Source organism: Dermacentor variabilis, chromosome 9, assembly GCF_050947875.1.
Source record: "Dermacentor variabilis isolate Ectoservices chromosome 9, ASM5094787v1, whole genome shotgun sequence".
NCBI lineage: Eukaryota > Metazoa > Arthropoda > Arachnida > Ixodida > Ixodidae > Dermacentor > Dermacentor variabilis.
In genome coordinates, this window is record NC_134576.1 from 103475800 (window position 1) to 103619978 (window position 144179).

Below are 144179 nucleotides of genomic sequence, written 5' to 3' on the forward strand. Positions count from 1 at the left end.
CGCAAGCACTAACACCCAGAAGTGTGAAAAATAAGACAAGGAATACAAAACAACAACAACAGCGAAGGCGAGTCACTGCATAAAGTCATCCCTAATATTTTTTTAGCATAGAGGTAACCCTACAAAGAGGAAAGCCCTTCACAGGACTGAAAACTTATTTCAAGACCACAAACTGGCCAGTGTACGACTGCCGCCCCAAGTTACAATAGACGTTTTGCCAGAGCTTAAGCTGGAGGATCGTCTGTTGAATTTGCTGGGCTTGTAGGAGTGGGGGGGGGGGGGGGGCGGCAGCACAGTAACACGTGGTCGCTGCTCTCACCCGCCTCTCCAAAACGTGCAAGACTTCGAGATTCCACGATCGCTTTTAAAAAGAAAGTGCTCTGTGTAGGTACCACCAAGGCGAAAGCTGTGAAGCCAGGTCTCAATGCCTCGCGGTAGCTGCCAATATGCACCGAATTACAGCTCAGGGCGAACCGAAACAGTGTGCGTCATGCTGGGAACATTGCAGAACCGCCGCAAAATAGCAGGAAACAGCAGCCGCAAACAGCGTGAAGGCACCCAAATCCAATTTGTAATGGAAATTACATTATGCCTTAGACGCGGATAACAAACGGGGAGAAGAGCCCAAGTGCTGGTGCTGGCCTTTATACCAGAGCTAATTCCCATGGCCATTCAACCGATTGCGGAAACGGTAGTTCTTCGAATATGAAGCATGACGTTGAAAACCCTCTGGCGCGCTGACAGTCTCGAAGGCCATTCCCAAAGTCATCTACTACACTTTTCCGAATACAGGTGGCGCGGCAAACCTGCCCGCAAGGCAGGGGAAGTTTAGAGTATTGGTGGAAAAAAAGCCGGCGAACGAATGATACGACCGGATCCGATACAGACATAAGTAGCGATACAAGGTACGCCAGTTTTGAAGTAAATTTAAAAAAAAAACAAGAAACAAACAAAAAGGCTACGCAGATTCATAGAAAAATGCTATAAAGAAAAACAAGCACAGCATGCCCGACTAACTCAACAGGCTAGGTGACTATTTGTCATCGTCATTTTTCAAAAGGAATGCCACTAAATCATCATCATCACGCAAAGACTGCCGAAGCAGACGAATTTAAAAGGGGAAACAAGGCTAACGCACGCGCGTTATGGCTGCAACTAAGCAAGCAAGTGACCTTCGAGAATTCCTCAGTGTCCATGTACGCGACAACATTCGAGGTGTTCTAAACTTCTTAAAAGTTGTGCGCCGGCGGTGTCGAAAAAAGGACGTGGTTGACTGATGGCGTGCCGCAGTACTGCCTCAGCATGTAGCTGTGATTTATTTTAATGCCAAAGAAACAAAGGAACGTGTATTATATTATCTCTGACGTTCTTGTTGGTCGGTTATTCACTTTTTAGTTGAAGCAGCCAGCTGTTCAGTGTTCTAGAACCGAGATTTCTTACCTTAGGGACAACTGACGAGTACCCTTTACACCATGCCGCGTGTACGTTTAACATTATTGATATCACTTTTTAAGATTAACCTTCGATCTGCGTTTGCGAGTAATGCTGTTTCAAATGGAGCATCATAGAGGGAGATCGCCTCTCCAACTGGACGCTCCCGATTGTCCACCGACTGCCCACAGCACGTTGCTTTTGCCGCACAAAGACTGTGCATGCAGAAATGCACCCTTCGCAGGAAGAGCTGCGGCAGCTTTAAGTGCGAGTTGCAGTGGATGTGCGCTACCTAAAAAGAGCAAAAAAGAACAAAGCAATGTCTTTACACTAGAACAGCAGACGGGATTTGATGGGAAGTGCACACAAAAAAAAGGGACACGCTACTTGCCCAGTCAAGCGAGGATGCTATCGACGTCTATCTGCACAGGCACCCTAGTTCGCTGCCAATTTTATGCGAACGTTCATAAGAATATTTTCCCCTCTAACATTCAAAGAAAAAGAAAGTGGCAATACCTTAAGATCGTTGGAACACATTAGAAAAAGAACACCCTTGTCAAAAACCTGTCCCGCGCAGTACACCACTGCACCGTTCAGTTTCCGCGCTGCGTACTTTCCTAGCGTGGAGGTGCAACGTATCACAAACCGTCGCACGGCGGAGTTGTGTGCATCTCTTCCCAATCGTGGGCGACGCGCGCCGTGTACTTCGAGCGAAGTAAACTTCGACCCACTGCGCGTCCTGTGACGTCATCACGTCCGCGAAAAAAGAAAGGAAGCGAAAGCAGTGGAGAGAGTGCGTTGGTGGAAAGAGAAAGCTTTCGAAAGCAAGGAAGCAAGCGGCCAACGCAATAGGGAGGAAGAGGGGAACAACAAAGCGTACAAGGAAAAATGGGAGAGCACAGGCTCCGCCTCCCGGGCTTCGGAGACGGCCGTTGAAGCGCGCGCACCCCGGGTTCGCCCCAGAGCGGGCTCCAAAGTTGGTCGCGCGCGGCTGTGTCTGCTCTGCCCGGCGCCAAGTTGGCGCGCTCGCCGAACTCTTAATCGAGAGTGAAACTGTACGCCGAAAAGTTTCGTATTTCAAAAAGTACACGCTCGCTTCGTGGGTATTCGGCAGAGAAAAAAGAAGAAGGAAAAAGAGGTGGGAGACAAGTTCGATCTCATTCACTGAGCCATTAGCTTTGCGACCGTTGTTTTTGACTCCATTGTGCGACGATACTAGTGGAGTGTTGGGTGTTCCGCCAGCCCGCACTGCGAGCAAATCGCGCGGCATCGAGAGAGTGCGTGACGGGAGGACAGAGAAAGGTGAGAACATTTTATTTTTAGGAACAGTGGTATGATTTTTTTTGTTATAAATTTTTTTTTGGAATGTGTGAAGTGCGATGTGGGTTTTATGAAATAGAAGAGGGGAAAGAATAATAAGCGTGCTTTTGGGTCTAAGCTGACGAATGCTTAACTTCGTAAAACTAAAAATTGGTTGGGTATGGTAATTGTAGTAACGTAATTTACAGGCGCCGGTTCTTACGACTCAGTTATTGTGCCCGATCAGCCTTATTGAAGAGAAGCTGTATTTATTTATCATTTTAGACGGGTAAATAGGACACATGCTCTCCCAACGCCTGTACTAAAAAAAACTAATTTTCTTTTTATGAGAGATATTCTTTAAGATGAAAAACTATTTCTCAAAACTGTGCGAGGCTTGTGCGTTACACTACGGCGAACCGAAAAAAAAAAGAAAGTTTGTGGTTCAGAAAAAACGTGTTGGAGTTCTATTACTTTAGTATTCAGCCATACGGAACACATTACTGGGGAAATTACATCAGATATTTTGCAATACCACCATATCGCGTTGTGCCTGACAGCACTTGGCGTTGAGTATATATGTTAAATACTTTTTTTTTGGCTGCTGCTGAAGCTGTTGCTGCAGCTGCTGCAGTTAGCAAAAAGAAAGCAGACCTCCACATGTCAGAAGCTTCATTATCTGCGTACGCAAGTGAAACATAACACAGATAAGCTGGCCGTTCAAGTTTTTTCCTTTTTGAGCGAACTACAACACTAAGATATGCCCAATTTCGGTTTCACCAGTGTCACCTGTCAAATACACTACAAGCTCCAAGAGGGAGATTAGAAACGGACGGGGCCATGTGCACATAGATGATGCCCACCGCGGTATGTTTTCAACACGCCTATCATGGAATATTTCAACGTTCTGTTAGTACTGTGCCCTTGAGCATGTGTGCACGATGAAACTTCTACGCAATTTTCGTTATAGACTGCAAACACAATATTGTAAAATTCAAACATATTTCCTTTGGTTAACTTTAAATACAGATTCAGTAGTGTTGCCATTAACGAACAAAAAACTATTCGCCATACAAAGGTGGAATAAGTGGAAAATATTTCGCTGGGGAAGGCCAACTACAAAGAAATTAAATGAGGCAAGGGAAACGCAATCTAGTGGGTCGAGAAACACGGTCCAGGAATGTCCATGGCACGCATAATAAAATTATAGCCACAGAAACTATAAATAATTTTTACTAAGACTAAGAAAAAAAATTAACCACTCATTTCCAACCACCATACTCTGGAAATCCACATTTGTCTACACAGAAATATATATAACGCATTCTCTGCGCTTCAAGTACTTGCGCTGCAATTTTGTCAAGGAATAAAAAGAAAAAGAAAGAAAGAGGCCCACGAACAAAGTTTGCAGCTGAAAGTTTCCCGGAATAGCCTGAGACCAGCGCTAACTCCTTGCCGCACGATTAAACTCTGGTGAAACCAGGCAGTGTTGAGAAATTTCTAAGCGCTGAGATCCCGGTCCTTCCACTCAATTTGAAACGCGCGCTCGCCTTTGTAAATATGCACAAGCAAATTTAAAACTCGCGCCAAAGAAAGTTTAGGTGCATGTAGGATTTCATCAGAACTGACAGCCAAGGAATTATAAATCCTGCAGGAAAAAATACTTCTTGTGAAGCAAATTTCTCTTCTCATTACCAAGCACGTGAAGAGGATAAACGTTTTGCGGTTCAAAGCTGAAGCTGATAGCAACGCACCACACAAATATCTGCTTAGACGTTGGCGAAACTTCAAGAAATGTTTGAAGTAGTATACTGAAAGGTTGAAGGCTCGTTTGGCCAGTAAGTGTCCTGAAATGACAACTATTCGAAGACGACTGAAACAGTATTCACATAATCAACCGGAATCACTATCGGTTTGATAAGTTGCTCGTTAGCTTAATCCAAATTATTGAAGTACCAGGCCATAAAGAAAATGCAGATTGCGTCTTCATATGATCAAGTTGCAAGGTAATAAACAAAAGCCTTCGATGAATGCTATGGCATTTACATTTGACATCTGTACACAACTGGTATTATGCTTATTGTGCAGTTTCTCTTGCCTCCCAAAGCATATGGCGCTTTATTTTAGAAACTTACCCTTGGAGAATTCCCCTCAGCGAGGACGAAACTGGATTTACGCGGAGTGGTTTTTTCCTGGTATGGCAATTAGCCGAAGCAAATCGTAGCACGAAGTGAGGATTGCCAGTTTTAGAAACACGTTTTGATGTCTAAAGTTTGCCCCTACACAAAACAATTATGGTTTTAATGCCCTCAGAGCCCCTCAATCTTCCGCTAGTGCTAGAGAAACCACCAGAGGTGCGACGCACCAGCTGTAATTTAGCAAAAACACCTTTTTACGTTGTCCTCATATGTGGCGATTTCTTTAGAGGAACACCAACGATAAGGGCGTTTTAGGTTTATCTGCAAACTGCACCTCGACAATACCAAACAAAAGGCTAGTACTACTGTGAGAACAAAATTTGTAAGCAAGATGGAGATGGAACAGAAAACCAAGAACGCTTCGCGACGTGGGCTTGAAATTCTGGCACCAGCTAGCCGTGCTGTCAAACTTTGATGTCGACTGATCATTTCTAGTTACTGTTCTTTTTTATCATTAAAGATGCATTACTTTGCATTCCAGACGAACCAAAGGCTTTTACTCCGCCGAAATAGTTCAAATGCGAGAAAACATTTTGAAATACGTGAGGTTACATGAACGTACTGGCGCTAGAATTTCAATATTTTTTTTTAATGAAACGCGTCTAATCACTTCTTCTAGTGTCAACGTATTACAGGCAAGTTAGAAAAAAAAACAGAGCTGCGGAAATACTAGTCCATCCAACTAAAGTGGCTTAGTTTTTCCCGTTATGCTCTCTTGAAATGGCATTACTCGAACACAGAAGGGTGCGAAAAGAGGGGCGGGGGGGGGGGGGGGGTTGTAGCCTATAAGTAGTCAATGTATGCAGCAGTATTCGGCGTGCTCGTTTAATGAAAGATCATGTCGCAGTATACCTTGATAGTCACTTCAGCCATTAGAAATGTAAGATAAAGCAAGAAATAACAGGTGACTTCTGGGTCGAGTTATTTCAGGAGGCGCCATTGAAGATGGCGTCAGAGAACGAAGATAAGATCGTGTAGCAGTTTTAGCATCTCCCTCGTAATATTTGCACTCCGTGACACTGGTAAACTTGTTCTGCGTAGGTTCTACTAAGTAAATAGAACGTTTTTGCAGAAATGTTCCGCTTAGTGGAATCTATGCGGAGCAAGATTGAGATTTTCTACTAACTCAGTGCAAGTTATGGGGAACGGCATTAAGAGTGATATACAGCATAACAGTGGCAAGAAGCTGTATCGAAGGAGGAACCGACGATCAAACACATCGTTTCAACGTAGGCTGCACTTCATTTTTGTTTATATGTCCCACTTAATTAGGAGACGTATGTGGAACAAGATAAAATCTGTTGAAAGGATATAATGCAGCTCTGTTCATGAAACGAATAAGAGCACCAGGTGCCGTTGCTAGTAGCACAGGAGAATGAAGTTTCGTTTGCACGGAATTTGGTCATCTCCCTCTCTCATTCTCTTACAACAGGACACCCGGGTAAACTGAAATGGAAAATAAAGTGAACTCCCATGTCGAGTCTACGCACGATCCACCATCGCTTTAATGTAACATCGGGGAATCAATCAAATTATCGCAAAATTTTCACATTAGTTCAACATGCTATGCGTCACTTTCATCAGAAATATGGCTTGATTACAGGCTTTCCTGCACTTCTTTCGGACATCATTCGTCACGTTTTACGAGAATATGAGAACGGATATCACGTAAGCATTGGCTAAGAAATTCACTCAGATGTTCTTGCGTTGAGCCTAATGCACTTGGTGGGAAAAATGTATTTCGCATTAGGGCTGCGTGGAACGATTTCTTTTTCTTCTTCTTCGACGTAGCGTTTATTAAAGACACCTGAAACGCGTATTTTCATTTGCTTGTAACGATTTATTATGCTCCCAAACTCACAGGGCATACAGCTGCCCTTACCTTACAGTAGTGAACTTATTCCGAACATGCTCTCGTACTCGCATGATCTTCGATTGTGCTGCTTAGACAGCAGTTAAAAACAGTTGCAATACTTACACTCGTATTTGCGTCCCATTGCAATGAAGTGTTCAATAAATTAGGACAAGCGGAACGTGCTCGAGGAGCTAGCTTTATAGGTCGCGGGATGGATCCCTACCGCGGTCGTCGCATCCAGATGGGGGTGCAATGCAAAAATGCTCGTGTACCGGGCATTGGGTAAACGTTAAAGAACGCCAGGTGTTTAACCAAATTGACAGTCACTTATGTATACTTGCGTGATTAGAATGCGAACGCATAATGACTTGTATAATTAATCGGTTACGTCAACGATACGTGAGGTAATACAGTGTCACGTGTCCTTCACAAGTCCATCTTAATTCGCCTTGCTTTAATTTGCCCCAACGTTAATGCACCTTAAACCATATTAATTCCACTTAATTCATCTTGCTCTAATTTACACCAACCTTCATTCACCTTCTTTCACTTTACTTCATCTTGATTCACCTTACTCTATCTTGCACTTTAATTCACTTTGCTTCGCTCTTATTCACCTCAATTAACTTTCACTCATTTTAGTTACATAATAGTTACATAGTTACACATCATTACTGCTAATTACCGTTGTTATACCACTTACTACATTCTGTTCTACTACTGACGTCATCCAAGACAATGATAACGTCCGATCGATTTTTGGTAACACTCGTTTCGGACAACAATGCCCGCCTTTCTGCCTCATGGGACATATTCCGGGTTATTAGCGCTTTCGCAATAATAACTTGGAGTCCCTCGTAACCAGATCTAAATTTTGGCCTGCAAACTCTAGCATTCAACTTTAAAGAAGCCGAATGTAAGAACGCCCAAATTAAACGCGGGCCATGCCACGCCGTCAATGTTTCGAGCTGAGTTTGGGGTGCGGACGGCACAGAGCAACAAGGCCGCCTCTCTTGCGCAAGCTAGAGTCTCATCCTGCAAGACGCGAGGAAAAAAAATTGATAAGAAGCGCAAGGCATGTTTTCTTAGTCCTTATCTCGCAGTACCAAAACATCTCCACGAAACACATATTTCGTAAGAAAGCTTTCTTTTTTTGTTGTTTTGTTGTTGTTGCGAAACGTCCTTGCATTCTTCGTCGGCTCTGCCGACGCCTCTCCCTGCATGTACTTGAGGCAGCGGCTCCAAGGAACTTTTCTGCTTCGCTTCAGGGGACTGAGCGAAAGAAGACACTTGGGGCAGCGAGCAGTGGTCGAGCACACATTCTTATCTCGCCAGGCCTCGCATTTCCTTCTCTCCATCTTGCTTTTGTTTGTTTGTTTTTTTGTTCGTTGTTGCGCCATTTTTCTTGCAGACACTTCCTTTGCCGCTGTCTGAAAGCCAGTACCAGTGCACGTTCTGCTCGCAAGGCACGGAGGCACCCGCTCTTTTGTGTGTAATGTCATAGCTTCCTGGAGGACGTGTAGGACACATAATTTGAAATGACACGAAAAAGAAATAAGCAAGAAAAGAAAGAAAGAAGGAAAGAAGGAAAGATGCGGGTCGTATCCTGAGAATACACAGGTGCGGACAAAAGCAATTGGAACACGGGAGCTGCGGCCAAATCGCATGCCAGTGCCCTGTAGCAGTCCGGGTGCGAAGGGAGAAATGGGATTACGGATGCGCGCCTGTTGGCGCTGATAGCCGAGTTCCCAACTTTCGATTTGTTTACGTAACCGCGCATTGGTGCGTCGTTCGCAGCTTTCCCGGCCGAGCATTCGCTAGCGCGATAGCGCTGATATCGTAGCTACAATCACCTTGGTCACGGGGCCGTGTATTGCGCCTACGAAACGCCAGGACTAGCGTAGAACATTCATAATATCAGTGCGCTCACGTTAGTGATAAAACCAAGAACACACCAGCTTCATTATTCAGGAAGTAGACAGAAGAGGTATGCTTCCAATGAGTGATTCATCTCAGTTATGGAAAAGACGCCCGCCCCCAATCGGCTATAACCGGACGTAATTACCTAATCAGTGAGCGTATTACTGATTTCCTTAACACGCTGCAGAGATCTTACGTCATTTCGGCTACCTCAATAATGGAATGCCGAAAAATCACGGTGATAATATCAATAATAATAAAAGGAGAACCAGGTGCTTATCCCAACGTGTCAGAGCTGTTCCGGATGCCCTTAATCCTCAACAAGCAGCATTGGCACGACACAGGCGTTTAGGAAATGTCGAGTGGGAACTTGCGCAAACGGCTTTCAGCGGGTAACTTCAAAGTTTCTCAATCAAGAGGCCTTGCAGAAGGAGAAACCAGGATGAAGCTGTGGAAATTGGTGTAGTAAAGATTGTTTATCTTTTCTTTTTTTGCCAGATCGCGCATAGAGAGACTTCCTTGTTGATAGAAATGGGGGATGAAACAGCATAGATTTCAAGCATTAAGGAAGTGTTGCCGAGGACTGTTACCATGACATTGTGCAATATTACCATAGAATCTGTGAAGGCTGGAAGGGCTCTCATGTTTCTTTAGAGATGATATACCGTTGTAGAAGTGATCTTAGGTCGGTAATTACAAATTACTGCGCTATAGTCATGCATGAAAGTGCGACGTATAAACCCGCCTAAAAAAAGAATACCCACTCAAATGTGTACTCCTCTCCTGTAGATCCTGTAGATAGAGCCAACATCACTTTAGCGAGATATTGATCTCAAATGCCATTGGTTCTAGCACCATATGTTGCTACTGCCCAAATGTAGCCCACATTATCGCACGGTTGGCGACGTAAATAAGTTTAAAATCACCATAATTGCGAACGTCGTCACACTTTACGTGCACTAATAATACGCGCTGATTAAATTACAATCCGAAACTCTTCTTTTTTCATACTTGAAGCCTGAAAAAAATTTTGGATATAGGATATATTGAAAAAAATTCAAAAAAAGAAATTACTTCATTGTGGTCCGACAAGATTTTGCACGCATAATACAAGATATCAGTATCCTTTCTCGGTAAACGTGATGACCAATGTAGCGTTAGCCTCGTACTAGTTACAACTTTATTGAGTGCTTTTATTCCCTGCCTTTGTGCCAAGATAGCGTTACATTTACCTTGAATCACGCTTCCAAATGAACGACGCATAATAATAATACAATTCTAGATAAATACGACCTTGCTTGTTTAGTTAAGCCGCTCCGCGAAGAAATCAATCTCGTCGTGGTTTCAACCATTTCTCGTACCGCATGGGGCTATCATCGCTACAGTCAGGAAGTTCTCTGTACTTAATAAAATGTCAGCTTGAGTTTCTATAGAAGAAAGCAGGTAGCTTACAATCTCTATGTCAGCTTAGCAGAGCTCAGTGTGGCTGATTAGGTCTTCACGAAAGACAAAGTTTTCCTGCAGAAACCGCTCCTGCTTCCAGCTCGCAACCGCTATGGGGGCGCTCTTTGTTGATTTTCATAATTCCTACACTAGTGCCTTAGGAATAATCTTACCAAGTATCATATTACGTGCATTCAACTACAACAAAAAACAAACAAACAAACGACGGAACAAACACACAAGCCAGAAGAAATAAATAAATCAAAAGACAAGCGAAAGTCGAAACGACTTGAAGTCGACAGTTTCTTTGATTTTTCTTCTATGATATAGAGCTCAATATTTTCTGCTTGCATCACGATGATGCAAAGCAAAAAAGAAAGTGGCTAACGTTAGGAGCATTCAGTTTCAGCGTTATATAAGCATACGAAGAACGACTGCCCCCATAATGCAACGCAGAACATATCTCGGCGGCTTGTCCCAACGAGCGATTTCCCGTCGGTCTCGCTATTGCGTCCCTGCATATATTGCTCAATGCAGCGGCTTCAGCAACGTTTCTTATTGCGCGCGTATGACGAGAAAGATAACTAAATGCGTAAATAAATAAAGAAGAACGCCCCGTGAAACTGAGGCCGAGTGACGATTGTAACCGAACATGGCGAAGCTGCTTCCAAATACATCATTTATTGTGTGTGCTATTAGACATTCGCTCGCAGTTTGTTCTTTTCTTTCTTTTTTTTTGGATTTGTTCTAAGCTAGAAGTGGTACTCAACCTCATTCCAACGAGTGGCTATGAGTACGCGCATGCGCATACGTTCCCTAGAGATGAAATTTGACCCCCCCCCCCCCCCCCCCCCAGCTGTCGCTTCTATATCAAAAAAGAAAGAACAGAGATAGCGCACATTTCCTGTCGCGGCTTCGTATGGAGACAAATGCGCCGGACCGACTGAACAAAGCCAAATCTCTACGGAATGAACAAGCGCCTTTGTTGCGCAACTCGTCTTGCTACATTCCATATTCCAGTTTCTTTTCTTATGCGCAAACTTTATTTTCCATGGATGTTGTAACTTCTCACGATGATCTGCTGTGGCGCTACATGCATTCAATCTTTGTTTGCGAACTTCTTTGTTAAGCGACACATTTTCAAGGTCTGGAGAGTTGATATGGATTGGTAAGATTGAGGAATTTGTCACCAATGCGAACGGAACAATAAACAAAAAAACGTGATATCAACGTCACGGATTGGCTTCAACAGTAAGTTCTGGCAGTCTTTTTTATGCTCTGCGTCCACAATTTTGCATCCCAGGGTAACACACTAAAAGCAATATGACCAACCCTTCCCCTAGCGAAAAATGTCGGTAAGCGAAGCTTGTCCTGCGTGCGGCTGCCCTTCGTCACGGTTAAGTAACTCACCGGTAACGGTGCCGGATTGCTTTGGCCTCCCGCTCCCTCAGCTCGGTATCTCCTTCTCGCTGCTGTCGGATTGTCTGGGCTCGGGCGGCTCTAACGACTGGATCGGTACGCCGACGGCGAGACCTTTCACGCGCGAGCTTTAGCCACCGCTCTTCGAACGCTGCCTATTCCTCGGGGCAACACACAACGCGTGACCGTTCCATCCATTTTCGGAGACTGAACTGAACCGAACGGAAACGAAGCTGGCGCAGCGCGGGCTAAACGCTTTCCTGCCTTTTCCCTCTCCAACCGAGGCGAAATAGCTCTGATTTCTTGTGCGCGGCGTGTGAGCGCGCGCCTATGCAGCTGAAATCCTTAATTATGACTCACGCTGCGGCGCCGACGCATCTTCAAACTCACCAAAGTGCGCTTTCCCACAGCTCCTCTGCTCTTGGAGCAACGGGGTTTTGGCGCGACCATATCGGCACCGAAACTGCTGAGCCCAATACAAGCTTCGCTTGAAAAGGAAAATGTTAACAGGAAGCGCCCGATTTTTTATCGCTTTACGAGACAAGTGCCATTTACAATCACGAACCAGTTGGGTGCTTCCACCTTCCTCCGGTTTTGCTTCTGCAACGCGGTTGACTTGCAGACAAATCGGAACCGCGCAACCCTGTGCGATGTGATTCAGCTGTGAAAGATTGCGCAATGGCTCACGTCAGAGTGAAGATGAGAATGTTAAAAGAAATCAACGCTGCCCTTCCCCTATCTCACCACATAACCACACAAAAAAACCCACTAAAAATATGCCGATCCCACGCCCTGAGGGAATCGATGTGAGCGAACCTTTCTGCCGTGTTTCATTTGATTGACGATAGTTAGCGATAATTTTGACAGCGAATGCTTAACTTCTTCAACGTTTAGCCCAACACGAGAGTGGTAAGTTGATGTTAAACGTTACCTTGCGTGCATCACTGCTGTCTGTGTAGCACACAGAACACACACGGGGTGGTGTTTGCTTGAGGCATTGTTGTGCGTCATACTTCATAACCTGAGAGGGTTGAGCATACACCAGGTGCCATCAGTTCCTTCGCAGAGGTAGGGAACGTATGGGAACGCAGGCATGATGAGAGGCAGGGGAGCCAGATGTGGAAGACGACGACGGCGAAGGCGCGAGCAGCGGCACAGGCGCGTTCGCGCGGTTACGCCGAGGGACAACGACGCTCAACCTTGGAACGGGCGCCTAAGAGCTGCGCTCTAAAAACAAAACTGCGTGGCGTTGTTCTTGGGACATCGTTGTTCTCAGTGACGCCATTAGTGGGCGCTTTCGATGTTATTTTTTTTTTAGCCGGCCTTTGATTCTTGAGGCATGCGCCACTGTGAGTATGCACCATGTTTGAGGCTTATCATTGTCATTGTCATGAGCGCCTCTCACACTGTTTTGGCGAATACAACGATGAAAAATTGCACGCCAACACACCGGCACCTAGTCAAGAACGTCTGCTCTGTGAAGCACGCAATTGTCATTCTCCTCCCTTACAGTATTACCTGTTGCCTTCGAAATACACGTAAAGACTATCATAGTATAGTTGTGAACTAGAAGACTTTGCACTGTTTGCCAAGCGACGTTGTGTGTCGCTTCTATATTCCATTTATTTAAAAAAAAGTTGAACGATAGCCCAGTGATTCGCGCGCACTACCAAGTGCACATTGGTGCAGCGACTCAGTTAGAATCCCATTATACTCGTGGAATAAAGTTTTCTTTATTCCTCGCTCTCTGGCGATGGTGAATATCAGGATAAGGATGAACAACGACGTCGATGATGACAACGGTTGTTGTGAGCGTAACGGAATTGACGAACGAACCACGCGAACCATATTCAGTGCATTCATCTGCTGTCGCAGTAAAAATAGTTTGCTATTTTTACTGTATTAAAGGCTCGTACCCGAACCTTTACTATTTACTGCTGTCGCAGTAAATAGTAAAGGTTCGGGTACGAGCCCGTTTGTAGCTGCCTCCACGCGACAGAGTCCTCTCTGCTAAGGGTGTTGTGCGTTGTTGGATACCGCTTTCTGCAGCCCTTGTAGCAATTTAGTATCGCTGAATAGTCTTGGGTTACAGGTTCGGTCCCCTCGAGGTCGCCTACGTGGGATGCTCGGTAATAAGTGTACCCTCGAGCTATCCTGTCCGCCTCTTGGTTCCCTGCCACTCCCGTGTGCCCCGGCGTCCATACTATCGTATGCCTAATTGGTTCTTCTTTTGTTTGTCGTCGTGTTATGTGGTCTCCGGAGCGGAGTATGCGGAGCGCTCCGTGCCCTATTCTGCCGCGTAGGTATAGTTGCGGCAGGCCGTTTATGAGTCTGTAAGGATTGTTAGAGACCGCTGAGGACGAGGTCGGCTTCTAGCCATGGTAGCTGTACGAAAAAAATGGGGCGGAACGCAAGGACGCTCTCGTATGCCATGCTTTGAGTGCAGGCAAAGAAGCTGACGTAACGAAAATTATTCCAAAGTCCCGCACTACGCCGTGTTTCGCAGCCCTCTGCTTTGATTCTGGGCACTAAACAATAAAAGAAGCCTCGGTGCAGTACAGCGAACAAATTTTATCCACCCTGCGTGGACCGATGACTGATTGTAGCTATAGAGTCTTGACTGCGCAGGGTAAGGTCAATTAAAAAAAATATGGTCAGCTAGGAAGCGCGGGCTAGGCAGGGAACTGCATCAGCCCAGCGGGTGCGCCACAACACGGCGTCACAAAAGCTCGCGCAGAACATAACTGCGACGTTTTATGCAAGTCATTGTGAGCTGGGCGCAGTCGAAATTAATCAATAATCCGACAGCGCCGATTTGAAGGCGATCATCCCATGTATCGATAGAGCGACGTTTCGGTACGTAGACCGTGGCTGAAATGTTTTGTGAGCCATAGTTGTAAACGTTCGTTTCGTCCGACACAGAAAACATCAGCGACTTACAAAAAAGAACACGTAACACACAGAATTCCTGTGATTGGCACTTCGGAAATGCCCCGTTTCAATTTTTTCTCGACATGTCCCCCTACTGGAACACGTCGTTGAAAATAATAGAGATCGGTTCAAGGCTAAACTTGTTCTTTATTTTAGGTAACAGAGCCTTCTGGTAACCTAAGTTTTGCGACCAATTTATTTCCGTACGCTAGTTCCGCAAGAAGGGCTCCTGAATTGTTTACGCTGCCAGGGAGAACTGCGAGGGTTTAATCGTGCTTAAAATAACAATCCCAGCCCGCCATCTTTCACAGAAGAGGTACCAACATTTTCAGCAAACGACGACAAAGATAAAAAAAAGATGACGAAAGCTGACGACAGCGCGAATATTGCCAACTTCGTTATTTTCGAACGCCACGGCCACATGACACATCACGCAATGCTTTTCTTTCCTCTTGACCGGTGTAGAGAGTCAGCACGTCTAAAAAAAGTGCAGGATCCCAACGTATGCAACATTTATTTCTTATGTCGTTTCCTGCAGAACGAACAATTGAAAAAAAAAAGGAAACATATCTTGCCAAAAACCTTCGGTGTTTTAGCCAAGGGTCCCCTATGCGTCGGCTCTCGTGTGCCCGTTCGCAACCCGTCGGGGCAAGCATGGAAAAGTTGGCCCCGGAACACGAAGAGTGAAGAGAACGCCTTGAATCTGCGGTCGAGTGTAGGCCATTATCGAACCTTGGCTCGAACAAGTTCCTTTTCTTCCAATATTTTCATAGCACGGTCGATTTCTTCTTCCACTTTCTGGCGTCTCCTTGCTTCTTTTATTTTTTCTTGTCGGACATAGATAACCCAGGCCCCGTGTGATTCGCTCACTGGTCAGCGGGCGAAGCGTTATAAACGTACCTCGAGCATTCCATGCACGGAGTGGTAGTCTCTGAAGAGGAACACAAAATAAAATTCAGTTGCTGCAATGGTTCCCCCGTGGGGAGAAAAATTAAAGCAGTGCGGGAAGAAAAATCGCTCCCTCGGTATAAAGAAAACGAACATGCTCCTGACGCAAAGCCTACATCGAGTTCAACATGCGAGTTTCTCTGCGTCGTTTTCTTTTGTTTTATTTTTTCCGTCACGGATGAAGTATAGTACTCCGGGGCGTGATCTTCCTTCCAAGGAGATCTCCGAGGGTGAAGCTGTATGTCAGTGGCGTGGCAGGACAGTCTGCTTGCAGAGCGCTGTAATTAAGTGAATCAAGTATTTCGTTATTTGCTTCTAAACGGTTCGCGCAGTGGTGGGAGTTTCGTTTTTCCACACTTGCAGGATCTTTGTGCGTGTGTTTGATTTCTCCCTCGGCGGCCACGCTGCTTGTGGTGTTTGGAAACCATGGTAACGGCGTTTGCCAAGTAGCGGAAAGATGAAGCAGAGCCAAGAACGAGAAAACGACCTCACCGGCTCGCCAGGCGATGCGTGCAAGGGTGCACTCGGTCCAAATTTATTACGCCAGTCAATCTTGCTTTCGGACAGGAATTAAAGCTCGGCGAAGCGTAACATTCGGGAGCTCTTTCCATATTTAGGAGGCGAAGTGGCTGTTGCTTGTTGCTGGGAAATGAAGACGTAACGACGAAGATAATGATATTAATGACGACGACTGAGATGATGTTGATGAAAACAAATGAGATCCCTCATCGAACCCATGGTCCGCACTCAGTATGGAAATCAGCAATGAATCCAGCGGTTGTACGCACCGATAATGATTGCAGGAATGAATGATGTTTCTTTTTGTCTTTACTGAAGGCGCATAACACACTGTGGGGAATCAGCCAAGAAGCGCATGGCATTAAGAGCAGATCGTCCTTTCTTTTGCTTCGTTTTTTTTTTTTTTTGTTATCGTGGAAAAGTACATCTAAATGTTTTGTTGCGTTGCTGGTTAAAACCGCAAAAGAACAAGTTCGTGACTTGAATTGAAGCGTATGTTGTAACGAAATAACATGTTTAACCTGATTTTGTAATATTTTCGCGGAGCAACGATCGAACGTCCACTCTATAAAATCTATTGCGGTCTTGAGAACTTACCTTGTCCTGCAACAAATGAGTGTCGCCTATCTTACGCGTACTTTCTTTTGTAGGGCACTACGAATACTTTGGTCCCAGTAACGCTATGCCACACTGCTAAGCGCATACTGTTCTTTAGTTTAGAGAACCGGGAGTACAGCGTTGAAAAAGCTGAGTGCACCAAAGACGGAGAAAAAATATTGTATAGGGATAAGGCCCGAAAAGGTCAATTTTTTTTTTGAGTGCATAGAGACGGCAGAGCTTAACCGCAGTAATGTCGTAGTTACAGCCCGAAGTGAATGCAAGAACACAACATACGAAGATGTATTGCTGGCGTCTGGATTGAGGGCTAGCCCCCGATCACTTATTTGCCCGAACAGAGGAAAGAAATAACAAAAAAGTCCACGCAAGCAGAAAAATAGTGATAGAAGTTTCTGGAGACAACTTTGTGTGACTCCAGCTTCCCGCATCTGCTTACGTGTTGCAGCCACCTGATTCTTTTAGAGTTTATGACAGTTTGCGTGATTTCAACCACAGAAGTTGTTTTCAGCTAGCCAGTAGTTACGTATAAAGTTAAGCAGATAGACTAATTCCTATCTGTTGAGTCTGGCGATATCGTAACGTCTGAAGTGATTACAAGTTACACAACGACTGCTTCACATCAACACTATACTCGACTTCGTGGTAAACGCTCCAAAAAGTTTACACGTTCGAAAGGCGTTCGAATTCTTTACCTTCGCTATTTAAAAATAATTGTGCTGGGCAATTCGCGACAGTTACACCAGTAAGTAAAACAGGACAATCTATTTGTAAAAGAGAGAAACTCACGAAGCGATCACCACGGACCCTACAGCGTAATGGTTAGCAGATTCAGGAAATCGTGCAGAGTTTTGTCTATTTAAAATATCCACTATTATTTAGATGCTTCATTATACAGAAGAACGTGTGTGTATGTGCGTGTGCGCGTGTGCGCGTGTGTGCGTGTGCGTGTGTGCGTGTGCGCGTGTGCGTGCGCGTGTGCGTGTGTGTGTGCGCGTGCTGGCGGGACACCTGAGAAAATTACTGCGTGCTTTGCCTACAAGAAAAGTGCAAGTGTGCTGCATTGCCATAACATTGGAGGCAAGGAAGACACAAGGCACCAGGCAAGGCAGACAGAGTCGTGGCTTTGTGATGACGTCTTCAACCACTGGTTGCCCTACTTGTGGCCCCCTCCCATCCCTGACTTCAACCCTTTCGAATGCTAAGCGTGAGAGGTCATTAAGGCAAAAGTACATGCGAAACAGCACAGCATCAAGAATGCCTTGATGCCTTGATTCGTAAAGATGGTGGTGATGAACTTGTACAGAGAAGAGGTGAGGCATGCCAGAGGCCGTTTCAATGCTAGGCTTGAGAAGGTCGTGGCAACTAACAAAGGTTACTATATATTGTTTGATTTGACAGGTTTGATATATGACATTTGAAAAGTATGACATTTGACATTTGACAAGTTTGATTATAGTTTCATTTGAAAACTCTGAGCAAAGTCTTGTATGAATACATTGATTTTCCTTCCATTTTAAATCTTTTCTGCGCCGTAAATTTTCCAATTTCGCATTGACTGCCATCTGTACTTATTTCGCGCTTCATACCCCTTTTGTCACATCGGTAGAACCATTCTGGGGAATTTGCCAACAATCTGCTAATATCCAGTGGCCGAAGTTCTCTATATACATCCGCAAATATATCCGGCGAGAAAGGTACGGCCATCGCCAGCAACCGAGGAAGAAAAAAATAGAGCTTTGCATAGAAACACAAGAAAGCAACACTTGTTTCTCGTGTAGCTTGTGTGGCGAGTAGCAAGCGTCAGCAGCAACTGCGTTAGTTCAGCCTAACACAGTTCGCGGTTCGTGATAAATGTACCTTCTTTCTTTGAATGGGCTATGTGAGAAAACAACCACATTTTCACAAATGCTCATATGCGAAAATGCGGCTTAACTGGCTTCGTTTTAAGGGCAATTGATTGCATTTCCGCCTGCCAGATAACTGATTTACAAAACGTTAAAATTGCCCGATATTTCGTGTTTGTAGACTAATCTTTGGATCTGCCATTTAGTAGGAAGAAATTGAGAAAGCCATACTTTCATAAAACCGTATTTCCATATAACAATGTGGCGCCAAGTAATTATGTCCATTAAAACTTTTTAGCATATCTTGCATCTCCATAATCACGAAAAGACTGCAACTTCAAAACAAGCTAATTTTAAGTTAATCTCTGAGTGTTCTCAAGCTTACAGAATAAGGACCCCATGTGAGAACTAGGAACGCCACATATGAAAACATGTACTATTTCAGGCCTAACATACAGCGAAAACGCCGAGACAACCACTTGAAAGAATATAGCCGACGTAAAACAAGGAAACGAACAAGGTGACGAACAAGGAAAGAAATGAAGTCACTACATAATGTCATAGATTCACCAATCCCACACCCCCGGGCATCAACCTTCCAACTGCTTTTTAGATCAATTTAGACCTATCATTCAAATTTGCAGCACTTGTCCATTAAAGGTGCTTCAAGATGCATGCGACGTGTCTTCAATGTCAATATTTTCCTCGGTGTTCTTTCTGGTGGAGCAGTAATTTCGCGGGCGCAAACAGGCACACCGCGCGACAAGGGGCTATCCCGTGCCTCACGAGGAACCAAATACATTTTATGCATAATGCCCCGAATGAGATGCCCATCACGTGGTCTCTCCGAAGGGCCGCGTTTCGTAGGCCCGTCTACCTGCCCATCACATTTATTAACGACATGCCGAAGGCGAGGAGGGGTAAAAGGCCTGCCTGGTTACCAGACACACATGTATTCTGTTTAGCTTCCAAACTTGTCCTGCATGTCACACTTACCCTGCAGCGCGAATAACAGCGACAACTATTCATCGGAAAACTATTCCGAACCCCAACCCGGACGACCCCTCCTCTCCCCCTCCTTTTGTTTTCTGCCTATCCGAACTAGCCAGCTCGCAATTCCGGCATGTTATCTGTCTCCCGCTAAGCCTTTTGTCTTCCTTTCATGGAACAGTCAGTGCGTGTTTGCCTGACAGGCATCTGGCAGGAGATAAATAAAGAAAAAAAGTGTTAGGGAAGGCTGCCCTTCTATGGAACCTCGTGCTCGGGCCACGAATGGAGCGGTGCCGGAGAGGCGCAGATGTAAAACGCATTAGTTACGCCGTTTATCTTCACGCCGACGTTGCCATTGCGAATAGAGGCGGCACCAGCGCTGTCAAAAACAAACACTGCTACCGTCGCACAGTCGGAATCCTATGAATTTAAAGTGAGGACAACATTCGTATTCGCTGTCAATTGTTAATTCTTTTTGGCTTGAGTTCTTTCTGCAACAGCGTTAACATGCTTTAACTGGACTGAATTAGCGCGATAATTTGTTTAGCACTCTTGCGAGGTGCACTCTCCGGGTACACTCATTAAAAAGGTAACAGCTCCATCATTCTCGAATGCATGTTCTCGGTATTGAATTGGTTTTGGCAAAAAAAAAGAAAAAGAAAGACTGACGAGACACATTTACCTGAACCGATCAGATCTGCCATCCATTTGCCCTTTAACAGGAGTCATTTCCTTGCTTCAAGCTATGTTCGAGCATCGCCACAGCATTCATTATCCCACCATTTGTGGGTCTTACAAATGCTTACAAGTCTGCGTACTCTTTGTTGTATAGGTGTAAGTGCCGGAGACAGCTTAAATAAAATTGAAGTGTGACTATACCGCTTTGCAAACCAGCTTTGCGATAATACAGGAAGGCACAAGACGGAGAGAGAGAGAGAGAGATAGTGGGAAAAAATGAAGGCAGGGATGTTGACCGGGCCAGAGCCTGGTTGGCTGCCCTACGTTGGGGAAGGGAGAAGGGGGAGAAAGAGAGAAGGGATAGAGAGGGCACAGAGACGAGCATGGGCAGTCATCGAGTGAAAGCCGCTCGTGCGCAAAGCAAATGACAAAACATGCACCCTGCTGGTAAAAACCTATTAATGCCAAAGCTTTTCGGACGTACAATGCTTTTTTTGCGATTAAAGCATACCAGCCGGCTTTTTAGTTTTTTTTTGGGCCCCACGTCGAACCGTTGATTGAGTTTTTGTCTTTGCGTGTGCATGTGTGTTTTCACATTTGTTCGTAATGAATGCGGAGCAGGTGAAAAGAGGACCACAGGAGTGGTCCTCCCGTGCTTCTCAGCTAGCTAGTGCCTAGCGAGCGAACACCTGCGCACCAGCGGAAAAAAACATTCCAACGCCGCACAATAGATGGCGCTACGTGGAGCACTCCGCTCGATAAAGTTTCTCAGTCGCGGTGCAGCGAGTCTAATTCCAAAGAATAACATTTAGCTCCGTGCTCCCGCGCTGCGCCGACGTCAACTTCCGGCGATGTTAACGACTGTGTCACGTGTCAAATTATCTTTTTCGAGTGAATCTGGAGGTGGACGGTTTATGTTGCACACATGTGAACACGAGTTTGATAGCTCTATCTTCGTGACGTCGAATTTGGTGCTAGGACAATTGCCGAATCAATGCTTAAAGACGAGCGGCGCGAGCCATTGCTTTAAGCCTTATACAAATCTTCTTCACGAGCCAAACACAATTGTAAAGAAAAAACGCGACATTATGACGTTTTAGTTTGCATTTGTCGTCCTTGGTCAGGTCACAGGCTTGATGACAAAGGACACTTACTGGGACTGTCAAATGGTTCTATGTACACTGTCAAGTAGAAATGGCATTTTGAATTTGAATTTGAAATTGCATTTTCAAACGAAGGCAAATTAAAAACCAAGGCGAACGTGCATGCGTCAAGCGAATGCACAGCTGTGAAATGAAATGATAATTTATAAAACGAACTGTCCAGCACGACTTATATTTTAAAAGTTAATGTTTCACTAAAGAGAAACCCACGAATGGACCATGCATTGAGAAGGCTAAAAGTCTCACGTCACAGCTCACAGCGCCGGAATATGAAGTGTTTCGCGTTCAGTCAAAGATTTCACTCCACTTATAGCATCTCGTCTTGCACAGCTATGGTAAGTTCATCTCGAGTGATATAAGGCAATACGTAATGAAGTAAACCTATCGCGATTTTTTTTTCAAAACACTTGTTCACTTTTAACTCTCTCTTGAAGGCCCTATCAGATTTCTCTTACAGCCTGAACAATGCGGGAGTGAGGACACCACAACAGGAAATGGTTGTATGCAATCGTCTTGATAGAAAAGATGACCGTCTCATTGGTTGTGGACTAGCTCGAACTGGTAGACTGTGCGAGAAGGGCAGCTGGGGCCGCGGGACTCCTGTACAAATGGGACCACCCACTGGAAAACACAGGCGCCGCTCATACTCGATTCGCTCCCGTGCTGATCTGGATAAAGTTCATTCTTTCTTTCTGTCTCACTGTCACGGACTGCGTGATCGTTTATATAGCGACGCCTCAATTGACAAATGCCGCCCCGAAGTTACCGGCCACAGCACAACTCGTCGCACACGCGGCGCCAATTTGACGGAGTGTCCAAAAGCGACACGCCTGTAACCAGTGGTCGTCGGAGACTTCGAGAGTGGCATTACGCGCCACATTGCGATACACTTAGAGGGCGACTGACAAGGGGATGGTCGTAAGGTGCTGAACTGCACGGCACCACGACGATGCCGGCAAAGCATCAAACCCTGCGACGCAACCCCTTCGTCGGGGACCTATCGCAGTTTCATTACCGCTACCACAAGCTGGGTCTAGTTTCTTCCGTCAGGCTTGTCCCATAGTCGCAATCGCAACGTGCCTGACGCCGCAATTTCCGCAGTGTCGTCTCATATTTGCGGAGCGCGCAGTTACACTGCCCACTCGTCGTCGGGCGAGGCCCTAAAAGATTGATGACGCTGCATAAACGCTGGATATGCCTCGTTGTGGGACAGCCTTCATCTCGCAACGTAGACACGCGGTACGTGCACGTCACATGCTCAGACGCGCAGAAAAAAAAAGACGATTTCTCGGTGGGGTGGTTGGCAAGAACGGCAATGTCATACGGCTCTTTCCCGAGCGTTTCGGCGCCTCCGTACAGAGAACGGTTGCCAGGAGCAACAGCTTGCACTGCGTAAGGTTCGACGTCATATAGGTTAATGCTCTTTCTTCATGTGGGCGTTTTTTTTTCCGAAAAGAATTTCATATGAAGTGCTCAGTTGGATTGGTTGGCACTTAGTGCGGAATAAACAGTGCGATGCGCACTCTTGGTGTTGTTCCATGTGGATTTCGCTAGGCTAGTGCAAGATATTTAAAAAAAAAGAATAAAGAAAGTACAACTCACTAAGTGGAACCTGCATTCACTGAATGTCATCTAGTGTCGGCCCTTTCTTCACTCGAGCTCGTTGTCGCTGTTACTGTATCTCACTCTTAATATCAGAGGCCATATGTTCCAATAGGTAAGTGGAAGATCATAATTTTGTTCGCACACTGCTTTTATTCACCAACTAAGTGGAGAATAACGTTTCACTTACCTTCTGGAACTTCAGTGGAATATGATTATTAGTGCAAAAGAGGGTCCGAACTTCAGTAACATTTGTGGTGTATTTTTTCCGTGCTGCGAATGAATTTATCACCGGTTATGTCAGACATACCTGTTTAAATGACGAGTCCAATATCACCATGATGTTCTTGTCTTCATAAAATAAATTTTGCTTCATCGCTTGCGAAATTAAAACCAGTGCAACATCTTGAAGTGACGTCCTGTTCGATCTGTTGCTTCTGTTCGCCAACCCCTATGTGTAAGATATGGTAATTACGATATCGTGAACTCGCTGTTGCTAGGATAGCGCAAGCGTGAATATTGAAGCATTGCTAGTTGTAGACCCAGCCACGAAAGGTGGCAGCCGTAGTTGGTGACACACTTCACTAAATAAATACTGCAGATTCGTAGGTGTACAGTATAATGTAGCATTGTGCTACATTATAGGTCAATCATTATCTAATGCCTGTTTCGCCTCCTTTCAGATATATTCTTGAATTGAATGATTAATTTTCCCATATTTTATGACGTCACTTTCTGTGCGCATCAGGCTTGAAGAAAATAACAAATAAATTACTCCTCTAACGCCTGTATTCAGATTGCTACGACATGTATGCATTGAATCTGCGTAATAACTATGTTGTAAGTTACTGAGCACGAAAATTATGTGTTTTTTAACCGCGCACTGTTACTTGATGTTGAACTGAAATGTTTTGTTTCTGGTGGTGAAGAAATCATGGCAAAATTTTCAAAAATAACCAGAGTATATGACATGGGAACGCTAACAGAGATACATTTACTTCAATTTCTGCCCAAGAATCACTTTTTACCAGAAGAGAGTGAAAATTTGGCGTAAACATTGCCAGTTTTGTCGGAAGATGAAGCATTGAGAAGGATAGCAAGCTTTAGCCAGTTTAGCGTCGCGCCGAAGGCATCTAAGTACACAGGCGAAATGAAACCGTTGCTGGCGTCTTACCTCTGTGGCGCACATGAGACCAAAAGAAAACAATCTGCGTTTGTAAGCTCCGAAAGAAAGCGTTACAAAGGTTTAGCTTGACGTTTACTTCACGTTCCGCTAAGACTAATATATGCGCTGCCGTGTGGTATGCAACAGTAGTGACTGGCGCACCAACCAACCCACATTGACCCAAAGCAAAGCACATCAACCCACACCATACCGCATCAACCCACACCATACCACATCAACCCGGTCCAATCAAACCCAAACCAAACCGTCACCCAAACGCACCAACCAACCAACCCAACTCAAACCCACCAAACAACCCACCAAACAACCCACCAACCCACCACATAGCTTGAATGGCATCGTGATGTTGCGCAGTCGAATAAGAAGTGAAAAAACAAGTGACTGATTGATTGACTTGATTCAACGCCCTAAACCAACGCAGGATCAATGAGAGATGCCATAGTGGAGGGCTGTGGATTAAGTTTGATGATTTGTGGGTACATAACGTGCATACACTATTGAGTACATGAGAGTTTTCGCAATTCGCCCCCATGTATTGGGGAGCATTCCTATGGCGTTGCGTACGCCATTTTGTGGTCGTCAGCACGGCTTTCATTGGACTGCTGGCGATAAGTGGATATAGATAAGGCGCTTTTCACTGTATTGCCTTTACTAAAATGAGGCCTTCTAGGAAGTCATTGCATGCTTCCTATATTGCGACCTTAGCTGAAAGTCAAACTCGTGAGTTAGTACTTAACTGCAGAGTACTGTAGCTACTGAGCAATCACTACAGTTGATGGTTTCCAGTTACTGCCTTGAGCGCAATCGCAAGTTGATGTTGTTAAGCTGAAAAGAATTCTCAAATATGTGTAAGGTGTTGGAAAAGGATATTTAACAAAATTAAGTTGAAAACTTCCGTTTTATTCTTGTTTCTGCAGTTAAATTTTAGCTCATGGCTGGCAATACGGGAAGATAGAGGCAATAGACACACTCTTCGCTTATATGGAAGACGAAAGCAATGGTTTCGTTTTATGAACTTTCGTGCTTGCCACTTTGCAGCGGTGATACAAGGAAAAAGAACTGCCAGAAAGAAAATCGCCTTTTCTGTGGGTACATTTACTGAACTGGTCGCTCAGATTATCTACGGGAATTATAATTGCGCGACTATGATCACTAGACATGAAACGAAAAAAAAGGGCGAAGTGATGAATGACGGGAACGACGGTGCTATGCATGGTGGTCACTCATCGCAAAAACAAGACATAACAAAAAAGAAGACACTATGGTGTGTTTGTTACAGCCGTATGAACAGCGTACACGTCTATAAGTGGAATGAGTAGATCATAAACGAGGATAGATCACCCCGTCAGTGAAATTCCGATGTTCGCACAGCGATCGAAATAAAGAACTGGAGATGGGTTTCACCCAAGGCACGTAACGAAATGCCGTTGCTCCTCCGATGACCACTGCATGGCCCTTTCTCGGGAATGTCGTTTCTCGGACAACGACTGTTCTGCATTACGTACTACCGAGTATGGAGGAATGCTTATTCACTTACAACAGGCTGCTCCCAATAAAAAAGGGCCCTGGTGCAAGCGGGTGACGCATGACAGACCACCCACGCGTCCCTCAAGCGTATCGCCAGAGAAAGCCCTGGCGAAAGCTGCCAGGACGACGTCGCTACGACGTACCTAATGAGCTTCCCCGAGCTACAGTTAATACGATCATATGTTGCGTCATGACGGTACAGATGTAAAGAAAGCATGCAAAATGATGTTATAAGCAGACTACTGTGGCACATCTCGGCATGTTTCCATCTACTCGCAGAAGGTCAGAAGTAGAGAAGACAAGGGGTTCGTTTCAGTGGTGTGTCAAAAGTGTACAAGCAATGACGTCAAGCCGAAGACTGGCAACAGTGTGGCCTCTCAGCAGCGTCGCCCCCCTCCCCCTTTGTTGAGCCGCTTCAATCACTCTTAATCTCGTTCCGCGTATCTTTCACCAAAAACGATCACAGCACGATGAACTCTCGCGAGAGGCGTGGTTACGTGCGAATGCAACAATCACTGTAAATCTTAGCGAGCTGCAAGCTAAGGGTGAATATTTCTCACGTAACACGATTTGCCTCCAGCGTCTAACTTGTCACAAGCGTCTTCGACGAGAGCCACAATCCAGATTCTGAAAGCATTCTATATTCATACAATATGCGCTTGTGGAACTTTTATTCCTATTGCGAGAGCATTTACATGCAATCGCTAATGTATGGAAGCCTGATGCGAATAAAATAGTGTTCTGCAGAAAGCGCACACACCGACACCGGTGCATATTGCATCGCTTCATCTACAGATCAAAACGTACGTTCCATATATTTTGCATGAGTTCGTATCGTTGACAGTGGAGAACGAGAAACAATTTGCACGGTGTTCAGTGAGAACCAGGCACAGTGTTGACGTCCAGAATTTAAAAAAAAAGTGTTTTTCTTGTAATGGTGCTCGGTTAATGGATGCACTAATATGTGAGACTACTGAACTAATATGTGGCGCCTCAAGCATATTATCTTTTTTCTTTTTTATCGCCGGTGAAAGAAATCTGTTGCAAGCTGCCCGATTTTTGGACTGGTAACAAAGCGGTGAGCATGTGGATGTTTAGATCACTAAGTCATCGTCATTTAAACCGACACGGAGTGCCGCTGCAATAGTGTGTATCATAGTATGTGCAACATGTGCAGGCGCGGTATCGTGCCAGAGGTTCATTTAGAACGTTTCTTGCACGCGTCTCAAGTGGCTACCGCCTTGCGAATACACCCCACAAGGCGGTAGCCAACAGTCGTCATGCATAGATCTCTTTGTGATCATCGAATGAAGCATGCCTTCTTTCGGAAAACACTTCGTTATTGCAGATTCTGCCCATGATGACTCCGTTTTGTACAAGAAAGGTGGCCCGGGTGAAATGTAAATGATCCTTGATAACAAGTGTGCAGTAAAGGACACAGATAGAAGAATTATTTAAGAAAATAAATAATGGAATTTAACATTCTGAAGGTACGACGCGATTATGAGACACGGTGTTGTGGGCCGCTCCGGACCAATTTTGGCCACCTGGGTTACATTACGTCACCGTTTGTACAGTTCACCGCCATCAAAAATGCGGCCATCCCAGCTCGGATCGAACCAGCGAGGAGGAGGAGGAAATTAAGCGAGAAAGCAGGGTTGTTAACCAGAAATGCGTCTGCCTGGCTACCCTACTCTTGGGGAAGGGAAAGAGGGAATAGAAAGATAAGATAAAGAGAGGCAGAGGGGGGGGGGGAGGAAAGCCGCGGTGAGCTCGCGCACGGACGCGGAAGGCCGGAGCGAGTCAGAGGCGTTCGCACAGGCCAGTCGCCCCCAAGAAAGACAAAAGTGCCTTCATAGCAAGAGCGATCTCGGAGAAACGCAACGTAGGGATAAGCGCCGACTGAACAACCGAAGCTATATTGCCAATGAAACTTGACATGCATACTAAAAGTGACAGAAAGTACAACTTGGACACTGCTTGGTGACTTTGCCAAAAAACATTGTGTGATGAGTCACCGCGTTACCGATTTACACTGCTCAACTGATTATTTCTGGGAAATGCAGTATCGTTTCTGCCATGTATGACAAGCTGTACGTCAACCATGCGCTTACCTATGGTAACGTTTTATTGTATACACCCTGTAACAGCCTGACAAGAGCTAACAACAAATAAATAAATAAATATATATATAAATAAATATTACAAGTGACAACGAAAAAGAAGAAGCAACAAAGTAGCAAGAACAGCAAAATGAAAAAATAAATGAGAAGAGGTACACCACAGAGACACGCCCATGGGGTATTCTTAACAAGGACATGTTATGAAGTGTCAAGGGATGGAATATTTGCCTTTGTCATTGCGACGTCAGGATGCCTAACACACGAGCATTTGTGTTTATAAATCCAAAGTGCTTCAATTATTTACCGCGTGCGCTGGTTATTGTGCCTTGCGATTGTGGCAGTGCTTCAGCAGTCCGGCAAGCACCCGCAGCTAAGAACATTACTGGACAGATAAGAGGCCGGTATACCTTTCGGCGTGTTAGAGAGGTTTAGTTCATCCGTACACGCCTTACTGCTCGCAAATCTGCCGCGTTATCGGAGTCGGTAAAGGCAGATGATGATTATGATGGTAACGAAAGTGGATTTGCCCATTGATTGGGGCTTGTCGTAGAAATGAATATCATGCATACCACAGCCTAACCAGAAATAAAAAAGAAGCAAAAAGAAAACACACAAGTGCCTAGTGGGGGGAAGGTATACATGGTACACATCATTTGCGTCCCGGCAGTGACAAAGCTGGTAGCGACGTCCTGTGAAGCTTTTCCCGAGTACAATGTGTTCCGAGAAACCTTGTATTGCGGATGTAACATTAAACATCGTCGAAGTAACATCATAACCGCACTGCACGTTAACGATTATAATCGTTACCAACGCTTTACAGCAATTCGCTGCGGTTTCTGGTCGCTGCGTTAGTCGCTTTGTGTTCTCTCTGGTAAAACTTTGCGTCCCAAGATGTCACTAACAGCATTCTTGCCGCAGGCCACCCCTATCGTAACCTTGTATTCTGTAAACGCCGATAGGCCTATAATGACAAGTTAAAGCATCTCATTTTCCTGTTCGGGTAAACAAACGTTGACACAACTTTCCCACTACCCGATGCAAACTGTGCCGCAGGATGGTGACAACTTTTACACTACATCACAATGACATTCAGAATACCGGTTATCGCTGGTAGAGAATCAACTGGAAGCTGCCCTAGAACCGTTCCTGAGCATGTTTTAGCACATTTAAACTACTCTCGTTCTGCGCGACAATCCTCAGCCGCAGCTCATATCTTGCGAAAGTATACGTTGAAATGCAAAGTCCGCATAAGTGTCATTATTATGCGTCACCGAGGCCGTGCTTCTCTCTCAGTACGGACTTCCCGACACCGACGTCGTCTGCACGAGTTAAACTGCGCACTGTGATTCGCGCAACACCGAATTATTTAAAGGTTACGTTGCAGTTTTTATTATTCACGTAACTTACCTAACAAATATGCTGTGAGATGATAGCAAAGCGTACCGCACAAAGCGCAAAAGAAGAAGCACAGCAATATGAATGCCTAGTTTTGTGAACGACCGCAGTTACCAGACGAATTTTTGCGCGCATATATCTTTTCTGAAGTTCAATCTTCAGGTTGTTCTCATCGACTGTCATCCTGCAAGTGTGTAACCTGCCTGGTTAGGTTACGCAGAGTAAAAAATAGTAATTTACCGTTTGCTGATAAACAGATAGCTCGTAGGAAAAAACAGACTCACACAAGGTAAAAGGCAAGAAACATGTTCAATCGTGTTTTGTGACAGGACTCAGACAAAAAGCCGGCGATATAACCTCCGGCCGTACCACTTTGCGCGACTAAAGCAACCCTGACCTTTTAGCGCTTCACAAGTAAGTTTTGTTAACGGCCTCTTAACGTTCGTGCAAGGTAATTTAAACTTACGACCCGGGCTATTTTGATTGTTCAGAGCTTGCGGATGAAGGGGGCTGCCGTAGCAAACAAGGGCGCAAAATTGGTTTCCGAGCCGTCCTTCTAAGCCGAAATTCAGTTTGTATCTGTACTAAACCAATTCTTGTAGTTCAGCGATGCTCTTGTTCTCTTTTTTTTTTTTTTACTGTGTGGAAATATTTTGCTTCGCTGGACTTTGTGCGGCTGTAGTAACGTAAAAAGGGGCATCTGGAGCAAGAAACGTTCTATGGGCAATAATTGAAGCGATGAAACTGAAAAATACATTGTGTTTCTGTGCTTAGAAACCGTCTGGTGCTTTCAGAAAGACATTGAGACCTGCAATAAGTTCAACAGGACGGCAAACAATACAAAAAAAATATATCACGCAAAAGACGGGTAGAAGGCAGGCTGGAATTGGCGCTGCTATTCCCAAGCAGCCGCTGCCCAGTACTATAAATAAGAGGCCTGCATTGAAACACTGAACGAACGTGCAAACTGTTTCCACGTCTCTCTTTTAGCGAATAGACACCTTACGAAAAAAAGATTTGCAAAAAAAATTAACATGAATAAAATGTCGACTTTGCTATAGTTGAGGAAATGTTTTATATAATGAATTCAGAAGCAGTAGACGATGTTCCTCTTTGCGCAAGGGACACGTAGATATGTTTTTGGTGCTGGCGAAATCCAGCGAATTGAATGGCATGTATCTTTTTTTTGAGTTCATCACACAAAGTTTCTAACCAAGCAAACAAGTGGTCGTTTCAATGACTTTACCTTTTATGAGTGATTTATCGGAGAGAATCTTTTGCTAAAGTTCTAGGAAATATTAGCGCCGACATACGCACGTAGACCGCTGAAAAGTTAGCGCAGCTGGTATTTTCGGCCCTGACAAGCTGCTCCTATAAATTTTCTCATTATGAATCGCGTAGGCACGATGCAGTATCCTAGCGTCCCGAAAAACAATAAGCATCAGCTGTTGAATTGTACTTTACAGTACATTTACTACAGACTTTCACAAATCTTTGGAAGTCAAAGCGCTTGTGACCAGCGCTCGAACAAATAGAACTTGCGCTGGTTCCACAATCGGCTGCACTGAGATGACTTCAGGGTATATTTCCCTCACTCCCGAATACCACTCAGGGAGGTGATTGCTTTTCACGTCGGTTCTGATTACCAACCAGTATATGTTACGAATGTGCAAAAATAAAAAAAATAAAAAGACAACTCTGACAGAAGTCGTTACGATGACTATCCAAGTATGCGAATAGCCTTCTTTTGAGGCGAAAACGAATTCATCACCTCACTGAATGGGTCACGCCGCCGAAGTCAGGGCGTGGTCTTCGAGATGCGTGGCGCGTTTGCGCATGCGCCCACTGAAAAATGATGTCTCCATCGTCGAGGGAATTAGGGGCCGCAGCGCGAAAGGCATTAAAATTCCGCTCTAGAGAGAACTGGGATATGCGTGTTGAATACCGCCCAAGGGGCGCACTAAAGAAATTTTACAAAGATTAGTTTTTTTTTATTCAGCGCGGTTTTCCTTATCAAAGCAGTTAGGCACATTCTTTCTTTTTCGTTTTTTTTAGACTCCACTTCCTTGGTGAGCGGTGCAGATTTTCTGACATCAGTATATACGGGATCAGATTCCCATTTTTGGTTAGATAGTTAGATAGCCAAAAAGAAAACCCGTCTGACAATGCCGAGAATGCCATTCGTGTTGAAACACAATTTTTACTTAATATCCCCATGAAATGATGAATGCTCGATCCGCCTCCATTTTAGTGAAGAATTTAACCGCCTCCCCATGATCCTTGTCTTAACACTCGTTGTTATTGACTCTAACACAGAGACCAAAACTTGGCATCGTGTCATAGGTTGCCCCGTTGAAGCTAAATGCTAAATTTTCGTGTCAACTGACGCTACCCAAATGCACTTAGCAGGTGTTTCTCGTCATCTGTGACGACACAATAGACTATAGTTCAAATTAGTGTTAATTTAAGCAAATGCTGACGGTGACATTGCGCTTTAAAAAATCTTTCATGCGATTCTGCACGAATCTTACGTTATACCCGAATGAAAACGTTAAATATTCCTTTCCGACTTGATCTTGAAAAGGAATGCAAGATAACCAGCTGGTTAGAAAGCTGCGGTTACAGAATGGGTGCCAAGGGAAGGGAAGCACACAGGAAGACAGCCGAGATTGAGGCGGTGTGATAAAATCAGAAAATTTGCAGGCGCAACTTAGAATCAGCTACCGCAAGATAGGGAAAATGGGAGATAACTGGAAGAGGACTTTGTCGTGTTTTAGTGGACATAAATATAAGCTGGAGACGATGAAAATGATAATTATGTCTTCTTGATGTGGTTTCAATATGAATTGATCAGGGGTTGGGCAAAATAAGGCAGCGCCGGCAGCCAACATTCTTGTGGAAAAATCACTTGCGCTTGCTATCAGTGTCCTTCTGGAAACATTAGCAACTGACAAAGAACATTTGTATTGTGGGAACTTTTATATTGCGTGAACACGTATACTTTTGTGAAGATTTACCCGGTGTCAGCATTCATATGGTGTGAATAGTTATATCTAATCAACGCGAACATTGCGTACGCCAACGCCCTTTGTTTTATTTCTAATCTTTCTTTCGCGTACGACCGCTACGAGCACGACCACAATGTCAGAGAAGTGGGGTGTAGATAGGCGGGTTGGTTGAAAACGCTCCCTTTTTGCACAGTAATGAAACTAACGTACAACCAACTGAACGAGCGATTGCCCCGTCCTTTCTCGGTAGTGGGTTAGTTCGTACGCTATGCAAAATAATATGGAGTAGGGAGCGCCCCACAAAGGCCCCTTAAATACAATTAATAAAGAAATAATTAGCCCTTTGCTGAAGCTTGCCATGTGCTGCTGCCGTTAATCACATCGAGGCTCTATCTCTCTGTGACGTCTGTCTGTCTCGTTCTGTGTCAGCGAGGTTCGCAGAACAACCATCAGGCACCCGTGGGTGCAAGACCGTTATCGAAAAGGCAACTCTATACACGCATCTCAATATGTTCAGGGAGGAGATTGAACTTAGGGTTTAATTTCTGCGTAAATTTGGAACGGCAATCATTCTTAGAAGTAACTTTACCAAAAAATTAGCCCTCAGAAGAATGTGTAAATGTTAAACCCGTAGAAGACAGACACACTTAAGCCTGTATAGGACCGAAGCCCTCGGAAAGCTGTGTGTTTCCAAACTTCCACGTTACAAATAAGAAACATATTTTTTTCCAATCCTTCAAGACATTAGCGCCTGCTGTACGAAGTTTCTACCAGTATTCATGGAAAACGAACGCCTATACTTACTCCTCGGTCCCGTAGAGATTTTCTTTGGTTGCAAACGTAACGAAAGAAGGCAATTAGGCTCTTGCGGTGTCGCAAGCTTTTGATGAGACTACGTTCGGGATCTCGATTCTCGAGAGGCCACGTCACATGCATAGTCTCCCGAGGCGCTATTCGAGCAACTTGCAAGTGTTGTCGACTTCTTGCTAAGTGGAGCACGTGGCAAGCCCCTCGTATGATTGAGCTCGTGTTACCGTTCGCTAATACGTTTGATAGCCCTTCACTCGTAGCGTGCCTCTTGAGTTACCACCCAGCCTTAACAGACTTCAGATGAGACTTATATCGACCGTAATGTCTAAGGCAAAGAAGTATACTAGTCAGCCATCTTCTTGCTATCTTCCGGTATACTGTGTCACAAGTGCTACGCAGGCGGACGCTTTCCACATGCCGGGATTGTGGGCAATAGATGCTGAACCAAATGTAGAACGTGATTGCGTTGTGAGGTGACCCAACCCTATTGCTCAAGAGGAAGCTTTAGTTCGGGTGCTCCTGTCTAAATACATGTAAAAGGAGAATTCGTTTTTCTTGGCAACCGCTGTACCAAATTTGACGAGGTTTGTTGCATTTAAAATACGAACTTAATATATAGTGACTGTTGGCTGCGAATTTTCGATTTGGATTGTCAAGTTATTATAAAAAATTGGCAAAAGTCGAAAATTTTCAGGAAATGAAACTATCATGCTTACAGCTCTATAACTCAGCAACAGAAAACGATATCACAATTACGTGAATTGCAACTAATAGTACAACTAAAGCGGACAAAATCGATATGTTACAGATGAATCTAAAGAAATTTGTAATATGGAAATGCAGCTTTGGTGAAACCCTTGTACACAACGTGACGAATTCGTGTGCGATATAATTTCCGATATCGAATTTGTCAGCTTTGAATTATCTAATGGATGCCGTTTACAGAACAACGATATCTATCCTTGATGCAGAGCTATTAATTTATAAACTTCTTCATGCTTCTATTTTGTGCGAACTTTTGAATTAAAAAACATTTAAACAAAATTGAGGCCCTAAATAGAAATTCCTCTTCGAACAATCAGTAGAATTTGCCTTTCTCTCTCAAATGCAACAAATTTCATTACAAATGGTACTGGCATTATCTCACAAAAGCGTTTCTGGGTTTTACATGTATTTGAATAGGCCGCGTCGGAGTTGGGGCCGAGCTAAAGCTTCCTCTTAATTTCGCTTCCTTTCGGCAAGGCCGCTGTGCTTGGGAAACAGTTGGCTCCAGCGCCGTAATTGCACCCGGGCCAGGAATCTGTCGCGCGAAAGATGTTCAATCTAAAGTCGCAAAATCGCCATTGTGAAACAGGTGCACAAAACTATACGTGTATACCCATGCCACCTGATCATAAGTTAAAGAATAGCTGAGACCATATGTGCACAAAAGTTTTTTCCACGTCTTTTTTAAAGAAAACACCTGTTTATTTTATTTCTTTTCTGACCTGCGTACGATGCCTGTAGACACTGGTTCATGAGATGTATTTGGTCTAGTATATACGGAGTTCATAAGCAATAAGAAAAACAGTGCTATCAGGAGACTTACTACCTACGGACTTTCCACGACAGCTATGCGTAAAACCATATGTCCACCAGATGACGAGTCATTAATAAATATCAAAGCCATATGAAGGACAAAAAGAAGCATGAGACAAATACGCGTTTGTTAAAAAAAGAAACGAAACTGTTCGTGTCGTAGCCTCACCGCAAGCCCAACAAAATATGAAGCAACAAGAAAGCGCGACAATGACTGATTGTCCCAATTGTATCTAGCAGTCATTACTCTTTTAGTAGGTATAGAATACGCAGAAAAAAGCAAAGGGCTTTATTTTTTGGAGGGAGACTATGTTTACGAACGAAAAGTGAGAAAGTTTGAAGTGGGAAAGTGGGTTCACGGGAGTCTTATACTTACTGTCCTTACTGTCTTATACAATATAGAAATGGTTACACCCTTACCGCTAGAGCCATGCAAAAATTTATAGAGACCGACAGCGGAGCTACAACTAGGCGTGCGATGACAAAAGGCGTAGTTGAAAGCCATGTAATCATTCTGACAGCCTTGGGCGCACAATACTACCGGACAAGAGAATTACACGGGGAGAAATATGAAACTCTGCTGTCGGATATCTCTGCAGGCCCAAGGCTGTCAGATTGATTACATAGTTTTCAACTACGTCTTTTGTCATTGCACATCTAGTTAGAGCTCCTCTGTCGTGCTCTATAAATTTTTCTAAGCCCCTAACGTTAAGTGTGTTACCAGTGTAACAAAAAAAAAACTCTTAAGGGTGCAGATAGAGAGAGAGCAAATTATAAATGAAAGGCAGGGAGGTTAACCAAGACAACCTTAAGGGTGTAAACGTTTTTACAGTTTACGGTGGTAAGACACTACGGAAAATAAGGAGATATTACGCTCAACCAAACGAAGTGCACACTATAGATTCCGGGGAGCTTTACTATTTTTGACCTGAAGTGCTGTTTTTACGAGCCGCTGCTTTGCCGAAAGAGTGACCGCAATGTTTCCTGTTACAACCGAGCGGCCCCTCGAGAAGCGTGGTAAGGCAAACCAGTGGAAGACTGGAAATGCACTTAGCCACTTTCGAACCGAACCCTCCCCACGCTGCGATAATGAGACAATCCCGCGGGACCGTGGCGCACGACTCGACTGTTTCCAACTTTCAGTATGCAGGACATTAAGTGACTATACGTTGAGTATAAAGTTTACAGCGGTAGCGTCCACTGGTTCCAGACCGTATGCATCCCTTTTCTCGGGGCCCTGCGGGAGTTCGGCTGAAAGGTTCCGCGTGGGAAACTACCGAAGCATGCCCGGACACATTTTGCGTATTGAGTTGGCAAGAGTCTTAGACGCTATAGCTCCTTAAGCAGGAGACGTTAGCTGGCGATACACGAGTACGTGATCAGGCGAAGTTGTCGCGCTGTATTCTTTTTTCTTTTCGGGGCCTGGGCATTTCGCTTCGAGGAAGGCAGAGGGAGCCCTATGCAACCGTGTTCGTGAATGTACCTCCCCCCCCCCCCCCACCATTGGGAGGCAAAAGGACGCTCGCTGATTAAGCCTGAAGCTGTTCATTTGTGCGTTTCTTTGGTGCACCCATCTCTCCACCTATAACGCCGCTGGGGACATGTTTGCGCTATCTAACAACTTGTGGAGGGAGCGTTTGGAACGGCGACGCGATAAGGCGGTCTGAGAGGCCGATCTGTATGCGTCAGTAGCTGCTGGACAGGGTAGGCGGGAGGAACTGCGGGACTTTCAAACAATACCATTCTCTCTGAGAACAATACCTCGAGGAAGCTTTTTGGTCCGTGTTCGCGTATAGAGGGATAATGCTTTCGTGGAAGTGTCTCACGCTTTTGCATCGCGGGAAAGACTTAAGTAGTATTTCGCGCCTCAGGTGTGGAGTGCTTGGGCGAAGAGGCGGAGAATGGGCTTAATCGAGATGTGTGAGATCGGCATGCACGACCAAGTTCTGTATGCCGTAAGGAAAGTAAACACAAACTGCTCACGATTAATTTTATTTAGAGCAATAATAGCACTTGCTGGACTATGCGTGATTTACAGCCGCGTGCGAGAGCGCGCATGGGAAACAAAATATGCGCTACCTGACAATAACTTTCCTTCAGAGATACTACTTTTGACATCAGTGTCTGCTAACTCATCATGTATGGGAAATAATGGGTAGAGCATTCATTACATGTAAATTGCCAAGGTCCGCATGTTTGAATTCTCGTATGAAATTTTCGTTTACGAATATATGTTGGGACTTGTCTGCCCAGTTTTCTATTCTGTTTGTTGCCCTATTTCTCTAAATATGCTGCATACTCTCTTGTTTCTACACTTACATCCTACCATGTGTCAAATGGAATCTCCTCAAATGAAAGGATTCGAGGCGATTCGAATCAAAGGGAGATCGAATCATTCAGCCTAGATAAAGGAATGAAGGACCACGAACTACAATAGCTTGGATTTCGTGGCGTCGGATGTTTTTTTGTCTATAATTTTTACGTTTTAGATTTCTTTTTTTTTTCAGAGAGTTTTACGAATTATTTATACGCTGGTTGTGTAAGTAACATTAGTAAATCTAGGCGTAATGAGAGGGAACTTGTATTGCAAACCTTGAGAAGTATGCAGTAAATTACATACTCTCTTGTACTAAAAGATTCCACGTAAGTTTACCTTAAACATGGTGCCACAAGACTGGAGAAACTAACGGCATTGTTTACAGCCATTTATTGACTGGTGTTTCCACGTGCAACACACCAGAAATTTCTGTTTTTTTTTTCTAGCTGAGTTTCGGTATTTAGTGCAAAGTTCCCGTCTAAATGTTCCTGGACAACATTGAAAGCCGGGCAGCAAGCGTCATTAGTTGGTTCAGAGCTGGAACACAGAACGACGAAGAAGAAACTTGGCAAACGAATTGCCTTCTTTTGAAAGTGCGGTCAGAGGAGACAGGCTGATGCGAGATCTCCGGTTGCAGTGAGGTCACACACGCGATGTAAAGCAAAAGAAATTGACGCCCATGGTTCAAATATCACGACAACTGTCTGTACACATTTTAAATGAAGGCACCGCTGGCTCGAGGCGAAGCCGACTTCAGAGTTTTCTACCTCGTGTTTTCGCCCCCTAATGGTGAAAGAGTTCGCACAAATTATTTATTTATTGATTATGCTATTCTCAATTTGTTTCTCATATTTAATTTTAACAAACATAACCGTTTTCTTCTGATATTTATATGTACCGTCATCAAAGAGACACAGGAAGAAAACGATGTAATCGGCAAATATAAATCTCACCAGTGGTCAATAAAGGCGGTACTGATTGCCTGTTGGCGAACGTTTTCATTTGTACCATTTGGAACAAGCGATTCTTTGCTTTAGAAAGGAGGCTATCCTTAAAGCCGCTTTAGCGATAATAAATGGATAAGTAAAAGCAGCAGATACATTGCTGATTACAAACGTTCACTGTACCATACAAACCGGTGAACCTCATGCTGTTTGAAGCACTCCCACATTTTCGATTTAGATGTAAATTCGTTGCTCCTGTGATCAGTCAGTTTCAAAGTGCTTACGCCTCACCCGAAAGCTGGCCAAAATCTGCCCTCGCTGCAGAATTTGTAATAAACACGCGCAGTTTGAATGAGAAAATTATTTCTTTTTCATCTAAAATACCTTAGCGAAGAACTGCATATCACTTGAGAACGAGACAGGTTTGCTCCCTCAAATTTATAGCACTGAAATCTCGTTTCAAGAGTCAAACTTAATTTTGCAGTAACATCTTGCCTCGGAGAGTCCAGAATGGTAGAATTTGTTTGGTGAGCTGTATTGAAAGCGGAGCTGTACTGCCGCCCCCCCCCCCCTGCCTTAAGCAAATTTACGTATGTGTCATTCCTTTGCAAAACAGAGATTTTGCGTGTAGAGAAGAGGTGGAGTTGCGTTAAAAATTTTTTTTTCGAATGGGTCTTTCCTTTCTCGCAAAATTTTCTACTTGTCGCCCGAACCACTGAGATTACTGACGCGAATACAGGCCCCTATTTTTTTTACCTTGATGAATTTCTCTCAGTAGTTACGCTCGCACCAGCACCCACGACTAGAAAAAAAGAAGTGCGCACATTGCTCGAATCTGTCCTGCGATTCTTAATGAGTCCATTTAAATATCTAACTGCCTTCCGACTTAAGCATCAGCAGGAGGTTTAAAATCAACTTCCAGTTAAGGCTTCTTCTGGCAATGTCTCCGTTGCAGAGGGAACGAATGAAAGCTCACTTCAGGAAACGCTGCTATCCAAAGCAGAGCTTTTATTTCTCGCTCTCTCCGGACGGATAATAATTGGGCACTCAGGCTTTAATTTCATTTGTTCGAAAACAGTCTTTGAAGTCCTGCAACGCCACGAACAGCGAGAACCGATCGAGATAGTTGTACTCTAGCAGATATATCACCGCTCCAGATGACCATTCGTATGCATGAGTGTGGGCCCTTACGTGAGGCTTCATTTTATGTGTTTTTTACTTTTGTGAAATTCACCTGACGTGGACTCTATACCATTAGTTTTAGGGAAGCCCTTATTAGCGCCATCCATCTACCGTAAAAAAATCTGGGCTATCTTAGACGGTCACATTGAACGAATCTCCGCAATTATTCGTCAGCAGTGATTAAACCTAGTGCGTAGGCAATTAAAAGTGATAACGTTTGGTTGCCAAGCGGACATCTTCTACGCGTAATGTGGGTGGTTTAACATAACTAGCACAATATAAAATAATATTGTGCCAATATCACATGCAAATGATTAATATAAGCAAAATAAGTTGGAGGACTGGTGCGCCAAGAAAATTTATAGAATATATTTCTCAGTTCTTGAAGAAGAGTTTGGTTTAGTATAAAGAGAGGGTGTGAGGGAAATGAAACGCGACATTGCGAGAGGTGGACAAACAACCCGTATTCTACACTACGCTATTGTAAGTGTGAGGGGCGAGAGAAAAGCGTTTGTTCGATTGTTAACAATCGAACAAACAAGCAAATAAACACGCATATAAAGAACGCTATAGCAATATAGATCACCGACTATACTAGCTATACTAACTATACTATACTACACTACTAGCTATACTAACGAACGAGTGAGTGAGTGAGCGAACGAACGAACGAACGAACGAACGAATGAACGAACGAGCGAGAGAACATGCGAACGAAAAAAAGAAAGAAAGAAAGAAAGAAAGAAAGATAGAAAGAATGAAAGAAAGAAAGAAAGAACGGACGAACGAACGAACGAACGAACGAACGAACGAACGAACGAACGAACTAAAAAACAAAAAAAGCACGTACAAGGGCTCTTACAAGGATGTAGTATTAGGAACAGGATTGAAAGCTGTACGTCCAATGCTTATAATAATCATGGGCCTGACGAGGATGCCAGAAAAGGAAGTCGAAAATTTGCACTTGCCACAATGTAACTGTCCGACAGTATGCGAACGCCTATGAATGGCGACCAACGAAAAAAAATGATAATAAATACCGCAGATTTAGTTTTTAGTCTCATAACAGTTCATTTCCGCAAATCTGTGCCCCTATATAACCTCCTTGTCGGTTCTTTGTCATATTTTGAAAATGTCGCTGCAGCCAGTTATTTTCGAAGCCCGAAAGCAATGTTCCGAAATGCTGTCTTAAGTGCTGTAGGAATTGCAATGGGCAAATATATTACATGCTCTCAAGTATCATTGATAAAAAAAAAATTCACGCTCGTGATTCTTTGGTCAACGGGAATAAAAAATCTAAATGTAAGGAGAGTTTATAGAATTTTTGATCGTTTTGTTTCCCGTGAAATTATGCGCCCAATTTCATTACTCAGCCACCACTGACACCATACATTTATGGACCGTTGAATATCCGAAAGCACTGAATCGCCGAGCACGTTGTAGCTAGAAAAACGTTACAATAGTATGGTCTTCGCATTTACTGGTACAGGCATGACATCCAATTGCCGGACATCCAGTTGCCGGCGCTCGTGCGTCTTGTGTGTGGTTTGGCACTATACTGGCAGACAACTTTCTGTGGAAACGAAGGAGCAGCTACGGGCGCGGGCTTGCTGCACATGTGTTACGGCGCCAAATAGTCCGTCAGCGTTTGACAGTGCTTTTGATGGCTCAGAACAGAAGCTGAATCAACGCAGCTTCACGTGCGACGGTTTCGCGTTTGCCCACACGCGGAAAGGAAAAGGAACAAAATAAGCAATGCTTTACATTCAGTGGTCTGTTTTATCTTCTCTAACTGTTGCTGATAAGGCATCTACGTTTTCTCTTCCCCAGCTTACAACTAACGTGGATGAAAACAGGGGACTCTTTTCGGAAGCGCTCTAACTTGTGCGCGCTATGCCTCCATAGATTTCCCTTCATTGCCACAGAAAGTTGTCCGCGAGTTATACTTTACTGGCCTTCCCCCATCTCCGCTGGTCTCGGGTGTTTTCAATAGCAGAGCCACAGATAACTTTTTCTTGGTTTTTCTAATAAACATGTTTCCAACGCCCTCACAATAATCCTTGACCTTAATCTTGACAAAGCGGAGACATGCCTTGAATTGTACGGAAAGAGGGGAGAAAAAAAGAAGAAACTGATGAAAACGTGAGAAAGAATTGCTAGGAGTGACCGACAGACTTCAGCCCCATGTACATACCATTTTCTTCGCAGAGTAACAATAAACAACGCCGATATTGTTGTGTGGTTAAGAAAAAACAGGAAAACACAACGAACAATGTAGCGCGCTGTGCCGCTTTTGTTTTCTGAATGGAACGACGCGCTATTGTCACGCACAGTAAATTATCACTTGAAGTTTGTCTCAGAGCTTTGCAGTGTTAGTACCAAAACCCTTATCTCTCTTTCGCTTGTGCGCAATTAGGAAGAAGCGATGGGCCGGCTGTACTGCACAGCACCCTTCCCGTACTTGTGTCAAACTTTCAGGCACACTGCTTAACTAATATCCGTGAGAGCAGTCACCGAGCCAAATTCTGATGAACGAATGAACATCGGACGAAACAAAAGCAAACGAACAAAGAAGCTTGACAACCGCTCCTGCGAAGTTGTTCTTGATGATTAAAAATTGATATTGTTACCATATATCGCAAAAAAGAATGAACAGAAGGGGAACGAGGAAAAGTTCTGGGAGCATATAAAGTAGCCTAAATATCTACAATCATATTGTCTTCGCGACCGTAACAACCGTTTTTCGTGGTAGCGTCTGTATACAAACGCAATAATATATATATATATATATATATATATATATATATATATATATATATATATATATTTTAATATACAGGATGTCGCAACGAAATCTTTTTCGTTCCGGTTCTGCTCAGGAACAAAAAGAAATGTTCCGTAACGGTTCAAACCGGTTTAGGTTAACACGCAAGAATTTTAGACACAAAGTAAGTATAACAACATATTATTTGTTTTTGTTAATTGGATTATAAATTGAGATCATGCTCAGTGCCTTAAGTCAAGGCATTGAGCATTATCTGAGAAGCAGCACGCCATGGGCTGCACTCGCTGAAATGCGACACTGTTTCTCCGATAAAACGAACATAAACGAACTATAAAACTTCGTTAAGGAAGCGTTGTTCACGTCGAAAACCAAACTTTAATCGCTTCAGCGCGCGAGGCCTGGATTTCGCTGCGATGCCGATTTTCTAGTGCACCGAGCGGCAGGATTAGATTAGTAGAGCGCTCTACCGGCTGTCAATCGTACTATCCCGGCTTGGGATGTACGCGCTAATTCTGATGTTGCCTGAAGTCTTTTATTTTGGATTGCCCAGTTTTGCCTTGAAGCGAAAAGCGATAAAACATGTCTGCTTTTCACTCCGAAACAAAATAATAAATAACGTTTCGGTTACGTTTTCGTTCCGGGCAAGATATCGTGTGTTTTCTTTTGAAGAAAGTGATGCGCACCTTTTGCTAGATATAGATTTATTGACCGGACCTGTAAAAATGGTTAAAATTCTTCAAAATACCCTTCCCCTGCATCAATACACTTGCGGAGACTTGTCTGCCACGCCTGGAAGGCATCCTGAAAGTCCTCGACGGGAATGTCTCTCAAGAACGCTGCAACATGCTTTTGGATGTCTTCCACGGTCTCCCACTGCTTTCCTTTCAGCGCTGCCTTCAGTCGTGGAAAAAAAAATGTCGCACGGAGCCAAGTCAGGACTGTAAGGGGGATGGGGGACCACCGGGATATTGCTCCGGGCCAGGAAGTTGGTAACGAAGGACGTGTGGCTGGGGGCATTCTCATATTGGAGCTTGACCGTGTCCTTGATGTCAGCCCTCACGTGCGCGACCCGGCATTTCAATCTCTTGAGCACCTCCAGGTAAAAGGCTGAGCTGACAGTTTGTCCCTGTGGTAGAAACTCAAGGGGGACGATTCCTCGGGCGTCAAAGAAGAAAATGAGCATCGTTTTGATGCGAGACTTGCTCATGGCGGGGGGGATGATTTAGTGTACCACTCGCTGCTTTGCCTTTTTTTCGATTCTGGTTCGTACTCGAACATCCAGGATTCATCTCCGGTTACGACAGAATTAAGAAAGTCCGGCTCATTTTGAATCAAATCCAACAACTTTTGACAGCACTAAACTCGAAGTTCTTTCTGATCTTCCGTCAGCGCTTTCGGCACAAGCTTCGTGCAGGCCTTGCGCATTTGGAGATTCTCGGTCACTATGCCATGTACCGCAAATGTGGACAAGTGTAGGGCATCAGAAATTTGCTGGATGCTCAATCGACGGTCGGAACGCAAAACGTAGCGCAAACGATCCACGGTTTTGTCGGTTCTGGTCTTTGTTGGGCGTCCACAACGGGTTTCGTCGGCGACCTCCTACCGGCCCTCCTTGGACGCATTGTGTCACCTCCAGGACTGTGACCTTGAAATGCAGTCGTCGTTGAAGGCCTCTTGAAGCATCTGGAATATTTCGGTTGCTTTGTTTCCAAGCTTCACCCAAAACTTCATGGCGCATCGCTGTTCAAGCGAACGCTCCATCGCGTCGTGTTATCCGCTCACACTGCTCGGAGTAAACTGGCGACCGGCTGCGTTGGCAGGCCAGAACCCTTGCCACATTTTCGACATTGCCACATTGAGATATGAAAATGAAATTATGGCGTAGCCCGTCCTGAAGGCACAAAATCAGCTTCATCGCTCCGAAATAACATCGACCACCCGGAGTCCTTTGAAGTGCACCTTAATCTAAGTACAAGTAACGTTTTTGCGTGTCACCGTCATTAATATGCGCCCACGCCATGGCCGGGAGTCGAACATGCAACCTCAGCAGCAAAACGCCCTTTCCACCGAGCCAGCATGGTTAGCCTAGCAACAGGGACGCGATGACCAACAGGCGCGACGTGTTATACACTGTGAAACATTTTTTTCTCGACGAAACGACGACGGTCACAACGACGAAAACACCAACGGCCAAAAAGAAAAAAAAACGCAGTAACAAACGTGGAGGAAAGAATTAATTGGGAGGGAGCGTAATGGGCTTAAATGGAAGCTAAAAAAAGAAAGTCAGCCTAAACATGGTCGGCCATGTCACGGTAAGTTTATTTTCTTTTCCACCCCGAAAGCGTATACGGCGCTCGTCATGCCCTGCTCACCTGCAGCACCGGGGCCGACTTCTGCAGTAGTTCTCCCGCCTGGGGCTCCCATGTTCATGACAGGATGAAATCCTCTTCCCCAGTCGTGATCAGCTACCAGCCTTCCTAAGTGTCATCGAGCACCTCGACTCGTCGGGGCTCTCGGCGAGACTCTAGGAAATTTCTTCAAAGACGAATAGCCTAATGGCTATTCACCACCTCGGGCCTCCTGATCCGCCTCAACTCCGCTTTTGCTGGGCCACCTCCTGTGGTCTATCACCAATCCACTCCTCCGGTCGCAGCCACTGGGTCTTCCAGGCCGCACTGCTCCACTGTTGCCATGGCGACTCTCAACCTTTCTCCCTCCTTCTATATCCTTCACTCCCATATCCCGCCCCCTGCTGGCACTGAGCCGTGCTCCCGCAAGGGTTGCAGAAGATAGCGCCAGCCCTTCCTCCTTTCCCTACAAGAACCACTTCTCTGTCTTCTGTCTCTCTCTCCGAAAAGACAACAGGCTTGACAGTCACGTGCCGGTGGCAACACTGGCATGTTTGAATACAGAAAGTAAAAGTAAATACATTACATTGAACGCCCGAAGTTGATCGATCATGTCCGAAAAAAAAAGAATGTACTGCCCAGAGCGGTTGATCCTAACACCCGAACATCTGCTGATCGGTTAATGCCTACCAGGAACCAAGAAGAGTATAGGCCTAGCACTGGGTGGCGAGTTTGGTTCATAAATGGGGATGGAAATAAAGGAAGCATATGACTTCACGGAGAGTCGGCGTTCGTAGGCATAATGCAATGCGCCCTTGCAGTTTTATTTCCGGCCTCCACGACAACACGCACAACAATTGAAACAACAGCAGGTAAATTAAATACATACCTATAAAAAAAACAATAGCATAAATACTCATTAATACAACAATCTGTATTGATCAATGCAGCGAAAACGAACTAAATAATAATCAATTTGCAGGGAAGCGAACAAGGAAATAAAAGTAAAAAAAGAAAACGAGAGAAATATGTTTCAAACTTTACGTTCTCTCAAAACGCAGATCACGTTCACAGCTCGGAAAAGTCATTCAGTTCCGGGCCAGGAAACTATAACCGTAAAACTCCCCGAAAACTGCGACTGGCTATGGCTGCAGCCTGACGGCTACGATCTTTACAGCTAACGGCTGCTTTCCACGTGCGAATCACCTTAGGTTGATATATAAAGCAAACGACCTACGCAGTGGACTGCGATACACAGAAATCGGAGCTTGCGTGTGGGTTTGCTGTTGTTCGTTGAAATACGCTATCAGCCTCATAAGCGGGTCAGTAATAACCTTTACTCGTATACTATAGCACTTCCTGTTTGAAGCAGCAAAACGCTTGACAAAAAGTGCTCGCTATATAGGTTCTTCAAACCCCGTATAGGTTTGAAGAATGATATTTTTGAAGAAACCAAATGTACCAACTCTCTTTCAACGTATTGAGATGGTTGTCGTATTCGTGCCTCACGGTCTATTCAAGCGCAAATATGAGTCGTGCGTATGTGCTCGCCCATGTGCATTCGTGCACGCACTAGACTCTCTACCCTCACGTTTAAAGGTCACACGTTTAACACCCCCCCCCCCCCACATGTTTATGGAGTAAGATCAAATCGTTGGTTGGAATCTTGTTTGCCGACTATTTTGTGCCAAGCAGAAATTATGATAGATGCGACAGACGGCACGAAAAGTACATTCATTAAGCTTCCAAAGATACAGCTTTAAAATTCTATTGTCAGATATTTTTGTGCCCCCGAGGCTGCCAGAATTATAGCATTGTTTTCAACGGCGCATTTTCTCATCGCACGTCCAGTTACAGATCGTTGTCGTGCGCGATAAAATTTTGAAAACCCCAACAGTTGTTGTGTGTTACCCAGGGAACAGGCCAACGCCCTTCCCTGTGTAACACTTTTGTTCTGTACGTAATAAATATTAAATTCTGGTGTTTTACATACCCAAAACGCCGATCCCATTACGAAATACGCCGCAGTGACAGACTCCGGAATAATTTTGACCATATGGAGTTCTTTAACGTGCACCAAATGCACGGTTTTACATTTCGCCTCCATTGAAATACAGCTGCCATGGCTGGGATTCGATCCCACGTCCTCGTGCTTAACACGAGGTCGCGGCCAACACCGAAGGGAGTGTCGCCTAAGTCCGGTACACGTCATTTAATACATCATAGATACATACAAACTACATGTATGTATGTATGTATGTATGTATGTATGTATGTATGTATGTATGTATGTATGTATGTATGTATGTATGTATGTATGTATGTATGTATGTATGTATGTATGTATGTATGTATGTATGTATGTATGTATGTATGTATGTATGTATGTATGTATGTATGTATGTATCGGTCAAGAATGGACACACGCCCACTGGCACACAAACGCAGTTGCACGTACCCGGGGCCAAAGTTTTGTTCGTGCGCTCGCACACGAATCGGCACGTACTCAGTGACCCGAGTCGTCTACTTGACCAGACAGTAGCTAGCAGCAAGCTGTCTATGCAGGCACAAACCCAGTCTGGCCTAAGTTGTCGAATCAGAAAGACAGCAGTAATCATCTATGCCAAGTGGCTCAAGTTGGTTGTATAGTTTTTTGTACCTCTGGCTAAGCTGAGCAACGAATAAACTATTTTGAAAAAGAGAAAAAACACGGTGCAAGATACAGTTATAAGACCTACGGGGCTTTGTCGTCAGACCCCTGGCGACCGAATGCCGTTGGCGTTAGAATTGCCTTTGGCACCGTATTTCAAAAACCTTTTCGTCTTGCTCTAAACGGATTCGCTTGCGTTAGCTGGGATTCCCGATATATCTACAAGTATACCCGACGAGAAAAAAAAAATAAACGGCGGCGATTGCTAAACCCCGGGAAAGAAGCAAGAAAAGCGTCGCTTTAAAAATGGGGAAAATTTGGGGCTTTGAATACAGAGTTACAACCATCGCAAGACAAGAAACAAATGAATTAGATTCTGGGATTTTACATGCCGGAACCACGATCTGATTATGCGGAACGCCGTAGTGAGGGAGTGCGGATTAATTTCAACCACCTGGGGTTCCTTAACGTGCACCAAATGCATGGTACGCAAGTGGTGTGCCACCTCCTGGCTACGCCGCCGTACTCGTACAGTCGCTAGTCAGCGCAGCGTGTCTTATATTTGCCTCGTGCTTCGCCTATGCTCATAGCCCCCTGCAATACCTGAAGCATGCTACACCAAAAGGCTCACGTTTCGACGTTGTTGATCGTTGCATGATTTGAAGCTGCCTGACAGCTGAGCCGCTGTACTGTGGCGTTCTTTGTTGCTATAGCCTCAAGGCCCAATTTCCCGCGACACTGGCACTCATTTCCTGTAGGTCGAAAACTGCACCAACTACACAACCCAACCACCAAAATGTCGTTAACAAAAATATGCATCTCTTTTCTACGAAAGCCTTCTCAAAAGCTCGAAGTTCTATCGTCGATTACGAGTAAGAAATAAACCCAACGAAAGTTTTGAGCCTTAGCATTTCGCGTACGGACCGCTTGACGCCATCGCTAGGGATGCAAATTCAAGGAAATGCGACTTCAAAGCAAAACACAAAAGCACTATGAATATTCATTTGAAGATAACAAAATCAAAGCAACGCGGCATCCCACATTTGGAAATCCGTTGGACTCAAGTTGGCCGCGTGTCTCCCCCAAGCTATCTCAGCGGCGGTTCTTCAGGCGTGGTGTCTTGTCCGAGACAGTCGGGTCAGGCGATTCACCGAGCAAACGAGAGAGTCGCCTCCGAAGTGCGACACAAAGCCCGAGCGATGTAGGCAAAGCACTCAGCCGCTCGCTGCGATGTTCCCCGCGAGCTCGAACTCGGGAGAGATGGTGCGCTTCGGCCGAACGGTTCCCAAGTTACACTTTGCGAGCCTTTAACTGAATGTTTTAGCTAGATTAGAGCCAGAGTTAGTCTCGCAGATCGCTATCGTTTTGTGGCTTGCGTATGTTTCGCGAAAGTTGCGGGAAAGAAATTGTACGGAAGCTGTAAGGCGACTGTGTCGACGAAGGAGAACCGTTAGTCGAAAAAAAAAAAAAAAACTTTAGCGCACGCATCCGCATGAAGTTTCGTTGTGTAGTTCCGTACTTCTTCCCAGTTTGTTTAACGATCGAGGGCAGAATTTTGCGATAGCGTTCGTGAACATGTGCCATTGAATAGCGACCAGTGAGGGCTTTATGGAAACAGCTTCGTGTTTGTGTCTTGCTTGCTAGAGACAGCCTTGGAGAATGAAACTAGCGCGTTGTCAATACCCGACTAGGGATAATTCAAAACCGGAAATAGACAAGACATGCGACGCGCCAATTCTTTCGGTACCGTAGTTGCTGGAAGGAGCGAGTCGCCCAAAGGGACAATATCGTCTCTTGAACAATGCCTTTGCGAGCGGGAACACTGATGTCGGCAAATATTCGTACATGGGCGGTTCTTTTCAGTGCCACCACGCGTGCGAATGTGCAGTGAATATGCTAAACGCCCAAGATAACCTTACTAGTTTAGGCACTAGTTCTGCAATCGTAACTTAGGTGAAGGCGCGACAATGGAGGAGGTGGACACAACTGTTCGATCGTCCTTGAATATTTACGAGGACGACATTGATTATTAAGCACTGCGAGCTGTCACATTTATCTGCAGCCCAGTCTCGGAAGTGGCCTTATACATAGCGTAAAAAAATTTTTTTAACGTCGTCAGGGATTCCATGACAAGCAACAATAGAATCGCATTTGCCTTCTTGTCTCAATGTTGGCATCAGACGGAGGTTTTCTTTGTTTATCCACTGTTGTCATCAAGTCATGTTTCTCTCTGCGACCCCTCTATCCCACTTAAAGAACGTTAGTGCAAAACAATCCGTATCATTCGCAGCAGAAGATTTGGTCCACAGTTAGCGGTATTTATGAAAGTAAACAGCCGTGACACAGACGTACAGTTGAACCGAAGGAATCATCAGTCTCAGCAAGTTAGATAACGGCTGGAAATTAACTTGTTATTGGAAGCTCTGACATGAGGTAACTAAAGCGGACGTGCTTAAATAATGAAAAGAATAATAATAATAATAGAAATAACTAAAGAGAAAGTAAAGTCGTTTAATCCCTCATGAGCATGGCCACTCAAAGGAACGTCTAACAATAGTGAAATAGTATCGTTAAACTTTACGGCGATACAATGATCATTTAGGAAGTTTTCTAGTTTGCTGTAAGACATAACTCATTTAAAATTTCATGTTGAAAGCTATGGTAAGAAAACTTCACATTTTCCTTCTTGCCTCCCTCAGTATAGGGCAACAAATCAAGGGTAACTTCTCGCGTTTTTTCTTTCCGTAGTTCCTCGCTCTATAATACTAGTCGATTTCTAGGTACGTTAGCATGATAAGACGAGGATAAGTAATACAAGGAACCTTTGAGAGGTCAAGTAAGCGATTCTGCCCACGTTTCGTTCCGAGTAGTTTATTGTAACTGCGTACGTTTCCTACTACTCACTCCTTGCGTTGGACTTTCTGATAAATTATTTATGAAATGCCATATGCCGAACTCAACTGCAGTAATCTTCGGTGGCTTTTCAGAGTTTTACGTCTTTTGTAGGACATCAAAACTTTGAACTTAACGGTGCGCATAGAGAAACTTCAATGTCAGTACAACGACCGGTAACCTGCCGAATTTCGTCCGTTTATATTAGCTTACTCAGCAAGTGATGTTGAAGTCCTTTGAAAAGAAAAGTGTGTATTTTCTATTCTTACGAATAGACGGGCTCTTTGAGGAGGCCATCCAAGCACTCTTAATAGATTCTGAAGAAAAAGTTTACGTACCGACTAAATTAGGCCCTCCTGTTCTGACCTTCCTTTCCCTTATCTGCACACGGAACAACGCTTCCGAAAGGAAAGCTCAAAATACGGAAACGCTGAGAATGGCGAAATAACTGACCGTCATGGTTCTGGAAGGGAGTGTATGTCACAGCGGGTTTGTCTCCTTCTATTTGGATATGTATTTTATGCCGTGGGACTCCAGGATGTAGTAGGCAAACGCAGAAGGGTGGCGAATGGACCAAAAACGTTAGCTCTTAAGGGTATAACCCGCAGCCCGAGAATGCTTATGCATCACTATTTGTTTTCTCTAAACGTGCTGCACCGGTAATTACAATCTTCGGTAGCCATCTTTTTCAAGTCGAAATCAGCCGTTAGAAAACATCCGCATAAAGTGTAAGCTGAGTTAAAGTACTGTCGGTCCTCTTACTTTTGACGTCACTGAGCCTCAGCATTCGAGCGCTCCATATCTACTGTGGAGAATATAGTTACGCTCGTTCAAATCGAGGTCAGCACTGCGACACGCAGGCGATATTCAAGGCACAGTTCATTATCGACCCTCGAGAACATAGCGAGGAACTTGCGTGTACAGAGACAATTCTACATTGATACATCCTCTACTCACATAGAGATGTAAAAGAAAAAGAAAGAACACAAACGCACGCAGACAGACGCCGCGGGAGCCTTGCAGTCATTAAACTAGAACAATTGAACCTAGGTATTTCAGTGGCGTCTTTGTCGCCTTGTGGTGCTTCGACCACATAGTGCAGCATTGCAAGAAAGCAACGTGTTATACAGACCCGTTAGCGCTTTCGCGAATGAACGTCTCTTTGTGTTTTACCGAGGACAGTGACAAAAAAACCTGGCTCGACGGTTTCCGCGCTGCCGCAGTCGACACAAGCAACACTGTCAGCAATTCTGTGTTTCTCGGCATTCTCTCTTTCCGCATCTTTCTGTCTCCCCTTAGCTCTCCCCCAGTGTCGGGTAGCAAATCATATGTTTGTCTTCCGGTTAACCTCCCCGCCTTTCTCATCTAGTTTCTCTTTCTCTCGCTTTCTGCCAAAATGTTCCTTTGAGGTTGCGGTTAACGCACGATAACCGGACATAGTAAGAAAATATCGATGTGTTTGTGCACTAGCTACCGCGTTGCGTAGTGCAAAAGACACGTCCATCGGGTGTTTCCGCAAGCGTGGCTTATGTTTCCAGGACGTGGAGAACGATACGCTTTGCAGAACGCAGCAAGCTCGAAACACAAAAGGGTGAATACGAAAGGCTTCGATGCCTCTTATTACTGTCCTTTTAACAAGCCTTCCGTAACCGTGGCACGTGTTTCCTGTGTTACATTCATGAACGACAACAAACTGCTGTTCGCGATGTTAAAAGCGTACTATGGTCTCACAAGTATATACCATAAAGTTGACTTTGTAAAATGACTGCTGTCATCACCTACGACATGCTCTCTCTTTCAGAAGCAATTGCTATTAGCTGCTCTCAGTGAGAAATGTGCCTATAGGTCTTGACCATCTGAGAAGTGTCGAGGACGATAAATATATTAGACGAAGGAACCAGCCGATCTCAAGCTCACATAAGGTGATGGTGGAAAGTATAAGATTGTTATAATAAATGTACAGGGAACAATGTAGGAACATGCATGCCTGAGTGCGTTCTCACGTGTGCGCCCGCGCCCATTATATGTTTGCGCATAAATCTGAGAGCATGTGTCCAGCTCTCTCGTTCTGTATGCGAATGCACATTTCCGTGCGTGCACGTGTGCATCAGCATAATTAAAGAGGGATCGAACCTATACACAATACTTCGAAAGACCTGCTGACACGTAGTGGCAGTGTGTGCGACGCATGTATGTTGCTTGCAAGGTGCTTAAAGAAAGCAAATTGTTCGCGTTAACAGATGCTGTGCGCGCTTTATTAGGGCGTTTCTTTATATATATTTCTGATGTCGACAGGGTAAGATAGCTTGACCCTATTTTCTCAGCTAAATTTATGTAAGAGGTAGACTAGTCGCGGTAGAAATAAAGTGAATATTCCGCGAAAAACAATATTTTACTTGTAAGATTGATAGGTAACGGCTTTTATGGCATACATCAGAATTTAAATACCCGCGCCTGTGCGTTTGAAAAGCGTATCCAGTTAAATGAGATTCCCAGACTGGCACCAGTTTCGAGCTGGGTGCTTACAAAATGTGCGACGAGACTCATCAGCGTTGCAGCTAAATTGCCTCTTGCACTGCTTCAGAACGAACTTTGTTAAAAGAGGAGATAGGACCACAGTGATTGTGCTCATCCTAAAAGCGGATACTTTATTCGTAATTTGTTCCAAGTTCAAGTGCCACCAGAACTTAAGAGCTTGAACTTAAGAGCTTGATGTACCAAAGACTGATTAGTTGCAAATAAGCTGAATTAATCAATGATGCGTTCAAATTTCTTGGACAAGTTACGTGATGATGATATGTGGTTTTTAATGGCGCAAGGGCCAGTTATGGCCAAAGAGCGCCATGTCCATGGTAATGAGTTTGCAATGAAATCATGAGTTCGATGAAGTTGGTGTGTTGTGGCTGTAGAGGGGCCTTAAAAATGTTCGCGCTAAACTGCGCAAAAACTGTACATTAAGATTATGGCGATGTCTTATGACGTGTACTATGAACATTTAAGGTGCATTTAAAAAGAATGATACAATGTGTAAAAATATATATGGTTATAAGATATGCGAGAGCACTATTGCCTCCTTAGAGCCCTTGAAGAACAAGGGCCTGGAGGCATGTGCTATGCAAAACTGTTATCGCAGTGGCATCCTCTGGAGCGAGGATGCTCTACGAATTTAATGGGCATATAACGTGTAGTACGACATCATTTAAATAGTTGAGGATTGCCTTGGTGTCAAAAAGCGGTTCCTTGCCGAGAAACATAGCCGGGTGTAGAGGGATGTTATAATGGTAAGCAAGCGGAAAATGCTTCTTTCTCTCCGTTTCGGCTTCCCGACACTCCAGGAGCACGTGGAGGACGGTAAGCCTCTCACCGCATCTGCCACAGGTTGGAGGTTCACTTTCAGTAAGCAGGTAACTATGGGTGCCAAATGTGTGTCCTATTCTGAGGCGACAGAATAGGACATCTGTTCGCCGAGATTTTGTTGGGGAGGGCCAAAAACCTAACTGGGGCTTTATAACGTGCAGTTTGTTATTTGTTTGCGCGTCCCACGTGCACTGCCAGTGATGTCGCAGTTTATTTCGTAAGAAAGGCCTCAGATCTGTGACAGGCACATCAGCGGTAGGGTTAACAGCTTGCGATGTGATTGACGTGGCCATCTCGTCCGCGAGAACGTTACCTTCGATTCCCCTATGGCCAGGGACCCAGCATATTATGATGTTCTGGTTAGATGAGTACGCTTTACACAATACCGAATACAGTTCATTGAATACGGGATTTTTATGTTTGTAGAGTGACATTAGGGCCTTCACGACGCTTAGAGAGTCTGTATAGATCGCTGCTTTTGGAAGTTTTGATCTTCTTATATGCTTCACAGCAGAGAGTAATGCGTAGGCCTCGGCCGTAAAGATGCTTGTTTCCGGATGCAGTACATCGGATTCCGAGAGGGATGGGCCGACGGCTGCATAGGATACCCCGGCATTTGACTTCGAAGCGTCTGTGTAGTACGCTGCGCAGAAGTGTTTGTACTGCAGTTCGAGGAAATGCATTCTAATTTCGGCCTCAGGAGCGTGCTTTGTAATATTTATAAAGGATATGTCACATTGTATCACCTGCCACTCCCAAGGAGGTAAGAGCTTGGTTAGGTGCTTTAAGCGATGCTCGAGGAGTGGGACACGCATTTCATCGCTAATCTCCTTCACACGCAGCGAGAAAGGCTGTCTTATGGAGGGGCGATTGCTGAAAAGTGTAGCGCACGTCATATCAGTAACGGTATGAAAACATGGATGTTCAGGATTGGAGCGTACTTTAAGGAAATATGTAAAGCTAATGTATGATCTCTGTAGGTGGAGAGACCATTCATTCGATTCGGCATATAAGCTTTGAATCGGGCTTGTTCTGAAAGCGCCCGTGGCTAAGCGGATACCTAGATGGTGAACAGGGTCTAGCATCTTTAGCGCGCTCGGGGCGGCAGAGTTATATACTACAGCACCATAATCCAATCGAGACCGAATTAGGCTCTTGTATAGGTTCATTAAACACTTCCTGTCACTACCCCATGTAGTCTGGTCCCCACGAACAACTAGTTCTAGAAATCAGACTGCTGCTTCACCACCTCGTCGAGCAAGGACACGACATCACGTTGCAGTGGATTCCAAGCCACTGTGGCATAATGGGCAATGAACTTGCCGACGCAGCAGCACGATCTGCACATGAGGAGGGCTTGCAAGACTCCATTCCCTTCTCAAGAACAGACGCTGCAACGAAAATTCGTGTGCTTGCAAATGAATCCATCAAAACTTTATGGAACACACCAAGCTTACAGCATACACGTCTACACCGACTGGACCCATCCCTTCGACTTCGACCCCCATCTGGACTCTCTCGACTAGAAACAGCAGTACTTTGCCGACTGTGGCTTGGTGTCGCCTACACAAGATCCTTCGCCTTCCGAGTCGGTATGGACGACAGCGCGGCTTGCAGACACTGCGGCGGCGAGGAGACCATCGAACACGTGCTCTGCCACTGTCCTCAATACAGCGCGCACCGGCTGTCACTAGCGACCACGTTGGCACGCCTTGACGACAGGCCACTTTCAGAACAGCAAGTTTTGGAATGCCGACGTGAACTGTCGTCGCAGCAAAAGTCGGTCAAGGCTTTGTTGACTTTTCTACGTGACAGTGGCCTATTAGAAAGACTATAAGGACCCCATTTCATCCCTTTTCATATTTTTTTTTTCTCACGTTTTTATTTTTGTCACGCTCTTCTTTCTGTCTTTACTTCCCCTTTCCCTTCCCCTAGTGCAGGGTAGCAAACCGGAGGTTTTAAGTCTGGTTAACCTCCCTGCCTTTCTCTCATTTGCATCTCTCTCTCTCTTTTATTAAGTTCATTGTTTTTAGACATTTTTCTTTCAGATATTTAATGTGTGGAATGAAAGTGAGTCTGTAATCAAGTATAATACCCAGAAATTTGTGCTCTTTGTTGACAGGTATTTGGTGTCCACACAGTTCTAAGGAAGGATCCGGAAACAGGCCTCTCTTTCTTGTAAAAAGAACGCAAGAGCTTTTGTGGGGGTTGATTTTAAATCCGTTTTTGTCTGCCCACTTGGAAATCTTGTTCAAGCCCTGTTGCACCTGTCTCTCGCATACTGAGAGGTTACAGGATTTGAAGCCGATTTGAATGTCATCAACGTAGACAGAATAAAGAATGGCAGGTGGTAGCGAAGCACGAAGCGAGTTCATCTTCACGATGAAGAGCGTACAACTCAGCACGCCTCCCTGTGGTACACCTGTTTCTTGTGTGAAAGGTCGCGACAATATCTTGCCGATTTTCACTCGGAAGATTCGATTCAACAAATAGCTGTCAATTATTTTCAGCATATTGCCACAGATGCCCATTTCCGACAAGTCTCGCAAGATGCCGTAGCGCCATGTTGTGTCATATGCCTTCTCCATGTCAAGGAATATTGACATGAAAAACTGCTTATCTACAAAGGCGTCCCGAATATATCCTTCAATGCGTACAAGGTGATCTGTTGTCGACCGGCCTTCTCTGAAGCCACACTGATAGGGATCAAGTATATTATTGAGTTCAAGGAAGTGTATGAGTCTGCGATTAATCATTTTTTCAAAAACCTTACACAGGCAGCTTGTAAGAGCTATTGGGCGATAGCTTGCCGCCATGGATGGGTCTTTCCCCTGCTTCAAAACAGGGACCACAATTGCTTCTTTCCATGCAGTCGGAAAGTATCCCGCAGCCCAAATAGTGTTGAAAATTTTGAGTAGTGTAACTTCGGTGTCATTGTGTAGGTTTTTGATCATTTCATACATAATCCTGTCAGAACCCAGTGCGGAGCTCTTGCATGATCTCAAGGCAGCTCTGAACTCGGCAATACTAAATGGACAGTTGTATGGTTCATTCTTTCGACATTTTCCTATGAGTGGCTTACATTCTTCTATTTGTTTGTATTTTAGAAAGGATTGCGAATAATTTGTTAGACTTGACACGCTCTCAAAATACTCCCCAAGTGAGTCTGCCTGATCTTTCAGTGTATCGCCCTGTGTATTTACCAGGGGGAGTGAATATTTTTGGCGCCCTCTAATCCTATTCACCCTGTTCCAGGCTTTGGCCTCATCTCTAAACGAGTTAATACTCGATAAATACTTCTGCCAGCTTTCTCTTCTGGCCTGCCTGCGGGTTCTCCTGCCTTGAGATTTTACTTTCTTAAAGTTAATAAGATTCTCAGCAGTGGGGGAATCGCGTAGCAACCCCCACGCTTTGTTCTGTTTCTGACGAGCAATCCTACATTCGTCGTTCCACCACGGGACACGCCGTCTGCATGCCAAACCACTTCCTTCAGATATGCATTTATATGCGGCATCTATTATGAACGCTGTAAAATACTCCACAGCGGCATCAATTTCTAGAGAAGACATATCAGCCCATGAGATGCTAGATAGATTTCGAAATTTCTCCCAGTCGGCTGTATCTATCTTCCACCTAGGAGCTTGTGGAGGAAATTCATTTTCTTTGGATGTTCTTAGCAGTACGGGGAAGTGATCGCTCCCGTAAGGATTGCTCATAACTTCCCATTCGAGTTCGGGCAGTATAGACGCGGAAACTATACTAAGATCTATTGACGAAAAGGTTCTGTTTGCAAGAGAGTAATATGTGGGTTCTTTCTTATTTAGAAGGCACGCACCTGAAGAAAAAAGAAACTGTTCAACGAGACGACCTCGCGCGTCTGTACGAGAGTCGCCGCACAGGGAGCTGTGCGCATTGAAATCGCCAAGAACAACATAAGGTTCTGGCAATTCATCTATGAAGGACTGAAATTCAGGTTTGTTTAGTTTGTAATGTGGGGGTATGTAAAGTGAGCAGATAGTGATGAGTTTGTTTAGCAGGACAACTCGAACCACCACTGCTTCGAGGGCCGTTCGTAGCTGCAAACGTTGATACGCTATGCTTTTTTGAATTACAATGGCAAAGCCACCCGATGATGCGAGAGCATCATCGCGGTCTTTGCGAAAAGTAACGTGTTGTCGAAGAAAATTTGTGTGTTTTGGTTTTAAGTGTGTTTCCTGTAAACACAGCACTTTTGGATTGTGTTGGTAGATGAGTTCTTGTAGATCATCGAGATTCCTAAGAAGACCTCTGATATTCCATTGAATAATTTGTGTAAACATATTAAAGAAAAAATTGGTGCTGTGTTTACGGAAACGGTGGTGATGTCTTAGGTTACAGAGCTCTTTCGAGGCCCTGTAACTGGAGTTCTGCCCTTTTTGAAGCGTTCGAGGGAGCCTCGCCGCTCCTTAGGCGCTTGGTGCGCCTTGAGGATAGGTGTTGTGTCCATTGCCTCTTGTGAGGCGCCGGACACGTGCTCTTGCGAGCGAGAAATTACAAGAGAGAGTCCTGTCTTGGAGGGCAAGACCCCTGCGCCCACCAGCCCAGAGGTCGATGGGGCACCCTGCGGGATTTGGCTGCGCCGGCTGTTGCCAGCGCTGGAAGGGGCCGGGGAGGTTGGGACAGCCTCGGCGGCGGCCACCTTCGGGGTCGATGGTCCCTCATTCTGGGTCGACGGAGCAGCGCTAGCTGCAACCGCCGCGGGGGCAGATGGCGTAACTGCCGACTCACTGCCTGTGGTTCGGACAGCCGCCGGAGGCCGTTGTGACGCTGCCCCCTGACGCGCCACATCGGCAAAGGTTTTCTTGGGCAGGTACGATACCCGCCTGCGTGCCTCCTTGAAACTTATATTTTCCTTTACTTTAACTGTTACAATTTCCTTTTCTTTTTTCCAGGATGGGCACGCCCGCGAGTACGCGGCGTGCTCCCCATCACAGTTTACACAGTGGAGAGCATTCTCACAAGCTTCAGATGTGTGTTCGTGGGCACTGCATTTTGCACATGTCTGGCGGCCTCGGCAGCTCTGCGAGCTGTGGCCGAAGCGCTGGCATTTGAAACATCGGAGTGGGTTTGGCACGTACGGCCTGACATGGAGCTTGATGTACCCGGCCTCGATTGATTCGGGCAAGATACTTGATCCAAAAGTAATTATTAGGTGCTTCGTCTGAATCTCTTTTCCATCGCGCCTCATCTTAATTCTTCTGACATTGATCACATTTTGTTCGCTGAAGCCCTCCAGTAGTTCTTCTTCAGTCAGCTCAAGCAAATCATCATCTGACACAACACCACGGGTGGTGTTCATTGTACGGTGCGGGGTTACTGTTATGGGGGTCTCTCCAAATGACACTAGTTGCGGTAGTTTCTCATACTGTTTTACATCACGGAGCTCCAAGAGGAGGTCGCCGCTTGCCATCCTCGACACCTTGTAACCTGGACCAAAAATATCAGTTTGGGACTTTGAAACAAGGAATGGTGAGATGTTTCGCACTGCTTTGTTTGGCTTTTCGGAATGAATAACATGGAAGTGGGGAAAGTTCTGGGTTTCACGTCCAAAAAACTTGAAGACATCTTCGGTGCGCCCTCGTTTCTGAGGGCGATCAGGAAGTTTGGGGAAAGAAGTTTCCATGAAAATATGTTAAAATTCGGCAACAGCGCCGACCGCCCACCACGGAGCCCAACGAGGTGACGCGGCAGAGCTTGCGTACAAGTCTGCACGACGCCAGTCGTACGCCGTCACTATAACCGAATATGGTGTACCCAAGGTTGGATAGCCACACAGGGTTAACCCTTGCCGCCAGGAGAAAGGAAGTAAAAAGAAGAGAGAAGGAGACAGGAAAGGTCAAAAAGTGAGAGATAAAGACGAAGATTCGAGGAGGGAGAGACAGGAAAAGGCGACTGCCGATGTCCTCCAGGTGGGTCAGCCTGGAGGTGCCGTCTATGTGAAGCCGAGGCCGAAGAGGTGTGTTGCCTCCGCCGGGGGGCCTTAAAGGTCCAGACACCCAGCATCGGCTCAACCCCCAGGATCCCCTTTTCCCCAGACATGGCTAAGCCGCGCACGGCTACACGCGGGAGGGTCCAACCCTCGTGTGCTCGGGTACGTGGTGTCGCAACACACCAAACGCCTGCTTACGCAGACGCCCCTGCGGGGGACAAGTTACGTCGGCATCTAGGGGTAATTCAACTGAAGTAACCCAATTGTGCGACAAACCACAGGTATTTTTGTTAATCGCTTAAAACTCTACTAAATTGAGGCACTAAATTAGGAACGGGTTCTATGAAAAGTTGATTTTTTGCGCACTATAGTTGACTGTTGAACCCATTGGTGCCCCATGTTTCAAGCTAATTGAATGAATGTTAGAGAAGAAAGTAAGGGTCAAAGATTTAATTTTCTTTCTCCGAATTTCACGCCAAGTTTACAGCGCTGGAACGTCAATGTGGCATCCGAGATGTCAGGCTAGGTTATGAAAGGTTTGGTTAGGCTAGGCATGTATTTTTCCCCTATCTAGGACGTCGTGGCTTCGTAAACACTCCTAAATCTTGCGAAGTCCAGTCTTTGGCTCTCTTAGAATACAATGTAATCCATCGTTACCGATAAAAAATCATCAGGCTCGAGCAGACGCTCTCCGAATTCATGACGTCACAGCGAGATAGTGCAGGAACTACACGGTGGTGTCGCCACCCGTCTGCCACTTCTTTTTCGTCTGTTCTCATTTGTTCCGTCTGTTCCCTTTTCACCGTAAGAGCAGCTTTCATTTTTTTTGTGATATGTAGGGCTATTGCCCAATCCAGCTCAAATTATATTTATTTTTTTCGCTTCAGCGACCTTTAATTATACAAAAGCCACCTGTGACGCTGAGAAACCCGGGGCGTATGCGTAAGCTATAAGGGGGCCGAAGAGCGGCTCATCCTGAAGAAAGAAACGAAGGAGAGTAAGGAAAACGTACAGGGAAATTATGATGACGGAGAACGACAAAGATAAACAACGAATCCCCCCCGACTACGCACTTCAATGAAGTCGTCGCTGGGGAAGCAATGCCCACGGCGGGTCCAGAAACGCCTTGCCGAGGTCATCGGGGATGCAAAGAAAGATATGTCTCCCCCTCCTCCCCCCCCCCTCTGCAAATAAGATTATTGGCCAAAAACAAAACGATGCCCCACTTGGGGTTTTGGGTACGAGCGCCCACTCGCTGGCTGCCGTCTGGAAGCGGACACTTCGATCGACATATGCACTCCGTTAGCCACGCCGCAGCACTCAGAGAGAGAGAGAGAGAGAGAGAGAGAGAGAGAGAGAGAGAGAGAGATGAAGAGGAAAGGCAGGGAGGTTAACCAGATATCAGTCTCCGGTTTGCTACCCTGCACTAGGGACGGGAGAGAGGGGTTAGAAAGATGACAGAGAGAAAAACGCTAAAAAGAAAAGAACAACACGCATACCGCTCAGGGCGTCACTTGGAATTATGCGAAGCCCGTACGTGTCCCTCGACGCGACAGGCAACCGCTCGAAGGCTCCGACGTCACTTACTTGTACGGCGAGGGCAGTGGATGAGCTGGAGAGCTTTCCTTGTCTTATGTCCATGTGCCGTCGGAGAAATCGTTTTGCGTGCCATACAACCCGGTCCCGGGGCCTAATTTGGTTATGCTTGTTGCGCCTAAAAGGCAACGCGAAAATATGCGGGTTGTGTAGAGCGGATTGTCTTGTTTGCGTCCTCAAATTTTTGACGGACGTTGTTCAATATTGCAAAATTAAATATAGACAGGGCGTTTCAGCGAACACTGTCAAAAATTTGGAAAAATTGCCTGTGGCAGATAGTATAGTTCTTGTTGCCCATGAGATGATCTACTCGAAGAGGCGAATATTAGTCGCAAGAAGAAATTGAAATGCATAAGTGACTAAGAAGAATGCATTTATTAAGTTTTTAACTAATTTCTTTATGACACGTATTGCAAAACTTCTAGAGTGTGAGACTCCATGGCATAGCCACTTAAACATAATTATGTGTATGACACCACTTAAGAAATATGCGCCGTCAAACTTGCCGTAAAGGTTCACTTGCGTTTCGCTTGTTTTCTTAATAAACCGTCCTTTTATGCACTGAAGCACTAACATAACTGGAACACCAATGCATTTCTCCGTAAGTTACAGAAATTAATATCTCGAAACTGGCGTCAACCTGAGAATTGTTTCCAAGTGGATCCGTCCAGCTATCTACCCGGCTATAATTCGTAACTGCAATATGTGCCAAACGTCATTAGTTAAAAAATTAATTAGATAATGTTTGTCAACTAGTCGACTACGCGTATCAATTTTTTGTGCAGGTAATGTGCGCCTCTTCGACCAGCTTTGCACTTTCGCAAAGCTGTCGTAGGCATCATACGCTATCATTCTGCTGCAAGTCTATGGATCATATTGGTACACTTTAGATTCATTCATTCATTCATTCATTCATTCATTCATTCATTTGGTTACTATCAGGTCCATTGAGATAACAGCAATCGATGCGGCTCACAGGAATGCGCTATCAGTATTTCGTGCAGGGTCGCGTAATTGCAAATATTGCCCTTTGCCCTTCATTCTTTCTTAACTTACCAATTTCTGGCAATTTTTGTAAAGAAAGTACGAAGCCATCAATTAAACCATTGCTTGTTCAGTCCGTAGAAGTCAGTTTTTTTTCTCCTGAGTTTAATAAATTCCTTTAAATCGGTCCGCTTTTTCTCTAACGAGGACATTTTCGTGCTAAACTTCTATTCAAATAGGGACATTGGAGAAGGCCTCCACGTTATGCTCCTCTTTAACCAAAACAACTAAGACGCCTATCTAGCAGCTAAATTCTAACTAAACGCATTATGTAGGAAGGCGAAATAAAAGGTCTCAGATGGAAGACACATGAAGCTAGTAGTTTTTTCAAGGCGCCTCAACCAGAAATCTCCAGCACCATCGACAGGAAAAGACGAAACTGCGCTTCAGAGGAAGCTTTAGCTCGGGCCCAACTCCGACGCGGCCTATTCAAATACATGTAAAACGCAAACACGTTTTTCTGAGATAACCCCTGCGCCGAGTTTAAAGAAATTTGTCCCGTTTGAGAGAGAAAGTTAAATTCTAGTGACTGTTGGAAGCGGAATTTCGATTTATGGCTTGAGTTTTGTTGAAAAGATTTTCAAACATTCGACAGTTTGAAAAAAATAGAAGCACAGAGTTTACAAATTGATAGCTCTGCATCTAAAACAGATATCGCGATTCTGTAAAGGGCATCTATTACATCATTCAAAGCGGACAAATTCGATATGTAATTTTACATCTTACGTGAAATTGTCACGTTGTTTACAAGGGTTCTGCGACAGCTGTATTTCCGTATTAAATTTTTCGATAATCACGTGTAACATATCAATTTTGTCTGCTTTAGATGTACTATTAGATGCAATTCACAGAATTTCATTATCATTTTTCGTTGTTCAGTTACAAAGTTGCAAACTTGATAGTTTTGTTTTTTGAAAATTTTCGATTTTTACCAATTCTTAATAAAGAAATGACAACCTACCTCAAAAATTCGAAACCAGCAGTCACCATATTTTAAGTTTTTCTTTTAAATGCAACAAACCTCGTCAAATTTGGTGCAGTGGATGCCGATCAAAACGAATTCTCCTTCTACAAGTATTTAGATAACAGCACCCGAGCTAAAGCTTCCTCTTATCAAGAGAAAAGTTAAGCTCACCGCTGATTCAGAATAAAATGCCCGGAAACCGCAGAATTGCTTTTACGAGACAAATGCCGAATCATATTTAAAGAAATGTTTTATTTCAGAGAGAAAATCAAGTTACAGCAACTGTAGCAAGAAGAATCTTGATTTAGGGCATCAGTATTTTTCACAAACGATTGCTGAATATCCCAAGGTAAAAAAAAAAGAGGAATTCGCAGTTCAACCCGAACAGCGAAGCACTGATTGGGATAGAAAATTAGTATAGCTGTACGAAGTAAGGATAGTAGTTTTATCGACGATGTAAACTTGTAAAAATTCACTTACTAACATAATTACCAATGGCAGAATACGTAAGCGTAACTCAACAAGGACGTAGAAAGAAACAGACACGTGGAGACAGCGCTGTCCTTGTGTGTCTGCTTCCTTCTACGTCCTTGTTCACTCGCGCTTACAAATTCTATCATGAATTCAGACCAACTAGCCCGTCAACGTGTTTTAACTAAATTAACAAGCACGGTCACCCTCACACCGGTAAACATGAATACACATCGCTCAATGACAGCGGAAACTGTCTTTGAAAACGGTGGAGTTACGAATCGCGGCAGCAGCCACGAGCCAAAGGACCTCCGTGCATCTGTCGCTTCAACGCGTACGAAACGTCGAAAGAACAGCGCTTACTAAGCTACCGGCACTGCGGGCACTCTGCAAACATCTCAGATCGCTTTGAAGACGAGGCCAGCGCGGACGCACGCTTTAGTCACTGTCGCAGGCCGCTTTCAACATACACAAACACCGGCAACGCGTCCCTATGCGGCGTCCGCCAAAGGCGTCTACTACGGCGTCCGCGATTCGCCTGTCCAACGCCGTAGTAGGCACCGCGGTTGCCTCCACTCTGTAAGGAGCGGTGGATGGGGGGACATCAAAGCACCCTAGCAGCCGTCGGAGAACAACCCTCCTCTTCCCTCTCCTGACCCCTGCCTCACGTGCCACAGGAGAGGACACGCTTCCGGCCCGCATTCCTCGCTCGCGCGCGCGAGATTGAACCGCGTTCGCCTGCTCATCCTCCCATGCTTTCACTCATACGGAACCTCACGGCGACGGCGACGACAGAAATGTGCCTGGAGTGTCCGTATAATTGCTATTGCAGTAAAAAAGAAAAAAAAAGAAACAAACAATAGGCGCGAAGTTTACAAATCGAACTCTGCATCATAAACATATATCGCAGTTCTGTAATCTGCATCTGTTCCTGCATTTTGAGTACAACACAAGTGTGGTATATTAATTTACAGCTGAAGTGTCATTTTTACAATTTTACGAGCGTTTTGCAAAAGTCCTACTCGCAAACTAGCACAATATCTCTGAGTGGTGCATAAGACATCGATTTTGTAGGAGATTGCGTAGTATTGCGCGCACTTTTCGGAATTGTAATATAGTTTTCTTTTTTTTTCTTTTTAATGTTTAGTTACAATGTTGGAAACTTGTAACTTCATGTTTTTTTTTTAGAATTTTCACAATGTTTCTAAAACATTATTTGAATTAATTGAAAACGCAATTTCCGGAATAACTAGCGTTTGACTGCTTCTTTTCAGTGTAACAAACTTCATCAATTAAGTTCAGTGGTTCCTGAAGAAAGAAAATAATTTCTACGTTCCATTGTATTTAGATACCAACAACCGAGGTTACATTTCCGTTTAAGGCGTATTCAAATCAAGCGCGCCGAAAATTGTACGTATTCTTTCGCATTTATTTGCAGTGTACATAAATGCCCAAATTCTTGCCCTAACATTTCTGCACGCAGCTTTATTTTGGGATGACTCAGAGGGCCAACCATCATGCACCAAGTTACCTAAACAATGGCCAACGACAGCTGAACTGTTAGCTGTGTTGAACTCATGGCCGTCATTATGCTACGCTCATTGTATTCTGTCAGCACCTGTCAGTACATTTGCTTCTCACATGCGAATTTGACAGCTCTTCATGACATTCATAAGTGAGCTGGAAGTCTGTGTCAATGTTTTTTTCTTTTTTTGTGAAGCTCCGCGCATCCTAACTTTGGAGCACTATGATTGAACACGCAATAAAAGGTGAGACAAAGCACACTGGTAAGCTTTGAAGCACGATTTTATCATAGTATGTCTCATGGAAGTGGAAATAGTGTCCAAAAGTGTAGGAGCTGAAGTGCATCTGTCAAACATGTAGTTAGTGAGAGTTTACCTGAAATTGCTATGGCCTATCCTTCCTTTTTACAATATCTTGCAGAAAAAAAAAACTACTTAAGCTTACATTCTTTATTTACTGTTTTGTTAATTATTTATAATAATAATGCTGATGTTATAATACCGGTAGTAATATTTATAATACAGCGATAATATTATTGATACTGCCAGTAAGATAAATCTACTGATAATTACTCGCGAATAAATACTGAGAAGCGTAGGCTCGTTACTCGTTTACACTAAATTTGTGAAGGCTTCAACTTCCGACAACGCGCTCAATACAAGAGAGCAACAAAGGGGCCAAACTTGAGGGAAACCTACTGCTTGTCTTCACTATAACTGAGGATGTTTAACGTTACTCGGGTATTCTCACCATTTTATCAACTAGTTATTATCATTGCAATCCCGACACGAACTTCAAATATTGCGCATCTGATCTCAACCTTACCGGTTCCCTCTATTCCATAATTACCCTGCGTATCATCACTTACCTTGGCCCACGGATTTAGTTAAGCTATCCGCTCTGAGGCGTTATATACACCAACAGCCTTAAGCGCAAACACGGTTTCCCTGGGACAATGCTGCCTTGCGCAGTAAGATTTACCGAAGCTCCCATTATATATCCATTCCGACCAGCCGTGGTGGCACAGTGACTACGGCTTTGCGTTGCGAAGTCCGAGAGCATGGGATCGAATTTCGGCAGCGCCGGCCACATTTAGATCGTATCGAAATGGAAAAAGGAAAGGAAAAAGAAGGGAAAAAAAAGAACCGCCCGTGTACCACGAATTGGGAGCACGTTAAAGAACCTCAAGCAGTCAAAATTAATTCGGCGTCCCCGGCTACAACGTGCCTCATAATTATATTAAGGTATTAGCGCGTAAAATCCCTGAATATAGTTCTAACACATCCATTCCCTCAGGTCGACATGCCAGGTAGAGCAAACCGCGCAAACTATTTTTCACGCGAATTCCCATGCGGTTATTCGCTCCGACCGATTCAACGGATGTCCGGTAACACGAAAGCTTTCCAATGTTTCCAGTCAGAACTATGCCATTGCTTCTATGGCCACTGCCCCTCCTGTCGTAACAAGTGTGGCATCCGCCCTTCTTCCGGTGGCTACAGCGTCGGCCAACATTGCGCCTAACTAAACTGCACGTAGGCGAAGGTCAAATGTTCCACAAGGCTTATTCGGTACAAGAAATCCGCGAGGGGTGGGGTGGGCGGTGGTGAGAGGGAAGGGGGGGGGCGAGCCAAGATACCCCAGCCCGTTATCACGTCCACTTTGGGATCAGTTTCACGGTGCCTAACACGCTCTACGCTGGTGCTCGGCCGATGGCTTCTCGGTGGGGAACAACGGAGGCACCTATACAGCTCACGTATACAGGGCTGGGATGTCCCGCGGGTAATCAGCGCCGTTGTGTGGGCCCTCGCGAATCAGCGGGCTGTACACGCACGTTTACGACGGTGCCGACGAGCCCTTTGTGAGCGTTTCTGTCCTTTCGAGGCGCTGTCAGAGCGCTTGCTTTTCCATCGTGCACGAGCCTGACAGCTTATCGGTGTGCGTGAATCGACCGCTCAGCAACGCTATACTTTGCTTCGCAGTGTCATTTGACTTTTCTTTTTTTTGCCTGGTGGTGAAGAACTGAGGCGCTTTGGAAAAAAGCCCGGAGTACGTTGAAAGACTTTTCACAGTTTTTTTGAAAGGCGACCAAACCACCGCCAGTCTTAGTCGTAAAAAAAAGAGATAAAGAAAACGTCGCACTTTTATTACCGGATATTTCTGAAACCGCGTCGGCAATGAGCCGGAAATTAATAACCGAAAGAAGTGTGAGTGACTGGGGAGATTCGGGACCCTTTATGGTGACCGCAGGAGAGTGTCGAAATTTTGTAACGCCGAAAGTTCCCGACAGCTTCTGACAGGAAATTTATTACCTTTCGCCCGTGTTTGACGCTTTTAAATGTGTGTCGATCAAAAAAAACTGGTGGGCGCCACTTTCCTCCTATAGCTGCGCAGTTTCACGTCGCGTAATAACGTTATAGAAATGCGAAAGTGCAGTAATACCGCACCGAGAGTTACAACAATAGATTAAAAGAAAAGAAACCAACGAGATGCAGTTCTACCTAAAGGAAACCAACACATCGTGCTCATTTGTGCGCTTCGACGGAGGCACGTGAATCCATCAATGCCTGCTACGCGTCATAAGGCGTTGGAGGTACTTACGGGGGACGAAAATATACCGCGTGCTCAAACCCCGATGCGTACGAAAATTCATGCGCTTCGATCTCGCCGTAATGCATGACATTTCCGCGGCGGCTATAGTGTTACCGTCGATTGTGATCCGGCGCGGACAGCTCTGGCTATAGTTCTGGCACTTAGTGGATCGAAACGGCTGACGGCCACGCGAGGTATTGGGCAAAAAAAAAAAAGAGAGAAGGAAACACCGTTGCAGCACAACCAACGCAAGCACCACCACCGGCCCCATGTAGAGTTTTCTTCTTTTTTTCTTTTTGTTGCCCCCTATATTCCCGTCTATATATGTTCTGACGCACAGTTGCGCGTTTGGTACTTTGCGTTAGGCAGTCGTCGTGTTGGGCGTCAGATAATCACAAGCTTCGTCGAAGGTACGTACTCGCGTCTGACATTCTTGAAGTCCCAAATAACGGACAACAAATCCTTCCTTACTCTTCTCCAAAAAAAAAATTAAAAAATTGCGCCTCAGCTACGTCGACAGGACTGCAATCAGCGTCAGTCGCGTTTATAGTGCCCTTCACGAGATGTCACAAGATATATAAGTGGCCTTCTTGCGATAAAATTTTAATTAAACAGCCTGCCGACGTCTTTTTCTTCTGCCCAGTTAGTCTACGAGTTAGTTTTAGACATCGTGCGCACTTATTCATGGCTTGGCACTTGTACACCGGTGCTGTTCAAGGCAACTTTCACGGCCATTCTCGAGCGTCAATGACGTTCCCACTATCCGGCAGCAGAACAGGCAGCAACACAACCTGCGTTGGAGTCCTAAAAGTTTTTCATTCACATTTATCAATTATTATAAAGTTAACGTTACCTTCCCCGTATCGCATTCCGATTGGCAACGACTTCTGCACGCGGTTCATTTTAGCCGGTGATCCATATTCTTTTTTTTTTCCTTTTGCCACGTCGTGTTTCAATGGTGACGCGCTGGAGGTGGTCTAGGAGTTTGTACGGCTCGGGCTGTGAAAACTGACCACGTGGTCCAGGAAAGCAACTTATGGTGGCTGCCGCGAAGGCGCCATGCGACCAGGTCGTTCGCCATGGATCACGACTAAGAACCGCTATAGTAAAAAAACGTTGATACTAACTATTAGTACTTCAGAAGGGCGTGAGAACCAATTTATACATTCACTACATCTTGCGTAACATTTGCTCGATACATGTGGGGTGTTTCTTTTTATTGGCTAATGTTAAGATGGCTCATGATTACGTCTCCCCATCGCGCGAGTTGGAAGGTAGTTTCTTTATCAAGCAGCGATTTCTCTCGTCTCATGTTCGCTTGATAGTAAGGCGTAATAGGGACCCAGAGACGTCTGTTAAGGGAGCGAAACTATCATTTAGTGGCAGTTCGGATTCAATTTCCATGAGGTAATTGGCCAGAGTCCGTTACGCTGCCGAAATTAGCAGCGTCAGCATCCGGCATGTCTGTAAACATTTATGGAGTCCCAACAAATGAAGGGCTTCACGTTGTCCATGAGGATCGATCTTTATGATGTTTTTGGTAATTGGCTAATTGCTTAACTTGGCCACGTACCCGGATTTTTTTGGTAATTATCAAATCTTGACGATTTTAATGACATTCCGAATGCATTTTCTGCAACGCCCTGCATCAGAATATTGAGGCGAGGCAACGCGTTGTTTTTAATCAGAAATGGCCTAGTAGTTATGTGATTACAAGCGCATTTAGGCTCCTTGTTAAGGCAGATAATGAAACTGGCGACAAGAAATCAAGACAGGAGCGGGTCACTGTATTGCACGCATTGCAGTGCAAAAGAGTTTGAATAGCTCACTACTGGAAACTAAGCATTCGCTGGGCTTAAGCACGGTCAAGTTGACGTTCGGAAGCCAAAATATCATACGTTTTTCTTGCATTCCATACGTTAGAGGCATAGCTTGAAAAAGCTAGTCGGTCGAGGACAACTCGTACCACAGCGCCCCCCTTTCGCCACCACATATATAGCCAGGTAGTTATCGGATACGCGAGGATATACGTCAGCATTTTTCCTCACTGACGTCATGGTTCGCACCGACACGGCATATATAGCGAAGGAGCTGCGACTTTCGTTTACCGTCTCCCGCCTGGGCCTTAGCATGATCTCATCTTGCGGCTATAGCTGTGGATGACGTAATACGCGGGTTGCTCTTCCGACTTCGGCTCACACCAGCTATATATGTGTACCCCGAGAGCCAAATACAAGTATCCCAAAGTGGCGTCACCTTCTCGTAGCCATTATTCTGAAAGGTGATCTGCGGCTATGCGGAGAAATATGCGCCCACGAGTGGCCATGGGTGCGAGTTGCAACACATATAGATGGAGAATTCTCGACGCATGAGTGCCGCTTTGCCACTGTGATCCTGAGCACCGCACAGCGTAGCGGCTTGTTCTGTTTGATTTATTATTTTTCTTCTGTCAGCTGAAGAGTCGGAAGACGATACGAGCTTCCCACAAAACCAGCAAACGTCTGAGTAAGTTATTCTCTGCGATTTGTCTTCGTGAGCCATGTCCCCCTCCCGTGAGTACGCGAAATAAGAAGTGGCTTCTTCATACCGTAAAGGTGTAGATGTTACATATTTCTTAATATGTCATGAACACTGTCATGTAATGGTACGTTTAACCACCACCAATGCGTGTCGCTTCACTGTTCTTGTTTGACTGAGTATGTTTCTGTTGATTAGGGTTTGTTTGATTGCTTGTTCGGTTGGTTGGTCGGTCGGTTTGTTGGTTATTTGAGTAATGGGTTGCTCGTTTTCTTTTTTTCAGCTTTATTCGCTGCCTGGTTGATTTTGCTTTACTGATGGTGTAAGTTCACTGTAGGAGATATTCGAGTTGTCGGATGGCATTAGAAAAGGCGTTAGTCAGACCGGCACTGTGACAATGAAATGTTGAAGGTGGGTATCTGAAGAAGTAATGATCACCCCAACCTTATTTTCATCCTCCTCTCCGTTGTTCAGGAGTAACGCTGATTTTTAAAACGTGGTGACATTTACACGCCACCACAAGCGGAACTAAAAACCATTGTTGCATTTTTTTAAAGCGTCACAACTACGACAGGTTTTGGAAGTCGCTTTAGGATCCGTGGAGCTTGTGTCCGTACACGTCCTTTTCTCACCATTTCAGTGCGCTTTTCTCAACGTTTACGTATTTCTCGCGGCACAGAACAGCCGAACTGTTGTAAGGCATGGCTCACCGCTTTTTCTTTTATAACATTTTATTGCAATAGCAATAAAATTGCGAATGTTTGCCGTGTGGCACCGGCGTCGCCGTGATGTTCCGTATGAAATCCATGTCCGATAAGGTGTCATTCCGCGGGCCGTAATCTTTGGGTGCGAGGAAAAGAGCGTGCGAGGGTGAGCCGAAGCACATGGCGCTTGGGGGGGGGGAGGGCAGGTGAGTGCGCGTATACACCTCAAGACCGGCCGTGGCTGCGGATGGCATGTCTGAGGGCTCACGCGGCCCGCACCCGCATCTTGTAGGTGATCCGCTGTGGGTGTAGCTGGTCAGTTCGTGTGCAGTTTTTTGGGCGCCTGTGGCTCGCCTGATGCTCGCGCACCTCTGTTGTTGGGGTCACGAGTCTAAGGTTTCGCAGACGCGCCGTAGCGAATTTCAGAACAAGGGGAGCAAAAGAGAAAAGCAGAAGGCAGGGAGCTTAACCAGAATAACGTCTGGTTGGCTACCCTACGCCAGGGGAATGGGAAAGGGGAAACCAAAGATGACAGGGAGAGAGAGGAGGGAAGAAAAGAAGGAAATTAAAATGCAGAACAAAGCGTTCGCTATGCGCTACCCGCAATCTTTAGCATTCATGACAGCGTGGTGACGGCGAGTGTTCACGGTTATCGAGTGAGACAAGTTCATTTCTGCCTGTTCACCCGTGGCACCGTGCCTGTTCATGCAGTTAGCGAATGTTTACGGAAACTTATACTGTCTATAGATCTACGAACATTGATTCGTGTATGAAATGACGCGACGCAGTAGTGACAAGAATACTGAAGGTTTATTGCTCCGCACTTGAGCTTTAGATAACTGAGAACCACGTGAGTAGTGACTCCCCACCGCGGCTGAAAACATCGTTTCTTGCTGACACCTGATAAGGAACTCGGAAGCGCAAGTGAGCTTTATCGACGACGCTGCAGTGAAGTTGTGTAATACCTTGATATCTGTATCAATACTTCGCTCATCGGGTATTTTGAGCGAAACTGCGACATTTTTTTTTGTTCTCTGGTTTTCCTGGCGTTTAGAAAAAACACGTAGGCTTTTTTGATATGCATGAAACTGTTGAGAAGTCCTTAGGTCTTACGCCTGTGGATGAACGCATGCTTAGTTAGAAACAGTGAAATCTGCATTTACAGTGACAGGCAGAACTTCAGGATCTGGCGTATGCAGCAGGCAAAGCGCCTCGCGCGATACGAAACTTGCGAGTAAGCCTCCAAGCGTCCATTGCCTAAGAGAGAAAGTGAGGTGAGAAATTTTTTTGCAAAATTGCAGAGATGTTAGTATAGCGTTGACTATTTTAGCCTGCTACTCTGCACAGGGAAAAGAGAAGGGAACGAAAATAGAGATATGAATGATAATTATGGGGACGTGGGGCGTGAATAAATAACCCGTGAGATGGACTTTTCCCAGTCGCGATTCAAAGCTTGCGTGGCGTAGGAATAAAAAAAACAGTGCGCGAAGTGCTCAGCAACTGTGTATATTTTTGGTACTTGGTGTGTCACGGTAGTACGCCTTCTGTAAGCTGTGATTGCCGATTTCAGAGAGAGAATTAGCCAGAGTCTCACGTTCGTGCACATGCAACTATGACATTTGGAGAATTGGCGCGTAGAAGCAGATCCATATAACGTTGGGGAAATGGCACACGCTATTCTAGCATGTCAGCAACGTTCGTATAACTTGGCTGGAGGCGATGCGACGCTCGAAATGACGTAGTAGAGTGGAGTCTGTCTAGGCGGCTGGTTAAGTCACCTTAGGCAGGGTTCATGGTTCAGAGCCATGCAGTTTGACCCCCATGCAGGTCTCGAAGTGTTGAGCTGATGGCATCTCATAGTAGGTGGGCCAGTAGCTTATTGTAGAGATGATCCAAAGGGGTTTGCAGGTATTACAACAACAGCAGGTCGTCCAAGCTCGTAGTTGTTAATCGTCGCTGGGTGAGCAGGTGAGGTACAAGAATGTTGTTCTGCCGAAACATTCTTAGGAGTGTTCTTTTTTTATATTTGCGGGATAACCGGCACTTCGGTTGCTCTCAGTCTCACCTTTAGTAAACGAAGCCAGTTATACCCGCTATGTTCTGTAAGCTCAGCGTAGTGAACCCTACGATCTGCAGCGTAGAATATTGCGCGTTTGAGTGCTCGCTTTACACATGACTTGTATGAGGTCGAACGATAAATCGAGACTCTTAACAAGTGCCTGCTTTGGTAAAACAGACAAACAGCCAGAGTACGGCTCCACGTGCATCTCAATCCAGCTGGTTTCGTCCTACGAATCTGCTCTCCAGAGCCTACAGATGTCCGACAACGCGAAACATGCCAAGCTCGAAGCTTCTCTCGCGGCAGAGATATAACCAGAAACTGCGAAGCCTTAAGTGTAGGATTCCCGTAGCAACGGTCCTGCCTTTTGCTGACGAGATTTCACGGCAGAGCGGTACCCAGCCGAGATGTCAGAACAATGTCTGCAAAAAAGGAGCAAAGTGCGGTAGGCAAAATGGCGCTAATCAAGAGTCGATTGTTCTGGTGCTTCAAAACTATAGATTACAAAACGCTCTCGCAAGTTCAAGAAACAAAAATCCGCTTGCTGAAAAAAAAAAGAACGCCAGAAAGGTGACGCAACAAGGTCAATATACTGCACTCTGGAAAAAAAATCACGATCATACAGGAGCACTTAGAAAACTGCGAGTCCTCCTTATACGCGCTGTCACCGCATTCGTTCAACTCCAGAAGCAGTACTGATTTTTATCCCGTCGGACGCCCCCGGGGCGTCAACTTCGCGCACGAGCGACCCGACATTGATAAATCGCAGTACCGCGTCGGAGATTGGAGCGAACGTCGCTGCAAACAAGCCGTTTTCCGGAGTACAGGACTGCGCAGTGTTTATCCAGAACGTATATAGGGTCTCTTCCTGCGATTATTTTTTGACGCGCCTCCGGAGTACCATCCGGAGGACTTACGTTCTCGGAACAAAAGACGGGAAGTCAACGGCGAACTCTGCTTTGCTTTACGGGGACAACAGTGAAGTAGTAGGTGTTGACGTGACGTCGTTTTATTTATTATTTAGGACAACACCTTCGCCGGTCGGAAATTGCGCAATACGATTCTCTTCTTCTGAGAAAAGTGAACAAATAACTCGTTTCAGGAGAAAAGAAAGATTGTGATTGTCTTGCTTTCGTTCATTTTTTACCTTGTAGCCTTAACTCTTTCTGTCTTTTACTTGATCAGGTTTAGGCGTTCCCTGTGTTTGCTTTGTCCCTTGCGGAAGTTTAGAAAGTGCGCTGTCTTTCAGGATTGAGAAGACGAGGTTTGTCCTCGGTTGCGTCACGCCGAGGCACGTCACCTAGCGGGGACTGGCAGCAAAAACATTAACCCAGCCTGAACGAAAACAAAAATTCTCGATTACCTGCGTTCTCGCTATTTCATAAGAAAGAGTGCGTACGAACATTACGGTAGCGCAGAAGCACACCGTACTGATAAGGTCAAGCTTTTCTGGAAGCCTTTGTGCGAGATAAAGACGGCCGGACCAGCACGACAACGTAGAAGGAAAAGGGCTCTATTTATACCAATGGAATCGCTGAAGCATCCGAGCGCCTTTGGCATTTCGTGTAGCTGCTGCTTCTAAGTTAACTATATCGACGCGCTTTAAGAACCAAATGCCGTGTCACCGGCACAAAGAAATGTGTAAATATTTTTTTTTCCTTATGAGGAACCGTTAGAAGAAAAACTTAGAAGTACACCTCTCTCCCCTTCATGCCTCATTACGCAATGCCAGCAAGAGTGAGTGAGTGAGTAGGTAAGTAAGTAAATAAGTAAGTAAGTAAGTAAGCAAGCAAGTAAGTGAGTGAGTAAGTAAATAAGTAAATAAGTAAGTAGGTAAGTAGGTAAGTAAGCAAGCAAGTAAGTGAGTGAGTAAGTAAATAAGTAAATAAGTAAGTAGGTAAGTAGGTAAGTAAGTAAGTAGGTAAGTAGGTAAGTAAGTAAGTAAGTAAGTAAGTAGGTAAGTAAGTAGGTAAGTAAGTAAGTAAGTAAGTAAGTAAGTGAGTGAGTGAGTGAGTGAGTGAGTGAGTGAGTGAGTGAGTGAGTGAGTGAGTGAGTGAGTGAGTGAGTGAGTGAGTGAGTGAGTGAGTGAGTGAGTGAGTGAGTGAGTGAGTGAGTGAGTGAGTGAGTGAGGGCTTTTATTTTCCATAAACAACATACATTTGAATATCGACAGGTCGTGAGGAGAAAAGCTGCGTCAGAAGCTTGACTAAGTCCTTAAGAAGGACTTAGTCTTTATGTCTTTATGTTATCTGAACAAAGAAGAATCGATTATAGATACTACGAATTTCTGGGAGCGAGGTGATGCTTCTTGGCTATTAAAAGCTAATTGTATAATGACTTGGAGTATAATGAGATTTGTTTGGGTCGAAATTTACCGCACCGTATAATTTCGTCACAGTTGTCGCGTAAAATGGATGACTGGGTTCCTAGTTTATTCAAAATTAAGTAAACGCTGTGTAAGAATGTAACTGTCCTGCACCTCTTTCTCTCAATAGTGAGCGCATACGTCAGCCTATTTTTGTCGCACTTTACGGGTAAATACGTTTGTTCCTGTTGAACTACACCTAATTGTTGCTACAATGCATTTGTCGCTACAAATGTATTCGAAAGACTCTCAGGTAACAGTCGTTGCCGCTCTCTCTTCCCACAAAGATATTGCCGAAAATAATTTCCACATGATACGTTTCGAATGGAAATGAGGATAGTGGGATATTGATTATGTCCGAATTGTGTTTACGCATTGTTAATTAAAGCTTCTTTTTTTGGCACTCGAGACACTGGCTGTTGCTGTCATTAATTTCTCTTTCTTGTGTAACCAATCCGCATTTCAGTGAGTTAGAATTGCTGAATGCGAACATCATGAAATCGAGGCATTAATTGCCGTGAGCGCGGATTGTATCAGTGCACATTTAAGACAACAGTGACGGTGTGACAAGGGCTCAAGTGCATCGAGCAAGCAACCTATAGGTACGCTCGACATAATGCGCAATAACTTTGTCACGAAACAAAGTCGAAATTAGCACGCCGAAATTGTCGTCACAGCTCTGAACGTCCTCACCACCGAAGAAGCGGAGCGACCCGTTTCTGCGACCAACGGCAGCAGCGTGGCGCTCGGACTGGCGACTCAAGCATAGCACGTCACATACGTGGAACATAAGTTGCTGCACAAATCGCACGTGACGTGACGTATAACCTGACGTCATCAAGTGTAGTAATGTGTGATAAAGAGAAAGCACGAGAGAACTTTAATGGCAGGAACGTAGAGAGGTCGGCCGGAGAAGACTGGCTCTGGTCTACTACTCCGCGATGGAGAAGAGATTTAGGGTGCAACGGATATAAGATGGGGAGGAGGAAGGAAGGGTCGGGGTACGGCGAAGCCGCTGATTGATGATGAGAGCCGACCGGCTTACTGTTTCTATGCGAAGCGTACGTGCACACTTCATAGCACACTAATTCTACGCGGGTAGAGATAGAGGTTACTGCAGTGTACGTGGGAGACAGTCTTTAGCTTGCAAAATTTTTGCAGCTGCTAGCGCCACAGGCGTATTTAAACCAGTGAGTGGCAGCCGCAGGGCGTCGATTACTTGTTGCAGCACGGCTTTGATGAGAAAATCCGATGGCGATTTTTCGGAGCACTATCGTTGCTCGAGCTGATATCCCCAGGCCCACGTCCGTGGCGGGAAAGGTGGCCATACATTAGTTTGCGGGCTTGCGCTGTTCGCCTAAAACAATGGCTCAAAAAGGTTCATCGACGCCATTTCAACTACTTTCGGCTACAGCGGTGGAAATGAAGTAAGGGAGCTTTTATCTAGGCCTACGGAATGCAGAGGTCAAGACGACGCGATCGCCTCCTCTGTTGCTGCAATGACGTTGCCGCCTCGTTGCGTGACGTACATGTTTTGCTCATTTGCTTCGGCATTTTTATCTCCTTTTTCTCTTCTGGACACCCCTTGGAATGGGCCTCGTGTTTTCCATCGCAATTCGAACTCTGCATTTCTTTTACTGTGCACAACTAAACGTTGCGGCTGCCTGCAAATCAGCTTCTGCCACCAACATGAAAGTCGTCGACCGCCATTGCTTCGTCCGCTCGAGAAGCTTGAAGCTTCTTTTCGAGGGAGACACGTTGCCTGACGTAACGAAGGTACTCCGTAAAAAGGCGTCGCAGGGGGCAGTAATCATGTCGTCATTTTTGAACTGTTGTTACATAAAGTACAGTTATAGCAAATTGCCAAACTTTCCATCCTATTAAGAGTGTAGTCTGTGCCTTCTTGTGCAGGTTGTTGGGGGCATTAATTATATAGGATGGACCGCACGGCAGGTGCTTATCGCATAGTGTTTCCTCATCATAATTTCTCAACCTCCTCCACTTTCTTGCTTCCCCCTTTCTCATTTGCCAGGTGCGGAGCACAAGGCCAGAGACACGCTGCCATGCAGCCATCCTCTTCGCTTTTTTTGCTTGTTTCATTAAACCTTCCGCACTATGGCTCCGACTAAAGCGGCCAGTACTCAGCGGTGCCTTATCGTCGGTAAAAGGGGGACACCCATACGACGAGCTGCGGCAACGCCACACTTCACTGGCGAGCGCTTCGAGTGGCCTCGGGAATGACAGGTCCTCGTTTTCGAGGGGCTTGGGAAATTGGATTCGGATGCGAGCGTCGGGCGGGGAGCGCTGGAGCTATTATTCGCCAATGCCGCACGACAAAGAATAAACAGCATATAAGAATAATAGCGAATAAGAAGCGTATAGTGTCACACACGGACACGAACGCGAACTGCCCGCAAAGGGGTTATCTGTGCCATATTAGTTTGGTGCAAGGGCGTCTTTTACCCCCCTCGAGGGCACGCGCATAAGATCAGTTTTATGCACTGAGGTAGACTCGGACGGGTTGGTTAATTGACCATCTGGAATAGTGACAGGCCACTGTATACAGAAACGACCTCGTCGTAAATTCACGTTTCGAGCTGGCACACCACGGATGTTATCACTCTTACAATGGGCTACCGTGAACTCAAATGTTTATGTTCTGTGCAGATGCTTCACGAGAACTAAACTACTCATAAGCGCCGTAGAATAACACCAATACCTAACCGCCAAACCAATCTGACCGCCTATATAGATTGGGAGGCAAAAGCTTGTGTACGAAAAGCATTATTCTATGGGAGCTTGTCTTGTCTGTCCTTCTCTGCCTATGTGTTAAGTTGCGCCCATCATTTAAGAGTTACGTTTTCACCAACGAGAGCAGCAATAAAAACTTCTGAAATACTTTAGTCTATTGTTTGTTCTTGGTGCGTTTGTCTTAGTTTGCCATCAAAGCGAACTCGAATATATTCGGAAAGCAAGCAACGTGATACATTTTACGAACTTCAACGTCCGAATTATGTCTGACGCCTACTGCCTGGAACGAATTGCGGAGAGATATGCATCAAGTATTTTCTCGGAGGGCGTGGCGTAAGTGCGGATCATTACGCCTTCCCTCGGCGCTGAACCACTAGGCTGCTACTCATGATGGTGATGGTTATGTGGTCATTATGTTTAGCGCCACGCTCAATAGCTGTAATCAAATACGTTGCAGTGGGTATATTGCTGGATAGAACTATTTTGTTCGGCGTAATATTGCTTCTTCACTGCGTTAACGTCACTTTTACGTGGTGATTTTTTACACATTGGTTAAGTCGCGTGACAGACAGGCGAAGTACGGGCCGCCTAAAGAACTTTGACTAATAGCGCGGGGCTCATGACAAAAGAGGCGTAATATCGTAGCTTTTCTTCTTTTGTTTGACATAATCATGCATAACCCGCGTGTACATGTATCAAATAGGGCTATCTTGCGGATTTCGTGACTTCGCCTGAAAGACAGGCGAAGTGAGGGTGGCCACAAGAAATTTTGGACCAATCGCAGAGGGCAAGTGGCAGAAATGAATTAGAAAGAGATTGAAATAGCTTTACCTTATAGTGCCCCCTACAATCAACCGTAGGGTCGTCTCCTTGATAAGACTTAGGCAGGGGCCTGCTACCAGTGATGACAATGTCACAGTTTGGTCAAGACTTTCGCAGCAAAGGAAAACTTAATTTTACTGCCGAAATATCAATCTGACTTTCCTTGCACTGAAATTTACAAATACACGACTGACAATTTCTACTCACCATAATACGCTACCGAGCATGCAGTTGCATCGCGCTTTACCCACATACACACTGCGCAGGAATGATGAGGGTATAATTAACTCCAACGCGACTTGCTATACGTACTCACGTGGACAGCAGGTTTGTGCTCGTGCCAGCACTGCAAACATGAACACGCGCCTACATCACAGCTATTTTAATGCACGTAACCTACATGTAGCAGAGTGTACATGTACACTTGCTACGCAGATTTATGCTCGCACAAAACACGGCATGAATTCACAAAAAACGGCACACATATACTAGCGCATGTACCTGCAAACAACGACACGGCCGGATATGCATGCGCCATTTTGCGGGATAGCTGACTGGTTGTTCACTACGCAGGGCAGCTTCCACCCGTGTTCCCTCCGTTCTCCTGTAAATCCCGCGTTCCAACTGGCTTGAAACAAGCACAAGAACAGGAGAAGCGCGACACAGGACGAGCGAGTAAAGAGCGTAGGACAGAGCACTGTCTTGCATAAAATATCTAAACAAGCGATGCTTACTTGTTTATTTTTTTTAAGCGACGAATATTCGCAGGACGAGGACTTTTCTTTCTTTAGCACGAGATAGAATTTCGGGCTGCCGACCTTGCGCCGACCGCAGATCTCTCAGTGTGATAGGGGTTTAATGGCTTCTAGTTTTTCCACCGGCCAGCACACTGACGTTTAAGGCTGTAAAAAATGTATTTTCTGTACGACCGCGAGCTCAAACCACAGCTGCGATAAGAGGGCTCAAGCATTCTTTACATCGCTGAACATAGGATTTACCGCGTGAAGCATTGTTGAAAAAAAAATTCAACATACTAACCTAGATAGAAAGACTATCCTGAAGCGTTCGCTCTTCAATATATGGAGCTCCTTATCTCTGCTATACCACGTATCACTCTTAATCTTGTTGTGAAGTTAAGAAAGTAGCACGTAGTTGCAAAAAAATTTAAATTATGGGGTTTTACGCGCCAATACCACTTTCTGATTATGATGCACGTCGTAGCGGAGGACTCTGGAAATTTCGACCACTTGGGGTTCTTTAACATGCACCTAAATCTAAGTACACGGGTGTTTTCGCATTTCACCCCCATCGAAATGCGGCCGCCGTGGCCGGGATTCGATCCCGCGACCTCGTGCTCACCAGCCCAACACCATAGCCACTGAGCAACCACGGCGGGTCCACGTAGTTTCAAATCATCATCATCAACATCATCATCATCATCATCATCCTGGTTTCGCCCACTGCCGGGCAAAGGCCTCTCCCATACTTCGCCAACTACCCCGGTCATGTACTAATTGTGGCCATGTTGTCCCTGCAAACTTCTTAATCTCATCCGCCCAGCTAACTTTCTGCCGCCCTCTGCTACGCTTGCCTTCCCTTAGAATCCATTCCGTAACTCTTAATGACCATCGGTTATCTTCCCTCCTCATTACGTGTCCTGCCCACGTCCCCCATTTCTTTTTCTTGATTTCAACTAAGATATCATTAACTCGCGTTTGTTCCCTCACCGAATCTGCCCTTTTCTTATCCCTTAACGTTACACCTATCATTCTTCTTTCCATGGCTCGTTGCGTCGTCCTCAATTTAAGTAGAACCCTTTTCTTAATCGTCCAGGTTTCTGCCCCGTACGTGAGTACTGGTAAGACACAGCTGTTATAAACTTTTCTTTTGAAGGATAATGGCAACCTGCTGTTCATGATCTGAGAATGCCTGCCAAACGCGCCCCCGCCCATTCTTATTCTTCTGATTATTTCAGTCTCATGATCCGGATCCGCACTCACTACCTGTCCTAAGCAGATGTATTCCCTTACCACTTCCAGTGTCTCACTACCTATCGTAAACTGCCGTTCTCTTCCGAAACTCAAACATTACTTTAGTTTTCCGCAGATTAACTTTTAGACCCACCCTTCGGCTTTGCCTCTCCAGGTCAGTGAGCATGCATTGCAGTTGGGCCCCTGAGTTACTAAGCAAGGCAATATCATCAGCGAATCGCAAGTTACTAAGGTACTCTCCATTAACTCTTATCCCCAATTCTTCCCAATCCAGGTCTCTGAATACCTCCTGTAAACACGCTGTGAATAGCATTGGAGAAATCGTATCTCTCTGCCTGACGCCGTTCTTTATTGGAATTTTGTTACTTTCCTTATGGAGGACTACGGTGGCTGTGGAGCCGCTATAGATATCTTTCAGTATATTTACATACGGCTCATCTACACTCTGATTCCGCAATGCCTCCATGACTGCTGAGGTTTCGACTGAATCAAACGCTTTCTCGTAATCAATGAAAGCTATATATAAGGGTTGGTTACATTCCGCAAATTTTTCTATCACCTGATTGATAGTATGAATGTGGTGTATTGTTGAGTAGCCTTTACGGAATCCTGCCTGTTCCTTTGGTTGACCGAAGTCTAAGGTGTTCCTGATTCTATTTGCAACTACTTTAGTAAATACTTTGTAGGCAACGGACAGTAAGCTGATCGGTCTATAATTTCTCAAGTCCCTGGGGTCTCCTTTCTTATGGATTAGGATTATGTTAGCGTTTTTCCAAGATTTCGGAACGCTCGAAGTCATGAGGCATTGCGTATACAGGATGGCCAGTTTCTCCAGAACAATCTGCCCACCATCCTTCAACAAATCTGCTGTTACCTGATCCTCCCCGGCTGCCAAGGCTTTCTTTACTTCTTGCGACGTTACCTGTGGGATTTCGAATTCCTCTAGACTATTCTCTCTTCCATTATTGTCGTGGGTGCCACTGGTACTGTATAAATCTCTATATAACTCCTCAGCCACTTGAACTATCTCATCCATATTAGTAATGATATTGCCGGCTTTGTCCCTTAACGCATACACCTGATTCTTGCCAATTGCTAGTTTCTTCTTCACTGCTTTTAGGCTTCCTCCGTTCCTGAGAGCATGTTCCATTATATCCATATTATACTTCCTTATCTCAGCTGTCTTACGCTTGTTGATTAACTTCGAAAGTTCTGCCACTTCTATTCCAGCTTTCTGAAAATATGCTCCACTTACTATGCGGTATCTATACGAAGCCCAGATAAGTAAGAGATACATATGCACAATTACATTCAACCTACTGTAACCTGCTCAAGCGTCGCCGAAACTTGCGACACTATTATTCGACCGCGATATCCAATAAAATTTATTTTATGCATTTTCCGGGCCGTCTGCTGCAGATTTCATCATGTCTGTTCGGCGCAAGAAAGGAAGAAGAAGAAATGTTGCTATAGATTGAGCCATCATATGCGTACACCAACTATTCTCTTTTGTCCTTTAAAGACGAGGGCGCGAAATATTTTGCTGTATAGCATTGCAGGTTGCGACTTCTTCGTGATTCGGGATAAACGCCTTCACCAGTCAAAGTATACAAGGAAGAAGAAATTTCAGTGGCAGAAAGGCAGCTACTAATAGAAGGATGAAGATACACAAGCTGCACTGAACTAACGTTCCCATTCTCGATGGCAAATTAGGTTACCGAAAGCCATATTCAAGATCACGATGATGATAATTCGTTAAAGGTGATCAGCGTCTATTAAGAAATATATTTGCACTGACTTACGTGCCGTGGTTGCTTAGTGGCTATGGTGTTGCGCTGCTAAGAACGAGGTCACGGGGTCGAATCCAGGCCACGGCGGCCGCATTTCAATGAGGGCGAAATGAAAGAACACCCGTGTACTTAGACCTAGGGACACCTGAAAGAACCTCAGGCCATCAGGGGCAATCCGGGAGTCCTCCACTACGGCGTGCCTCATTATTAAATGGTGGTTGTCGCACGTAAAAACGTATAATTTAATTTTTTTTCATTGCATAGAAAGATTTGGTGATGACAACTCCTGAAACGAGGCTTCCAAACAAAGCGTAAGAGAATATCGTGTCGTGCGAAACGTGACCCAGGTGATCAAGTGAAAAAAAATATTTTCGCTACATGACGCTCCACTCGCTATTGTCTTCAGTTTCCACCGTGTGCACCTAAGAGCTGCTCAATTATTCCTACTGAGCCTACGAACCAAGACTACTTCCCATTAACGAAAAATAAGAATAAACGTGCAATGGGTATGCGGGTCACACCTGGTCCCTAGTATAAGTACGTCGAGGCCCTGCAAAACTCACTTCATCCATCGCTGAACAAGATTTATCTTCCCGAAGTTTACTAAGCTCTCACACCTAGTCGACTGCAGTAAATGATTAATAGTCCTGTCCAACGCGGCCCTTTCGGTAATCGGAAGGTGGCGTTGGCTGAACGAGTGAACTTAGATCGAGGCTTTGAAGCAGGTTGACCCCCTGTGACGGAATTCCCGTGATCCCAACCACGGGCCAGTTAAGCCCATGATTACCGGCTCGGCAATTTTGGCCTGGCTATGCTTTGAACGAACACTAGAGCTGAGACGAAGACGTCCTAATGCAGCGTGACTATGGATCCGAACATTTAATCACGAAACCTCTTTTCTTTTTTTAGTTTGGGGGCGCAGGCTGGTTTTAAAATACGGTATATAGTCTGTGCAATAACGTAATATGGGGGAATTTTTTTTCTCCAATATTTGAAGGCGCGTCATTTATATCATGAAAGAGAGACTGCATATTATAAATGCTTTGGTAATGTCTTCGTGTTATGACCCTCTGGTTACGGAGATATTGAATAGAACCGTTCATCTTGTGAAATCATTAAACACCAACATTGTCATTCTTTTTTGTTCGTTTTTGTCATTAACTAGACGTGTATAAAAGTTTGTAGCTACAGTGACGTTTCAGAAATTGCAAGAACTGTGCTCCCACGTCGGCTTTAACTTTAAGTGGTCCGTGGTGCGGAGGTCATGTATAAATGGTTTAAGTTTGTGTCATAGTTGACGCTGTCTTCACCTTGTTTCGAATATCGAATAATACAATGATCAAGCTGTTCGGCGACACGACTTGTCTTAAGAGTTTTCTTAAAAAAAAAAGGTGCTAAAGACGAAGGAACGCATACGACAGGGCTGGCTTTATGTACGAAGGACTGGCGTATGCGTCCCTTCGTCTTCGCCTTCGTCTTTAGCGCTTTTTTATGAAAACTGTCAAGATGAACCAACTCGGCCGAATCAAGGTGTAGGACTTGTCTTAGCCACGGCCGTCAATTACTTGCTCTTTGAGACGTTGGCAACGAACTAAGCGCACAATAGCGGATAAAAAAAAAGTGATATATTGCATTCTGGGTCCTCTGAGCTGAACTGCGCAGAAGTTTGATACCGCGTTGCGCCAGACCCCTACTCCATATGTTAATATCCTCCTGAACACTGGCTGGCTCGCGTTATTCGTACCACATAGCGTACCGATCGTGCTAACAACTTGCATATTCAATGAGGATAGCTATAGGGACTTGTTGGTACGGCATATATTATTTTGTTGTAGCGCAAGCTGAACGAGGACAACAGAAAGGCACATCTGGCACATACAACGCTAACTTTTAACAATAGATTTATTTCCAGTTCTCATCGCTCTGTATACGCCCTGGAAATGTCAGACAACACGCGTAAAATTACGGTAAAGATGAACAAAAAAGAAACAGGAACTCACAGGCAACACATTTTTGCCTGACAGATTCACAGACATGTACGCGTTCAACGCGAACAAATATAATCGAGCTCTGCTGAGGATAATGAAATAGAAGGTTTACTGACGCATGCGTCACCAAAGCTTGATATGTGTCTAGCTTCTATTATCAAGCGCGTCATCTCACGCCTGCTTCTACTCATGATGGCTGTTTCTTTAATTCTGGGTTTGCATTTGCATCTCTGGCAATGGATGACAAGAAAGCCGTGCTAGACACATAACATTTCCTGACGCACGCGTCAGTAAACCTATAGCTTCCATTTCATTATCCTCAAAAGACCTCGAGATTCTTTGTTCGCGTTGAACGCGTACATGTCTGAATCAGTGAGGCAAAAAAGTGCTGTATACACGCGTAGTGCGACGTTTCAAGGATGTATGTATAGCGACGAGAACTGGAAATAAATCTATTGTCGAAAGTTAGCGCTGTGTGTGTCAGATGTGCCTTTCTATTGTCCCTGTTCAGCTTGCGCTACAACAAAATAAGATTTGCATATTCCAACAATGTATCCCGAAAAAGAAAACTGTATTGCATAAACTGGTACGTGAAGATACGCTCGCGATCGTGAAAGCAACTTTTGTGAGTACTCGTGAGGCATATGAAAGTGAAAAGCGCGGCACGCTACGGCGGGCTTAAAATCTATGGGCACTTTGCTGAGCTAAACTGCGACAAGCGAAAGCCTATCCATGACTGCCTCTGTTTCTGTTGTCTGAACTGTTCTGCGAACGGACGCCGCCGTGGCCGCTAGCAAGGGTTGCAATCACAGCCACATTGCTGCAAGGTTTGTCGCGGATGTGCGCGCATCCCTACGCGCATGTCCGCGCTCTCCCACTCGCCCACTTGCACAGCGCTACTGGCATGGCCCCTCCTCTCCTTGCTCCCCTTGCTCGCCGCTTTCCTGCGTCCACCACGGACGGCGCCCGGACACTCATGAGCCACTAAAGGCTTACGCCTTAAAATGTATGGACACTTTGCTGAGCTAAACTGCGATAGGCGAAAGCCTATCTATGACTGCCTCTGTTGGTGTTGTCTGAACTGCTCTGCTTGATTGAAATGCACTGTGATGTTGAGTAAATGATTTATTGGCTGATTCAGCTGGTACTTGTTCTTTTGCCTGATTCGTTTAGTAGTTGCTCTTCTGTGAATACGGTCTCTGCTTGAATTTTGTCGCCGGAAAAAATGTCTTCTTGACGCTCGTAACCGGTGACGCTTTGATGCTTTTCTGGATCGATGTCCACGATCGGTACCTTATGATTTGTGAAGTGACACGAAATGTAATCTAAATCTCTTGTGGTGGCGTATGTTTCGAAGACTAAGTGTAGACAGCTGCCGTGTTGGGTTGTAGCCTTGTCTCTTGGCGTCACCAACTTTAGCGCTAGGGAGACTCGCAGATGAGGTCGAGGCAGTCGAGGTGGTTTGGTTGCGTAGACGCAGCCGTTGCTCGCTGAGAAATTTGGAATCTTGGGTTCCTGTAACAATTGGAGACATGTAGGGCATACACTAAATGCCGTAATGACTCTTTCAGGGAAATGTTCTCTCAGAAGTTCACAGCTATGTTGTGGCGCCTTAGGCAAGTCGTTGCTAAGCCACAGGCTATCACATACAGAGCATGTAGCACCAAACGCGATCTGGAAGAAATGCTTGTTGAAGCAGTTGGTCGCTGCAGCAAACTGCAGTCCCGAACACAGGGTCTTTATGGGATAGGGGCGCTTTGGAACGGGTGCCTCTCTTTCCAATGATGTACTTGGTTGTGGTTCCGATGCCAACCATTGTTGTCGCTTGCGTTCTGCCTCTTTAGCACTCGTTCCGGGAGACGTGTTGAGTCGCTTTAGGCGCTTTCTCTCGTTGATCTTTAATCTTCTGGTGTTGGGAGAATCTGGGAGCTGGCATTTCTCCCTTAAAGTGCCTTGTTGTTGTTGCTGTTGTTGCTGGAGCTTGTTCCGAAGGCGTTGTTGTAGCTTGCGTTTTGCCTGTTTAGCCTTCTTCCCAGAAGACCGGTTGAGTCGCTTCAGTCGCATCCTTTCATTGGCTTTCACCCTTGTTGTTTTGGGAGACTCTGGAAGACGGTGTTCCATTGCACTCGAATGTTGTAGCTGAGCCTGCCGCGACTTGCGCTTTACTTCGGCGGTTCGAGCGCACTTGGTTGCTGGAGAAACGGGAGCGCGCTTCGGACGACTGACTCGGCTAGCGAGGAGCATCTGCCGGCGCAGTTTCGGAGCGCAAAGGTGGCGCCATCTACTAGGCGCATGCGCAGCACGTGCGCGACTCCGATGACGTCACGAGCGCCCCCTAGCGGAGTGTGACGTGTTCTGCGAACGGACGCCGCCGTGGCCGCAAACATGAGCCATTTAAGGCTGTCGCCTTAATATGGGCACTTTGCTGAGCTAAACTGCGATGGGCGAATGCCTATCTATGACCCCCTCTGTTGCTGTTGTCTGAACTGTTCTGCAAACGGACGCCGCCGTGACCGCGAGCATGGGATGCGATCACAGCCATATGGCTGCAAGGTTTGTCGCCGATGTGCGCGCACCCCCACGCGCATCTCCGCACTCTCCCTTTCCTGTTAATTGTGTATATGTGTTCAAAACAAATCATATGTACGTGTACACTGATAAATGTGCGTTTGTGCTATACATTGCATTCATGCAAAAATGAACCTGAGCATATCCAAGCGACGGTAAAAAATACAGCGACGTCTCATTTGCATATTTTTAAGTCTGGGTGCATGAAAGCTCGGACACCCTGAATATACACGTGCATTCATGCCCCTGTAAGGTATCTATAACGGCAACGCGTCGAAGAGGTCTAATTCACTAATGAACGAAATAAGCACGCCGATCACTGGCGCCGTCTTTGTCCCTTATTGCGAATAGTCTGCATCCCCTTTTAAAAAAACTTTTCCTTCTGTTTTGTGCTTTATTATCAAGAAACCGAGGCTCGAAATTTCAAGCGATACAATACTTTTATAAGTGCACGTTACCATTATTATTTAGGAATCACTTATTAATGACTGAGAAAAATAGACTAGAAATATATTGCTGACAGATTTGATTAACTTGTGGCCAAATGTTCCCGCGATGAGCAACCGAATACTGTGTCCACGCGCACTCATAGGTTTACAATAGGTGAGGTTTTGGTCTATGAATAAGCCGGTTGAAGACAAGGGCCGGTTCTACAATCTTCCATAAGGCGGTGTCGTAGCTTCGTGCTAATCTGGATCCATTAGGCCGCAAGCTATGTATATATATATATATATATATATATATATATATATATATATAGAGAGAGAGAGAGAGAGAGAGAGAGAGAATGCTGTGCATTAAATTTCCAGTTGTGGGGCTTCAGAATCACCGAGCGGAGAACAGGTCAGTAAACAAAGCCTCACAGGCTGCGCTCTAGATGTCGAAATTTTTTGCCCGTCGTTCGGTGAGGTTGCCTTGCTTGGAAGACACATAAAAAATTCCCAAGGCACGCTAAAATTACCGTCACATGTCTTCCTACTTTACTTGCCGCTTGTCTTGTAGCGCACATAGAGGCATGCGGCGAGCGGGAAAAGCAAGCGTATTTACCTCAGGCAAAAGGGTATTAGCTTGTTTTCCACCGTCAAACTCCTGCATTGCCTTTGTTTTTGTGGGTTTGGTTGTCGAGCCAGAGTGTTTGTGGGGAGGGGGGGGGGGGGACGCCTTACGTTACCATCCAGGACGCTGACCTCGGGGAACAGCCGTAATTCCTGTCTGCATGACACTAAGAACAAAATCTCTCAGGGGCGAAGAGAAATCGCACGCAGTGCTTTGAGCCCCCCATCACCGGATCAGCAACATTAATCTTCTCAACCGCAGACGACGGTGCAACGTCCTCGCGTTGCGACAGCAGTGATGGCGGTCACGTGGTGTGTGCCTCTAAGATTGTAAACATTACACGGCCGTACTGGTTGATCCTGTAGTAAAGAACATGTTTTTTTTTCATTTGTTGTCACAAACTAACCTTTAGCGGAGCGAAACTGCGAGCGTAGCATGTAATAAAGAACAAGTATATACGCAACTGAACAGGCAGTTACAAAGAAGCACAATAATATTTGTTACTTTAACTCGCTGACGGCCAGTATGCCGCCTTATGCAGGTTTATGAAGACGACCCACTATAAAGCACGACGGCGGTGGTTAGGATTAAGTAAACATCAGAGCTATATTTATGTGCACGTAGTATAACATTGGCGTTTGTATGAGAGCCGGTTTTCTTAAAAATAAATTTCTTTATGGTGTTACTGTGTTCAGAGAAAACGAAACTGAGTTTAACCCCCTCACGTACGTAAGCCACTCCATCGAGAAATCGTCGATGTATTGTATATGTTCCTCTATTTGGGCCTTCCAAACAACAATGGAACGCTTTTTCAAAATATATTTGCTATAGCTTATGCGTTACTCCCTGGAACGTATGTCCCTGTGTACCTCAAGGGAAACGAAAATTTACGTGGGTTTCTTAGCTGCTTCCAATGCGAGACTCCTTGAAACAACTTTGTCCGGTATAGAAAGCACGACTGAACATCGCAAATGCAAGTGCCTCGAGCGGCCAGTGGCGTGGCAATTCTGCGGTCATTCACGGGCTTTCTTCACGCTCGGAAAAACAATTTTGTGCAGCACGTGCTGAGCAGGAGAAAGCTTTGTCGGGAGTTTTTCATGTCACTCTACAATCGTCTCACTGACACTTTTTACATAACTATAATACTCGATAAGTTGATTAATCAATTATCTAATTATGCGGAATGAAAAAATATAATCCGATTACCTCCAGGCGACGGCAAACACAGCTACCTCGGTTCTGTCCAGCCACGTGGCATTCGCATAACTTTAAATCTTGGTGCACGATAGTTGGTGACACCCTGTATAGTGAATAGTTGCGAATGTTCTTGCATTCGGACTTGTAACAATATGGGCCGAACAACTGGTACTAAAGGCACAGAGCTTTGCATGATGAGGGCTCGGGCCCATTCGACCAACTGGTACATTCAGTGTAAGTGATACAATTTTCGGACACACCAATGCGAGGCGGCTGCCTCGGATTTGCAAGCACAGGCATGCGCAGTGGGAGCAAAAACTTCAAATCATTATCATAATGTTAATATAAACAGGATAAAAACTATTGTTTTATCAGACATTTATAATGTCTTGAGAAATTTTGTGTCACTAGACACGCGTTGTGAGATTATGAGCATCATTGTGCGTTGTCAGCATACTTGAGAGGGAGTGCAGCTCTGAACGCTGACTGCTGACTCCTATTTATATATTAAAATGCACGTAAAAGGCGAAGAACAAAGCTCTCGCTGCACAACTGCTGGGGCGAATTGAATGAAATTTGTTGCACCTCTGACGGGAAAAAAATGTCGGAGACTCTGGGCAGCAAAATTTAGATATACGGCTAGGAAATGTTTGCATTTTTTCCAGAGAACTCTTAATTTAAATAAAAATTAAAGAACGAAGTTTATCGAACCGTAAAACAGATATAACACATTTGAAAACTACAATTGTTTGAGCATATCATGTTAACCCTCTATTGCATGGCTTCCTGTATTTGGCACATACCGGTTATCATTTTTCTTTCGCGTGTGTGAGATACTTAGTTGAAAATGTGATACCGTCAGAGTAATTCTCATAGTTATGCGCACTCATTATGGGCAAGTGCTGCCATGTCTGGATCAATACGCAAAACAGAGGTGAGGTGGATTTTGGGAAGTGACGTGAAACTCGGAGGGGGCAAACACGAGCAGTTGGTATTTTTTTTTCTCTGAAAATTTTCACCGCAGAAACATGTTAAATATTTTGGCATATTTTATGGTATCACCAATTCAAGCCAGTTATTGGTTTTCTCAATTTCGTCTGCAACTACACCAGAGAACCCGAAATCGGTGTGTGCCATTTTTTGCCACAGCATGAACTTGAAAGACAAGAAATGGTAACGTGCTGCCATCTGTTCAATAGCCCGTAGCTGCAGGTCACTCTATCACAAGATGGAATTTTGTCGATCGGTACGGTGAGGGCGAATCGTCTACCAAACTGTTGCCTGAAAAGCGAAAAGGAACTGAAATGTAAAAGACGCGGTGCTTCAGAGGAACTCACAAGCGCGATAGATGACGTGGAGTTATCGTGTGTGCGGTGGTACGATAACCGCGCCCGGACATTTCTGTCGAGCTTTGTTGGGAGAGATCCAGTCCAAAAGACTAAGCACTGGCTTAGCTCCGCCGAGGAGTTTCGCGAAATTGATTGCTCTAGCGTAGCAAAGGTCCACAACAGGCACATGGGCGGGGTCCACCTGCTGGACTCACTGCTTGGACTTTACCGCATACATATCAGGTCAAAGAAATGGCACTTCCGAATTTTTACGCATATGCTAGACTTATCGGTAGTAGCAGCATAGCTAGTGTACAGGAGTGTGCAGAATCCGCTTGGGAAGGAACAAGTACTACCGCTGGGTCAATTCAAAGGTGGAATTGCAGAATGCCTTACCTCGCATAACAAGTGCCTACCCAACAAGAGACCAGGAAGGCCTTCTAGTCAAGACATCGAATTCCAGGTTCAAGCAAAAAAAGCACAGGGACCAGCGGCCGCAATGCCACCCAAAGACGTCCGGTCTGACCAAGTCGGCCACTGGCCAGAATTTGATGAGAAGAAACAAAGATGTAAGCGGCCGTCTGGCACAAACAAGTCGTTGGTAAGATGGAGGAAGTGCAACATTCATCTGTGCCTGAACTCAGCAAACTACTGTTTCATTTCATTCCACACATCGCGCTAAAAAAGACCGCCGTCCGTGAAGCTTTGTTTTGCGCCCATGGCAGCAAGACCGCTCTGCCATCTTAATTGGGTGCCATATTTGGCACAAAGCTGTATCTTTATTAATACAGTCGTTATAACTCTGAAACTTTTGGTATATGTGTTTGCTCATTCAATCAATAATAAAAGCCGAAAAAAGAATTCTTAAAATTACTATTTCATAATTCATGCAATAGAGGGTTAACAAAGTTGATATATCAATTTACAGATTACGTAATACTGTTTCTATGTTTACGAGGGCTTTGCATGAGTCTTACTCACAACCTAGTGGAATATTTCAGAGGGGTGTATAAATAAATCTTGGTTGCTTTACACGTATCATTAGATGCAGGTTACAACATTGACATGTCGTTATTATTACCGAGTAACAGAGTTCTAAACTTGCTACTTCATTTTTTGTTTCAATTTAGAGATTTTCAACAATTTTTATGAGTTGAGGCCATAAATATAAATAAAAAAAACATTTTTACAGATTCTAATCACCCATAAATACTGCCTGCCTCGAGGAATAGTGGCAGAACACTCGCTGCCGCAATGTATAATTAGAGGAAGCTTTAGCTCGGGATCTATCGAAATGCATAGCAACGGAGAAATTGGTTTCCTCTGCTACAATTGGAATGAAGTTGCTGGGTCTTGTTGCATTTGAAATGAGCTGAAGCCTAGAAACTGTAAGAGAGAAAAAGCACTTTATTTGCACTCATATTCTCTGACGGGTACAAATAAAGTGATTTTTCTCTCTCACAGTTTCTAGGCTTTAGCTCCTTTAAAATGCAACAAGACAGAGCAACTTCATTCCAATTGTAGCAGCGGAAAACAATTTCTCCGTCGCTATGCATTTAGATAGAAGGCCCCGAGCTAAAGCTTCCTCTAATTATACACGGTGGCTGCGGCAGCTAGTGTTCTGCCACTATTCTTCGTAGCAACCACTATTTAAAGGTGATCTGGATGAGACATGAGAATTTTCGCTCTATGAGTTGTTTAAACGCCCAACCGAACCCAACACAGCTTCACAGAGATTGAGTGGCGGCGTAAATTATCGCTCGTTCAGCTCAGTTCAGTGTTACTTCCCTGAAGACGCCTGTGCTAGGGCATTATATAGAAAGTGGAGTTGCACTGTGTTTGTTATTGCTGTGAAAGGTCTGTTAGCTTCTTCGAAAACGCCGAATGAAATTGATTGATGGAACTAGAGGGGAGGGCATTAGTGTCTGATGCTACTTGGAAGAAAAACGATGCTGAGAAAGTAATAGTTGGGAACGCGCGTGAAAGGATGTCGGCACGCCGCGAAGTGTGTGCTGGGAGTAAAATGTAATGTGCATCATGCAACGAAGCGCACGAAATTGTAGAGCTTCGTTTAACGCCGCGTTAAGTTTAGCGTTAAGTCAGCGTTGCGCTGCAGCTCCTCAGACGGTGTTCCAAAAGAGCGCGGTGGGGGAGGAGGCGGCTACACGTTTGTGTTGCACAGCATGCGAGGCAGCTGCTGCTGCACCGCAGAAACAGCACCCTGGCAGCCAGCAGGCGCCTCAGAATGCTGCGTGCTGAACGGTGACGCCGCCGGCGCTGCAGGCGTCGTACTTGTACGGCGCTTGAGACAGACGACAAGCTTTATAGCCTGAAGTGTACTGTCCGTTCCCTTAGGTCCACTGGTTACACCATGGAGTCGTATGCGCACAGCTGCTCAGCGGGAATGCTATTATATTGTTTGATCGCACAGCGCTCATGCTTGCAGGAGGAGGAAGAACGCTGCTTGGCTCTACTGCAGAGCCGACTGATCGGAGCACAAAGGGGGGAGGGGGAGCGTTCCACTTGGCCTACTTGTTTTAATGCCTTAGTATTAGGAGTGTCAAACTGGGAAAAAGAAAGCGTACACGTGGTTGAAGTGCGGGAAACTGGTCACGTGGTAAAGGTATAGAGGGGATGGGAGAGCGTAGGATGGCGTGCACGTGCATGTGTGTAAGTATGTGTGCACGCGCTTAGAGCGGCTGACGGCCGTTTGCTCAGGGCCACCATTAGTTGCGCTTCGCTCCTCGAAGAGGCACGACGTGTGGCGAGCGAGCTCCTGAGGAGCACATTGCAATGCGACGAACGCAGCTTAAATGATGTATCCGCTGCTTCGAAGAAGTGCGACGCAATGCAAACGCGTTTCACTCGCATTTACCACTAAACTGCCACGGAATATTCATCAGCCAGACGCGCTGCGCGTACTTCACGCCTCTGGCGACGACGCGTACACGCGCCAACCATCGTATAATTGCCTCACAATAAAGCACACGGAAGCGACAGAGGGTGGCGAACACGATGACGGCTCGCTCACTGCGTCGTTTGGACTCGCAGGAACCCGCTAATTGGTTTTCTGTGTTTTTCCACCAGACACGTTTTCTTTTGTCTTTTAGTCCGAAATGTGCTGGACATTGTGCTTAAACACGTAAAATGCATTAGCTTGTCTTCACAGAGTCGAGTTGATAAGCCACTGCGCGTGCTTGCGAATGCGTATAAGCTCAAACAGCGCTATGATGCGACCTGGTCGTAAGTGACACATTGCAGAGGGCCACGAAAGGCGCGCACGCTACACATTGAAATGAACGACCGACAATGGCACGTGACCTTCAAATTCGGTGGAACCGCGCCGCTCGCTACAAACACTAAACCACATTTTGCTTGACTAGTGAATAAGTTTACATCAATACAGCGAAAATTAAGTATGACTTATTTTTTTTTAATAAGTGCAAGGCTTACTTTTTTGTAGATGTATTGTTCCTTACAATTTCCTTTTTTGTGTTAAAGATTTACTCTTGCACTATGACTGCATTATTACTGTAAAATAAGTATTTTTCTTTTCTTTTTGCAATGTGCTTGGAAGATTCCTAATTGTTTACAGCCTGTGTTCGTTTCCCCTCCCTCGGTTGTTTTGGGTGAACTTATACCATTTTCGTACTGCTATTTGTATATATTGCTGCTGTGTCCTGCTGCTCTGTCTGCCATGCACGGCCCGTTGCATCGTCAAGCTGCCACTAAGGTAGCTTTTACTCCGGATGAAGACTATCATGTTTAACGCGATTTACAAAGCAAAAAAGCAAAACGAAAAGAATTAATTTCGCTGGAAGCAATAGGAAGCGACTGAGGACGATAGCAAAGTTTAGCGCGAACCAAATCTCCGGCGATTTTGGTTCTCGCACATATTTGCTTCGACTAAAGCTTCTTGCGACGTTTCGCTTTTATCGCCGCAGGTCCCGAACAACGTGCCATGCGCACCGGCAGGTGTCGAACACAGCGGTAGGGCGGCGACGGTGACGTCACACTTGCGACCATGGACGACTTGGACCCGTCGCCCCTGAACGAGACCGACGGAGTCGGCCTCTCCGTGCAGGCGAATGTGTCGTCGTGCGTCAACGAACTGTGCGTGTCCGAGGCCGAGTACCTGGACCTCCTGGAGGAGTACATCTTCCCTTCGTCGTACGAGTGGGGCCTCATCGGCCTCCACGTGGCCGTGTTTGTGGTGGGGCTGGTGGGGAACTGCCTCGTGTGTGTCGCGGTCTACCGGAACCAGACCATGCGCACGGTGACCAACTACTTCATCGTGAACCTGGCCGTGGCGGATTTTCTCGTCATCTTGGTCTGCCTGCCGCCGACTGTCCTCTGGGACGTGACGGAGACGTGGTTTTTCGGGGCTGCGCTCTGCAAGATCGTCCTTTACCTACAGGTGCGGTGAACATCGCGAACTCTCTAGAGATGCACAAAAAGAGAAAGCGTTCGTGCTGCAGTTACTTTTCATGCCGTCTTTGATAATGTCTCATTTTCGTCGCTTGTGTTGTGTTTGCTTTCGTTTCAGTTTGTTCTGGCTACCATGCTACGTTACTTACAGGTGTACACTTTCAGGTGTACAAAGCCTCAGGCGGAATATTTTTAATAGAAGACGTGAAAATTTAAGAGACTGTTTCAGTCTGCAGATAGTTTTTCATTGTGATGTACGTTGTTTGCAGTGTTTTTACACGAAGAAGGCAGAGAGGGCAGACTTGAACGCTCGATTAGTCGTAAAGCAGCCGATCGTCTTTAGATGATTCGATCACTATGCTCCCTTTGAATAATACGAAGTGATACGTGTCACATCCAATAATTTGTTCGGATCAGGTACGACTTGAGACAAAAATATTTGCTCAAGGTTTCATAGAATGGAGGCAGGGTAGGGGGGGTGCAAGCATGTGAATTAGGCAGTATGGCTCATAAGGGCTTCCTAAGTGGGGCCTTGTCTAGTGCTAAAAGGCTTCTTCAAAGGGCCCTTAACCACTCTTTATTGAAGTCGAGCAATACATTTGAAGCTAAATTAGACTACTTCAGAAATACTTCGTCGCAAAAAGTACTTAAATGCTTTCAGCAGAAAAAAGAGGTATCGGAAATAAAGCCTCTTCTACGCGGTGCTTCAGCTCTTTCTTCAATGACTTGCACTGCGAAGGCTACAGCGAAGCACTCCGCCTACTGGACGTCACCGTGGTGACGTCACAGTAGACGCCACCATTTCCGATTCTGGCAGCTACGACGTGCCAAATGCGGTTCTCCCGGTTCTCCTCATCAAGCCGCAGTGCATTCAGCCAGCGGACTCATCGTGGCATCCCGCGACAGGAATGCCACGACAGGGAGCAGGCCGCAGGAAGCAGGCCGCAGCTACGTGCAACTGTAGTGCGCATGCGCAGCGTTTGGTTCGTGCGCGACAGGTCTTGGGTCCACGCTCACGCTCATGTAGTCCAGTCAGGCCGTGCTACGTGGGGCGGAGCGGCTTTGTCCCGCACCAGCTTGACCGACGGATAGTATATACTATCCGTCGGTCAAGCTATAGCTGTGCACGTCCAAACTGGGAACTCTTCCAGGGCGTCTAACAAGGAGCGCCCAGAAGCGAGCGTGGGTGGGCAAGCGTGCGTGTAGTCTGACCATAAGTTCTCCGTGGTTCGAGGCTTGTTGAGTGTACAAAAGCAGTCGAAATTTAGCATGACCAGACGGCGACCGCACGGATACACAGGGTCGCAAAATTTTAATTCATACGTGGTTGGCCGCGCTAGGCTTGAGCAGAGGATAGCCGGATCCTTCCGAAAGTACGCAATCATGGAAATTCGAAAGCAGATTTTTGCTTACTTAAGTCTGTTTAACTGCGTCGATAAATGTATGGGGTAACAGTAGGAAGAAGTGCACTGATCCAAACACCCTTCTTGATTGATGTCAGTGATTGGCCAATAGCACCTGCGTACGGGAATCCGCTACATTTCGAAATAAAGCGTCCGAACAAGTAAGTAGCAGGCTTCCTTTGCCTGTGATATTTAGGCATATCGTTGTTGGATTGCATTAAATGATTCACCGCGACCCTGTAGTGGTTCGTAACTGCACCACATTATAAATCTCACAATGGCCTCGCGCTGGGATGCATCCGCACTCCCTAATGCATCCCCTTGCATTCGCACTCCCTAATGCGCGCGCGATCTACAAGCACGGCGTCGTGTCCCTGTTAATTTGCTAACAAACCCTCTGTACGTTTGCGCTCTCGACAATGGGCTCCGAAGGAGCCACGAGAAGTGAACTGGAAGGCGACATTATCGGCTCTCTTTGTTAGTCCTTACGAAGAGTCCTTCCTGGGCGACGTTTCGACTTCGTCACCCCGACTGCCATCGTCATCGTCATCAGTCATTATTTGTTTTACTTCGGCGCAGTGCGTGTCCGTGTCCGTGTCGGTGCTGACGCTCACGTTCATCTCCCTCGACCGGTGGCGCGCCATCTGCCGGCCACTGCGCTCCCAAGGATCGACGGGACCCCGCGTTGCCATAGGCGCTATCTGGGTTGTCTCGTGCCTCGTGATGGTGCCTGAACTCGTGGTGCTGGACACGCGGCGAGGTCCAGTCGCAGGTAACTGGTCACGTTGTTGCGTTAGAGGGGGGGGGGGGGGAGTTCGCCGCCGGGGTTGGGAAATATCGTATTTACGATAGCGAGACAATTTATGTATAGAGAAAAGGAGCGGGGGGGGGGGGCAAAAGTGGACGTGGTAAAGATCAGAAATCGCGCGTAGCTGTGCAGTTATACTCGTAAAGGTGTGATTACATGCAGGTGAAGGGTTAGTAGACGGTTATAGTAGACCGCTTATTTGAATCTTTCAAAGTGGACGTTGAAAAAGAAATAGATATATGCAGGGAGACAGGAGCTTGAGTCCCTGAATCCTATGTAACCTACCACTACCTATTAATCTTGTATCGAGGTTAGTTTCAAACGTCTGGGAATCGCGGCGTTGCTACAGAACGTGCAACACTCATTTTGAGCAAAAGAAACGTCTGTTCTAAAGCATTTTTGAATCCTACCCTCCTGCACCGAATTTAGAAGCAGTCAAGGAGAACGAGTACTCGGCGAAGCGCAGTGCATGTCAGGCCCGAACAGTAGCACCGGCGTCCTCTTTTCAGCGAAGCGAGAGGTGAGGGACATAAAATTGTACAACCAACCGCGAAGAGGCAATGATAAAGTTTCCTAGAAGCAAACAGTTCCCTTCGCTATTGAAGGGAAGAAAAATCTAATGTCACCATTTATTTAAGTGTCCTAATAGGGGACGTGCCATCGAGACAGTGCAGAGATAGCAATAGTTCCGCTTACGTTGAATACGGCTCGGTCGCAAGCATGGCCATATCCGCAGATGCCGTAGTTCTCCTGTTTCATGCCCTGGCTTAAACTTCTTTTTTTTCAGATGACGTACAAAAATCTACTGTGGTGACTGAGTAACCTTGGCGTTTTGCTGCTCAACACCAACGTTTCGGGTTAGATCCCTGCTTTGACGGCCGCAGTACAGTGACCATTACCACAGATGAAACAGTCCACCGCGCGCGTCATCCCGATAAGCTGGCCCTCTTACAAAGGTGCCACTCCGAAGCCCCAATAACTTAGCATTCCCACGCATACAACAGCTCCACGCCACCGCTTTTCCATCTAGAGCACCGGAAAAAATCCATGCCTGCAACTTGCTATTCCTAGTTATTAACTGCACCTAACCATAAACCAACACACTGTACCTTCCTTTTGCCTCGTCCCGCGACGCAGGCGCCGTCTACCTGACGGACTGCGCATACACGTGGCCCGTGGGTTACACGTCCGTGTACCAGCTGTGCCTGGTGGTGTTCCTGTACGTGGTGCCCTGCCTACTCATGTCGGCCGCCTACTACCAGATGGCGCGCGTCCTGTGGCGCATGCCCGCGCTGCACGAAACCGGCTCGCTCACCGGCACCCAGCCACCGCCGCAGACGCTGGCGCGACGCAAGGCGGCCAAGATGCTCATCGCCGTGGTCAGCCTGTTTGGCCTGTGCTACTTGCCTGTGCACACGCTCAACCTGCTCAGGTGCGATGTCGCAAGAGCGGCTGGACAAGCGTATGCGTTTCAAAACGCGATCTGAATCGGAGTGCCTGAGATAACTTGTCGCCATTCGCTCAGTCTTCCCTATATGCTTGGTCTATACTTTCGTTGTCCCTTGAAATACGGCGATGTTTGCTACCACCTGGGTTACCACGACGCGAGCAGAGAACATTGCACGATTCGGGGTTAGATGGCGCACTTACATACTCCCGTGCCTTCCTTGTCAATGGCATGCAGCATCACCTGCGACACGCGTTAAAATGAGGATCAATTTACGCATCTTCTTGGGATCCGCCCGTACTGTAATGCTTAGGGTCAAGTGGCGTACGCAGTCCTTGATCGACTCGACAGTCGGTCACTGTCATAACACAAAGTTCTAAACCAGTGCTCTCAAAGTAAGTCCATGCAGAAACCTACATATGCGACGCTGAAGTTCCTAAGGTCTGCGGTCCTGGGTAACAGACCAGGAGAATTTTGCCTTTGCTAACACTAAATTGTGCAACTCGAGCTTTAGATAGTTTCTGAATTCTCTCTTTCTATTTCTTTCTGTCCCCTTACTTTTCCCCTCTTGCAGGGTAGTTAACCAGAACCACATCTGGTTAGCCTCTGTCTTCCTATACAATTCTTTCTCCCATACGAAGGGTACATGGAAACGTATACACTTAAACAAGGCCATCGGGAGGGTCTGCAAACATAACGTTTTTGTCTATGCAGTGACGCAGTTTATTGCACTGAGATTTGTTAAACCTCTAGCGATGCGATTTGCTTTGAGGGATAAATTCAAACTCCTTAATGAGGAAGGGAAAAGACGAGATAAAGTTGCGCAGATTAGAAAGGAAACGTGCGGGGCTGATATAAGCTAGTTGAGACGGGCGAGACTCGTGATTTGCGACGAGTCTAGCGATGCCGCGGGCAAAAGCAGGCTAACGGTCACACGCTCTCTGTACTCGAAGTCCTCGGCGCACTGTTCCTGCGTTAAGCCTCTGTTCCACGTGTTACTGACGATGAACGCTGAAAGCTATGAGACAATCGCATTTTTTTTATGGATAGGGAGAACGGGGGAGGGGAGAGATGGCGCTTCTTTTTAACGCTATCTGCAAGCGCCAGTGTGAGGTGGACGAGAACTGGAGAATGAGCTTCAAGGAAACGCGTGCGAAAACTCTTGAAGTACTCTATTTAGCATAAATTCGTCGTGTCATTATTGGTGCCGCACGCTTTGCTAACCTTGTGCACGCTCGTTTATAGAAAGTCATACCATGCGTTGCCTTTTTAAGAAAGCCTAACATAACAGTACTCGTTATCTTGTAGTATATTCTTTGTTTAGCTAATTATTTATGTCTATTTTTATTAGGGCGAAAGCCTTAGACGGGTCATGGGACGAGAAATTCGATGTCCGGCGTTACGCCATCCGGCATTACGACAACAAAACGCGTGACACCAAAATTCGCAGGTAGTCGAGCCCTCGACCTTTGGTAGGAGTCGAATATAATACCTATGGTGTTAACTATGGCAATTTCAATTAAGGCTTAGTTTATTAAGGTAGCATTATTTAAGGCACTCGAACCCACGCCATTTGGTGTGAGTCGGGCCCACGACCTTCGGTGTTAATTATTGCGAAGTTAATTAAGGGGCAGTTATTCAGGAAAAAGGTAATTAAAGCGTTCGAATGTGCGACCATTAGTAGCAGTAGAACCCTCGACCTTTAGTGGGAGTCAAACCCAGTTGCAGATATGGGCGAACCGGCCATTATCTCCAAGTTGCATTTTAATTGACATCGTAAAGGTCGAGAGTTGAACCCACTATGTTTTGTTTTAATTAAGGTGATTTGAATTAAGCCACAGTTATTTAAGATATAGTTAACTAAGGCACTCGAACCCCTGACCTTTGGTGGGAGTCGAACCCACTTGGCGCTAAAGGCGAACTGACGATCTCCAACTTGGATTCTAATGGACATCGTGAAGGTCGAGAGCTCAACCCACTACCTTTAGTGTCACCCAGGGCGATGTTAATTAGCACACAGTTAATTAATGCACTCGAACCCAAGACCTTTGGTGGGAGAAAACAAGTAACAGAAAAAGTACCGACGCATTAGAATGAACATGTCAAGTAATGCAATGAATGTCTTGTAAGCGGGCAGGTCTGCGGCTCCATCTTCTTCAGGGTATACTAAGTGACTGCCACTATTTTTATTTATAAGACGTTTTTAATTTTTTGCAGTACAGAGTATTGAAATGCAGTAGTGGGGACAGTTTCTTCCTCCTCCTCTCCAAAGCAACACAGTAAAAAAAAACCTACTGTATTTTTCCAGGTGTTCGGTATATTTGTACCTCAAGACTTCCTTAAACATATAGGTCAATACAGTCATCTCATATTAGACTAGAAAGCGTACCCTCTATTAAACCGCTCTCTCTGTGCCCCAAATCGTAGTCAGATAACGCGAGAACGTTAGACCAGTGGCCGAAATTATTAAAAACGCCAAGTAGGTAATAGTTCGCACTTCATAATTTGATGCGAAGTCACATTTTCCGTCCCGAAACAAACCGAAAATTCAGCCAAATTCAGGAACAATTCTTCCCTATTACCCAGCTTCCCGCCAAGTGGCTACTTATCCATTCTTGTTGTTTCACAGTAAGAAATTCCAATAACAGTCTTGTGATTCCACAATATGTGCTACATATAAAAGGTTGCCTATGTATATTTCTACAGTGCAGCCAAGGACGACTAAGGAGGTACGAGCCAACACGAGTGCGTTGTAGAAATAATAAACGAACGCGAAAAATTTCTTTTTCTCCGAGGAGTTTTCAACAAGAGGATTCAAATGTAGCCTTACATTTGTTGCTTTCAAAATCTACTGCTTGTAAAAAGTAGCGGTGGCTTTACATGCCAACCCAAACCATTGCCAGGTGCACATATTTTACCTGCCGAACTGTATCTTATGAACTGCGGCAGGCTTCGTATGGTTGTGACTTATACAAAAACTGAGGCCCTCGTATGACCTTGTTCTCATCACTAGTGGCATGCTACACGAGTCACTTAAGCCTAATTGAAGCCACACGGAGTTGAACAACTTGACCGCTTGAAATTTATTTGTTGATACTGTGATAAATGTAGCTGTGCTGTCCAACGACGTCTGGTAACATAGGTTGTCTAAAACGCAGGTACACGACAGAACTTCCCCAGACGCCTCTTATGAGCGTCGCATCGCTGCTATCGCACTGGCTCTGCTACTTCAACTCGGCAATCAACCCGATCGTCTACAATTTTATGAGTGGTGAGACGACTTTTTCAAATAGAACACGCCTGCGAAGGGTCCGGTCTGGTAGAGGCACCGATATGTGTCGGCGAGATTCATAAACGTGACCTCCAGCTTGCATATAACGTTCGTCACTTCTCGGCTTTATTCACATAGCATGGTTCCAGAAGCAGCGGCTGATCAAAATGTGAACATTTTATTAATGTTTGGGCAACATACGTTGATTAATATATGTTGATCATTTTAAGATCGCACGGTACTATGGGTCATTTGTCTTGTACGGACATCATGCACGACATAAGTACAAATGCGTAGGCCAACATTTATAGTTTGGTGCGCCAGGTAAATTTCAAACAATGCACACGTGTTAGTTATTCAACTAAAGTAACTGCATGCACCTGTCAACAGTTTGACGTTGGCTTAGCTAAAGAAATTTGCAGGACGCTCAAGCTTCACCTTTAAGAGTGGAACGCGACATACTTGAAGATCTCTGACTGCTTCTCACGCTTCCCGGCAACCGCAGCTTTCTTGTGGTTGCGCGGAGGTGAACGCGATGATGATGTTGCAAGAAACAAAGCGGGCCGCGCTGCTCGAAAAAAGGGGTTTGTGTTTGAGTTTCTGCCCTACAGAATTCTACATTCTGGTATGTTCAAATTGAACTTCGACGCTGTCATGTCTGTAGGTTGTGTTTAGGTCGTACTTTACAATTTTTCTAACATACCTTACTTTAAGCAATTCAATTAGTTCACTAACGCATCTGCACCTCGCGGAGGGCCTGCGCGGTTGTGGTTCGGATTGATTTTTCGCCCAAGCGACGTCCGACGCCGACATAAGATTTTTCTTACACGGGACCCTTAACGCTATCGCGTTGAAAGTGAACACGCCTTACAGGGAGCGCCGGAAAGAGCCGTGTTATCTATGGCTGTCCTTCCTTGCCCTTTAGCACTTCCTTAAAATGAATTCTTGAATGTGCCCGTCGTAAATGTGCCTTAACTTGCATTACCGGACCGATCCTTACACATTCTTGGACGTTGAAGTGATCGGTTCCGCATTTTCTTAAGCGTTTCCTCTGTTTTTCTTTTCGTTCTTTTTTTTCCCTGTCAATAGGCAAATTCCGCAAGGAGTACAACAAATCCTTCCGATGGCTGCTGAAGCGCGTCCTCCTCTGCGGAATCGACCGACGAAAGGCGGCCACCAACACGTGCGAGCTATAGCATACAGCTGGCCGCCTGCGAATGGACTCGAGGCTGGCCAAGATAAACCACAGTACGCGGCAGCGTTCGACGAGGCAGACCTCCTGGAAGAGCACCTCCGCCTGCACCGTCTGTGAACTCTAGTCGAAGACGTCTTCCGCAGGGCGAAGGAAGACAGCGAAACGAAGGATTTCATATCAGCGCGGTCGTCCGTCGCCATTGTGGTTTCGGACACGCCGGCAGCTCGAAGCTGTCGAGGGAGCCGTGCGTGACACAGTGACTGTGGACTTGCGTCTTTGGTCTTTGTGATTGACTGTTTGTGTGCTTCTTCTTTTCTTCAAGTGATAGTGTACGTTGTATCGCCGGTGAAATATTGTATATTATACCGCCTCTCTTACGAGAATGCTATAGACGTCGACATCAAACCAGAGCTCTACTATAGGCAGAAGAGCGCAGAGCGCCGGGTCGTTGTGTGTTGCGAATGTCTGCGATCTTTGTGAGCTGTGAGGTGTTCGTTGTATTCGCGATTTCGCCGCAGCTTAGCGATATCGGAGCTAAAATCGGCAACGTCGTCGCGATTTTCCTCGTGCTAGCACGCTCCAAATACTCGCCCTACTGACCATGTACCGCTTGCACTACGCCCGACATTGATCACCACAACGCAAAACAACGGGAACAGGAGACCTTGAAAATCAAGGTCTTCTGCTCAAGGAGACCTTGAATCAAGGTAACGTGAAATCAGGGAGACCTAGAAATTGTTGCCTTTTTCGTGCGGAGGTGCTGTACTAACTTGTAATGCAGCTCTGTGAGTGACAGTCACCTACACTAAGTCGCATATGCTAAGGAAACGCGGAAAAAAGAAATGCGCATGGTTTCGGAGAAAAGCCACCTTCGTTATAACAAACACTGTCCTATAAACATGCTGGTCATTTGGTTATACAAAGCGGGCGCTAGTTGAGTGGGTGTGAGATCAGAACATCATCTACGACGTCGTGGCCAGCACCTTGGCTTTGACTACGTAGCCAATCCTGTGAGTAGATAGTCTGAAAATCGCCACGCGACAAAGTGCTGGGAGTGCACAGAAGCAAAAGTGTCTTTTCGACCTTACATGGCCTTATTGACTGAGCGTTATTCAAATCGGCCATCAGAATGTGAGCCATACTTCAATCCAAAGAAAGTACAATTTCAGTCAGAGCCATTATTGTGCATGTGTAAGAAAAAAAGTACAATATTTGTGCGCACACTAAGAAACGGCATTCAGATCAGTACTAGCACGATCTAAGCTCCTTAATACAGGTGCCGCATTTGTTCAATTAACGCTCACCTCGAGCTCTATTCTATTATTAAGTATCAGGGCTGCTAGAACACGAGTTTATTTTAGTACTTATTCCTGTGGCGGCTGCTGTCGTACAAAAGCGCTGGTCAGGAAATACGCCTTGCGTTTCGAACTAAGCAGTAATATTACACGTATTACCATTGCAGGCATATTTTTCTCATATTCAATGTTTTGTTTAGAACAATGCCGTCAAGTAAGTCTATGGATAAGCGGACAGAGTGCTTCAGAAACGAGACGCCATGAACATGGTCCAAGTTTTTGTAAGACAGCATGGTATACTACGCACACCAGATAATGTAGTCTCTACGCTCTGGTTTGCCATAGTTCAGCGTCCGAGGTATCGCAAAAGAACGTCACTGCCATGAGCGCACAACTGTAGAAGCGCGAATGCGTTTAAAATGTGCCTGTGAACGAATGGACCGTTACAAAACTGTGTAAAACTCGATATTGATCAACATTTCAGGTAAGCACAAAAAGCCTTGTAAGGCCGCACTAAGCCAAATTTTCGGAAAGCGGACCTATTTTAGGGTCACCTTGTAGGCGTTGATTATTGCACGTCTTGTCAAAATGCTGGCAGTATTCGGAGGCGTTCCTTGTTTACCGTGCCGTTGATCCCTTCAAGTGGTCATTCGTAAGATCCCAGCATTGGTGGAGGAGCGTGGGTTATTTGCGGTGTACGAAAATGATACAGCAGGCGGCGTCGTTGATTGATTTGTCCCTGTTACATCCCTTTAGGTTATAAAAAAGAAGAAAAATTACAAACAAAAAGGTAGCCCCCTCAACATCAGGAGCTCTTTATGTAGTATGAGGAATGACAGAGCAGGCGGCACCGTTGATTGATGTTTCCCTGATACATCCCTTTTGTTTATAAGAAAAACACTAAAACAAAAGAGAAAAACGAAAAGGTAGCCCACTCAGCATCAGGAGCTTTTAAGTAGTAAAAGTATTTAAATCAAATCAAAATAAAAACACGCACTTCTATGAGGACAACACTGGCGCATCTGAAAACCCAGCCGAACTAGCCCACCGAATAAGCGCTCAGCAGAAATCGCTTTTCCTACTTTGTCTGGCTATAACAGCCAATGATAAGTACAGTTGTGGCAAGAAAACTTAAGTTGAATCGAAATGTAGCGATTTGGAAGCTAACTACGAAGTGCATCACACGCACACTGTCACGATCACTGAAATTCGCGAGCATAATAAGCATTGCATTGAAAGAAATACTTATGAATGAAACATAACTCAATACCCCACTGACCAAGTTCGCCGTTCTCCTAAATACTCGTGCTTGGTATTTAGGGGAAACTGCGTTAAACGGTTTACCTATGAGCACTGTTCGTAGCAAGCAAAATAACTATAAGTAGGTAGGAAGCTGGTGCGAAGTGGTCGGCATAATGGGATACACATTGTAAGGAGCCAACACAAAAAGATTAAGCGTGCACAGCAAGACCGCGTAGTTTTACAGCGCGTCTCCCAGATATTGGTTCGTGTTTCCAATACGGCAAGATAGACGACCTGCACTACACCTATAGTAATGGCAAAATTGTTCCGCTCCCGATGAGCGCTCCTTATTACGTGACAAGCGGGGTGCGTCACCACTCTTCGCCAGAGCTGGGCTTCACTGTAAACAAAACAAAAATAAGATGGGTGTCCAGCTTTCACAAAATTGCGACAAAAAGTTGCACACACTAACGGGCAGTTTTAGGCTCTTCATCTGTGCACTACGAGCGTGTCGTTGAGAGGCGTGTTAGTTCGCTGCGTTGATGCAGCGCGGCTTAACTACAGCTTAACGGCGAGTACTATGGATAAATGTACACTGTATTTGTATATTTTCGCTAAACAGTCATGAGCAGTATACCGACGTTCACGGCGAGGACTGTGATGTGGTAGTGCCAATAACTGTGTCGACAGTCTCCGGCATTCTTCCTTGAATTGCTAATAAACATTATTACGTAGAGATATCTCCGTGAGTATACAGTACTCTTTTTGCGACTGTATTATTCTTCTGTCCCGCAAAGAAAAAAAAAGTGCGCTGCATTTTTTTCTGTCAATAATTTCAAATGTGAAAAACAGTCGCTTGTTCGTTTACCACCAGTAAACCAATTAGGCTGGTTAATTTAGGTTGCAGTGAAGTAGATCCCCTAAAGTTGCCCTACTTGAAGAACTTCCGCTGTATAACGTTGAAGGTTCCTGTGCTGACACTTGCCTGTTAGAGAGTTTTATATGTATTAAGTTCTGGTGAGGGTGTGAAAGTTGAAACAGGGTCACTTGTTCTACGTGCTTCGTTATCCTAGTAAAATAAAACCCATACATTTGATGTCAGTGTTCTTCCAAGGCAACTCTACTGGTCATTTTTATTAAACATTATTAGAATACTGAAAGGCCACATCAATCTAGGGCGAAAAGCGAGACGTGCGTTCGCGATTTCTTACCACCGAATAGGAAATAATTCTGACCTTGTAACATATGGTCCTGACTCAGCAAAGTGAATCGAAAGATTTATTTTTGAACAGTATTTGCTCCGAGTACTGCGCTTTTTAAAGGCATTGGCTTACTGAAGAACATGCTTACACGCTCATATAGTGGCAGAATCTGCAGTCATATTTATGAAGATTATTCAACATCCATTTCGATAGCATTAAAACTACTTAGGAAAGATAACTTGGAAAACTTAAAGAAACGTAGGTAAAATCATTGCCGCAGAGGCCAAGCGCGCCGTACAGCTGTGTCAGCGCACAGCTTGTGTAGATCTAATGCTAGGCAGAAAATCCCACAACGAGAACTTTTCCCCAGGTTTTTGGTTACTACTAAATTATCGGCAAAATACTAACCAGTAGCTATAGCACTATCGGTTTCTTCAGTTGTACTACGTGTTCCAACTACGAGCAAGTGCTGTATATTAATTCTGGAATTTAAAGGATCTGCAATTTAAGTGGCACGGCTGCTGAGGCTCTATTATCTTTGAAAAGGCTCTAGCAGATCTTCCCCGATCGAGTACGTTATTCTAGGGCCTTCCAGCCTACATTGTCCTGTGGCCCTCCCTAACCCTAGGCGCTCTTCGATTCTTGTTTCTTTATCACTGAAAAAAAAAGACCATTCGAAAGCGTGGTATGTGGTGACATTGTTACGTGATGCTGACGTCATGAACTGCTCTGGCGTCACAGAGCGCCTGAATCAAGTACGATGTGTGTAACAAATAGTGAGATCCACATAAACGCCTTTCTTGGGACATCTTGTTCGAGTTTTCCTCACGGCTGTTTTGTTTCCTCATGCAAGTACGCCGCAGCTGCTCCTCTGCTGCTGTAAAAATGGGATGAAAATGATTTCGCATGTTAAACCTATTAGAGTACTCGAAATTACTAATATTCACATTTCATACGGATTAGGCTTTTAGAGACTATAATAATAATAATGAATTGCTGCACTGGCAGCATTCTTTGCATAAGGTTGGTTCATAATTTTATGCGAAAAAAAGGAGTATATGCCGGGTATTCACGCGAGGTGGTCTCAAATTTCTTAAGGCAGACAAACATAATTATTTGTTTAGATGGCACATTATTGCGGGCGATGGAGGCGAGGAGGAGGGGGATAATAACTTGGCCTAATACAAGAAGAAACACATATGTACCTTAATAAATATTAGTTTGTTCTTTCAAATATCTAGACAATATACGGTGGGAAAAGGATCTGTGATTAAACATAGACACCTTCTCTTAAGCTTGTGCTGAGAGCTTCTGCGCACGCCTTCGTCTTTCCTGAAGTGGCATTTCTTCGCATTTGTGGCGCTCGAAGAACCAACGACTGGTTTAAAGGATCCTCTTTGGTGAGTGCGAATCTGTCTACATCGGAGAAAATGAAAACTGAAAACAACGAAGATAGAGCAAAAACGTTGTTTCTAAGAACCACGCTGTGTCAAATCCCATGGCAGAGCACATTCGAAGTACATACTGGATAACATAATAGGATGAGGCAAATTACATAAATGAAAGGAACATGCCAGTAAGCCCAGACATGGAATTACTTGTTTTTTAAGCACATGATAGCACAATAACAAGACACAAGACAATCTGGAAAACGTGTATTCTCGAACCCTGTGATGAATGATCACAAAAAAAAGAAGCACAAACACTTTTCGTGATGTTCCGCTCATTACGAACAAGGGTCTCTAAAGGTCAGGTTTTGCACACTGACATACATTGGTCACTGACATGTTCATTTCACACATTTCACTTCATGAATAAAACCATTCATTTCATATTCTGAAATGAAATAATATAAACACTCAACATATATGAACGAAATTAGGAATAATCGGCACCCTATCAACAAGGTCTCAACCAAGACCCTGAAAGATCGTTTTATTTTCTGGTATCGCTCAATGATGTGTTCATTTCATATATTTCACGAACGAATGAATCGTTCAATTGATTTCATGAAATGAGGGGTCAAGCATATCTAAACCAATTTTATCATGACCATCTCATTGTGAACAACAGTTGAAGTTTAATTGTTTTGGATTGGTCAGGAACTAATGACAAGGTATGTAAGTCTAAATAAGCATGAGAACGTGCTGTAATGTTTAACAAAAAGCTGCTGCTGAACTTGACTAGCCAAGGAGAATATAAAAACCAAATCGCAAAAATCCACAAATCAAACCACATTTATTGTGGAATTGAACAGCACGTGAGAGATCGTGTTGAATTGAAAGTTGCTCATATGTCTACCTCGGTGCGGAACGTTGTGCGTAAAATTTAACAGCGAAAGAAAATTAGTGAATTAGTTCCATCCCGCATCCTCCGAAACATGCACGAGTAACCTTCGTATTCAGCGGTATAGTGACACAGAAAGAGAGGCGGACTTTTTTGACATTTTCAGAGGAACTGAAAACGTCAATTTCAGAATGTCATCATATTTTCAGACAAACTGAACATGTCAGCACGGCTGATCGCCATGCATGCTATTTGGGGCGCTGGGTGATACCGTGATATAATGAGCAACGACAGCACTCACAGACACTAGTGCCATTAAGGCCTGTGTAGACGCTTGAAAAAAAAAACAAGCAGCAATGTTGTAGAGCGGCAATGTTGCTTCCCGTGGAGTTCAGAGTCACCTGCTGTTGTAAGTTGAGCTACAAGACGACCCGTACGATATGTATACCCCTATTTTTTGACACCTCGGCACGACCTGCTAGTCGTGCGAGGCGTTGTGGGTGAAGGAGCAAAAGAAAAAGTTGAGACAACGGCCGCCAATATTTTACTAAGGGCACAAACTACTCCCACACCGCTGAAATAAACTTGAGCTGGTTGATTAACCTGAAAAGAGGTAGCGGTGCTAGCCCTAACGTTCGCGAACACGATCCTGTGCTTAAAATCAGAAATATCGTCATCGTTATTAATTAACCAAAGTGACCAAAGGGCAGTGGGCCGATTGACGTTGATGGTATTACGGTAGAACAATAAATGAGGTGGAGCAAGGGGATATGATAAAATGGGCTGAGCCTCTTTCGATGTCAGAGAAGCAAAGAACAATAATGTTTTCGAGAAAGACTCAGGAACATAGAAGAAAAGAAATGGCCGTCTGAAGCGCATGAATATCTGCACGTCACAAGACCCCATACCCTGTGTTTCCCTTTCAAGATTTCTTGCTTACTGTTTTATGTAAATTTCCGTAGACTCTTGGTTTCCATCTTTCGTGTTTATTTACCACTTCGCTCTCTCTCGTTTTCTTTTTTTGGTGACTCTTCCTCGTCTATTTACACTTCCAATGAACTCCTTTAGTTGCAAACCTTTTTGACCTCTTCGAGTCACCAAAAAAAGAAAACGAGAGAGAGCGAAGAGGTAAATAAACACGAAAGATGGAAACCAAGAGTCTACAGAAATTTACATAAAACAGTAAGCAAGAAATGTTGAAAGGGAAACACAGGGGATAGGGTCTTGTCTTGCTACTAAAGACTAGAGCTGACTCTCTTACGACAAAAATTTGGGTGAAGATGCCCGAAGCAAGAAGCGATGCGTGTGTGTGTTGCGGGAAAAAAAACCTAGACGTCTCGGCACATCGGAGTAGAATGCCTATAAATTAACCCATCCAAAACCGTAGAGGACCTCTACCTTCCAAAAGCGCTAGGTTGCAAAGCTGTTGGCAGCGCTAACTGATCAGCGGCTGAGATAAGCAAATTATGTTTGCAGCATTCGTTGGGAAAAAATGCAGTGAAGGGATGGTGTTGGGGTTGGCACAGGTATGGGGAACATTAGAAGAAAGATAAATGTTTTATCTAAGAGAAAGAATATAAAATAGAGATAGGAAAAACGTTAAGACTACAACAGATATAGTTAAAGATGATTACCTCAAGCAGGCTAAACAACTATTTGTCGCCCACTGATAAAAAAGGTGGCATTACAAATTGTCATTATCAGCAGCAGTTCTACGAGGTAGAGGGCCAGCGCTGCGGTGCTAGAGCTTCGAGTGTGTTGCATTATGTTCACGTCGCATCTATGCTTGCAGTTAAATTTTTTTGCGCGCGGTAGCAAAAGTATCGAAGTACTGGAAGAGCCAGCGACTAAAGGTAATGAGTAGATGATAGCGGTTCCCTAATTTGCACAATAACAGAAGTAAAACGCGTACAGTACAATACTAAACTCTTGTCGTACAACACCACCGTTGCATTCATTAATGCTTATTCGCTGCTCACCGGGATGGCCAGCTTTGCTACAGGCCATTTCTGCGGGTGTGACGAGGCAATCGAGCTACCTGTATTCTACTTCCCATCATTGGGAGCTACACGCTTGGATGACAGACCGCTATCGGTGGAAAAGATGCTAGGACCCTAGCGTAAGCACTCCTCCATCAACTAGGCAACACGAACCTTAGGGCGTTGCAAGACGACGACTGTACTGTGCCAACGTTTGTGACAGTCAGCGAAAGTTCACCTGCGTGCGACTGTACACCCCCCCCCTGACTGCGTCGTCATTCTTTTTCTCATCTTTCCTTCTTTTTCATCTGTTTCCATCCCGAAATGTAGGGTAGCCAATCGGGCACGGCCGGCCTTTGGTTAAGCTTCCTATCATTGCTTCGTCTTCATCACTCTCTCTTGCAGTAAAAAATAATCAGGAAGACCGGAGGTATCAACTGTTACGGCTGACACACAAATATATCAATGATTTCGGTAGTGATGCTAATAATGTTATGCGAACTGTTACGCTTAACCTGCGGAGGCTGGCAATGTTCGGGGAAGCAACAGTCCCCAACCTAACGGCGCCACCATGTCTACTGTGGCGACTCGCTTTGTAAGGACGACAATATGACAATCCCGAGCCCGTCGGCTCCAGCATGTCTAGGCGCGGTCGGCGGACCAAGTATTGTTAGTGGATTCATCGCGGTTTGTTTGACGCTGTGGAACTGCTGGAAGAAGGTGTTTTGCGGCGCCGTCCCACGGGTCTTAGAAGTCGTCAGTCAATGGACAGACGTTCCGGCCACTGTCAGCGGGGTCTACTCTGGTACCAAGAGGCACCTGCTCAGGGCAATACCCGTGTCTGCGAGAACCCTCTCACTTCAGTGTGGTTAGTGAAACCTGTGCGGAAGTGAGTGTGTAAACCCTCCCCCTCCAAGGCGGGTCGGTTACGATGACTTTGGACGCTCCGAATTAGTCGACGGTTGAACGGCCGCTTTCCCTCACCTAGGGATCTAGGGAGGACAGAGTGTTTATAAGCAGCCGTGGCGCGGCTGCTGAGTGTGCATTCTCTTTCAGTCATGCTAGACTGATGAACAGTAACGTTCTCATGTAGATACTGTAAATAAATCCCATATTCCTCGTTGTCGATGAGAACCAGTCTCTCCCTTCAACAACGTCCTAAGCGTGGATAAGTTGGACGACGGCATGGAGCAGCTACCATCTATTTCATGCCCTACCCCAAACATTACAGAACCAAGGTACAGTCAACACATCTAACTTTGCAAAATATACAAGGAAAAAAAAACATGCGCAGGCATATTTCATATGCAGACACTGACTGAGCAAACAACGCTAAATGCGTCGTTGGCTAACATACAAGGAAAAACAAAACATGCGCAGATTAATTTTGGCCACCTGGGGTTGTTTAACATGTACCCACTGCACGTAACCTAAAGTATCGTGCCATTAAGACGCCCGTTGTTAGTTTATCACTTGAAAAAATGTAACACCAGAACACAGCATGCGCATGCCAGTGAATGTAGCACCGCGCAGCCGCATTTAGTCACAGGAGAAGGAAGTGTCTACAAAAAAAAAAACTAGAACTGTTTGTAATAGTCTCACACACCAGTGGACACCTCAACCGCGACATTGGAGGAAGTGAAAAGTCAAAGAGTAGACGTAGAGGCGGGGCGGTCCTAGCGTGTTAGGCTTAAAAGAACCGCTTTTGCAGCCTGACCATATATGCGGCGGTAGAGAGCTTTGAAGCTAACTCGTAATCACCTGAGTGCGGTCGCAGTTGAGCCGTAATGATGATGGGGACACAGATGTGGGTGGTGCTCACTTGAATGAAACACCTCAAAACGGGTCATTACCGTCATCAACCGTCATCAGCCACGAAAAGGTTCTTCACGGGTCGTTTTCCCGGCATTCCGCGTGCTTCATTTTCGGCAGTGCAGAGCGTGGCAGTGAGCGTTTCGCCGTAACTTTTCAGCACGCTCACAATGAAGGACACCCTGCGGCAGTAGAGAAAGGTGGTAGGGGGGAAGGGGCTTTGCGTTTCATCGGTGTTTCTCGTCGTTTTCGTCATGTTAGGTGGATGGGACCGACTGAGGTAAAAAAAGAGAACCGTCGCGAACAGTATGCGCAAGCATCGTGAAGCGCTAGGAGGTGCGCCGCCTATTGTGCACGTTTGTGATGTTTGTCTTGCGAAACGACCGTCATAGCGAATCACACCGACACGCTCGCGTAATTAGGCTTCATTTCTGAGATGCACTCGCCTTCGTGATTTTCCCTCTTTCTTTCTTTCTTTCCCAAATGTTTTTTAGGTTGAAGTGTTACCCATGGGCCTTGCAATTCAAGTTTTATTTCATGAAAGTTGACTTCTTGCCAATGACATCCCATTTCGTGGGTCATGCTGGTTTTAAAGCGCAGCTTTCCTTCCCACTTTTTGAGTGGATTGGCTTTCCTCGCCGTCTTTTCGCCTAGTCGACAACTTGGGCGATTTGGACTCGTAAAGGAGTACGGGCCCACATAGACGACTTAGACCACAGCGCGTCTGATCATTCTCGGCCATTCGCCAAGATGTGGCACTGCGACTCAGTTGGTATGGAAGCGCTAAGTGTACTTACATATATCTCATACTTCTCGATGCATACACCTCATCTAAATTCGACTCTCCACAAGCCTCGTGAATGGTGTTGGTTTTCGTGAAGCGCACAGCTAAGCCCTACAGGTGACGAGGTCCGTGCGCTTGTCATCGCTTTCTGCTGCTACCTCGCTAACTCAAGCAAGCTGCGCGCCATCTTCATTTCAACACTGTGTTCGATCTGCGGTCTTTTCAAGCGAAACCTTCTGTGAAAACCGTCCTGGGCTTTTTCTGACCATAGCTGGGCGTTACTGCTTTGCCCAATACCTCACGCGCAGGACTGCGCCGCCATATTTACGGCCCTTACGTGCGTCTTGGCTGCTTGCCCCGTTTGCTGCAAAATTTTACTCGGGTATAGAACAAAAGATACCTAAATATAGTCATTGCGAGAAATGCGACGTGCTGGAGAGTGCAGTTCACAAACTGCACACTCCAGGACGCGCATTTCAACGAAGCAAACTGTGCTCTGCCTACTTTCCGAGGACTTGGGGTTTGGCGCAACTGCTTGGCCGGTCTTTCGACGAGTGAATTGCAGTTTACGGTTGCACGATTTGCAGTATCGGCCCACTCTAGTACGTGCGCGCCTACCCTGGATACAGAGTCACATGCTCGTAACAAAGGAGGCCAATCCCGGAGATAGGTTAATAAGCGGTCCCGTGGCTGACGTGGTGGGGGTGCGCGCGTATTGCCATCTTCACTGCCGGGCAGGTAATTGCTATGCTGCAAGACGCCATGCCAACATAATAATTTGCGTGGCATTTATATTACCCAGACGACAAAAAAAAATCCAATCGCAGATTGAAACATGTGGGTTGGATCAGTACATATTCTGTTGTCGAGTCTTGGACGAAATTGCGGTCCGCTTCTTCGTGTTCATCTAACTCCAACTACCTGCATGACGCAGGCCTACATGTGCTACATTTAATTTCGCCATAAAGCGAATAAAAATATAACTCCGCGTCACGGGGCCTGTAACATGTTATTAAAGCACACGTGCTGTTGAAGAAAAAAATGCCTGACTTTAATCAAATATGCCGATCAGGCTGACTCTGATAGAGTGTCAATTGACAAACTTGCTTGTTTATTACTGATATTTAATGAATTCTGATGTGGACAGCCTGTGGGCAACAACTGAGTTCAACCATGGCAACTGGTAACCACGCTAACTCCATGACCATGGAGTTACCATGCGCGGTGCAAAGTAACCGTGCGCCACAAAGCATGGAATGGTAATGAAGCTTATCATGACTTTCATGAACAATACATGTCCGAAAGATGTGTCGAAGAAGGGCACGCCGAGGGCATGTGCATGTAACTTCTCGTGAATTGTAATCACATTTCTTTTGCCCAGAAAGAGAGAAAAGATTCGTGTCTGGAGCTGCATTTTCGAGAGCTTCTTCTTATAAGGATTAATGAAAAAAAAAACGCGTAGACGTCTTTCTTTCGCCCTGATGGATTCAACTTGCTGCTGTCAGCACTCCACAGGTCGCATACCTGTTCACGCGCAAAGCTGCACCAGCTAATATATTCAAGCGAAAAAAAAAACTATATGCGTGTGCTCGATAGACCCATCGCGTGCACCTTCGCGCTTGCGTGAGAGAAGTACGGCGAAAAAAAGCAGGCGGGAACTGTGTAAGTCGAAGAGAATAAAAGCGTCTACGCAGCTTATACGCAAAGGGAGATAGGAGCTCGAAATAAATAAATAAATGAAAAAGAACATCGCACATTCACGCCTAAAACCATTCCCCGTTGTTGAAAAACGCAACACTGACAAACAGTGTGCCGAGCGAGAATGCAGCGTAGATGAAAGTAAAAACAACGATTTGTCTTCGGGGGAAACGACAACTACGCGGCGGCAGTGGATCGCGAAGTCGTCGACGCGCGTCATGACACAAGATGCAAATCTGTAAATGCGTTTAGTCTGTTTTAACCGTATTCATCAATAACTGTTTGTTCGGGCGTTCCTCAGGAAAGTGTACTGGGCCTCTTGTTACTATTAAACTACAGAAACGACATTGTCGAACTGATTACATCACCCATAAAACTATTTCTCGATGACTGTGTGATTTACAGAGCAATTACTACTGAAAATGGCATAGATACTTTGCAAACAGATTTAGATAAGGTAGCGAACTGGTGTAAACAAACGGAACATGAATTTAAGTATTGAAAAGTGCAGTAGCCTAAGGCTTTCAGGAAAACTATCCAAATCTCAGCACTGATATAACATCAATGACACACTTATCGACATACAGTCGGAATGCAAGGAGTCTATTTCAGCGAATCACTCACTTGGCATAAACTTATTGACATTGTAACAGCAAAAGCTAGTAGGAAGCTACATTTTATTCGCAGACATTTTAAACAGGCAACACGCGAAGTTCAGGAAACTGTATACTTCTTACATGTCAGAACAATACTTCATTATGCCTGTGTACTATGGGATCCCTATCGAGATTACCTGATTAATAGGTTGAAAAAGCTACAGAACAAAGCAGTAAGGTTTGTTTGTAATAATTACACCCCGTACTCTATAGCGTTTCAGAACTGAAGGCCCCTATAGGATGAGAGCTGCTACATATACGTAGGCATAAGCTAAGGCTCAAACTATTGCACCAAATATATTACAGTCAGACAGGTATCCATCGCTATAACTATCTTCTGGAACCAGATGACATATCGACTCGCTGTTATAGCAACAAAAAGATCTCAGTATATAACTGCAGAACAAACAATTTTTAGTACTCTTTTTTCCCATGACATTACACAAAAAAGAACTTTGAGTCCTGAGGGACAGAGATCTTGGGGAGCGAAAACCAAAGGCTCCCGAAGATCAAGTCGGTGGCTCCGCCCACGATGGGACCGTTAGATGAAGTCCCGCCGCAATGTCGTGGGCCCTCTGGACAGCCTGGACTTGAATGTGGAGATTGCTGCTCTTGAGAGATTCCTGCCATTGCTCTTTCGTGATGGTTGGAGGGGCTTTAAGGGCTGGGCACATCCAGAGCATGTGTTCAAAAGAACATAAGCATGACCACATTTGGGGCACGACTGTGAGGGGTCAGGATCTATCCTGTTAAGGGACCGAGGAGTGGGATACTAACGGATTTGCAGAACTCTGAGTTTTGTTCAATCCGGGGTGAGGGGGTGGAAACTTCCTCCTGCCAAGTCGATAATGGGAAACAATTTCGTGGAAAGTACATAATGGATCTTTGTGGATGTTGACCTCGCTCCAAGCATGGCTACCCGCGACCGCGGTACTTGAAATCACGCCCTTTCCGGTGGGCCTGCTCGTTAGGATTACATCCAAGCGGGTTAATTGAGCTATCTAGATGGGCTGCGAACCACGAGATGTGGTATCCTCCTTCACTACTCACCCTAGTTCTCTGAAGTGCTTTGTTCACAATAGTGTTCGCCTGTTCAGACACGAGGGCAAACGCGAAGGATCTAACCGCAGTGCACGAGAGCGAGAAGACGATATGGAACTTTTGAGCTGTGAAAAGCCAGAGCGATCGCGGCTTCTTTCGCCACATGGGCAAACTTCGTATAAACGGAGGCTGCTATGACCAGTTGCCCCGCGCGTCTACCATCGAGACAGCGAACTTATCACCACTGTCCAGGAACCTGGAAGCATCGTCAAAAAGGGCATCTAGTTTTTGCTGATTAATCTTTTTAAGGATGAACTTGGCTCTCGAGAATCTTCTACCCTAGTTATGCACTGGGTGGATGTTTCGCGGGACGGGGTCAACCATGATGCGAGTTCTGGTTTCCCGGGTCAAGCTAACTTTGGTCACCGGTTCATGCCTGGGTGACATTCCCGCTTCTTTTAAAATCTTGATCCCTGGCTTAGTGGATGAATGTCTCATTATTTGAGCCGCTGTGTGAGATTCTATTAGTCCATCGATGGTGTCATCGAATCCTAGCTCCAGCAGCTTCTCAGTGCTTGTGGACTGCGGAAGGCCGAGCACGCGCTTGAGGACGGTTCTATTAGGGAGGCGAGCTTGACATTTTCCGCTTTACCCCAGTTAAGTTACGGCCCCATGTAGATAACATGACTCAGGAACATGACTCAGGAATGCCTGATAAGCTCTGAGCAACGGCCTCTTCGATTTGAGACGCGGGCTACAAGTCTTAGGACATTACTAGCCTGTCGAGTGATCCTCTTGAGGGCCGTTGAGTTACAGCCCTTGGCATCGATGAGGAGACCTACAGACTCTTGATCGAATGCATCCTCGGTATGGGATGCTCTTTTTTAGCTAGAATTTCTATCCGCGGAGTTTCCAGAGGCGCAAGGTTTCTGACCCCTTGCATAGACTGGCGGTATGAGAGTAGCTCTGACTTAGCGGGGGAGAGTTCAAGGGCCGTGTTTGAAAGGAAGTCTTCGGTAGCCTCCTACGGGATTTGTAACGAGTGTTCGAGCATGGCTAGCGATCCGCCTGGCGCCCAAATCGTGATATCGTCCGTACGAATGGCGTGACCCACATTCGGGATAGCAGCGAGGCGAGTGGAGAGTTTGTGCATGAGTATATAGAATAAGAGTGGGGAGAGGACCGAGCCCCGCGTGGTGCTGCAGGCGCCTAGTTCGTAGGGTCCTCCAGTGACCGTGCCTAGTCGGAGGTGTGCCTTGCGATTCGTGAGGAAAGATCTGCTGCAATCATGAAACCGCTGACCCAGGTCATGCGCGAACCTGTCGTTAACCTTGTAGAAGTCCAGTGCGAGGATCCCTTTTACGTCGCGATGAGGGTTATCAAAGATTGCTCTCTTAAGCAAAAGCATAACGTCCTGTGTGGTCAGCGCCTCTCTAAAGCCGATTAGGTTGTGTCTAAAGAGCTCCTTGTTTTCAATATGTTCACTGATCTGGTTATGCATCGCGTGCTCTACAATCTTGGCGATGCATGATGCAAGGGCAATAGGCCGCAGATTATCTATATGTGGGCGTTTTCCTTGTTTGGGTATGAGTACCACTTTGCGGTACGTCAGTCTATCGTGACCTGTCCAGTTTTCCATACCTCATTGATTTTGGCCGTGACTACCTTGATTGCCCTATCGTCTAGGTTCCTGAGCAGTTTGTTCGTGATTCCGTCAGGTACCGGGACTGATCTGCCATTTAGATTGAAGAGAACGTGTCTGATCTCTGACACGGTGAAAGGTTCGTTTAGATGAGGTGCCGAGAGTCCAATGTAGTTTACACGCTCTACCAGATGATCCGCGCCTTTGGCGAGGGGGAGATAAGTATCTACTAAGTGGTTGGCTAATTCCCTGTCGGTGAGACCGATGGCGGTTTGCTTCTGTATGAGCCTATCCGTTGGAAGGCTAAGGGTGTCCTTAGACTGTTTATTGTTGAGGAGACTCTGCAATAAGCTCCTTTTGCTACCTCTTCACATTCGCCGTCCGTTTCAGTACGCGTCTCATCCCATTGCTGCCGGGCGAGCTGGGCCGAATAGGTTTGAACCTCCTTGTTAAGAAGGTAGATTTTCGCTCTGAGTCATCGATTAAGCTTTTGGGTCTTCCACCTGGTTGAGAGGGCATGTTTGGCCTCCAGAAGGTGAGCGAGTCTCGAGTCCATTTTGGGAACTTCAGGATCCGTAATGATTTCTTTGGTTGTTCTTTTAACTGCCACGTTCAGATTCTCTATCAGAACTGCATACGTCTAGTCGGATGGGACTGTTGTATGTCTGATTTTTCGGAAAAGGTCCCAGTCCACATAGTCATATTTCGCGCAATAGAATTTCAAGTTAGTAATGGTCACTGCCTAGCCTCTCCTGGAGGTTGTGCCATGTGCCTTCGATACCTTGGAGGAAGGTGAGATCGGGGGTCGTATCTCGACTGACCGAATTAGCGGATCTGGTGGGGAGCCGTGGGTCTGTTACGAGTATTAAGCCGAGCTCTACAGCGTTCAAGGCTAAATTTGTCCCTTTTGCACTTTTGCAACCGTGACCCCATTCTGTATCGGGTGCGTTAAAAGCCACCTGCAACAACGAGAGGCACGCTTCCCGCCGCTCTAGACGTGGTGCCTAGTAATGTTTTGAAGTCTATTTTCCTGTCTGATGGTGCGCTGTACGCGTTGAGAATCAAAATATTAGAATTTATGGTTCTGTTGGCGACGATCTCTATTAACTGGGCCACGAGGCCCGCTTTATACGCGCGGACGTCGTGCTCAACGAACGAGATGTTCTTTCTGATTAGGGATAGCGACACCTATGCCATTTTGTCTCCTGTATGGCACCATGCGGTATTCCGAGAGGGAAACTTCTGCTGTACATAGCGTTTCCTGCAACAATATGACCTGCGGCTTGTCCGCAATAGACCAGAGACCTAGAGCTTTAATTTTGTCCTCATCGCGAAACAGTTTAACAAATGATATAGCAAATGTGTCAAATAGCGAACTATTCTATTCTATGGTGTGATGGCGCCCTTGTAAACAGCTGTAAGTGTTATATATCCTGAAAACCTGTTTGTTTCACCTGACTTCTATGTCTTTCTCGAAATGCTACTGTAGTGCTTCTGTTTGTGAATATATCTGTGCAAAAGCATTCCTGTTTTACTACTTATGCTTGGTTCCCCTCTACATAATGCCTTTAAGGCGATGTAGGTACTGCGTAAATAAATCAATTAGGCGCCAGAAACAACCGCGTGCCTTTTCGGACAGTCTTTATGAAAGCCAGACAGACCATGTGCCATGGTATGCATAATTAACTTACACGGCCTGATCATTTATTACGGTAACGAGAATGCTGTACCGTTAAATAAGGATTTCCGCCGGAATTTCTTTTTACTCCCTAGTTCAGTCAAGATTACGCCACACCCTTCCCATCAATAGTAGAAACTGAAAGCAACTAGTCGACACTTTGTAAAAGAAAAAAAAACATGATCGCTAAATCGTGTGTAAAGTTCGCTAGTGTCTCAGCACAGTTCTAAAATTTGCCGTGTTGAATATAGAAAAGAACTGCCGATACATAAAAGTACATAGGGGGAACGAAAACAGTGCTACGAAATTTCAACAGTCATATTTGTCGAGCAAAAATAGAGTTGCACGGTGTGTCCTGTTGAATGGAAGATGGGAGCATTAGACACTTCGAACCACGCATGGAAAATACAGGCCCGGAAGGGAACCCGATAGGAAACCCGAAGGTTTCGTAATACGGCCCACGCAACGTAACATCGAAGTGACTTAAGCACTATTGGCAGTATTCGTGCCCATTAATGGCGTTTTCCTTGGTGAGGAAGTAGAATCCCTCGCTGAAGAACCGAAATCGCTAAATAGCTGCTCTGAAGTGGGATAAACATTAAATTGTTCGACTTGAACGAGATGTTCCCATCCCCTATCGGAAAGGTTTCCAAAACAAACCTTTTCCCGCTCTCATTATCTCGCTTCCTGTACATTCGCGTTGGAAACGTGTTCTTCTAGAACGAATCCGCTTCATACTGCTTTAGTAATAACAGAAACCATAAAAACGAAGCACAGTGAATGTTCGCGACCCATGTAAACAGGACGATAAGATGATTTCAAAAGCGAAATTTCCCTTGCGGAAGCCCCCGAGGTGTGTAGTGCCTGCTGCTGTGTTCGTCGATATTTAGCTGAATATGTTAAGATATATATATATATATATATATATATATATATATATATATATATATATATATATATATATATATATACATACATACATACATACACCAGCACCGTATTACTGGTGTGCATATCAGGGGCAAGTATCAGCCCTTCTGGTTCAGCTTGCCTTAGTGTGTATATATATATATATATATATATATATATATATATATATATATATATGCGGGCTCATATATGGCCCTACATGCGCATTAGTAAAAAAAGTGCTCGTCAGAGCACCTCCGTGTTCAAGCAATAAATAACGACATACAATGTGTACACAAGTCGGCTGATAGGCATTTGTAAAGCACACAGACCTGTCTTTCTTTTTAATTTACTCGCTACTTTGCCGTTCCCCAAGAACCAGATTGCGCCACTGCGACAAAAGAGGTGTAGTGTCCTTAAATGTATTTGCATATTTCCTCGTTATTGTATGAGCCTACATATATGTCATCGCCAATATTGCCTCGACAAGCACACTCCGTCACCTTCGTCCTCGTCCCATCGTCGCGGATATATGAACGACTAGAACTGTTCGCCCACGCACGATTTTGGTGCTCGCATTCGGTGTAGATGTGGAACCGTACGGTGCATGAATGTGACATTTTTTTCTGGGAAGGTAAAGCTGCGACCTTTGCGGCGCGTAAAATTTTAATTGCATGACATCGCATATTTGCCCAGGGTGAAAACAAGCACAACTGTACGCTTCGTCTTATTTTTTTGTGCGTTATTAATATTAGACGCTGGCGTCTCTAGTACGGCTATCTCGTCTACCCATTCTGCTTCCTGCCAGCGATGTTCACCACTCGCCCTTCTGACTTCGTTCCGCATTTCGCATAAGGAAAAAAAAAACTCATTTGTGCGCGGCGCTCATTCCAATCCTGTCGAGCGGCTTCTCCTAATTGCACCCGGTTATCGATTTATGCCCTGTCAGGGTAGTATAGAGGGCCCTGGAGCACATAACTGCTTCGTTTCGCTAAACTAGGAATGTACTTTTGCTTTCTTTTAGAATTATAGACACGAAGCGCACGTCGTCGTCGAGCTAATTAATATATTAATACCTCGAATGGCCCGCATTTTCGCTTGAAGAGCGGCTGCAACGGACAACGCAATCGACGAATCTGTTACGCACCCTCGCGCTGAATTTTTTTGCAAAGCAAGTAAGAACATTCCAAAGACAGCACTTTAGGGGCTTTACTGAAGAAGCGCATAATACTGGATACTGCGGGATGATATCCGCTTGAGGGTCATTCAGCTAATACACCACACGGTCTAAAAGGCAGCGATACAGTATTGATTTCGATCAGCTGGAGTTATGTCACTGCGAAAATATTTAAATCACCCAAGGACGCATAACAATTAATCAGTGGGTGATTATTGATGGGATCCTGAAATGATCCCATAAAGGTAATTTAGTGTTTATTTATTGAAGTCCTGGCACACGTTTATTTATTTATTTATATAACACTTTACATGCCCGTTGCGGTAGCACGGAGTAGGAGATTAAACCGTAATGTGCCGGTATTACAAAAAGAACCCTAACACAACTGTAAACATGAATATATCTCCTCAATTGTAGCTATACGAAGAATGGAACATCAATACAATAACGAGAGATCAAGAAAAACACATGCAAGCACTGTTACATTACACTACAACAGGAAGAAAGAGTGCCAACAGCAAGAGAAGGACTCATCGTACATCATAAAACATATTTAGGAAAGCATGGACTCCTACAACTTTTCGCCAGAGGCTGTTTCGTCGAGTAATGAAATGGCTATGCCTGGAATACTCTTTCAAAGGTGCATAGCACGACACCCCAGAGATGAATTACAGGTAAAGTAACGATGAGCACGGCTCCCTGAAATGTTTCAAGCGATATTTCTCCTTTCTTGTTTCACTATTGCTATTTTGGTCACGCCAAAAGGTTTCTTAACTATTGCCTGTGATATAAAGTGCAATATCGCCGTTCCATAGATTAACCAGAAGACAACGGCAATGTTCATGTAGTACAACGTACACGACGTGCAGTTAAATACTAGAGAAAACTTAACCTTTGACATTTCGTTCAATAATACTTGGGCGATTTTTTAAAACTCAAGGATTGAAGCCGGTTTGCGCAAAATGTGTTCCAGTTTAGTAAAAAAATATATTTTGAGGTTAGCCCCCAGACTCTCGTTTCTCTCTAAAGATCGCTTACTATACCGGGATCCTGTAGTTAAATAAATGTTTGACATCCGCCACACTGGCCGCTTGTCACGCTGGCTAACCTCCCAGTCTTTCCTTCCTTTCCTTCTCTCTCTCAAAGGCACATACATACCGCAAGAAATTGGACAGGCCGCCGTCACTGTGGTTCATTCGGTAAGAGCACTGGACCTCCGGCTGAAGCATGTGGTGTGACCTCCATGAAGGGGCAAGTTGCCCTGCTCCCAGTTTTACAACAGCGCCCAAAATAAACAAGAAGTAGAGCTGCTAATGTTGTTTTCCTTGTGCGCCATCCACAGAGCTCCATCACATTTGTGCTTTTTTTTCCAGGTCCTAACTATACTGGCAGAGGAGGAGGGGTAGATTTTAATGAATAGAAAGGAGGAGAGGTCGGCCTGGAGAGCGTGTCTCTAGCCTGCTACTCCTCACTGGGGAAAGGAGAAGTGGGAAATACAGGGAAAGGTAGGTTGCGGGTGATTATGTTATGGTACAATGACATACTATATACACGTTGTCCAATATGCGGATGCGCACTGTAGAGGCAATACACGTAAGAGTAATCTTGTCACATAAAGTTATTGCGCAATCACATTTCGCACTGACTGCACGTCTCACAGCTTCTAGAGGCGATCGTCTAAACCAGTCTCACTTAAAAAGTTCAAAAGTGATTTTATGGCACGTTGGGCACAGTGAACACTCCTCCACGCGCCCAAAAGCTTATCTTCTGAAAAGGGGCGGGAGTCTAAGCTGTCAACTGTAGATTTGAGTGTTCTTCGCTTGGCCGCATATTGAGGGCACACGCAAAGTACGTGAGCTATTGTCTCGAGAGTGTTACAGACGCTACATTCAGGGTCCCGTGCTTGCCCAATCTTGTGAAGGTGGACGCTATGTGGACGACTGTTTCTGTCTGATTCGGCGCAGCGCTTTGGATTCGTTCACTGCGCACCTAAACAGTCAGGAAAAGGCCATCCAATTTACAGTTGAGACAGAGGTCGACAGCAGACTCCCTTCTTTAGATGTACTTCTCACCAGACGCGATGGACGGCTCTGGTTCAGCGTATACCGTAAGGACACACACACTGGCCGCTACCTGAACTTTCAATCCGTTCATCCAGAGGCTCACGAAAGGTCGGTTGCTGCCTCACTGCTGAACCGTACGAACCGCATTTGCACCACAGCAGAAAGTCGTTCCACTGACTTGGACCACGTGTGAGGTGATCTCTCGGCTAGCGGCTATCCCACATCCTTTTTGAGTGCTGTGGAACGCCGTCTGTCCAATCCAGCTCGTCCGGCTAATCCCCGACCAAGAAAGCGTGCTGCCATACCTTACGTTCCAGGGATAAGCGAAACCTTGTCTCGCGTTCTACGCAGTTATCACGTTGAGGTGGCGCACGTGCCCGTGTGTAAGCTGAGACAAGCGCTCGTCGGCGGCAAGGACAGGCTTCCGAGAGAATCGTTTCCCGGCGTGGTCTGTAAGATACCCTGCGCAGAATGCGACTACGCATACATTGGTGAATCGGGCAACTTCAAACAGAGACTGAGGCAGCATCAGAAAGATGTCGAAAAGAAACGTACAGAGTCGAATGCCCTTGCCGAGCCCACGGATGCAACGGGCCACAAGATCGACTGGGATCGCTCGGGAATTATCGGCCAAGGAAGAAACCTAAAATCGCGGCTGTACCTGGAATCACTGGAGGTACAAAAGCACGTCACACGCTCAATCGAAATGAGGGAACCCTCCCCCCGTCATAGACATGCTGCTTACGTCACGTTCTGAAATATACATAAGCTTCCGTGAACCTTCCGTCATCCCATTGTGAACAAGGCTTCCGTAGCGAAGCCGAAACGTCTTTTAGATTTATTCATTTTTTAGCACTTCTGTTGGTCGATGCCCTTCGTTTTATTTCTTCAACAGCTGTATGACGATAATCCCGGATGAGTTTCGGCTATGACACCGGAAATGTCGATGGATAGCCTTGGCTCGGTATAGATCGCGATGCAAAGGTGCGACACATCACCGCACGGTTGCTCCTTAATGCTAGTCTCAATTTAGGGGTAGTAAATTCTCATGGCTTTCTTGTTTAAAAAAGTGCCCTTAAAAAGCTGTAAGATATGTTCATCGAAGAAAGGCCTGCTGCGCGCCTAGACAGCCCACTTTCTCCGAAATATGTCATACAAAACTATGAACAATGAAGCTGACTGGGTTCAGCTGTTTCGAACACCGGAAACAAAACCAGTAAAACACGAGAAAGCACCCTGTAAACTGAAATATGATTTGTAAAGGCGCGGAAAAAGGAACACGTAGATCCAACTGAGTACAAACTCAAAACATGCAGCAAGAACAGGGGAAGGGAGGACGTACGATATGCCCGTTTCACATATACCGAAGAATGCTAGATGACAGCTAAAGGTGCCGCTATGTATGCCTCATGTAGCATTTGTTCTTTCAAAAACTGCAACATCGTGGACCATAGTGCTATCATATAGACAGGACGAAGGCTCGAGTTCATGGTATTAGATATTCTGCAGGATGACAGACTATACGTGAGTGTTTCGGGCAAAGAGGACACTCTGCTCTGCAACTTCTGGTACCACGACAGCGCAGCTACAAGGCAACGTGCACGGCCTTGCACACTATCTGTGAAATGTACAATCAAAATCCGAGTAAAAAAAAATTAAGAACCCAGTCACGCAGAAACGCAGTCGCGCAACGCCTGCTGCTTGCACACTGGCGACGAATTCCGTTTCCGACGCGAACACGCTGGTTCCGTATATAAGACGCTCAATCGCATTATCCTTTTTTCCGCATAGCTGTCAAGCTCTCGCCTTCGACTACGGTGATTGCTTCCGCTTTGCGTGTTTTCAGCAGCCCATGTAAGCCTGGCCCGGCGGAATTCGAGAGCGTGAAATATCACACGGCCGCGTTGCTTGAGATCTAACTAACCCTTACAGCCGCGATACGAACCCCGGGCTCTCTCCCCCTTCGAGCGCTCGTGACGGAGCCAGACTGGCGGGTATTGCGTATGTCTCAGAGAAACATCGGCAATATCCGTCGACACAGAGACCCATGTGTCGAAAGCACAGTATCGGCGCTTGTAACGTCGTTCTCAGTATCCCATCGTACCCGCCATGGTCGTTGTGTGGATGTGGCGTTTTAGCGCTATAGCGTTAAGGAGCTCGTGTCGCAGAAAAGCCGGTGTCGTCGGTGTCGGTGTCGGCGTCCGCGGCGTTGGCCGTGAGCGATAAATCACGGCAGGCACTTCATAAATAAAAAGCAACTTCCAAGATGGGCTGGGTGGGAATCGAACCAGGGTCTCCGGAGTGTGAGACGGAGACGTTACCACTGAGCCACGAGTTCGATGCTTCAAAGCGGTACAAAAGCGCCTCTAGTGAACGCGGTGTTGCCTTAGAAACGAGCTGTTTCTAAGGCTCAGGCGTGCGTCGCTTGCTCAGGCGCACATTTCGTTGTCGCGCCGAACGCTGCGTTGCTCGACGCTCACCGCGTCCGATGCGGGGCGCGTAGTCTCTGCGCCGTAGCCCATTGTCTTACACCCCTTGGCGGGTCGACGGGAACGCTATCGCGTTCCACTCTTGAAGGCGAAGCTTAAGCGTCCTCCAATTTTTGTTGCCAAGCACGATGTCATTGGCTGGATTGACTGTGCAATTAAAAAAAGAAAGAAATTGTGGAGCTGAACGTCCAAACAGTGAGAGAGAGAGAGACAGAGAGACAGAGAGAGAGAAGAGGCGAGAGGCGGGAAGATTAACAGGAAGAAACATAGCGTTTGCTACCCTGCACTGTGGGTCATTATTCGGAACGCTGTACAGTGAAGGGCTCGGGAATAATTTTGACCACCTGGGGCTCTTTATAACACACGCCTAATCCGCAGTACGTGAACGTTCTTGCACGGTCGCCACCATCGAAACGCGGTAGCCAGTGTCGGTTACTGAAGCCGCGTCCTCGCGCTCAAGTGCGACAAACCAACAAACGGTCAATCAAACTACGATACCCATTTTTATCAAGACACTTGAAACGATACACTCCCAACAAACTAGCAACCTTCAACAAACCTTTAACCTCAAAACAAATGCTGCCAACGTTTGCAATTTAGTTGACCACGAAGCGGAATGAAAATTTTTGTTTTTTGCAATAGTGCGTAAACCACGTCCTTCAGTCGTTGTTCTTTGCTAATAAATGTAATAAATGCGTAGATACCTATAAATAAATAATGAAGTAATTGCCCTTAGTGTTATTAGTTTTTAAAGAATTTTTGTACCTCTTAATTAAGGGTGCTGGTGCAGTCCTTCGTTTTGAAACCCTTTTCTGTAGGTATTTTATTTATAGAATTCAATCATGAATGAACAATAAAGTGAAACTGAAACTGAAGCATCCAAAGTTGCCTCTGTCATCTTGATGTTTTTTGCGTGTGACCCTTAGGTGTGCATCCACCTGGACTTGCATTTGAATTTCGGCATATCATGTGGACGCTGCAGTGGTTTAACATAAACATTGAATGAGGTCGTAGTTTTGAGCTGTGTGGTGCATAAGCATAACTACTCCATGAGGTGACGCGCTGCTGCGGGTGAAAACAACCAAATTGTCGCATTCCCGCTTAGTTGCACAGTGTTGAAATACCCGCCTCATTTCAACTTCGTTTTCCTTAGATTCACGCATTTTTGCCAGATCTGCACAATGTTTTTATCCCGAAGAATGAGGGGCTCCGTCTCTTAAACCACACAATGCGATTTCCAGTTTTGCAGCGTAAGCTGTTATGGGCTCATTACAACAGCCGTTTCGGTTGGCGATGGTGTCCGCCGCCGATGCCGCTGTCCGTTGTCCCTAGCAGCTAGCGCCGGGAATGCGAAAGAAAAAAAATTACCGACGATTACGTTACTTCCTAATGCGAAATTTGAGCGCAGCAAATAAGCTGTTTCACCTTTTCGATAGATTGAGGCAAAGAAATCGAGCAACACATGTATGCGCTATCACAGAATTTTTTTTTATATTTCCCGTACTCCTGGATCATCTCGACGGCGGCGACGGTAAGCTTCTGCTTCGGCGGCACGCACCTCTGGATTCTGACGGCGACGGCGCTGGCCCTCTGCTCTGGCAGCTCGTTTAGCAGCAGCAGCAGCAGCAGCAGACGGAGGACTTCCATCGGTCGTCTCGCTCATGGCTCAGAAAGAACTGGCAGATAATTTCGCAGTGGCGAACGGCAGCGGCAATTTCGGCTCGGGCGGTGCACATATACAGATCCGCCGCCACCGATCTGGCTCTCTGATTGCCACCGCACAGGGCGAACGGCAGCGGCAATTTCGGCTCGGGCGGTGCACATATACAGATCCGCCGCCACCAATCTGGCTTTCTGATTGCCACCGCACAGGGGTTGCATTGGAGGAGGAGCGAAGAAAGGAATTAAGTTCGAGCCGGCGCTTTGACAACCGGAGACTCGCAGGAAGAGGGGGGAGGGGGGCGGCGTGTACACCCAGCGGCAAACGATGGGGGCAGAAGCGCGCGCAGCAAGCGGACAACACGATAAATGGAGGAGGGAAGAGATAGCAGCGACTGACTGATGCCGCTGACGCCGATAATGAGTCAACCCCAGCTGCGGAGTTGGTTTCAGGGACAACGCCGCCGATGCCGACACAAACAATATGATACCCTCGCTTCCGCAGCGCTAAGAACCAGGTCTAGCCGTGGGAAGGTGGTCACGTATTCGTCGACGTGCCGGGGCCTACGTGAAATAACCGGCGCGTCGGCAACTGAAGAGCACCCTATCAGCCACACAAGAACAGGGGGGGGGGGACCCTTTCCTCCTCTTTCTGCATGGCGGCGACGGTGTTCTATGCAGTCACGTTATCTTGACTCTCTAGCGGCGTCAGCGGCATCCAGCGGTATCAGTCGGTCGCTGCTAGCGCTGGGGGGATGAAAGGGGGGCGGAGCTGGTTACGAGGCAGACGACAACGCCGACGACGACGCGAAACCCAGGAACGGACGCCAAAGAGCTGCGCTCTAAAAACCCGCACGCACCGCGACCGAACCCCGACCCACTGCGTGGGAGTCAGCTACTCTACCACTGAGCTACGTCAGCGCTTGCTAGCATGCGCCGAGAAAATTCCCTATAAACGCGTGCTAGCGCGCGAGCAGACATGCGATGTGACATGCGCGCCGCGTAGCAACGATACGAGCACATTTTCATCGAAGTTGCATATTGTTACACCAGGTAGAACACCGTGTAGCAGATGCATAACTAGCTGTACGAGGCAGCTAAAGAAGTTTTAATTACTTTTTTTTAGCGCCAAACAACGGACACAAGAGAGACGACAGGACAAGGTGCCTCGTCCTGTCGTCTTTCTTGTGTCCATTAATTTTGCGCTAAACAAGTAATGATGATAGCCTGCAACGCATTGCTCGGTTAAAGGTTTGAGGAAGAAATATAACTTTAAGGAGATGTATACAAGAATGATAGAAAAAAAAACGCAAATTGTGTACACTTGATTAAACTAAGCTGGCTAGGTGACTATGTCGCTGCCGCGTTTACAGGTGGATGCCAAAAAATTATCATCATCATTAACACCGCATCACGCCACTTGCCTTGCAATGGGAGATGCGCGCCGCGCAGCGTCTATACCTGCGTCCTTTGCAGTTTCATATGATTACACCAGGTGGCACGCCATTTAGCAGTTGTGTGGGTAGCAGTACAAGGTAAACAGAGAAGTTTTGAGGAAGAAAAGATTACGGAGAAGTATATATAGTGAGGTAATGAAAACATCCATGGCCTACCTGAATAATTCAGGCAGGCTGGGTAACTATTTGTCACCTACCGTTTCAAAGGAAAGCCATTAGATTGTCATTATCATCATTAGCATCGTATCGTGCCATTCGACACGAGATGTGACATGCGCCCCGCGTAGCGTCAATACGTAGAAACTTCGCATCGCAGTTCCGTTCTATCCCACCAGGTGACCCGATATGTAGCAGTTGCTTATACAGCAGCTGCATGCGGCATGTAGATGTACATGGATAACTCAAGCAGGCTATAGGTGACTATTTGTCACCACCCCGTTCCGAAGGGGATGCCAATAAACCATCATTATCCTCATCATCAGCAACGGCAACGCACCGTGCCACAGCTGAAGGGACGTGGCATGCGCGCCACATAGTGTGGACATCCGTGCTTAGCCTTCGGTACGCGTTAACGTGCGTCCTCGCAAGGTACGAACCGCCGCTGAAGGAGCGAATCGTAGAGATACGCGCGCGGCTGCAACCAGGAAACATCGGGCTCCGCAGACTGCTGTGCAGAGAGTGGGACAAGCCGCAGCCCAAGCCGCAGCCTAAGCCGCAGCCCAAGCCGTAGCTAGCTGTCGACTCCGGGCGGACAGTTGAGATCGAACGGCGCGAAGAGGCTTCGCCGCTAGGAGTCTGTAGTGCGTGGTGCCGAAAATGGAGGTCCCATGGAGCCTTCCTCCAAGCTTACGCTATGACTGTGCTGCGTGTGCGGCGTAGGCCAGTGACTTTATTTATCTTTTCTCATCCCTATTCAGGTTTAAACTGCAAACATGCCGCATACTTCAGCTGTCTAGGCTGGAACAAACTATCTGAAACTAGCCTTCTTACGTGGTCAAATAATTTGTTGCAGTTGGCTTTCAATATAGCGGACCGATAATAAGACGTATTCTTTTGAAATCTTCGCTGTCGTTTATCGCGCTGTGTTGATTTTCAAACACTTCGCGAAGTCAAAGGCCTTCCGGTGAACCACCTCAAATAATCTTGCAAAGTGCGCCGCTCGTGGCCCTCATATCTAGCGCAGAGTCGTCGTCCGGGTCTTTTGTGCGGTATGTATAGGGAATGCGCAAACGCGAAGGCTTCACATGCCGTGTTAATATGCATCAGCGACAAGAATTTGAGCAAAAGAAAAAAAAAGGGAGGGGGCATGCTTAAGTGAAGAGAAGGCAAGCTAAAGCTGTGTAGTTACTGAGCACTGCCCATAGCACCACGCGCGGAACCAAATAGTACTGCACACAAGACATCGCCGAATCCTGGTCACCAGAAATTCCTGCCTTTATTAGACGCATGTCTGCGCGGAGGGCGAGCGGCCTCCTCGGGGATGGCGGTTTGGGTCGTCGACAGCGGAATTATTTGGGGAAGTCCCCTCGGGGCAATGATCCTTCCTCGGTGATTCTGCGTACGGTTCTACGAGAAGAGAGCAAATAAGAAAAAAAGCGCTGATGACGCCCTCGCTTAACGGACAATGGAAGCGGTGGCGTAGACCTAGCATGACTTGTCGAGCATTTTTACATTTTCACCGCGGAAGAGAAGTTGAGCGTGTGCGTTCACTTAACGAAAAAACAGACTAGTTTATGGAAAGAAATCTGAGGTATAGCGCATGCCGTGACTGTTTTGAGTAGACATGCTCAAAAATTTCGCAGAAAATGGGCATGGGGAACAAAGGCCGCCGCCGTGTGGCTCAACCAAAGTTTCGGGGTGGGGCACTCCATCTCATCCCATCCCATTCCCCACTCCATGCTGGAGAGTGGGGGATTCCCCAGAAGTCCACTTGTGGACAAAGCTGCTTCATCCCACTGCTTGCTGCATCACACTGGAAGCTGCTTCATCACACAAAGAAGCTGCTTTGTGTGATGGATTGCTCAAAATGCTTGGTCGAAGCTTTACACACATATTTTCACATGCATGTTTCTATTATGTGCTCAGACACCACTAGGGTCACACATATGGTGCTCAGTAAAAATTGATACAATCAAATGTCAACGACAAGTCATTAAACGCAGATAGAGATCCAGACAGAATCAATGAATGAATAAATTCTGAGGTTTGACCTCCCAAAACCACGATTTGATTATGAGGCACGCTGTAGTGGATGACTGCATTAATTTTTGTCCACCAGGAGACCTTTAATGTGCCCCCAATGCACGGGGCAGGGCGTTTTTGCATTTCGCCCCCCATCGAAATGCGTCTACCGCGGCTGGCATTTCATCACGCGACCTCGGGCATAGCAGCGCATCACCATAGCCGCTAAGCCATTGCCGCGGGTGGAGATCCCGATGCACACTATATCTAACAAAATATCTAAACGGTAAGCGCTAGGCATTCATAGGCGATCTATAAGACAGATTAAAAACTCGGCGGAGCCCGAAAAGACATCAATATAAGCGAAACACGGTGTAATGGAAAGTATTTGCACTCGCGGCAAAGCGGAGTCTTTCATTTTATTGTGATCAGCAAAGGGCCCAAAATATCGGGTCAGTTTCCCTGAAATATGCAAGTTAAGGCCACACAGTGGGTTAGGTACATCAATGTTTTTGTTTGATGTTCTTATACAGAAAAATTAATTTTGACACTGCCTTACGGTGCGGATCACCCCATGTTTACCCTCATTGACAAAGTAGTAGTCAAAGTACACCTTGCACTGAAAGTATCTGCCGCACGCAATTCAAAGAAGACGTTTCCGTACTATAATACCTCGATTTGCTCGTTATATCACTTTCCCAAGTTGTCCCAAATTACAAGTGTCAACTCAAGACGAGGTCCGATAAGCGAACAAAAAAGGAGGAGAAAGGCATTAGGTGTCAAAAAACGCCGTTTTAGACAATGTATTTCAAAGAGTTTAAAACCAGTGTTAGAACCAGACGCGACGTTCGTTTTGAAGGAAGGCTGCAGTTAGCCCGCCCAAATCCTGAAGCACACCCCCTCTAAAAATTCCAGAAATTTCAGAACTTTCGAATGTGTAAATAAAGTATATTGGTGATTTCTTCATATTTTCATATAATTTCAGTATAATCTTCATATTTCGTGTGTTTATTGAGAAATGATTTCCGGCTAACGAAGTGAAAATACTAATAATGTCATTTGAAGTTTTTCGCAGTCTACCAAAGCGGAAATGCGCATGAAAATTTAAGATCATCACTAATCAGTAAACTGTTGCCAAATTACCTACTACTTGTGACATCAATTATAATAACAAGGAACAGCAACAAGCCCTAAATTGAACCCATAAGGCACGCATGAATCGAAGTGTAGAGTTCGGATAAAGCATGGTCATTACGCAGGTAACGTTTCCTCAATGGCACAAGTAGCTAGAAAGTTATCTTTAAACAGGGCTTACAGCGTAACTTTTCATCTTTAGCTCCAGAAGGGGGTCATCCACTTTATCAAAGGCCTTCGACAGATCAAAGTAGATAGCGGTGACTTGATATCGAGATGAAACCACAGGTGAAATATTGTTAACGTAAGAACACAGATTCGACTGAAGGGACTTTCCTCTCATAAACCCATGTGTCAGCGGCAGCAGCTGTTTATACGTGCGGAAGCAGAGGCACTTGTGGACAGCAGTTTCAAAGATTCTTGCAAAACCGCGCAGCAGGGAATTTGACCAGAATCCTATGCAACACAGAGAGCTCATTTGTGGATGGGCATGACTACGGCTTCCTTCGACATGACCTAGAAAAGCGCCAGTGCTTAAGGAGCCATTTTAAATCAAAGCCAACACTACTGAATACAAGCGGCCACAACCTTTAATATTAAAAGGATGGATCGCGTCGATGTCCAAAGAAAATTTTGGTTTCAACTGTTTAATTGCAGCCATCACATCACAAGCACCAACGCTAAATAGAGCTAATGCATCCATAACATTGGATACGCCACACGACAATGTGACATTTTAAATGCCGTCAGATAGGCAACACGTGCGAAAAAAGTCGCAAACGCATCCGGTACCTGCTCAGGCAATGTAACGCCAACAGTCCTCTCGTCGTTGTTGACCGCGGAGGGTCCGCTTCTGTGGACACATGCTTGTAGAATTTTCAGTTCCAGAAATGCTTTGTATTAGCCTATAAACTTCACTCAATGTGAATTTCGTAACAAGTTAGTCTGAAAACAGACTAACTTGTTACGAACTAGGCAAAGTGTTTTCACCATAAAACAGTATCCCATCCCATGAATGCAAAGTAAAAGAGTTCAAAGCCCGCGTTTTGAAATGGGACCATTTTTTTTCGCACAGCTGTTTTCAACTCCCTCGTGAACCAAGAAGGAAACTTGTCATGTATTAATAGTTTTTGTGACACGTGTATATCGATGGCTTCCTTTGTGTCTTCTGTTGTCCGTGTCAAGCTTGCGCTATAACAAAATAAGATATGCCGTACCAACAAGCCCCTATTGCTATCCTCATCGACTTCCTTTGTGTGCTGCGCTCAGCACCAGCGCTGAATCAGCATCAATACGAGCAAGCTCTTCGGACCACCTCAAAGATTTGGTATCTAGATAACGGCGGAGGTAGTTCCCCCTTCTGATAACAATAAGCCAGCTTCAACGCAATACCACCCCCCTCCCCCGCGGGTTACAAAAGCCAACTGAAATTCAACTACGAAAGCTGGCTGAAATGCAGCAACATTTACCAAAGTCTCCGCAGCTTTAAACCCAACGTCTATTCAAAAACTTGATAAAAGTAGGCCCGAGCTTGTTTCTGGTAGAATTTCTAATTTATATTGCGCGAGCCCACAGATACTTATAGAAAAGGGAAACTAAGAAGCCTTGCTTGCGGTGACTGATTCACAGCTGTCCGTGCTTTGATACACCCAGTCAATGCAGGGAAGATTAAGACCACCACGTATTTGAGCTCTGCTTGCTAACGTCAACATCACTTGAAATGCTGTCCAAGCGCGTTACAAGCAAAGGGTAGTCCGATTTCCGAGGTAGTATTAATTTTCAATGAGACAGCTACAATGGTCGCGTGAAGGAATTTCCCCCAAATGCATTTTTCCCAAGATGCAAGATGAGGTCTTCGGCGTGCTTTACCTTTTTTCAGTACTGCATCAGGTACAGCGGAAAGCAACGCAATCTTTAGAGAAATAATTTTTTTTCAACCAATGCTGGCACAGCGACGTTTCACTAAGGCAAACTATGTCAAAACATGTTCCTATTAGGCTGGGCAGAAATTCACCACCCTTCTCTGGTAGTCGGCGAACACTGCGATGATTCACTTTAGTCTTACTTTTTGCCACCTTCAGAACTGGAAGAGGGTTCACAAACGCGAGACCTTTTAAGTTTGCCGTAAATTCATTGAAATATGAATCCCTTTAGCCAAAGCTCAGGACGCTCCAGTGCCTGCCTACAATCCTTCGCTGTCCCCAGTTATATGGGAAGAGGCGTACGAAGTTAACTTTGTCCGGAGTTCACAAAATACATGGTTTTACCTTCAGGAAATAGCGTGGCGATTTAGAGAGCGTTATGGAATGTAGTGTTTGAGTTAAGCCGAGAACCAAACACAGCTTTGGCATTACGAGGAAAACTGTTTACCTTACATTCCTTTGAAGTCCCTTTGAAGCCTGTTTTTGGGGTCCTGACTTCCACGCTGTAAACTCATATGCGCCGATTTCCAACGGCGTCGCGACAATGGCGGCAACACCAAGGTTCCGGTTGTCAAAAGGACAGCTGCACTTGGCATCTCCGACTTCAGCTGGAATCTTCCACGAACCAAGGTATAGCGAAGCGTTAGAAACTGAAGTAGTCGGACGTTGTTGCTCTGCCGCGTTCGTCGTAGTAAGTGGTGCGGCCGCGCTTGCCGCAGAAAAAGACGAGAAAAGTGGGCGTGTCCCGTTCGACAAGGACGAAGCGCTTGCCGCATTATTGTGTACAGTCGCGATAGTTGCCAGAGTATAAGAAGTTGTTTTTCTGTTTTCACACGTTTCACTTCAGTCGTGAGCAAATACAGTTTATTCCGAACGCTAGAAGATGCGCACAACTTCCGACGAAAGAATGTTACTTTTCGGTGCTGGCTCGCTGAAATTCTTGGCTGTTAGGTTTGATGGGCCGGCAGCACTGTCACATTCCCGTTGCTTGGATGACCGCCAAATAGAGAAGGTGCACTCAAAAGTTGTCACTCCCGTTTCTACAAAAAAAAAGTTGCATTCGTCACGGTGCACATTGATACACTGGCAATGAAAGTCCTTCTTTAAGACGCCAGAACTGCTGTTTGCCGTGAATGCCAGTCGAGCAAGGGCCGTATGCACCATTTGGAGGCAAGTCGTTCCCACGTAAGTGGTTGGTACTGGTATTGCGCCACTGTTCACCCATGGCTGCAGCGCAGCGCATTATCGTGCGTCTGCTCGCATGTAGGGCGCCAATCGAATAACGTTATTGTTAGGAGACCTTCCAAAGTAAGTTAAGTATATCGCTTGGGCAAGTATTGCGTTAGATTGACGTCACTAGCACTGCCCAGCAAAAAAAAACGATGTATCCACACATTAAACATTCCTAATGCCCTTAAAAGTGCTAAAAGCTTGCTTTTTACAGCGAAGCTGTATATGACTAGCCGATTCGTCTGTTCGTCGCCTGTACCCCAAAAACCTCCTCCGGCGCAACCCCATGCGCATGCACGAACAAAAACGAAGGAGAGGCGCGCAATTTACTGCCCTAGTAGTGACGTCGTTCCTCTCTGTCGCAGCCGAGCGTGGGTGCAGCAGCTTCTCTTCGGCTCCGACATAAATAGGCCACGCGTCATACGTACTCCTGAGGAGCAGGCAGCTCTCGATAAGCAACGCTGCGAGCAAAACCGGGAAAGAGCTCGACTACGCCGTGCCGATGCTGCAGCCCGGGCACAAGAACAAGGTCGTGCAACAGAGCGCAGGCAGCAACTAACTGTAAAAATGTTCGCACCTTTAAAGGCGTTGTCTTGTCGCACTGCTGACACCCTTACCGTTAGGACCTTGCAAACATTTATAGAGAACGACAACGGAGCTCAAACTAGACGTGCGATGACCAAAGACGTAGTTGAAAACTACATAACCATTCTGACAGCCTTGGGCGCACAGAAATATCCGACAGGAGAGCTTCATGCCTCTCCATTTGAAATTCTCTTGTCGGGTATTTTTGTGCGCCTAAGGCTGTCATAATGGTTACATAGCTTTCAACTACGTCTTTTGTTATTGCACATCTAGTTAGAGCAGCGTTTTCGGCCTGTATAAATTGTTGCAAGGCCCTAACAGTAAGGATGTTACCAGTGCGTCAAGAAAACACCCTTCAGCTTGTAAACCTTTTTACAGACTACATACCGAGGATCTCGCAGCCTACCAAGCCGTCGTTTCATTAACCGTCGGGATTAACGTTGCGATAAACAACGGGGCCGCAAGTTTCAGCTTCACTGGTTAACCAATCCGTACGGAGGGCTTGGGTGGTGATTTTTTTCATAATTTAGACCAATTACACATATTTAGCACCCATATAACTCGTAACACCCGAGATAATAGGTGTTTGCGTAAGAACATTGCCACACTAACACTCTTTAACCGCCATCAACACCCTTTAAGCACGCTATAGGCAGAGCGTTTATGTGCACACTATACGAACTGTGTTCTTGCATCTACTGGCATGCTCTGTACTGTTTAAATTTGTTCTTGAAGCTATAAGGGCGTCAAACAGGTTCCAAGCGTAACAAATGTATTCTCTGCGACGGATGATGGGTTGTCCCGGAAAGTTTCTTATGGAACGGAGCACCTCGAGTTTCGAGACAGATGCACACAGATACAAATACTCGATAAGATGTAACTTGGCTGACTTATGGCGAAGTGGATTAGTGCCTGGCTTCCACGTGAAGTTTCTGAGTTCGAATCCGCCCCCATAATTTCTTGCAAGACCCTTTTTGTTGACGAATTATTTGTCATTTGGTTTCGTTTACACGGCAATACTTAAACAAAATGTCGAGAAACAATTGACGACGATTGTCAACGCAAGCGAATAGCGCGAGTGAATGAGCGAACGTGTTTCCCGCCGATGCCGACAACCGGCCATCGGCAAACTACGAAAATGGATGAAAGAGCCCGAGAATGTTACTTTTAAAAAGAAGTTTATACCCTGGAAAGTACCACGATGTTCTTTTCTTCTTTCATTTAGATCCTAGTTCGCCCGAACTAAAAGGGTGTTGATCTAAGAATGAGAGAACACCTAAACGCATCTTTTTGAGCAGTGAATGCGAAAACATTAATGGCCAATTGAACGCCGCAAAGTGGTCCTTCGAGTTGTGAACTCTTTGCGGGTAAGCGTGCGCGTTCACACGCGTCTCAGGACAGCAACCCGTGGTGGTCGAAATTATTCCGCAGCCCCTCACTACAGTGTGCCTGTTTATATATATATATATATATATATATATATATATATATATATATATATATATATATATATATATATATATATATATATATATAAACAGGTATATATATGTGTGTGTGTGTGTTCAGGGACGGTATAACGTAAAGCTATTCCAGTCTATTTTTTATTGCAAATCGGCCATTAGTAATCCGTGATAGGTAAAAATGGCTCGGGTTCTTCCAACATTGATGTGGCGCCCGCCCATTTGGGCTGGAGTCGAACCATTCTGACCTATCAGGCAGGGCGGGCTAATGGCCGGTTCGCAATCAAGACAGATTGGAATAGTTTTACCTTAAAGGGCCCCAGGACACACGCGTAGTCGAAATGAAGGAACGCTCCACCCGTCTTACGCGCAGTGCTTGTGTCGCATGCTAAAACCAACTTAAACAAGCACTTTATATATATATATATATATATATATATATATATATATATATATATATTGTGCTCTTGGGAACAGTGCTTCCGTAAGGAAGCCGAAAGGTCTTGCCTTTAGAAGTTTCATTTGGTCGGTGTATGTCTTTCTTTGTCAGGGGTTGTCGAATTTAGCATAGTTAACGTTAAGGGTGCTCGTATGGCGACAAACTTATTTGATCCCTCAATAATCTTAAATTGTTTAGTGCGTATATGTATGTTGCTGGAGCCACATGTAAGACATTGGTCTTTGTTTTCTTTTTTTTTTTTTGATCTAGTGGTTTCTTAAGTGTCCGTTTATAAATGACACGCACGTTGAGAAATAAAATTGTCGGACACCAGCCGATAGCGTGCCTTCCTTTTATCATCGTTGCGATCGGCGCTATTCAACGCAGATCGCGGTCAGCCACCGAGGGCGAAACTCCAAGGACCCCACTATGCGCATTCACCTTCAATCCCAAGTCATCGCGCTGTACATAACCCAGGATGCGTCGTTCTCGTCGGGAAAAACCCCAACGCGACGGGAACGAAAGGTCCTCGTTGGAAACCGTTCCCCCCGCCCTATACGTTTGCTTCTTGCCGGTACAGCACGTCGATCGACCGCACCTCCATACCGCGAGCGCGAACCCCCCTTCGAAGCGGGGATCTTCCGCGAACGAGGCAATTGCGCGGGTTTCGCATTCCCGGCGAATGGGGGGCAGAGACCGCGATAACAGCTGCCCCGGCCATTCCGCTTCCACTGCGAGGAAAGTAACGGCAAAGGCAGCCGTTCGTCGACTGTCAGCCTGGGCCAGCCGGCGAAGAGCATAACAGTTCGTCTTGCACGTTTCCCGGAGATGCATTAGCGGCTCGACCGAGGCGATCAATTGGCTGGTGTATTCAATAAGGCGCGATCGGGCGGGTTTCTATCGAACATTCAGTTAGAGATAACAGAAGTCTGCAGGCGAAGATTCCTTTTCACTCGCTTAGTATTTTTTCCTCCGGAGTAGCTGGTGGGTAAATGTTTGAACGATTGAGTGAAACTCCTATCGCTTGAAGTAGGCTTTGGCATGCAGTGCACGAAGCAAAGCGGCTTTGCAGGCGTACCTGCGAGAAAGAAAAACGTCCTTTAACGGGATTGTATATGCAGCTAATAGTATCGTTGCATTGCCAGAGGGACAAGCACAGCAACACGACGAAGGCAATGAAGCGAAGGAAGAAGGACTTTACTAGAACTGTAATCTTTCCTATAAAGTTCCTGAAGCAAAAGCTCCTTCATTACGGTAACGTGGCCGCCAGGTGGACGTAAATGCTAGCACCTGCACCTAAATTATGGAACAAGCCAAGACGCTGCTCTTCTTTTGTTTTTGATGTCAAGCTGTGTACAGCATTCGTTCTTGGAATTTACTGGATCACACCCATGGCACGATGCTGTATATATACGATAAATGCGTAAACGACCTACCGAAAACTATTCTGTCATGTGCGCGTGTGATCCTGTTTTTGTGTGTGTCTCTTCCGTGTCTGCAATGTACACGGAAAAAATATGTCCTGGACGCAGCACAGAAGCGTGCAATCTTCATCTAACGAAGCCAAAATGTTGTCGCTAATTACATCAAGTAACATAAAGACATTCTAATTGACATTAATTAGGAAAAAAATGGAGCTGGGCAAGTCATGTGATACGTAGGCGAAACAACTGCTGCTTCATACTCGGCAGACTACAGCGCACGCAAGCGAGTACGATAATAATTCTCCGTAAGCATTATTTCTAAAACACGCACACAATGAAAAGAAAAAATGAAAACACGAACGCCGTTCTCGTTATACGTGCGTCCGAGTTCGCGCATGCCTGCCTTCTCGTGCAATGAATTCCTACCAAGTCATTCAGTATTCAGTTCCACTCATTCTATCCTCCTTAGGCTTCCAGTAGTCGTCAGATTACAACTCCGTATGTTGTTTTACCGTGGACGATCTGTACTGAAATTCATAAAGTATTTCCAGAAGAGAGAGAGAGAGAGAGGAATACAGAGAAAGGCAGGGAGGTTAACCAGAGGTAGTTCCGGTTGGCTACCCTGCACGGGGGGACAAAAAGAGTGGAAGGGGGAGATAGAGAAAAAGAGAGACGAGCACGAACAAAGCCCGTACACTATAGAGCGGTAGGGGGCGGCATTCTTAAAGTATATCGTGAAGCCCCGTAGACTGCACGAACCTTAATAACGGGAGTAAGGCCTTCAACGCGCATGTTCTTTCGGAGCACTGACCTAAAGCTTTGAGTTCAGATAATGGACGATTGTCCAACTGGTCCAGTACTCTGCACGTCACTTGTCTCTGGGCACGATATCACGAGCAGACACAGATAACATGTGCGAGCCTCTCATTGGTCCAGTAGTGGCTGATACTGCTTTTGACCAGTGTACAGGGCCATCTGCAGCAGTGACGAACCTCTAATTTAAGAGGAGCTGTCTTACTATTTATGAGCTATCAGATCGACTGCCGTCTGCGGGCACACAGACGGCGCACTGGCGATTGGAGGTGCTTCAAAATGAAGTCAGATACATCTGCGTAGGTATATAATGGGACAGGACGAAACATATTTGTTGCGTATACTTAGATTGCTTGGATACCCTTGTAGTTGCACGTTAGATAGACACCTTACGCGGAAAAAAGGAGGTGCGCGAACTAATGGAAGCATTTCACACAATACAAAATAAGAAGGCGCGTATTAGTGACACATCAACATTCTCATGAAGCAATGAACAAATTTAATAATTTATTTATTTATTTAATGCAAATACTGTGAGCCCTGTCGGGCTGTTACAGGGTGGGAATACAGAGCACAAAGTTCACGCGAAGAACGTTTCAAAATTTCTTCGAAAGAGTCAACCATGTTATTGCTCGGAAATACACACCAATTCAAGTCATTCCACTGAACAATTGTCTTGGCAATGATAGAGTGCTTAAAGACATCGACTCTCCGCACATAAGGCATTATAGTGTAATTGTGATTAGTTCGCGGTGAAACCCTTCCAGGAGGCTTCAAATACAAACTGGAATACAGGTTCAGCTTATTGTTATAGAGTTGATATAAGAACTTAAGGCGCGCGATTTTTCTGCGCGCAGCCAACGTAGTGAGACCAACCCTGACGAGCAAGGAGGTTACCGAGGGCGCTTTGTCGTAATGAGAAAAAAGAAACCTAATCGCCATTGGTTGAAAGCGCTCTAACTTATCTATTAAGTATTGTTGATGAGGGACCCAAATTACACAAGCATACTCCAAATTTGATCTAACAATAGTAGTGTATCTATGAAGTTTATTATCTGGAGCGGGATCTCTTAATTTACGCCGTAACAAGCTAAGATTGCCCTAGGCTGAACCACATATGTTTTCGACGTGTTCATTCCGGGTGAGGTTACAAGTGATTGTTGCGCCAAGATAGTTAAGCTTTGTGAAACGCTCAATTAGATTATTGTTTACAGCGTACGAAAGCATCAATGGCTTGTTCTTATCCGTAACTGTCGTGAAAACACATTTATCAAATTTGATTTGCATATGCCATCTTTCACACCAGTTATAAATTCGACATAAAGCGCCATTTAGTTGTTCTTGATCAGAAACACTCTTAACGCGGCAAAACAAGAGGCAGTCATCGGCAAACAACCTCACTTCAACCACAGGATGTACATCGGTTGCGAAGGAACTACGTGATTTGCTTGTACGTATGCAGCCTAACTACGATTACAAACGTTGCTAATTGGGCATGCTGCTGCGTCATTAGCATATGTTAACGTTACGCGTAAAATATACCGACGCAGGCAAGCATGCATCTTCGTTTCTCGCTTCTGTCCGCGTCTTTTACGCACAGCGTTACAGCTACTAACGATTACCATGTTCGCGAACTCTATAACGCGTGGTGTGGTCGGTGCACTTGTACCTATAGCACCTGTCTCGTGCCTACCTTCTTTTGCCCCATGCAAGGCGCACGCTCGTTAAAGGTGCAATTACGAACCAACTAGCCTGGCAACGTGTCCTATTAATAATGGGTAACCCTAGATTTTGCGAGCTGTTGTTTCTCAGTCACTCCTCTTTCCGGACCGCTGTTGATGGGAAAGTTTCCTTGAATCTCCTTACCTGAACTTGGGCTGTGCGTTCGGCAAAGTCGTTCTCTCTGTTTCCTCCAACCCTCGAAGATACGAGGAGTACCAGCACGCGCCTAGCGTCTTCCCCCAGTTTTTTTGCACACCTGCTTTGCCGACCAAGCGAGCTCTTGCAGCTCCGCGAAGTAAATTGAGCTGCTCTAACCAAGAAAATCTCCGCTAATGTGAGATCTCGCTTAGCCTTTCTTTTTCCGGCCCTTGCCGAAAGCCCCAGCGAACTACCGAATGTCCTCGCGACAGAGTGAAGAGAGAGAGAGAGATTATATAGAAATTATAAAAAAAAGAGTGAAGGTCCTTTTCCTTTGCTCGGTTTTCTAAAGACAAGGGGGAAATTCTTGCTTCGGAGCAAAAGGCTGGCAGTGCTCTTAGAGGTGGGTGGTGCTCTTAATCACCTGCATGGAGTCTTGTTAGGCGCCGAATTAAAAGGGCATGGCGGAGTAGTTGAACCCCTTGTAATGACCCTGTTAGTACGGCAGGAACGCAACCCAAAGTTATTCAGCAAGGTGCAAAGTTGGAAAAGGTGTTCCTATTTTCTAAAGATAGGCGCAAGGACCGTGCTAGAAAACAGGAGGAGTCATAACTAGTTTTCTTCTTTACTGCACCTGTGCGATAAATATTAGCAGTAGCAAGAACGATGGGGAAAAGAAAGCTTAAGAAGGCAAAGAAAAACAAAAGGTACGAAAGATATACGCGAAGTGCAATCCCCCCGAAATAAGGCATCTGGAAAGCACAGCTTGCGTTTCCCACCAACTATGCTCCGTTTCATGCATAGCGGGCTGCGCTATGAACGCCACAGCGTCTTCTCTCACTGTCCGCATTCGCGGCAAACAATAGTGCACTACTTATGCAGCAAGTAAACAAAAAATATGTGGATCCCACGCACTGTGCGAATCGATGTAATCGACGCTTTGTATGTGTTTGCTTTGACTGACAATAACGGTGATGATGGCGGTAAATGGGCCATTCATTGGGCGTTTAGTCCAATACGAGAGTGGCGAGTTGACGTTAAAGGTTATCTCGCACGCACCACCGCTGTTTGTCTGCGTAATCCACGGTGCAGACAAGCAGGCGTGTTTGCTTGAGGCGTTGTGGTGCGTCCTTGTTCATAGTCTCTGAGAGGGTTGCCTCGCATGGCACATCGCATCGTGGCAGAAGTGTTGAACTATAATTAAATTATGGGGCTGTACCTATTTCAATTAATTACTATAATTGCAAGTATACGC

The 144179-nt window shown here is 45.5% G+C and overlaps 1 protein-coding gene across 1 annotated transcript; it reads left to right on the forward strand.

Moving 5' to 3' along the window:
- The first annotated feature begins 2408 nt into the window (after positions 1–2408).
- On the forward strand, positions 2409–105454 carry LOC142557204 (orexin receptor type 2-like). The gene is made up of 6 exons (XM_075668895.1): positions 2409–2733; positions 94197–94669; positions 96663–96855; positions 98029–98323; positions 101497–101609; positions 102699–105454. Exons 2-6 carry the CDS (start codon positions 94277–94279, stop codon positions 102803–102805), a joined length of 1101 nt encoding a protein of 366 aa, XP_075525010.1. The 5' UTR covers positions 2409–2733; positions 94197–94276; the 3' UTR covers positions 102806–105454.
- The last annotated feature ends 38725 nt before the right edge of the window (positions 105455–144179 follow it).

Excerpts from the sequence above, each read along its gene's own strand:
- LOC142557204 (XM_075668895.1), top strand. The coding sequence starts at position 94,277 with ATGGACGACTTGGACCCGTCGCCCCTGAACGAGACCGACGGAGTCGGC. Across the intron at positions 96,856-98,028 it reads GCGGCGAGGTCCAGTCGCAG|GCGCCGTCTACCTGACGGAC; the intron begins GTAACTGGTCAC and ends CCCGCGACGCAG. Across the intron at positions 98,324-101,496 it reads CACACGCTCAACCTGCTCAG|GTACACGACAGAACTTCCCC; the intron begins GTGCGATGTCGC and ends TCTAAAACGCAG.